Source organism: Schistosoma haematobium, chromosome ZW (genome assembly GCF_000699445.3).
Source record: "Schistosoma haematobium chromosome ZW, whole genome shotgun sequence".
Lineage (NCBI taxonomy): Eukaryota > Metazoa > Platyhelminthes > Trematoda > Strigeidida > Schistosomatidae > Schistosoma > Schistosoma haematobium.
Genome location: NC_067195.1, coordinates 50,397,915 through 50,542,093, shown reverse-complemented (window position 1 = coordinate 50,542,093; position 144,179 = coordinate 50,397,915). Strand labels below are relative to the sequence as shown.

Sequence of the window (144,179 nt, the reverse complement as noted above, 5' to 3'; positions counted from 1 at the left end):
TCTAAACACAATGATGCATATAGCTTCTAAATCACAAGAGTTTGAATGGTGTATAAAACGATTCTATTTGCTTTTTACTATGCAAAACCATTATCTACCATTGTTTTTGCATTACGATTTAGAAGTTGATGCATTGTTTTAAACAAATAACACTATAAGTTATGAGGACTTGCATTGACTGGTTACTGATTTCCTAGAAATGGATTTCAATTGTTTTCAATAAGATGAGATGTCCATCCTCAGTTCTATCGCTATCTAAATATTTAAAAAATTTCAATCTATTAATATAGTGTAGTCCCTCGGTATGTACTCCAAATATTAAAGCGTTTGTTAGCATAAAGTAAATTTTTAAGTGTTATTGACTTAAAACTTACTTTTATCCTATCTTGTAATTGATTTTATTTTAAATATTGAATCAAGATCCTAGTCATTTCGCCCTTGATCCAATCACAGAAATACATATTGGCAAATAAGATTTTAACCAACTATTCAACTAATAAGTTTTGGAATGGAACTCCCAAATTTTCATCCATACCAAGAAAAGGAACAAAAAGTAGCATTAGTTCAAACTAAACTTTTTCTCTCCTTTAAGTTTAGGACTTATACGATTTTCTGTTTACGGGATTGTAGACTACCAAATTTAGGCCTTGAGTATGTCAGCAATTTTTGTTTAAAGATCTCGAACGGCGTAACTGTACCCATTAAATGACCACTGGGTCATATGTTCGAACTAAGTGCGGCCAAAACGTGGCATCACTTCATGAAGTCACTGAGTATTGATGTGTGACATGTTGATAGGTACAAAGTGAAGAATGGTTGAAAACGTTGGATGACATGTTCAGACTCCGCCGGAATGCCCTGTGTACATTTACTCTATCTTGCCTTAGATTCTGAGTTTAAATTATTTTATACCTTTTATTATCCGCATTAATTTTATTCTTTTGGAACCATATTCTCTATACCTAACTTTTTATTGCCCTTCATTCTTCTACCACGGTGGTATTTGTCTGGATTATCTTATTTTGTAATATGTTATGGCTACTTGGAGCGATTCACATACATGTCAGCTTCTACTTTACTTATGATTGACTGGTTGATGTTCGGCCCCCTATCAATCTTCTTTGGTTCAGATAGTTGAGTGGTATCTCCATCTTTCACATGAATAATTTTTCAAAGAATTCCGTTTGTTGTGTTTAGTAAACTTCAGTCAGGTTAATTCATCTAAGAAAAATACGATTGTTCACATTATCTTTTCACTTTGATCATCAACAAAACTTTTGCTTCCTACTAAAGAAGTCAACAATGAAAAGCTAACTTCAAAGTAATTGTAAACATATCTGGTTTCAACTGACTCATGAATTCAACTATAGAATTACTAAACTCTTCACAACCCCCCCTTCTGATATCTGAAATGGTTTCTCATTCGTTTTATCTTCCTCTGATTTCCTGTCTATTAAAGCTTAAATGAATATCCGTTAAATAATTATTATTTGAATATTAATAATCCTGGTAACGAAAATCTCCATTAAGAAATTTCAATTCGTTAAATACAAATATCCAAAAAGATTAGGCTCTAGTATACTAACGTACCTTCAGATTATGGATGAATATTATCAAACTGAGCCAGATCTATCACTTTGTGTAACTGTATGATAAAACTCCGTATCAATATAAGGGCTAAGTGAAGCCCAAAATTTCGATTTCCTGAATATTAAATTGTCTAGAGAAGATGTATATAAATAAGTACATTCGTATATTGTAATCTTTTCACACAAACTGTAAACTTGATTTTCCCAAACTCCCCACGCAGTTGTGTTGTAGTCTTGTTTTACCTATTATTAGGGATATTGAGTGAATAATTCTCCAAGGCATGACTTGAAAGCTTTAAAGATACTTTACGACTACATATGCTCCAATAAAATAACTCCTGTTAATTCGGCTTTGCAGGGTAAATTTGATTCCCTGTTCCCAGTAGCTATCAGTTATTTTATGTTTCCGTTAAATTATCAAAATGGGAAGTCATCTTTTATGTTTTTATATACCAAGGGTAGTGAGTTTCATAAGTTGTAGAGAAGTTTATGCTGCTTGTTATTTGTTTCATCTTTTGATTGACCATCATATAATAAGTACTTGGGTGATATGCGTCAAATCAAACTACCATCGCTTTAGTATAGTATATATCATCCTTCAAAGATGGAATCACAGTCCTTTCCAATAACCGTTTCTTTAAAAATTATGTCTTCTCGTCAAGTGATAGATAACTTTAAACTATTGGTCATAATTTGTCAACAAATAATACAGTCATTTAAAAATAAGTCCTTGAGAAAGAAGTACGTCATTCCACACTAATCAATCGGTCTCTTTCTCATATTCCATTTTGTTCAGATATTTATTCAAGAAGAATTACCTATTTATATCAACTACTTATTCACCAAACTAGTAATGAAATCATTCATTTATAAATTATATAGTGTTTTAATTTAGTGTCAATAATAATAATCTAATCAACCAATAATCGTACTTAGTATCTATTGCCTATTACCACTTACTTCATTCATTTCTAATCATTTTTCCGAAATCTTTATTGCTCTATAAACTTTTTATGTCAATAGTATTATCTGTAACAACAAATGTGAGTTCGAAATCTGGCATTTTGATTAACCAACATCTGAAAAATTCCTCGAAACTACTCCATATTTAGTATTTCAGTAAACCGATATATTATTACAGTTGATTGATCACTGTGCAGTGATCACTGTCATTTATGTCAGGTCCTTCTTAGTGCCGATCGAACCCTATCGATCAAGTTGCGATGTGACCATTAGCCTAGGTGACTCGACATTGCGTGCACTATGTTGAGATAAGATGGTGGTTGGAGGTAATCAACATGAAACCCTGGACCTAGGTTTCGTGATACTTGACACTCGTCAACAAGGTGTGCCTGTAGACATGGGGGAACTGATGCTCCCTGATGGATTCGGTCCCGTGTTTGGGTGACACGTATGTCGAGTTACACAGACTAGTGGACACATCGCGACGTGATCTATGGGCTTCGATCGGTACTAAGAAGGACCTGACATACATGACAATGATCACCACCACACGGGATCGAATTCATCAAGAAGCATCAGTTCCCTCAAGACTACGAGTACACCTTGCTGGCGAGTGCCAAGTAGCACTAAACCTAGGTCCGGGGTTTCCTGTTGACTACCTCCAACCACCATCTTATTTTAACGCACAACCTCCAGCTATCACTCTAGAATTATTTTGGGATGATATCCATTCATCTCATTAAAGCTGCTATGACATTCATACCTTAGAGTATACTAATCAAATAAACATTTAACCAGAAATTAATCAGTGAAAAGTTGTTAAACTTAGAACATTTTAATCGGTAGAAACGGTACCCATGAATATTTTATTTTCAAAGCAAGAGCACTTCATCTATCAATGTTATTTCTTATTTTGACCGGCCTCATGACTAAGATAACTCCGCTTGCAGCCTTTTCGAAGGTTACTGCCAGTCCCAAACCCGGGTAAAGGAGGTGGATAGGGCATGGGGTCAACAACCCCATCCCGTAGGGGACAAATTAGCTAAAAAGATTCTAAGCAGAATAAACAAGCTCTCTCATTCTCTTTCTCTCTCTCTCTCTCTCTCTATATATATATATATATATATATATATTGCTTGCTTGCTTGCGCCTGTTACTCCCAATGGAGCATAGGCCGCTGACCAGCATTCTCCAACCCACTCTATCCTGGGCCTTCTTTTCTAGTTCCTTCCAATTCTTGTTCATTTTTCTCATGTCTATCTCCATTTCTTGGCGTAACGTGTTCTTTGGTCTTCCTCTTTTCCTTTGACCTTCAGGATTCCATGTGAGGGCTTGTCTTGTGACGCAGTTGGGTGCTTTCCTCAGTGTGTGTCCTATCCACTTCCAGCGCTTCTTCCTGATTTCTTCCTCCGCTGGGATCTGGTTTGTTCTCTCCCACAGTACGTTGTTGCTAATAGTGTCCGGCCAATGGATCTGAAGCATTTTGCGTAGACAACTGTTAATAAACACCTGTATTTTCTGGATGATGGCTTTTGTAGTTCACCAGGTTTCTGCCCCATACAGTAGAACTGTGTTGACATTTGTATTGAAAATCCTGACCTTGGTGTTGGTTGACAGTTGCTCTGAGTTCCAGATGTTCTTCAGTTGTAAATATGCTGCTCTTGCTTTGCCGATCCGCGCCTTCACATCTGGATCAGATTCCCCATGTTCATCAATGATTCTGCCCAGATATGTAAAGGTTTTTACATCTTCCAAATCTTCTCCGCAATCGTGATTGGATTGGTGCATGCTGTGTTGTATCGGAGAATCCTGCTTTTCCCTTTGTGTATATTGAGACCTACTGCTGCTGAGGCTGCTGCCACACTGTTTGTCTTCTCCTGCATTTGTTGTTGCGTTTGGGATAGAAGGGCCAGATCGTCTGCGAAGTCTAGATCGTCCAACTGCATCCTAGATGTCCACTGTATCCCGTGGTTCCCTTCAGATATTGACGTCTTCATGATCCAGTCGATCACTAGGAGAAAGAGAAAGGGTGAGAGTAAGCAACCTTGCCTGACACCGGTCTTTATTTCGAACGACTTTGTCAACTGTCCTCCATGCACGATTTTGCAGTTTAATCCATCACATGAATTCTGTATGATATTGACTATCTTCTGAGGCACGCGGTAGTATCGAAGAAGCTTCCATGGTGTTGTTGTGTCCACGCTATCAAATGCTTTTTCGTAGTCAATGAAGTTGATGTAGAGTGATGAATTCCATTCAATTGATTGTTCCACAATGATCCGTAGAGTTGCGGTTTGGTCTGTACACGATCTATCCTTACGGAATCCTGCCTGTTGGTTTCGAATTCGGGCGTTCACGGAGTCCTTCATCCTGTTTAACAATACCCTGTTGAAGACTTTTCCTGGTATTGGGGGAACAGAGATGCGCCTCTAGTTATCAGAGTTGCTGAGATCGCCTTCCTTTGGTATTTTGACCAGAAGTCCTTCTTTCCAGTCTGTTGATACTTGGTCCTCATCCCAAATCTTATTGAAGAGAATGTGGAATATCCTTGCAGTTACCGCTACGTCTGCTTTTAGTGCCTCTGCTGGAATGTTGTCTGGTCCTGCTGCTTTGTCACTCTTGATTTGTCTGATGGCCATGCTGATTTTTTCAAATGTTGATGGGCCAACATTGATTGGGAGGTCCGTGGGTGCTGCTTCGATGTTAGGTGGGTTCAGTGGAGCTGGTCGATTCAACAGTTCTTTGAAGTGTTCTACCCACCTGTTTTGTTGCTCTTCAATGTTGATGATTACCTCGCCTTCCTTGCTTTTCACTGGTCGTTCTGGTTTGCGGTGATTTCCAGAGAGTTTCTTTGTCGTGTCATACAGTTCTCTCATGTTTCCTTCTCTTGCAACCTTTTCCGCCGTCATTGCTAAATCTTCCACATATGTACGTTTGTCAGTTCTAATGCTCCTCTTCACTTGTTTGTTTACTTCTGTGTATTCAGCTTGTGCCTTGGCTTTTTCTGCTTTTGTTCGGCTGGTATTGATTGCTGCCTTCTTGTTCCTCCTTTCTTGAATCTTATCCAGTGTATCAACAGTGATTTATTCCTTGTGATGGTGCTTCTTGTGGCACAGAACCTCATGGCATGTTGAAGTGATTGCTTTTTTGACCCCCTTCCAGTTGCCCTCCATAGTAGTTCCTTCTCCATTGAGTAGATCATGAAAGGCCTGGAACTTATTGCTGAGGACTATCTTGAATTCGTTGAGTTTGTTAGTATTTTGAAGAAAGGCCGTATTGAACTTTTGTGATATTGTCCGCCCCGTTGTCCAGTGCTTCTTGAGTTTCAATTTCATCTTGGCGACCAGCAAGTGATGATCTGATGCTATATCAGCTCCTCTCTTGGTTCTCACGTCCTCTATAGTCCTCCTGAACGTTTTGTTGATGCAAATATGGTCGATTTGGTTTTGTGTAGAGTGATCCGGTGAAGTCCATGTGGTTTTGTGTATGCGTTTATGTGGGAATATGGTGCCGCCTATGACCAGCTTATTGAAGGCACATAAATTTGCAAATCTCACCATTTTCGTTTCTTTCTCCCAGTCCGTGTCGTCCCATGATGTCTTCATTTCCAGTGTTGTCCGTTCCAACCTTGGCATTGAAATCTCCCATCAGAATGGTCAGGTCCCTTGTTGGGCACTTCTCGATGATTGACTGCAGCCTATTGTAGAATTGATCTTTAGCGTCTTCATTGTAGTCGTTGGTAGGCGTATAGCATTGGATGATGTTCATTGAAATGCCCTCTTTCTTTGTTTTGAAGGAGGCTTTGATGATCCTTGGTCCATGAGATTCCCATCCTATAAGTGCATTTTGCGCTTGTTTGGACAGCATCAATGCAACTCCTTGTGTATGTGGTGCATTTTCTTCTTCATGGCCGGAGTATAACAGGAACTCTCCTGTAGTTAGTCGTTGTTGTCCAACTTGTGTCCAATGTGTTTCACTGATCCCAAGTACCTCTAGGTTGTATCTCCTCATTTCTGCAGTAATTTGGAAGGCTCTCCCGGTGCCCCACACTGTACGAACATTCCATGTACCTAAATAAATGGTCGCTCTGGTTGTCAGAAGGGGGCATCGGCCTCGAAACTTCGGAAGGAATTCGGCTTTCATCATGAGGCGTCATAGTTCTTCTAAATGAAGACCTTCTGACTCCCAGGGCAGAGTTTAAAAGGTTTGAATAATTTTTTCTGGTTAGTGTTTTTTTTAGCGAGTTAGTTTTCTATGGGATGGGGACGCTAACCCCATGCCCAACCCTCCTCCTTTATCCGGGCTTGGGACCGGTAGTAGCCCCCGGAGGGACTTCAGGCGAAGTTACATTTTTAGTACGATACTAAATTTAGAGTTTTTATCCATTGTCGTAAACAGGGAATCTTTTGAAAGGTGATTAAAACTCAAGACGATTCAGATAACCGTTTCTCCCAAGTATGGGAATTTTTAGTACCGAACACCTTCAACTTTACACGGGATCGAACCCACAACTATTGGGTTTCGTCGCGAGAATTTTAAGTGGTTTTTACAATCATATAGTTATATGGGCCTAATTCATTTATTTTATTCCTAATCTTTAATCAATTTAACTCATTCCAAAGTATTAATGTCAACTGTTTAGTGGGACAAACACACCGAATGAACATCAGTTTTTGATTTGTGTATGCTTTAACTAGACATTTAGTCTCCTAATGAGTAACATCTAATGAACTTAAATATAGTACAAACTGAGGTATAAAATTGTAACTATTGTTATTACGATCATGTAGTGTATATCCATAATTACTCTCATATTATAATAAAAGCATAACGCGTTTGCAAAAAAACATACGATTTTCGACCAGTGACAACTTTACAACTTACCTCGTTTATCACTGGAATAATTATCAGAACAAATATTTTATCAAAGTACCTTTGTGATCCTTACAAATCAGTATGTTTTCATTAGGAAACTAAAATACTGTCTTGTCCTATATTATTAGCCATCACTGTTTAACATAAGTGAAAAGTGTTACATTCGAAATAGCTAACTTGACCTTGTTTGTTGATATTTAATGTTGAAAAGAAATGGTTTCATTTTTTTGATGGAGTCTTGTTCTCTGAGCTGGATGGCTTGGCATCGAAACGATTAAGAATATACTAATATAAGTTGGAGTTCCAGTAAGCCCTGTACACACTTTACATTGCAATATTGGTCTTTAATTAGTCAGCAAAGCCTTAACCTAGCTTGAATTAATGCTAAAGTATGCAAAAATTCTCAAGATTGAAAGTCAAATAATTAACTCATGTGTTAAAACTCCATACGAGTAAATAGGACACGACAAAATAACTTCCCTATAGACAGTATAAAACAAATTTCTTTGTCTTATCCTGTGATGCGATTTTGAAACTCGTCTGTCTGTCTCACTAATCTTATTTAAATGTACATCAAATTAGAAATATGAAACATGAATCTGATTGGTTGACAGTTCCAACGCCTAACATTATGTCGGCAACATGTCAATAGAATGAAAAATATGTCTGTTGGTAACTAAATGTATGTCTAGTTTACTAAAGTTTAGTCGACATGACCTCTGTATCATACCATGGTGTCCAAACAATTTCGTTGTCATTTCGTTAGGATAAGAAATGGTCAAAAAGGCTTGATAATTTTAGGTTAGGCCAAAATCTGATAACTCGTTCAGATAATTTAATATATGTTGGGCTACTATCGCCTGCCTAGCTGTTGATAAGATTAAGGACCAATTAGGCATGTATTTCGTTTGTAATATCGAACACTAAATTTATGCATACTTGAAAATATGGCGAATCTTTGAAGCTCAGAATGTCAATGTTGGATGTGTTTATTTATTTATTTATATACACATGACAGTGTTAATGTCTCACTTCAATATCGTCGATTGATTAAAGTTAAACATTAAAATTGTGAGATGCCGGCTCAGTAGTCCGGACGTGTAGTGTTCGCGTGCGATATCGAACGTCCTGGGTTCGACTTCCGCATGCGAAATCGTGGATGAACACTGCTAAGTTGTCTCATACTAGAGCAGAATGGCCGTCCAGTACTTCCAGTCTCTTATTAGTTGTTTAACTTGGATTGGTTCAGGATTTCAACGTAAGGATTTATCAATATAGGTCATATCTTGGCTGATGGATCTAGTTTTCAAATTTATTCACTCGTTCTACTGGTAATTCTGTGTTCTAAAACCCATAAGATTGAGGATTTTGTGACTTATCCTGAGATTAAATTATCAGTTAGATCACAACATTTATATCAGTATTTTGTCAAATTATTTGTTGATTCATAATAAAAGTGGTACAATATATTCTGTATTTTTAATGAGTAACATTTTATGTATATTGTAATTTGTTGGATGTACAAATAAATTAACGACTGGATTTCCATTTAATATGTTTATCATAATCTTTCAGCCAGAAGCTCGTTTTTGTTTCAACATATATATTAGTAAGATTAAATAACATAATTTATATTGAATTAGAAAAAAAACTTTTTATTAGTCTTCAGTAGTAAGGGTAAAAGGTTAGTCGATCATTAATAATCTTTGCAATTTGTAGTACTGTGAAGATATTACCTTGTTTTGAATGTACGTGTTCTGGTTGATTATTCCAGTGATTCACTACACGGTGCGAGAAACGAATCTCCAGACATAGGTGATTCAGTTTCTGTTTTCGAACTTTCTTTGAATGTGCTCTCAAATGATCAGTCTTAGAAGGAAAAGACATCAATACCAAGGTCATCGTTCAGTATACGACAAATCAATATTAGATCACTCTGTAATCTGCGGTAATATAACGGAAATAAGTTGAAGTGTCTCAGTTTGTCTTCATACGATAGGACAGAGAGACCTTTTGTCATTTTCGTCCATCGCCGGTGAACTCGTTCTATCATATTCACCTCATAATTGAAACAAGGACTGGCTGTTTGAATCCCGTATTCCGAATGTGGCCTCATGAAAGTCGGGTGTAATACCGTAAAAAATTTCGTCCAAGTACTGAACTGACCTTTGTCAGCAGCAGCCTTGCAGTTCTACGTAGTACTGAGGCCATCGCTCATTATGACTCTTAGATCTTTATAAGCCATTACTTTAGGTGGCACAGCTCCAGATATTTTGTAGTGATATGAATTGTCGCATTTATTTATTTGCGTCACCACACTCTTGTTAAAGCTAACTTCTAAAGATCACCTACCCATCCATTTAACCAGTGAATTTACGTCGTCCTGTAATATTATTCTATCCAAATCTTTAAGTCATCTGCAAAGAGTAGCACAGATGACTTTGCTACAGTCGGTAAGTCATTTACGTAAAGTAAGTAAAAAGAGAGGACCGAGGATTGTACTTTGGGGAACTCCACTTTTTACAGATTCCCATGTTGATAGAGCCCCATTTACCTATTCCGGTTGTCTCCTATGATTGAGAAGTCAATTATCCAGTTTGCGATTTCATAATGGATCCCATAACTTTCCAGTTCCAATTTAAGACACAGGTGAGAGACCTTATCAAATGCTTTACTTAGATGTGTGAAAATTACATCTACAGAAATATTTTTATCATCCTCTGCAGCCCAGTCTTCTCTTTCAATGAACGAATTTGTCAAGCGTGATAAACCTTTCCTAAAATCATGTTGTTCCCTGTGTGGTGCGTGCTACTTATATTGATATAAGTAGTATATAACGTGAGTTAAAAGAACGTAATATCTGGCAGCAGAAGATGGAGAAGATCAAGAAAAGAAGAGCGAGAACACAATGGAATTTGTAAGAAATCGCATGAACAATGAAATGCGAGACAATGGATTGATGTTTGCAACAGCAACAGTCCGGTTTAATATGATAGAATAATATTTTGCAAATTAACGATTTACTATATGGTTTTTCTATTTTACCAAGTAATTCTGTAATTTGTCCTGAATATAATTTGGTTGTTCTAACCCGTGTTCCCCTTCACTACACCCGGATCAAAGACTATTCTCTCCCACAAAGTTTAAAATAGCAATCCGAATAGTATTTTACATAGTTTAACAAATACACGGGTTAGACTAACGGGACGATAGTTACTAACTAAATCTCTACTCCCCGCTTTATAAACTAAACTGATTACTGCGTCTTTCCAGTCTCTTTAGACTGTCACAAAGATATATCGAACAGTATAGTCAGAAGTTCAGCAATTACATCCGCCAAGGTTTTCTTAGTCCTAGGACGAATATATCATGATCACTGAACTTATCCGGTCTGAGAAGTTGAAATAATCATAAAATAGTTCCTATCTTAGTAACCAGAAGATCCATCAACAAGCCTCCATTATCACGATTAATTGTCGGTCTTTCATCATCGTCTACAGAAAACACTTTACTAAAATATTCTGATGATTTTTCAGCTTTGTAACATCAGTTCTTGACAATTTAACGGATCCTCTTGCACTAAAAGTAGTGGGATTCTATTACTTCTCCGAGTTCGCCTCTTTGTGCACGAGAACAACGTTTTCGGCCTATTTGTCACTGTTCCTAACCAACAGTTTTTCATATGTATGTTTGACTTTACTTATTTGTGCTTTGCAAATGTTCCTAGTCTTACTATGAATGGATCCGTACTGTTTAGAGCCTGTTGAGATAAACATACTCGAACGTTTTTTTTCTGAGTTTAATGAGTTTCTTGACCTGTTTAGTTGTCCATGATCGACAATTATTTGGTCTAAGTAGTACTAAGCACGTTATAAACGGGGAGGTAACTAAGCTATCAAATGATATATTTCCCAAAACTATTTTAAGTCGTAGAGAAGTTACGACCATAGTAATTTATTCAAGTCAAATCAATTATTCTTATCATTTAACTATAATGACTTATTATAATAATACATAATCATATATGCTTTAAACGGAAATTCAGTACATTTAACGGGAAATATTATATTATATTTAATATAATTAAGTCGTGGATTCGGATTTATTAAAACAGACAATGATCGTACTGCTAAGGTAATTAATGAGCAACTTTCGGGTTAGTTTACTACTGAAATCCAACCCACTACGATAGAAAAACTTAATCAAATGCGTTTCCTCGTTATGCATGATGTGAAAAATCCAACGACTACCTGGGTTATTAATTTTAACTAATAGCTTCTTACTTAAAAGTTTGGATAATGCGATGACATTTGAGGTGAGCGGTGCTAGGTTCGAGTCCCGGAGTAAACATCAACTCGGATACAGGTGTATTCATCTTACGAGTCCCAAATAGTACGAAACTCGCTGCTACCCACTATCCGTATCTACTTAGAAGTTCTTATTAAGAGGATATTTTTATGAGTGATATGATAATGATGCGACGATAACATGGATCAACAATAAGGACTGGTGTTGCTGCCAGTATAATATATCCCATTAAACCCAAGTAATATACAATGTTATAATCTGACTGTGATTACGAGAAACTATTAATTAGCAAAAATATAACACTATACAAAATTAAACAAATCTTCAATTAAAATGGAAAAAGAAGGCTGATTGACCCAACAACAGGTAAGATATCCAATGGGATTATAAAGAACGTGTAACAGGTCGCATCGAAATTGAAATTTCGTGGATAAGAAGTCTGAAATCCTGATACCCAATCCCATTGCAAATGGGATTTGTAGATATTAGCTATCAGTTATTATTATTGTATAAAGTATCTGTTCGTGAATATAAACGTTTTGTTCACTTGTATGTCCAACAGTATACGAAGCGAACTAAGTAACTTAATATTACGACTGACCTTTGATTGCTACGATCGACTAATTGAAAATAAAATTTTAATGTAATCATTTGACATTCACAATATTAAATCTAACCATTAATCCAGTGACGAAATACAATATGTAAGATGGTTATCACCATAATCTATCTTGATACCTTTAATAAAACCATCCACTCACTGAGGAAAGTTAACCACACTTTAGTGTCAAATTTATAATTTAAGTAAATGCAACACATTAAACATGTTTGGCAGAGGAACAAACTTCTTTGGTCTCATATCGCTTGCCTATATCTTCTGAAATGCTAAATCAACCATTATTCACAAATTACTTTCTTGAACAGTTATGCTGTGTACGTAGGTATTACCGGCATGTTTTCAACCTATCACAAAACATATGTCTAACTTGATCTAAAGTTATTGAATGAGTGACGTTATTTAGATCATGTCTTAAATAGACCTGATATACGTGTCCATTTATCCATGTCAATATTTTCCTGTCTACCCATCGATCTATAGTCACAATGCTAAGCATGTAACGAAGTGACATACTTATATGACAGATAAGAGAGAGAAAAGAATAATGGTGTATTGAATATTGTTTTTATTATGAATTGCTATTAGGTGGAAAACTACTGAAAATAAAAGCGAGTTCAAGTTGTAAGATTCCACGAAGATTATTTCTAAAGTCAATGTGATAAAATTCTCACTCAAATACGATACAATTAGAAATTAATTTAGTATATTTATCATTAAATATTATTATTTCTTAGCAGCAAATCTGTAAAACGTGTGAACAACATAGTAAGCAACAATGATACCTGAACATATCATTACTTCGTTTAGTTATTCAAGAAGGTTTATTCCCTATGGTTACGGCCTATTAAGTAGTCGTCACCAATCACTTGAGAATTCAGTAGATATTAGTTCCAACAATCAGCTCTTTCTATCCTCTGTGTCTTCTGGATAGGTTTTAACAAATCTAAAGTTCAAATCAAGCAGAAAATCCTTCACAGCATAAAACAAACCATTTAATGTAGTATGACTATGTATTATAGTGTAAAGTTAATTATTTAGCCTGATAACCACCGTTAAACATTAGAATAATTAACGAGATGAGACATTATCTCATTTGTATGGAACCAGAACAACAAGTGAAGCATATTTCTCATCAACTGCTTACAAACATGCATGTATTAGTGTAATATAGAGATATGATCTAGTATATGTGTGAGGTCATTCAGAGATAGAATTCAAAAAGACATAGGAAGGTGAGGCAGTCGATTACTTCATTTTATAAGTCAATGATGCAATTCGATATGTACATGGTAGTAAGCAGCTGATGAGAAACGATGAAACAAAAATAACTTCGTATTATTTGACCTCAATTGTTGTCTTTACACAAATATCTCATTTATTACTCTCATTTATCATAGTCGAACTTGTCCATGTGTCACATTCGAAACAGATCAATCAACTATGATTCTTCTTTATTTTCTCTCCTTTAGACTTTCATATTTAGAATAAATTAAATTATTACATTTTAATAGTTGAATTACTTTTTTCCAAAACTGGTAAACTATTTCTTCAATCTGTTGGAAATATTCATAGTTTTCTTCAAATAAAAACATTCAAATTCCAAATGATTGTACAATATTTTCAAGGTAAGGAATTAAGTAGTATAAGTATTTAAAAGGGAAGATATATTCCATATCCATCTTTAGTATTATAACTATCTTGTGATAAATGAAAGATATTCAAAAATAACTATTCATCATGAGAATTCATTTTTTGCAATTATAACAAAATAGAATTAGAATTAAAGCATTGAACATATTCAGTAAGATCCAAGTCATAATAATTCATTACGTGTTTGTATACGTTTTATTTATGGATTAATTTATTAGAATTAGTGATATGGTTTATTCCATTATTATTATTATCATTATTATTATTATTATTATTATTATTTCAGCACATAAATATCGGTACAAGAGGGCACCAAATATATATGCGCCACACCATATTTGTGTGTGTGGGCTGTGAAACTGCCCGGGTGCCCAGACCGAAGCAAGTGGTTTTCTTAGGGCGCCACACTCCGAGCCTTTGACCTAAAGGTCTGATCCACAAGGCTGTGGAACATCGTGAGGAGACGCATTCCCATAGTAGACGGTGACCAACGATTGGTTCATACGCCATTTGTTCCCGCAGGATGCTGGAGCCCATGTGCACCATTGGTTTGGGATCCGGTTAAAGCGCCGGACATTCGCTTTTCGTCCTTTCATTTTCGTGAACAACACCCCCGCCACGAGAAGGCAATGAGTAGGACTTCCCTGGTAGAGGCTGTATACGCGTGGCCGTGTGAAAGCATTTCGAGAGGGAGGGCGAACCCACCCCACTCTCGGCCATACCAGGGCATTTGGAGGCCGTTTATTCCATTATTTCTCTTTGAGAAATAACTGTTCGCAATATAATTAAAAGTATTTTAAATTGATCACAGGGTTACTCTATTCACTTGTTACGATTACATCGAGTTCTTTCCTTACATTTCAATTTTTTAAGCATCTTTAGCTTTCTCTGATGGGCTGTTTTTATTTCTAGTTCGCTAATTTTCTGCGTTCGTCTAAACCATGCTAAATATACTGAGTTGTACTATATCATGTTTTGGTGAGACTACAATTTATGGACGACGACCACCATGGTCGTCCAGTGTTCCCAGGTTTTCCATGGTAGTCTAGCTTCAATTGACTCATGATCTCAACTATTGAAATTACTATCATATCCATAAAAAACCCCTTCTGATATTAATATTATTACAATAACTAATATGTTCATACTTGTTTCTATGCTCTTTTCATATGGAAATTTTATTGAAATATTTAGACTTATTATTAATTCAACTATGTAAAAATATAAATTTCTTAACATGCCTAGTTTCATTTTAAAAAGAAACAATTAATGTCAGAAATTAGACTTTATTTATAGATAAATTATGATGAATTGATTTAGTCTAATTATGTATTTAAATCTAGTAACTAATTTGAACTGTATTAATCTATTAAAATCTGTGATAAGAAATGCATTCATCTAGGTTGATGTATAATGGAAATTGAACACACACACACACAAAAAAAAACATCAGACAATATCCTGTTTTTTAATGATGTTTATTGCAATAAAATCAAATGAAGTATAGGTGAAAAACAGGGTTATAAAATACCAAAATAAAAGAGAGAATGTTGTTTACAATGTGTAGTACGTTTGAATAAAGTGAATTTAAAGAAAAAAAAACAAAAAAAACACAATGGAAAACAGATCGAAAAACATTGTGTTGTAAATTAGAATTGTATATTGTATGAAAAAATGTTGTCAGGAACATTGGTTAATAAAAGTCTATTATCATAATACAATAGGAGATCATTGTAGGTATCATGTCATTGTTGAAATAAACTCATGTGAGTTTATTTTTTAACTAATACACTCTATAGAACTGAACATATATTGTAGGATGAATAGAGAATATATCTGGTTCATATGGACTATTTCTTTAGAAGTTCCTGTCATATGGTAAAGGAACTATTTGTCATAATATTATTTTAGTGTTAAATCCACATTGTCATATTTTGAAGTGCCCGCTGATTAATATCATGTGCCCAATTACTAATCAAGATCCTGACTCTAATATGGTCTACGATTTACTATGTAGCTTGGTGTCTTGGACTTGACCGATTACGCGCCCGACCAGCGCCACTGACCTTGAAGTGGAAGCTAGGATCCTATCGGTCAACTATTTGCTTTCTCCTTTCTATGCACTACCTATCAGTCCGTAGGCCAGAAACCAACCTCTACTATATTCGTAGTTCAAACAAACGTTGTTTATATAGTAATCTAGTTACTCAGTATTTATATATTTAATTCCTAACTAGTAATAATTCAAGAGATTCAGTCCCAACTTTTACAATATGTGTTACCGGATAGATTAAGTAGAGCGTAAAAAAGAACATTTAGTGCGGCTAACCTCTGTCTATCGTTCTCGACCCGACCTATAGTGATTACTTAACTAAAGGATGGTCCTGTCACATCTATGTGTATCTACGAATTCAGCTTCTCCTGTTTAAAAAAACTATATCGATGCGCAACCAGTCAACTGAGCCGACGAGTTAGCGAACACGACCCTTCATGGTTAGGAAAGGTTATCGTCAAAACAATACACAACTCTTTTCTATAACGCTTGATCGATAGCGGTCATGTGGTATATAGAAATCGGTCATTTAAACTGACTCATCTTATACGTACTAGTTTTCCTTATGGGATCTTCTCTTACACTTAGCAGAAGCTATAGGAATTCGAGTTAACAGTCCAAGTTTTCGTGTTCATAAGAAACTTGCAACACCTTTATCTCTCCCTTGGCCTTAAAAAATAATTTTATTTATTGTCGTTTAAAGATCCCTATCATATTAAAAGACTAGTATTTGAAGGAAGAATATTCTTTTCGATAAATTCTCTTCAGGTTTAGGATTATAAACAAAAATTTTAATAGTTAAACGTTGGAAATAGAAGGTCAAACATGGGTAAATAGACTAGGAATCGTAATCACAAAACATTAAAATCATTACGTAATAAGATGTGTGTAAATAATTAGATAGTGAAGAATACAAAGAGGCGGAAAATAGAATAAAATAAATAATGATAATAGTAAAATTATAAAAAAATTCGTTAGTTAAGTTATAACTGGCCATGGAAGGGATAGGGGAGTCACGTATTTCTTCTGTACACATAAATTGGGGTTATATGTACGAATTCCAATGGCTTCAGCTATATGTAGGAGGCGGGAACGAACTCCGTTGGGAAATGATGGAGGTATACGATAGATAACTCGAAATGATTTCGATTTATCTACAGCATGACCGCTATCAATGAGATGTGACAAGATAGAACTGCGAATAGATTTTGTCTGGCCCTTTATGTACCAATTTGGTAGATGTTCACTCATTCGTTGGTTAAGTTGCCTGGTAGTACGCCCTATATAGCTATCTCCACAGGAGCAGCTGAATTTGTAAATGCACATAGAAGAGGCCAACTCAGGCAGCTTATCCTTCGTTTGAGTAGACATCGCTGGTCGACAAGAGAAGGTCAACTGAAGATTGGCTGCGTAGAATGTCCTGGTGATTACTTTAGCTAACCTATATTTCAGAGTGTCACTAGCCACATCCCCGTTGAGTTGCACTTTCATGTATAAATGTTTCTTACGAACAGTCGAGATCTCCGACTTCTTTATTATGTCATACATGTACTTCTTAATGAAAGCACTGGGGTAGCCGATCTCGGTCAGTGAGTTGTTGATAAATTCAAGCTCCTGACTTAGAGTATCTACTGTACAGATCTTTTTTGCTCTGCTAGTGAGACATCTGACCAAATTTCTCTTGTAACGGATAGGTGTGAAACTGCAGAAGTGAGTATATTGGCATGAAGAGGGGTTTCTTCTATACACGCTTCTACTTAATATGCCATCACTTCGTCTGCTTAGTGTGACGTCAAGGAAGTTCAGCTTCTTATCATGCTCGCTTTCACCAGTGAAAGTGATCGCTGGGTGAACACTGTTGACTTTTTCTAGGAGTTCCTCCTTACTGGTGTTTTGATCTACGATAATGAAGGTGTCGTCAATGTATTTTTTAAGAATGTTATTTCAGTGTCCATATTTTTCTAATCATTGACCTATTTCTCATTATGTAACATTGATTCAAGCCCTTATTATTCCTATCACAACTAGTACACCTGTCATCACATTATCAAAATGTACTTCTTGCTTGTTTTATTTATGTAATCTATTCCACTGTTATCACTAACTCATGAACAACCTTGATTGGTTTAATCATTTCGTATATGAACGTATATATTTGAGTGGAGCCTGATGAGAATCAAATTAAAGACAATATTGTTCGCTTATATACATTGTTCTAATTCACAATGTGGGAATTTCTAAAATATTCGCTCTATTATGACCCACATTGTGGAGATTATCACTATCATCAGTATTTCACTGATTATCAATGAACAGTAAATTAACTGTAAACACTTTCAACGTTGTCCTTAGTAAACCAAAAATAATTATTACAAATGGAAGTACAACAACAACAAACGAGTATAGCGAAAAAGAAAGCAATACAACTTTAATCAATGTGGTCAGCACCGATTGAAAATTTGCCAATACATAGGAAAAACTATTGACAACACTGAAATTGATTGAAAATAAGAAAATGCAACGTATGCCTTGAGAGTGTTCGCAACTTTAACAATAAAGCTTCTGAATAAATAGAAAATTGAAACAGATGAGATAGTCACGGTCAGTTTCTATTAACCAATAGCATAACTGGTTTTTGAGATATTAAGTGAAACTAATAGTATAATAAATGTTTTCATCCAATCAAATACTAGGTTTGATTTATTTAAATTTGGATTTAGAGGTTTGTTTCAAAGTGGGAATATCTTACATACTTACGCCTGTTACCCCTCATGGAGGAGCATAAACCGCTCACAGCATTCTTCATCTAACTCTGTCATAGGCAATGCTTTCCAGTTGCTATTTAGAACGGTATCTCGCTCGAACCTAATCCTTTCTGGCCAGCTTGAGTCCAATCGGTTTCATTGATTCCAAGCACCGTCAAGTTGTATCTCCTCATTTCCGTGGCTATTTTGTTGTTCGTCTCACATTGTCCGAATACTCAATGTGCCTATATTAGTTGTTGCTCTGGTTGTTAGAAAGGGTATCGCCCTCGTGACCTCCGAACAATCTCGACTTTCATCATGAGGAGTCATAATTCTTCCTTCAACTTGGAGGGCAGAATTTAAATGGTTTAAAAATTGTTTATTCTGATTAGCGTTTTTTTTTTATCGCAAATTTGTTTTCTACAAAATAGGGTTGCAGACCCCACATCCAACCCTCCTCCTTTGTATGGGCTTGGGACCAACAGTAGCCCTAGAAGAGCTACAGGTGGAATGAATATCTTACCTAATTTAATCACGAATAATTAAAATAACCGATTGTGTCACTGAATAAAAATAAAGAGAATTCAGCGAAGAAAATTGTCTATTCGATGAAACCAATTTACTTAAGCTGTACATTCGTATTTATAGTTGTATGGAAAATATATGTCTGTAGAAGGGTAGAAAAGATCATGGGTAATCAGTATATCTGAATTTAGTTCCACTTAGGTTAAAGAAAGGATTTTAAAAAAAGTTTGTCGTAATATAAGTTTCGAGACAATTTATTAATAGACTACATATTAGTACATATCAATCATCTAAAAGGTTCCAATCGTATTGCTAATGTATTTAAAGTACATTTACTTCAGTTCAAACCATCCTGACTTTTTAGGACAGCCTAAAAATAACTCGGATTGTTCAAACCAATTCAATCTTTGAGGAAATGACTCATGCATATGTATATGAGTCACCAAACCTGTTTTACATGTATCAATTTCTTTTTATTAGATTCCTATAATATTGGTATTTGTAAACACTTGATTTTAAAATCATAAGGATTCTATTTGACCTCTTGATCTGAATATAAAAAAGCAGAAGGATAATAAGACATTTCTCATATTCAAGTCTTTATCCATGGATTATAACACCATATTTTACATCACTGACCTATTTTACATAGGTGATAATGGATTAGCTTATCAAAAAAGGCTTGACGTAAGGAATAAGAAAGGTAACTGATACGAATGAGTAGATTAAGACTATAATAGGAGCCCATTCCTTACTGAAAATACGAGAATTGACAACAGGTGTGACGGTCACGTATTGCAGAAGACTAAAAGACAGCATCTGACCTGTTAACGTGATGGATTAATATTCAGCAAAAAGTATTGTACCTTAAAAACATTCCCAAGTAACCTAAAATTACAGCGAAAAAAGACTGAATGGTTTGAACAGTGAGACAATTCCACCTAAGTAGCAGCATGCATTGAAATTTCGAGTAGAAATATCTTTACGCCACAGACGAATGATTTAAAGTCAATGTGTATAATTTATAGTACCGGAGATCATCAGTTATTGATTGTTACTCTGAGTTATGTGGAAAGACTCAGCTGTCCTGGTTATATCTAGAGCAATCTTCGTAACATGAAGCTGAAGACATTGAATGGTCTTAATAAAACTCTTCGTAAACATTTTGAGTAACGTGTTATTTCATTCTTTCATTTTCAGGTAGGTTTCTAGTAACTAGGTTTCCAGTGTAATAGCATTATTATTTTTTTCTTATGTTAAACTGAAGTTCAGTACCTTAGGCTGATAAGAATTCGTGTCAGGTTTTGCATTTTATAATACTGAGTTCAATGAGTGAGTTTAGTCATGTTCAATACAGCGCGATAGTGGGAACAGCATATTGTAAATGTAACGTTTTTAAGTTCTGTTAGCTCTAAGATAATTAAAAAAAATATTTTAGACTCTGGCATTTACTTTTGTCTACATAACCTGACATTAATGATGTCACTTTGGACACACGATGTGAATTTCTATTATTTTAAGCAATTTTTAACATGTAACTATTATATTTGTAGTGATGAACGGTCGTCCAAGTCTAACACTCATATATACACTTCTTAAACGTGAGCCCAACCAGCTACTTGAATGGTAAATTTAAGACTGAATAGGAAACTATTGACTAACCGATTAGAAATATATGCCTAAACTCATTCGCTAGCTTAGATGTATCTCTCAGAAATTTTGGCCGAACGTTTAACCCATTGCTAATGTCTGTTCCCCTACGATAATCAAGCAGAATCTTGAACAATACTATGTACTCACCATCTCTTACTCGTCAGTTAGCCCAGCCTACCAGTACTTTACATTTTATCAAAATTGTGTTGTTATGTTACATTTTAATTTCCAAAGAAATGAATATACATTTTATACAAATAAAATGAATGTAATTTTGGTCCTTAAGATGATGTAGAATATTTATAACTCAAGTGAGGAAGTTTGGTAGTGTTACTTCATTTGAGCTGATTAGTTTAATTGTCTGGCTCTTAATAGTTTTTATAGACAATATAATCATCACAATAATTAATAAAAAGTGAGTAATTACAATTTTCCCCTAAAGGGCTAACAATTTACCATTTCAATATGAAATGCTACTAATTGTTACCGTTGATTGTACTGTCGTTGTCTGAACATCTGTTTTTATCGTTTTTTCCCTAATCTGACCTCAAACTTTTTAACTGATAGATTGGGTCTATCTGTCGGTTGTTGAATGATTTAAATTTCAAGCTCCTAAGAATTCTCTAATCTTCTTAGGATTACTTCTGTTTGATATTTGAAATAATGTCCAAAATTGTTTCAATACATCGATTTGAGAGATGTGCTATAACGTTCAACAAATAATTGATGCTCACATAGAAATGTCTAGCACATTATCTATTGACTGAAATACAAAAAGATAGTATTAAAATTTTTAGGGCTAAAAATCACATTTTTTCTCCTAAAAAAACACATAATCTGATGAAAAATTCAATGTTAACACTTAATTTTAATCAGAGAAGGGTTTTTAGTGGATATTATAGTAAGTTAATAGTTGAATTCATGAGTCAGTTGAAGCTAGACCACCATGGAAGACCTGGAAATACTGGACGGTCGTTTTGTCCTAGTAAGGCACTCTTTGGCAGTGCGCATCCACGATCCTGCCTCACGATATTCGAACCCAAGACCTATCAGTCTCACACAAGAGCGCTTGACTACTAGACCACTGAGCTGGCCGCCATCCAACGGTGTTAATGTCTAACTTCAACCAATCTACGAAGTTGCACCATCATCCACCATTTTCAAAGGCCGTCCAATGCTTCCAGGTTTTCCATGGTAGTCTAGCTTCAATTGACTTAATAATTCAACTATTAAGTTACTTAACAATTCGCATGAACTATTCTGGATACACTAATTGGCATATTAATATAAGCAACGATAAATTCTATGTCGCATCATCTGTTGGGGGTAACGACAACTAAATGTTAATTATAGTATTTTACCATCAAGGTTTATACAGTAAACAAGATTGATTTAAGTAAGCCAACTAATTGTTTTGTTTTGTACATTAAGAAAAACAAACATTTACCTAAAAGCAATAAGAACTCCATTGATGTTAAAGCATGTTTTCTACTTTGTATAATAATTTTGTAATAAAATATAATTATTCAGTAATATTAAATTATTTTGACGAAAATCGAAAATGTTACAGATTTTCAGTACTGATTATTGTGGAAAACTATTTGAAAAGAATATAAAGTAAGAATATGAAAGGTTTTTTTCTTTCTTTCTTTATAATTTGATAGTTCTCATTTATTGTTAAACATTTACAATAAGGAGTCAGTCAGTCGTTGGTTATGGTGGCACTTGAGGAGGAAGCCAAAAGAGGAAGTTTAGAGTTGAAAGTCGAGGTAGGAGGAATAATAGGAATTGAAAAAGGAATTTGATTATGAATACAGTGGTCTTGAGTGCTGTTAGAGGTATGAGGGCGGTTATCAATTCCCAGTTGCCCATACTGTGGAAGAATTCCTCTGAAGGTACCTGAAAAGGAACTCGGACTAGAGGTGGTCTTAGTGACCTGAGAGAGTGACCGCAGTGCTCAAGGGACAGCTGCTTGAGGTCGGTCACACACGACCTTTTTATGGGTAGTTTTCGTGTTAGCTCCGTACTTGTTGAGACCTTACAACTGGAGACGGTTATCCGTGGGATAAGGCGAGATGGGCATTTTTAGGGTCGACCTTTACTACCCCCTTACTTGTGGGAAGGCAGCATCGTTGTTATGTTGGTTGTCTGAAGGAAACACCTTGCTGCTGTACAGTCAGCAGTACGACTTCGCCTTCAGATCTTGGTTTTGTTGTTCCTAGTCTTACCACTCTTCAACCGACTTGTCTGGTATGGTAGGACCTTGAGGAATGGTTGTTCCAGCCAGTATAGCTCTGTTGCTTCATCATGAGAGGCAAGCCCGATCACCACGTCAAGCTAGCAACAACGTTAGGAAGGAAGCATTTATTTGTTCAATAACCAGCTTTATTTGAATTAAGTTGATAGAGTAGGCAATCTGTTGATCAAGTTGTTGGTATTATGATATTATGCTTCTTACTAATATTTTCTAGCAAGACTAGTATAAAAGTGATTGTACTGTTGAATTTAACTAGTAAGACAATTGAATGTAGATTAAATGGATTAAACATACAGATAACTATTGTGAAAATTAGAATATATATATATATATATATACAACGTAACGACATAAGTTACTCTTTATTAGTCTCGTTAACGTGACGAAATTGGCCCATTAGTGCATGATTATGACTTAGATTGTCATGCATAGGAACTGTGATGGGCAACCAAGTTACCTTGATCTAAGCTTATTTTTCCATAGAGAACCATCGGAAATTACCTATCTTTGTGTTTATAATTTCAGAATACCATATGATTACATAGAATGACATTATTAAATCATTTCCGAACATACGATGTAAATAAATGAGGAATACTTATAGACTACCAGTGGTTGTAAACAATACTTTAGTTCATGGATCTTTTACTATACAGAAGTGAATTCTTCACACTAAATGGATACTTAAAGTTAATAAATGAACGTCTGGTTGATAAACTTTTGAATATTATTTTAATTGACTTAATAATACTTTGAAATAAAAACGAGTACATACATTTTTCTCGCTTGTATTTAGTGTAAATAGTAAAATGTATATTTTATCAGTCAACAGTAATGAGTTTGCTGAGTTAAAGAAAGTGAAATCAAACATTACAAGTGTTACAGTGTTTAATTCTTATATATTACAATATCTAGAAATATCATTGCTAGCCGAATTTATATAATTCATATATAAACCATTAGAAATTTTATAACGTTTTTTGTATATTATGTGTATTCATAAAAGTTTTCCTATTTCTGTTATATCCAGATGAGAATAATGAATGGTAACTGTTGGAATCTATTTCTGGTCTAATACTATACGTATATTTTTATCGTATAATTGTTAAATGACTAAACTATTCATATTCGTGTTCCTCTTATCATAAGCTTTATTTTGACCTATGAACTATTATTATGTGATTTACTATTCTTGAGTTATACTCAGTCTATTAATTACTACCTCCCATATTCACAGACACTTTTGGCTAAATCTTGTACAAATGTTGTTTTATATTTTATGGTACCATGTGGTCTGTTTGGTGGGTATATAAACCCAGTATGTTTGAAATTAATGATTCATATCTCAGAGGCTGAGATTGGTGTTCTGGAATTAACAGGCTGGGCTAGGTGGGAAGCAGTACCGATAAGGACTCTAGGCTACTCGTACATGTTTTATGCGTCATTGGTCCGACAGATAAATTATTGTTTTTGAATTGGCGGTATCATCACGTTATACATTAGTAAGGACACAGGGCACAATATATATAACAATTTCAATGAACCGAACATTTCGTAGCTACTAAAATTTAGTGTATAAAGAACCTGTAATTACTGTTTGATGACTACGTCATATTTAATTAACAGTTGTTTGAGATATATTTTACCAAGAAAACTTATAATGATAATAAAATATTGATTTCTCATTCAGATGGATTTCAGTATATTTCATCTACATCATTTAGAATGAACAAAATTACGAATATACAGTATTTCATTATTTCACGTTTGTTCACCATAAGTTAAAATACTGAATGCAGACAGCTAGTCTCTCTTCTTAAATGCTGTAATCTGTTGAAATCAGCTTAAGAAAATAGCAACTAAGTAGATTTCTGTAATATCAAACTTTCATATGACGGCACTTGAGCTAAACCAAATTTATTTCTCTTATTATACAGAGGAAACTAAAGTAACAGAATCATAGCCTTCAAATCATTTAATGATAAATTAGCATTTGATATAGCCTAATTTCTCTTGTCTTCCAGAACAGTAAATCTACGAAGATGTACAAAAAGTTCATAAACTATAAAATCAATTGCCTGTTAGTTGACTACAAACTTTCAAACAGAATTGTTAACCAGTGGAATTCTTTGTTTCCTCGACATCTATTTACTGATTCTATAGTAGATGTATTAAAAAAAAACTTAAATTAACTGAGAGGTTTGTATTCCCATGACTAACAAAAACCTTTATGCCCTCTGTAATTCTCAAATTAAAACTGCACTATTAATACTCCGTCTAGAATATTTTAAAATAAACAATCAACTTAAACATTAAGTACTTTAGTGTTTTAATAATTCATTGACATTGTTTTTCATTTTCATTTTCTGTATAAGTATTAAAATTTAATATTAGTATTTGGATAGTGAAAAGATGACAAATAGTTATTATTGAAATCATTATAATATACAGGCAATATCAATAATTGGAAATGAAAAGTTGATAATTGATCATACGTAAACAAATATCATTGTTTCAATTAACGACATCTAGTTATTGGACGTAAAAATTCACAACTAGATTTAATCAACCCATATTTGTACACCATATGACTTCAAAATATAGTTCTTCAATATAGCATAACCCAACTTAGAAGCATAAAAATATAATTTTTAGTTCAATCACAGACATTAATATAATCTGTGAAATAATAGAAAAGTTTAAAATTTATGATATAATAAGTTGTTTTCCTCTCTCTCAATGAATTTGTAAAAGCATGAATGAATTGCATATTTAAATACTTACATACTTGCTTACGCCTGTTAAACCTCATGGAGGAGAATAGGCAACTCACAAGCATTCTCCACTCAACTATATCCTGGGCAACCCCTTCCAGTTAATATTCATAATTTTCATGTCAGCTTCCAATTCTCAACGCAGTCTGTTCTCTTGCATTCCTCTTTTACGTTGCCCTTCACGATTCCAAGTTAGCACTTGACTCGTAATGCAGTTTGGTAATTTCCGCAACCTATTTCCTATCCACTCCCATCGTCTTTTCCCAATCTCCTCTTCAGATGGATGTTGGTTTATTCTCTCCTCTAGTAGGTTGTTGCTGATGGTATCCGACTAACGACGGACATTCAGTATTTTGTGTAGACAATTGTTTGTAGATACTAGTATGTTTTTGATGATGGTTGTAGTAGTTCTCGAATTATCAGTTTCGTATAGCTGAACTGCCTTTACGTTCGTATTGAGAATTCTGATTATGATATAGGTTGGCAGTTGTTTTGAGTTCCATATGTTTTTCAAATGTAGGAATGCTGTTCTTGTTTTGCCACTCCTTGCCTTTACATCTGCACTGGATCCTCCACATTAATCGATAATTCTACCCAGATATGTGAACGTTTCCACCTGTTCCAGAGTTGCCCTACCACGTGTGATTGGTTTTATGTTCTCTGTGTTTTAGTTGAGGATCTTATTCAACACTAAAAGGACTCTATAAATCAAGAGTTGATAGACGTTTTGACAGTGAAATGTGGTTAGAATGTTTGCGGTGTATACCAAGACTAAATTCATCATGCAATCGGTTTATACACTGTCACATATATGAAACAGCTAAATAATTTATACACATTCTGTAATTTTTCAACTAACAGTTCGTCTAAATTAGGTATTTTGTGGTGATTAGTTTAATGTAAAGATAATTTTCTTCATTCATTGGCATCAACTGGAAAACAATAAGAAACATATTTAGAACTGTTTGACCGTATTTGACAAACTTTTCAGTTTCTCATTAATGGTGCTAGTATGAATCTATGTTAAGTTGAACTTATAACCTTTATTTGTCATACCATGCATTATACTACATGGTCAATGAATTAAAACTCCATAGTTTGAATTTCCATTCTTGGATAATCAATAATATACGGTAATGGTCATGATAAGTTGCGACGAAATATTTGTCCAAAGATTTTAAAGTGTCAATGGACTGTTAAATGATTTTCGTGTATATAAGTAACAGTCAATCTACTTCTATTGTTCTTCATCTCAAGAAATGATCATGATAATTATAAAACATACAAATACAAACGCATTCAGAAACAATTAAATTCTCCAGTTTAGTCACAATGTAATAATAACAGATTTTATTTTAATACAGTGTAGATCACTAACGTAGATGATCTATGTCGAATGATTGGGGACCTACTAAAGTAAGACGGAATGGTGTGACGAACCAGCTGAAGTCGAAGTCACATCTCGTGGTCAGCACCTTACGTGGATTGCCCCATCGACGTATCGACGTACTATAGATGCTTTGAAGACTGTACAACACAAAGGACGTTATTAGAGAAATATATTAGTTAAAGTAAGACCACCGCCATTTGGGCCAGTCCTTGGTGAATGATTAGTTGATGTGCGTTGATCGTCCTTGACCTTGACAGGGATCGATGATCGGGTCAATATTCAATGACCCAACTACCGGATGATTTGGCTAGGGCTTAGTGACATTTCACTGGCCCTACAACAGTATACATATAAAATTTAAGTAGACATTCACTTGAAGAACTTAAATGATAATTAACTTGATATAAATTTTCTCACAACGGTGTCGATAATTACTAAGTAAGGGTAAAGTTTAAATTGCAAACAAGTCAAATAATGATAAATAACATCTTAAGCTATAATTCTTCCTTTTGTACCACCTTTAAAAAAAGATATTTTTTGTCTTTTTTAAGAAAGGTAAATGTATGTATGGTTTATTGATTAGTTGTAAAAAAAAGAGATGAGAGAGGGTGTAATTCAAATGGAAAGTTTTTATCACATCTCATATAGGATCGTTGACTTCTTTACAATTTAAGGTGGCTTAAAACCTGATGATCATGAGTTTAAGTAAAAGATGAATCTAACTAATTATTGAAACTAGTAAACCCATGAAACTGAGTAAATAATAAACAGATATTCCTTCTCGATTATGAGACTTATTAATAATGTATACTTACAACAACTAATACGAGATTTAAATTATCATCAATCTATATTAGTAATTGGGTGGAATTCATGATATGGACTAATGAGTATTTATCTTCCTTACTGCCACACCTGAAGGCTTTGGATTTGATCTCTTGTGTAATCGTTATACTCCATCTAATTAAGACTAATTGAACAGCTTAAGCAAGTTCATTACATTGAATAAAGTCTAAATCAATGAAATTATTTCGCATCGTTTACAATTTTCTTAATTATAAATTCATTATTATTACCCAGAAATAGAAGTTTTAAACAAATGACTAGGATAAATAGTGAAATTTAGAGCATCAATTACAAATTAAACGTGATATTAATTTAAAGTGTTTTAATTAGAATACAAGTCATAAAATGTATTTATAAAAGAACCTATATACATCATATAACTATATTACCATTCTTTTCTAGTTAATTACATAATACATTTTTGATAACTTCATTTAATAAGAACTATTTTGTTTTATTTTGCTAAATTGAAATTTTGTCCTCTTCAAATATTTTGATTATATAATTAAATTTTTATAAAATAAATAATCATCTCAAAAGATAAAGTCAATTTACCATTTTTTTATTACAGTCATCTAGAATACTTTGCTATAAAGAACTTTACAAATCAACATTTAATTCACAATATAATAGACAACAGTATATAAAGTGCCATCATTCAAGATGTAATTCTAACTGTCGACTAATATCATAATCAGAATTCTCAATACGAACGTAAAGGCAGTTCAGCTATACGAAACTGATAATTCGAGAACTACTACAACCATCATCAAAAACATACTAGTATCTACAAACAATTGTCTACACAAAATACTGAATGTCCGTCGTTAGTCGGATACCATCAGCAACAACCTACTAGAGGAGAGAATAAACCAACATCCATCTGAAGAGGAGATTGGGAAAAGACGATGGGAGTGGATAGGAAATAGGTTGCGGAAATTACCAAACTGCATTACGAGTCAAGTGCTAACTTGGAATCGTGAAGGGCAACGTAAAAGAGGAATGCAAGAGAACAGACTGCGTTGAGAATTGGAAGCTGACATGAAAATTATGAATATTAACTGGAAGGGGTTGCCCAGGATATAGTTGAATGGAGAATGCTTGTGAGTTGCCTATTCTCTTCCAGGAGAGGTAACAGGCCTAAATAAGTAAGTAAGTTTGGTATTGAATGTAACATGTGTTAAAATGAAATCAACTTAAATTAGAATCACCCTCCCATCGAGTAAAATAATTATAACTGTCTGAATCAGTAAACGTAGCTAGTCCATAATGATTAACTATCAGACTGTTTTTTCGAATGTTAGTTAATCAGTTGTGGTTTTCAGAAATATATGATCTGAAATCAATTATATTTTGCCTTAGTCTTTCATAAAATGCTGAACAGTTTATTGGTAATCAATCTTATCTCTCCTCTGCCGTTTCCCTTCTTATTTACTCTACGTTTTATTTGTTTGTTGAGTTGTAGTGTAGAGAACTATATGATAATGCAAACCTATTAAATTTTTTCATCAGTTTCGACTTTCATATATATGGCTTTCTATATGCGTTTAATTAAACAATCTCTGAGATAATGGAATTTCCAGTAATTACCAACTGAGTAATCTATGTTTGACTTTGCTTATTCTTTTGAAAGGTGTATAGATTAGGGAGGTAGCTTAGAGAATTTATCATAAACGAAAAATTAAATATTTGTTTTGTAACAGTGAAAAACTTAGTAATATAAAGTCTAAAAGGAAATAGGCTCTCTCGTAAGTTTTCAATATTTTGAGAGAGTTTACACTGTTTAAAATTACAAGGACTCCAGTCTGAATCTAATCAGTATTGGATACTGAACTAAGTTTAAACCATTTATAATACCGAGACCTTTTCCGTTCAGTGTACATAGACAATTTCGTCGAGGAGTGTGTGAATAGATGTCCCAACTATAGAAGTTCTGTAGGAAAACATCATCGGTAATATCGAAGCATAAACAAACAAATATATGAAATATGCAAAGTACGTCAAAGGTGCAAATATTAGGACCAAACAATTAACATAATGTTCCATAGAAATCATACAATCCAAATGTATTATACAACAAAACCAATGATTAAAACCTGAAATAAATCATTTGTCGCTGAGGAAAAGTAATCTCTGATAAAGGGTACTTATCATACACTATAGTACACTGTATATAGAGTTCAGGGAATGAAACACAGAATACAGGGATATCTTTACCTAGAATTTATCTTAATTAGTACTAATCAGTAGTCAGGTTTAGAAATCAACGAAAACTGATCCTTAACTAAAAGCTTGAACTGAGGTGAATCCCCATTACAATTAAAGCTATTATTAACTTTGAATGCTTAAGAAATAAAATTTAACTATATTCAGATGAGTAAAACCTTGATTGATTCATGTCAATAAGTAAATCTTATTGAAAACTATTAGCATACAAAACATTTGACAGGGAGTACCAATACTGAATGAAATAGATTCAAATTTTTGCGAGATAATCAAAACCTTCAAATTTTCAGTTGTAAAAACAAGCATGATACCTTGATTTAGATTTTAATTTCCCATAAAAACTGAAATACTAATTTGGATTTCATGACTGATTGTGATAATGCTTATCGAATGGATAATTTGACAAGTGACCTCAGAAACATATTACGTCTAGGGGAATTACCCTTTGAATTTCAACTGAACAGATAAATAAATAAATAAGAACCGTTGGAAAAATGATTGAACAATACATTATTTTATAAAATATTTAGTTAAGAAATTATGATTGTAAGACAGAGAATAATTAGATGAAAATGAAAGTCATTAAGCGACCAATAAAAATTTAATTCTATCCATTATATCAATTATTTACCTGTAACATTTTATTCATATACGTTAAATCTTTTTTTCTTTAATATGAAACAATTTAACATTGAATGTATGATGTAATTTTACTGGTGTTGTAACTTTAAGTCCAGCTAGTTGTCATGTGATTTATTCGCCAATCGAAATACGACTTATTCAATCTTAGTACTGTACTAAACCAATGATGTTCGGCCAGTATAGGCAGCCTAGAGTCCTTTGTGATCCTTTGTTCGCCTAGCCCGTCCCGTTGAGTCCAGAACGCCAACAACAGCTTGCACTATGTGAATAATTTATTTCGAACATACTTGGTTTACATACCAGCTAAACAGACCACATTTTACCATAAAATAGGAAATAAAATTTATACAAGATCAGGCCAAAAAGTGGCTGTGAATGTGGGAGATTGTAATCAATGAACTGGACATAAATTAAGAACAGTAAATCGTATAATAATAACCTATAGTCAAAATAAAGCTTATAATAAGAGGAATATAGATATACATAATCTAGTTACTGAATATATTGGTCAATTAATAGTTCTCAGAAGTTACCCAAAGTTTAATTTTCACTAGGATATAACATCTGGTCTTTAAATATCAAGAAAGTAAATATGATTTAAACAACAATAAAAAAATTTACTTAGGTTATAATTAAAATTTTAATTGATGGATTCTATGTTATCGGTACAGTATTATTACTAACTAACTACAATAAACCGGTATATCCAACTGTTAAATTATACTTGACGTTATTATACAATGGTTTTTTAAATTTATTATTATTTGTATTAAGAAAAAAGGAATACAAATGTATTAATATTTCATTGTATTAACTTTCACTTATTCTGTTTTGTCTAAATTCGAATAGTCATGAATGCTTGGTAAGATTGGTACATAAAAATTAAGTATACTGAACAGAAATTAATGTTGAGAAAATGAATTCATATGAATAACCATTAACAATAGTGGAAATCTGTTATGAAATGTTTGTAGAGATTATCCAGTTTAAAGGTCGTTTTTATGGTTGATTAATATCAGCTAGACAATTATTAGGAACCATGGAGGAACAGACAGTTTTATTACCCTAGTTTTCTATATCATACCTGAGCTGTCTCACGAATCAGTTGGGGAAAGAATAAAGAAGAGTTGTTAAAAAATTTTATAGTTCTAATAATATTTTTACTAATAACCGGTTTCGCAAAATTCTGGTAGGAGATTGTGAATCGTGGAGTTTAGTTATATGAGAAACAAGTCAGCTTTCACAAACGAATTTGGATGATTTTTATGCCATAGATTGAAAATATGAATCGTTAATCCTGACTCATAGATGTAAGTACATCGTAATTGTCACTAAATCTCCCAGTCCAAGGTTTGACATAGTGTTAGATAATGGCGGGGTACTTCCAAGCAATTATAAACTAGAACTTAGCATTTATAAAAGGTTTCTTAGTTTTTTGAACGACTCTCCACGTGACTTCACTCTATAGAGGAAATTATTTTCAAAACATGGAAATAATTGGTAAGTTATTTACTATAATTTGTAGTTATTTGGGAGTGTACTCCCTTAATATTTTATGAAATTAAATCTAAAATACGATAGTTCGGTGATATTGCAAATGTATTGGAAGATTTTTCATACACATAGTTCCCTTTATTATTTTAAAGAGAATTGAATCTAGCCTATACTAGTCAAAACATCTCAATAAATGCATATTAGAGAAATCTAAACGTTTGAAGTTCAGTTTGATTAAAAATTAAAAGTCAGTATTACTGGAAAATTTGGAACTATTTAACTATTTTATATTTTTATTCCTTGTTTTTGGATAATCATAATCGCTGTGATAAAAATGTTACCAATATTGATCAACATATGAAAAAATCAAACAGAATAAGCTTTGAAGTAGTAATGAATATATCTTCTAATACCTGACTGAAACAAGTTAATATTTAGATACAATTATTCCATGATACGAAGTAGTTAACTTCTATATTCATTCGTTAAGTAAATAAAAGGATTCAGTATTAAAATAATACGACAATTTTTAAATATAAATGGTAATGTATTATAAAGAAAATACCGAAAATGATAACATATTTATTGATATAACATTTTTATTCTGTGTGCTAAAAGGAAGACAAACCACTAATATGTCTATTACCATTTTATTATATAATAGTAAATAGCTTAGGAAAAATGATAAGGAAACAGTTCCAATAAGTTTTATCCACCTGAATATAAACTTACGAATTGTTCGTGAGAAAATGTAAGGAATAGCGAATAATAAATCTTAATTCGTTTGTCTTTAAGCACTGCGCTCCCCAAAAGGCATGGATATTCTGGGATCGTTTTCTAGAGGGGGCTTTATATGGATAATATCGGTAAGTCCGAAAATAAGTCAAAATAGTGGTTGCATTCTTCCTTGTTTTCAATAGTCCTTCTGGTGATGTTAATAATTCGGGAGTGTATGGTGAGCATTTACACTGCAAATATTTGCGTAACTTGTGACTACTTAAAAACATCCAGTAGTAAAATTTCATATAGAAGAATTCAAGACTTTAATGGCACGAACTTTTCAGAATAACTCCTAGCTAGTTTGCTGCCTGATAGAAATCAAAAATAAATAATGGAAAGGTAAGATTGTATGTAAGTTTCTGGCTTCTGATTTCATAAACTTCCCATAAATTCGAAGTTGAGTGTTTATAAGTTAAATTGACAAAATTTATGATGAAACTGTTTCCCTTAACATATAAAGTTAGACAAGGCTATTCACAAATCAATATACTCACTGCAGACAGACTATTAGAGTTCATGATATCAGGAAGGGAATAATTAGCGGTGACTTTGTTAGATTTACGTCGCGTTACAATGTGATTTAACTGAAGTTGGAAATAGGCCTTCTTCACTACACCAAAATGTTTACATTCGACTCGGTGTGTAGCATAGTGCGCTAAATATTATAAAGTCTGGATGTTTGAGGAAAAAGTTATTTTTAACTCCATTGTTCCTAATGTTTTTCCAATTCATTGATTATTCTTGATAATAAAAATCTTCTGGCCGATATCACGTGTCAAACATTAATTTAATTAAAGATTGTTGATTATTTTATATAATGTTATTAATGGTATGGATTGTATTTTTACTAGTTAAAGGAAATCACTATTCAGAAACTTTAATATTTCGCATTATAAAACTGTAAATTTCCCTAAGGTTAGAAAAAGATATATAATATCAACTAGGAAGGTAAAGAATTATGGTTCAAATATTTAGCTGAGAAAAGAAAACATATGGAAAGGATGGGTTTATTACTGCACTGATAGCGATAAGTTGTTATAGTAACTTTTTTTATGAAGTCTGTATTTTAGGCTTTGTTACTTAGTTTCGGATGGGACAATGTGAATGAAATGCTATATATATGGTCTTATTTATTTTAAGCATACAAATGGCCAACTGTACATTTTAAACTATCTTCTTTCCTATAGTTATTTACGGAATCAAAATTTTTTTTTGGCAGAAAATGAATTACTATAATATATTTAGTATAATATGTGGAAGAAAAAGAGTACATTTAGTCACTAAACAGTGTCAGTTTAGTGGGTTTTTTCTACATCAGAATGACTCGATCAAACTAAAACGTTACTCAGTCAGGTTCATTTATCAGCCTACTAATTGATAAGAAGAATTGATTGTAATAGTTTTATAGGTAAAACCCTAGTAACATTCCCGAAACAAATATTACGTTGCAGTCTTCAAAACGATTATGCTTTTGGGTTTTTAACACTAAAAGTGAGACCGATTCCCACTATTGATCATTGAATGCTTACCATATCTTTTTATTAATCTGTTAGAGTTTTAAAGTGTAAACCAATGGGATTCTGTTGAAAAACGATAAGTAATATTACAATTTCTGATAGGGTTAAGGACGCCAGATTCGATTCTGTGTATTATTATGAGAATGATGTACTTAGAATGGAGTGGCTGTTAAATGTGGCCTAGTTTTCATCGTTTCTCTATTCGATATCAAATTTTCATAAAAATATTTATTTTTGGAACAATAAGAAAACTCCTTACATCTGGTAAATACTTATTACTCAAAAAGCATTCGGTATTATAGTAAGGTATGTATGTATCTGTGATGGATAATTTTCGAGAATATTTAGTAAACCGATATGAGTAGATAACATATTTATCAATTTAAAAAATTTAGTTAACCTTACAATGTGACCTTTTCTTTAAAAGATTATTTAATTACCTTTGAACTTGAATAAACTTTGACCTTTGATTATAGTATGTTATATATGTTTCCAATATTTCTCCTTATCCAACTGACACTACTGTTTTTATATGATAAGTGTTTTAATGTTAAGTAATCATAAATCATTTACCAGCCTCTTACACAAACAAAATAATGCGAGAAATATATATTATCTACTTTTGCAACACTGGTAATATATACAAAAAGCATAAGAAAATATGCATTTTCTTATTTGATTGGTACGCATATAAACATTTAATTCGAAGGTAGAATTCACTAAGGGATGACATCGACTGGCAAACCTCTCAAAATCAGAGAGCACTATATAGCTCACAATCGCATATCAGATAGAATTTAGTCTTCGAGTTCTGACGATGATAATCATGTCGAATTCGACAAGACAGTTGTTCACTATTTCATGGTTTATGGAATTTGCCGGAAAACTTCGATTATTGATGGAAAAATGTTTTTATATAGAAGAAATCACCGTCAGCCACCCAACTAAACAATGCACATTTGGTCACTAGTTTCGAAATAAATCCTGAAAGCTATGGTAAGAAATCTTTGATATTGAAGTTCATACATGTCAAGATTAGGGCATTTACTCCTGACGGGGTAAAGTTACTAGAGTTGGGAACGTTAGTCATTGGGTTTCTACTGAGAAGTCTGATGAAGTTGTTATTTCTGTACGACCTATAAGTTTTGTGTTCAGTTCCGTATTAATTTATTCATATGAACTATTGAGAAATTCTAATCTAGAATAGAGTCGTGTTTTACCCCTTCTTAGTGTTTCAGTGGTTCTCTAATTGATGTAATTTCGTGGATAAAACTGTCTTTAAATCATAAGTGCACATTTATTGATCTATAAGTATGAAGTTATCAGCCTCATTTTGAATATTTCTAGCTGTCAATAACCGTAAAATACGTAGTAAAAGTTTTATTTAGCATGAAACTCACAAAAATATGACTGCTGACATGCTGACGTTTTCACTGAATATCGGAAGCATGTATTTCGAAAGTTATACCTATATGCACTAATCTGGGTCATGACATTCAATTTATATTTAATTCCTATAACAACAGGTATTTGTTTAACAACATGTAGGATCCATAAATTATCGACCAACTAAAACACTGAAACCAATACGTGTTAGAACCCAGTAACAGTGGGAATAAACAGTTGCGAGTATTAGATTATGTAGAACTAGTAGACAAAATTACTTGACCTAGACTACACAGTAATAGACACAAGCAAATTTTTATCAAAACATCAAATTGTTTATTAGGGTATTTTTCCATAGAGCTTTCTGACCTGTAAGAAGATCATTTTCATCGGAAATCGACAAACCAGTGGGAAGTTGTTTCTGTTTAGTTTATTATATCTCTGATAAATCTTCTGACTGAACGTTTGAATCGGTTTCTTAAGCTTCTTTAGTAACCCCAGGCTAAATCTACGCGACAACTTGAACACGAAAGAAATGACTCAAAATATGGAAAGAATGCTTTATTCCTAGGTTAGGTCATGTACAAAAATCGAGGGTTTTCTAGAGTTTCACATAGTCTTGAGTTTCTGGGACGTTCTGGAATCCATCTCAACATAGTAGCAGGACAGGCAATCATCCAATCAGAAATGTGACACTTGAATCTTCGCTTTCTAGATGTTTCTGAGAAACTTCTACTGAATGCTAATTGAAAAAGTTTTCAGGGCCCGTTCGGGCTTTTTTCGAGGAGTTTTCTGAGTCTCCTCAACAACCTCATCTGGAGACGATTGTTTTCCTGATATCCATATCTAAAGGTTTTCATCTTTGCAGAACAGTATAAAGATAAAATGTATCTGAGATAGATGCTACCATACCACCATATAATTTCAATTAAAAATAACTATCAGTATAGGGGTCGTGGAGATTATTAAGTTTTTGATTGAGATCATGAACCGATATATGTTAGACCATTGTTGGAAACCTGAACGCACTGGATGGCCGTTTCGCCCTATTGTGGGACTCCCCAGCAGTGAGCATCCACGATCCTGCTCCCGGGATTAGAATCCAGAGCCTTTAATCTCGCACGCGAACGCTCAACCTACTGGATCACAGAGCCGGCATCCAATGGTGTTAGTGTTTAACATCAATCATTCCACGAAATCGCGCGACCATCTTCCATTGTACTGAAGTTGATACCTGTTTCTACCCGACATGGATTAGCTCCACTGGTCACGGCTTCTCACCAGAACTTCGGGATTTCCCTCACGAAGATAGTCACTAGTGAGTACATGTTAATTATCAGTATAGGGGTTGTGAAGATTATCAAGTTCTCGGAGTTCTAGTGAGAAGCCGTAACCAGTGGAGCTAATCCGTGTCGGGTAGAAACAGGTATCAACTTCAGTACAATGGAAGATGGTCGCGCGATTTCGTGGAATGATTGATGTTAAACACTAACACCATTGGATGCCGGCTCTGTGATCCAGTAGGTTGAGCGTTCGCGTGCGAGATTAAAGGCTCTGGATTCTAATCCCGGGAGCAGGATCGTGGATGCTCACTGCTGGGGAGTCCCACAATAGGGCGAAACGGCCATCCAGTGCGTTCAGGTTTCCAACAATGGTCTAACATATATCGGTTCATGATCTCAATCAAAACTTAATAATCTCCACGACCCCTATACTGATAGTTATTTTTAATTGAAATTATATGGTGGTATGGTAGCATCTATCTCAGATACATTTTATCTTTATACTGTTCTGCAAAGATGAAAACCTTTAGATATGGATATCAGGAAAACAATCGTCTCCAGATGAGGTTGTTGAGGAGACTCAGAAAACTCCTCGAAAAAAGCCCGAACGGGCCCTGAAAACTTTTTTCAATTAGCATTCAGTAGAAGTTTCTCAGAAACATCTAGAAAGCGAAGATTCAAGTGTCACATTTCTGATTGGATGATTGCCTGTCCTGCTACTATGTTGAGATGGATTCCAGAACGTCCCAGAAACTCAAGACTATGTGAAACTCTAGAAAACCCTCGATTTTTGTACATGACCTAACCTAGGAATAAAGCATTCTTTCCATATTTTGAGTCATTTCTTTCGTGTTCAAGTTGTCGCGTAGATTTAGCCTGGGGTTACTAAAGAAGCTTAAGAAACCGATTCAAACGTTCAGTCAGAAGATTTATCAGAGATATAATAAACTAAACAGAAACAACTTCCCACTGGTTTGTCGATTTCCGATGAAAATGATCTTCTTACAGGTCAGAAAGCTCTATGGAAAAAATACCCTAATAAACAATTTGATGTTTTGATAAAAATTTGCTTGTGTCTATTACTGTGTAGTCTAGGTCAAGTAATTTTGTCTACTAGTTCTACATAATCTAATACTCGCAACTGTTTATTCCCACTGTTACTGGGTTCTAACACGTATTGGTTTCAGTGTTTTAGTTGGTCGATAATTTATGGATCCTACATGTTGTTAAACAAATACCTGTTGTTATAGGAATTAAATATAAATTGAATGTCATGACCCAGATTAGTGCATATAGGTATAACTTTCGAAATACATGCTTCCGATATTCAGTGAAAACGTCAGCATGTCAGCAGTCATATTTTTTGTGAGTTTCATGCTAAATAAAACTTTTACTACGTATTTTACGGTTATTGACAGCTAGAAATATTCAAAATGAGGCTGATAACTTCATACTTATAGATCAATAAATGTGCACTTATGATTTAAAGACAGTTTTATCCACGAAATTACATCAATTAGAGAACCACTGAAACACTAAGAAGGGGTAAAACACGACTCTATTCTAGATTAGAATTTCTCAATAGTTCATATGAATAAATTAATACGGAACTGAACACAAAACTTATAGGTCGTACAGAAATAACAACTTCATCAGACTTCTCAGTAGAAACCCAATGACTAACGTTCCCAACTCTAGTAACTTTACCCCGTCAGGAGTAAATGCCCTAATCTTGACATGTATGAACTTCAATATCAAAGATTTCTTACCATAGCTTTCAGGATTTATTTCGAAACTAGTGACCAAATGTGCATTGTTTAGTTGGGTGGCTGACGGTGATTTCTTCTATATAAAAACATTTTTCCATCAATAATCGAAGTTTTCCGGCGAAATAGTGAACAACTGTCTTGTCGAATTCGACATGATTATCATCGTCAGAACTCGAAGACTAAATTCTATCTGATATGCGATTGTGAGCTATATAGTGCTCTCTGATTTTGAGAGGTTTGCCAGTCGATGTCATCCCTTAGTGAATTCTACCTTCGAATTAAATGTTTATATGCGTACCAATCAAATAAGAAAATGCATATTTTCTTATGCTTTTTGTATATATTACCAGTGTTGCAAAAGTAGATAATATATATTTCTCGCATTATTTTGTTTGTGTAAGAGACTTGAGTAAGAGGAGCCACCAAAATATCACTGAATCCTAACCAAGTCACTAGTTAAGCTGAAGTATGTCTATTTCTAGTGGTTGACCAATAGACAGTGAGTTGTCTATCGAATTTCTTCAGGGTAATGATTCAAATGGTTCAAATGGTTGTGAACGGAATGGAAGAAGCTTTTGCATAACGGGCTTCCGTGTCTTGTAGCAGTGAATCATCAATACCCCTATGCAGAAACCTAGTTGTAATAACGATAAGAGATTAGAAAGAAATTGGTAAATCATAGTAGGATATTATGCTTAGTCCTCAAGATTAGGTCAATTCTTCTCCTATAGAACTCCTGGAAAGTCGTTTGTTCTAGCCTTGCCGAAGGCGAATTCCAGCATTTGACAACTCTTAAGGAGTAAAAGTTGTGTCTACAGTCCGTTCTGCCGTGTTGTGTCTCTAGTTTCTTGGAGTTACCCGTGGGGTTTTTGTTGGAGTTAAACCTAAGTAGGTGTTTGAGGGGATATCCAGAAGTGTTAAGGATACTGTAAGCCATTGAAAGGTCAACTCTAGGACGCCTATGCTCTAATGGGTACAGCTTTAGTGAATGGAGGCGCTTATCATAAGGCTTGAATCTGAGTCCTTGAACAGATTACGTGGCTCGGCGTTGGATACGCTCCTGATGGGAGGTGCTAATTGAATAATGCACACTATGCAACTGGAGCATACAGCAGTTAATCACTATTGACTGTGTTATTACTCTATTCCCTTTAGGTCAAAACGAATCACTTGTGTCGTATGATTGGGCTTGTTCTTTAAAAATCCCAAGGAATAAAGTTAAGCAGGACATCAGGTTTAGTAAGTTTTTCGGTCACATTAAATAGACAAGCAATACTGATCAAACGTTTGATTTTTCTAAATTTTAGTTCTTTAAGCCGATTTCCGCCTTTTACTATTTCATTCATACCTTTATTTGCTGAAAGATTTCAATTGTGAGTTTAGCAGCTTCAAGGGCGAATGTTAGCCTTGTCACAAGGTGAAAATAACCGGTTCTTATAAGTGGCAACGAAGATGTCGACGTTTGACAGAAAAGCTGAATTAGAGATAAAGAAAGCGAAACTAGCTATTCTTAGGGAAAACAAAATTAAAAGAGACAAGGTGAAGATTGATGGAACAAATGGGGGAACTCAAGATAACCTCAACAACTATGGTTCGGCCCAAGTTCTTAGGATTGAAACTGAAGAGTTATTAAGAACTCTTGGGATTGCTGTTTCTGATGAACCGTTCTCTCAGGTTTCAGACGATCGTATTCTCTCTAAAGGGACTTCGGATCCACCACAGTAAGCTTAAATTCCATCACTGCTATTCTTTAAGTACGAAAACGGATAGCCAGAAAAAACGCAAAAGTTTGGGGTTTTCTCAAATAAACGAAATCAATGTTCCTCCGAAAGAGAATATATCTTATTCTAAAATCACTCAGACATTTGAGTCTTACGTCCCACAACATGGTATGTCTCTTTTGTTACATATTCTCACTATTTAGTTACTAGTGGCGTTCGTACTGGTAAGTTATTAGCTAGGGAAACTTTATCGTAGATTCTCCACGCGAGGTTATAGGTTCTCCAAAGTTCGTGACTCATTTAGAATGGGATGACGAATTTTCTACTGGTAAGCCGATCATTTTCATATACACATATATTGTTCGTATTTGATTTACTTGAAATAAGCACCTTTGTCACCCAAGTGTTTTGCAGGTTTGTTTACATCAGTGTCACTCTTTTGGTGTGGATGTATACGTACTATGGACTTATGGTACTTTTGACGCTTTTACTATTTGATACGAAATTTATGTATGTTCTTCAAGCCATTCTTAATATATCAAAATTGTTCTGATGGACAAATTACGTTAAGTTTATTATCTTTTGGTTAATCTTTATTACCTTTGTTTTGGTAGAATATTTTCAGTGTGATGTTTTCCTTATTCTAGCTCTAACTTTTGATGAATCGGTAAATGATACTCTTGATATGACTGCTGTAATCAATGAAATACACAAAATGCCACTGGTTAGTTCAATTGCTGCTACGAAGACTCCTGTAGATACACAAAGAGAGAACGAACATTTGAAGCCACTAAAAGGTAAGTATTTTAATCCAAGATTTTTTGTGGCGAGGCTTTAATATATGGACGAACAATGAACGAATCTTAAGTGACCTTGGCAATTATTAGCCAATCAGAAGGCAGTTGGTATAAAGTAAAAATATATTATAAGGAACTAATGAATTACAGTGGATATTCTTCTACGTGATTTAAAAACTTGTTAAGGTTTGATAAAGGTCCAGATGTTCTGAAATCATAATGCATACGATATAGGAACTCGTCCATATGGCTCCATAATAGTCGTCCTCTGGAGCCGTGGTACGGTCTTAAAAATTCCTTCAATCTCGACCACATGGCTTCAATGTTGTTAGTATGAACCCCGGTAGTAGGGTACAGTACAGTGTGCAGACTATTGTGGTGAGATTGTATTTCGTTGTTCTTTATGTTGGAGAAAAAAGTCTGCTCGAACGGGGACTTTCTTCTCTCGATCGCGACTGAGACTGAGGCAAATCATGATAATAGTTGCAAATTGGATTATAAAGGCACCAGTAATACTGGCTGCGGCGTTTGCAGTTGTTACTGAAACTTCATCCGTCCAGTGGTATGAGTATTGTCGCGATATATGTGCGCTTAAAATGACACGTCTACACGAATCATTCTGAGGAGTCGGAAGTATTGTGGAAATAGATGAAACAGTAGTGCGAAAGCGAAAATACAACAGGGGACGTAGTATCAAGGAAGATTGGGTAAGTAGCGCTCCCGTAAATGTACTTGACAGGTACTTGGAACTTATGATCGCTCAACGCAAAAGGGGCATTTCCAGAGGGTGAGAAACCGTCAAGCAAGCACAATAATACCAATTTTAAAGGAATAAGTACAGCCGGGCACTACGGTATATACAGATGATTGGAGAGCGTATGGATGCCTTCATAGACTTGGGTATGTCCGTCATGTCGTAGTGCATAAACGCCATTTTGTCGACCCTACTACCGGCGTTCATACTAACAACATTGAAGCCATGTGGTCGAGATTGAAGGAATTTTTAAGACCGTACCACGGCTCCAGAGGACGACTATTATGGAGCCATATGGACGAGTTCCTATATCGTATGCATTATGATTTCAGAACATCTGGACCTTTATCAAACCTTAACAAGTTTTTAAATCACGTAGAAGAATATCCACTGTAATTCATTAGTTCCTTATAATATATTTTTACTTTATACCAACTGCCTTCTGATTGGCTAATAATTGCCAAGGTCACTTAAGATTCGTTCAAGGTTCGTCAATAAATTAGAGTCTCGCCGATTGGTTTTTATGTCTATTGACGAAAAGTAAGTACCTATTTCTATCACCTAATTTCTAACAGTAAAAAGCTCAGTACGAAATTTTCTATTCAAAGTTAGTTAAAACATATCCATTTGTGGCTTACTAAAATTTCCAGGTACAACTCACGCTCAGTATAGAATACGTTAGTTGTTGCAAACTATAAGAAATATAGAAATACAGTAACTTGGTTAATGAACTAGGAAAAAGCCAACGTGACAAGTTATAACAAAATGGGATAGTGTAGAGTAATTATGTCTGTTACTTTCAAGAAGATGGAGTATAGATTGTATACTAAGTGACTAACTGAATAATATTCTGAAACCAGTGTGTTGATGATTTATAGATAAAGGCAGTGCAAGGAGTTCTGAATTTATTTTATTTTTAGCAATATATGGATCCAAAGTTCAACAAAATAGGGTTTCTTTGACAAGGTACATTTTATTACTAATCCAGAGTAGTTACATTACCAGTATTGGATATCGTGACTGTACTTGATTAGGAGACCGCGTAAAATATTCAGATTCATGTTATATAACTCCTTTTCGTATGGTGGTTTGGATATGAATTGCTAAATCTACTCGTTTATTTGATAAGGCGAGCCTTAATATATTTCATTGTTAGGATAGGGTTCTTTCCCTTAATTTTTGTGCTGATGCGGTATGGCAACTTGGACCGATGCATATATGTGCCTGGCCCTACGTTGTAACTTACTGACTAACCTGCTTCCCTTTAATTCTTAGAAAACCTAATTCAAATTTTTTAAAACCAGTAATGTGCTTTATACACGAGTTTCACGGCTAAACTACATGATTGTTGCTGCATTTTTAATGTTACTTGTAAAAGATGCAGTAATTGTTAAATCTATAAAAAATGGTTACACGTAAATATACAGGTATCTAAGAGAGTCCGAGTTTTGTCGGATTAAACATATGAGTGCTGACTAAAGTTTTATAGTACTACCTTTTAAGTGTTCCTACTTTCATGAAATCAATTGTTTTGTCAAGGTCAGCTTAACAACATTCCAATGTATGAATTTTTACTGCATGAAGGAATCCCTTTACAAAGTGGAGAGACAAGTTTAAGAACATCTGTTTTGTGTTTATCATAACTCACTGACAAATTTCTAAATACTGGTTAATTCAACTGCTTTAGTTACCAGACGTTGTTTTATCAATTAGAGCATAAACTCTTTTGAAGAGTTGAATATTTTCTGAAAATCATTGCCAGATAAGTACTTATTCGTAGTATAACTCCTAGGTTACTCAGAGACTAATCATACTACAAAAATGAAAATAAAACGATATTGTAAAGAGTCGAGTTTCTCAGTGCTGCAAACAAATAGAAATTAAAGGCCTTTTCAGGGTTACAACAATATGTTTTCAAAAGAAACTTTCATGTTAAAGTTTTCAGACCAATTAAATTACTAAACGTATCAGATGTAAATATTTACTATATTTCAGATCGAGAATGCTTCCAATCCATATACTTGAGTTTCATTAACTTGTTGGCTTCAATACAGGAAACTGAATGAAAATTTGACAAAAATCATAAAGCTTGTGACCGAACTTAGTCGAATCAGATTGGTAAATCTTCGTAACCTATATTTGGTATCTTAGGTGGTAGTGATTCAGATTTATCTTTGATACTGTCCAAGATATGTTGGGATTAATAATATCTTAAGTCTGATCGTTTTCATTGATAGTTTCATGTGAAAGAAAGACTGAAATCCCTCAAAAACAACTATAGTAAATATTTGTTTGGGGAATATTTGCTGTGGAATCTTGATATATAAAGTCACTCAGATCAGTAACATAAGTTGGACTTGTAAACGGTGGTTAGCAAACAATTCTTAGGCTAATTTTTCCATTTGTCCACCAATTCTGTACCTTTTCAGGCTTATTCATTCTTCGTCTAAATCTTTCACTAGCATGTTATTTTTTGATTATATGGATTTTTTTCTCCCATTTATCCATCTATTCTCTCATGGTATTTATTTTAATATGTTGTTGAGACTAATGATAACTGCGATTAGGCTATATTTCTTCACTTTTATATTTGAACAAAACCTAACTAAAGTACACTCATTTTCTTTCAATCAAAAAGAATGAATAATTTTTGCAGAGCTTTTACTTTGTTGGTTTCATGAAGTTGACCAAAAGTAATTAAAATAATTCATATTGCGCAAATAATAGGATGCCATGGGATTTACCCTCACATTTTATTCGAACTGTACAGAATTGTGCTGATCATTATTTTTGCTCACAAATATAACACATTAGGAGTGCATCTAGTAAAGTTCGCTAGCGAATGTGTGGCCATCTCCAACTGCTTTTGATCGAAATCAAGAAAAGAAATTTCGCATAACCTATACTTCGATTTAAAGAGATTCAAATGGAAAAATTATTCTAGTAATAATGTAGTTCCTCATATACAGGTCGTAGCTATTTCTGTGGTGTTAAACTGTTGGTTACTGTTTGACTACCCAGTAACTTTTCAGTTGTTAGTACTGTTTATCAGGTTGCACTATCAATAATGAAGCTGGTTATGTGAATTTGGTAGTTTTTCCAAATATTTAGGAAAACTCATAGTTTTTGTATATGACTAGATTTCTTGCTATTTTTGCTCCTTAAATGTATCTGTAAAATTATCCTCATTCTATTGTATTCCATTCTTGGTTTGTACAGTAATACAACTCACAGATGAGGAAAGAGATGCAATTATGAGATCAGATAGATTTCATCGTTTCTTTGACAGGGCATCACGACTGATAGAACGAGCATTAGATGAACCTGCAGATATATTTATTGATTATAGTGGTGGAGATCATGATGATACCGGGTATGTGTAGTTTCATTTTTCCTTTAACATTCAAAGGTATTGATCTTTTACGCTTATCACCTGCAATTTAACAGGTTTTAACTAGTTATTTGGTATTTTTATCATTTATGTTTCATGTGCAACAGTTAGTTGTGAGTGTATTTATATTAATAGAACAAATGAATGATAGTTAAGTTTCTTGGCTTTTCTAAGTGTTCTCGTTTATTTAAAATGTCTTCAATGATTTTTTTTATGTTGAATGACTAACCCCAGATTGTATCTTTATGTAATAATCAAATCAGCAAATAACTGACATATGATTAAATATTTCACTTTTCTATGCAAAGTTTTTTACTAAATACTAGGGCAAGTTAGTAATCTGGGCCACAATCAGTATCAAAATGAAAGTATATGTAATATTTGTGTATGTATTCTAAGAGTAGTTAAGACAAATTATTTATATAATTATTTTCAGTTTGTTATATGTTAATTGTATATCACTGCTATTTTTTATCTTGTCATGGAATTTCACATAAGGTGATTTTTATGCACCAATCGTTCGTAAATCTTCCTGCTCATGATGATTCAAACTGTAGGTGTAAAAAGTGTGGTAATTGACTAAGTTTTTGTCAAGCAATATATTATTTATCTGTCATAAAATATTTATTTCAATAGTTGAAATCATGAGTCAATTAAACCTAGACCACCATGGAAAACCTGGAAGCACTGAACGGCCGTTTCGTCCTATTGTGGGACTCCTCAGCTGTGCGCATCCACGATCCCGCACTCCGCGAGATTCGAACTCAGGACCTATCAGTCTCGCGCGCGAGCTCTTAACCATTAGACCACTGAGCTGGTCGGCATCCAACGGTGTTAATGTCTAACTTCAACCAATCCACGAAGCTTTGCCACCGTACACAATTGTCTTCAGTGAGTTGATATCTTACAACAGACATGGTTGAACTCCACTGGTAACAGCTTCTCACTAGAACTCCAGGAAATGCCTCTTGAAGTCAGACACTAGTGAGCAGATGATTATTATTAGAAGTGGTTTTGTGGAGATTTTTAGAAATTTCAATAGTTGAAATCATGAGTCAGTTGAAGCGCTCGCGCGCGAAACTGATAGGTCCTGGGTTTGAATCTCGCGGGGTAGGGGATCGTGGATGCGCACTACTGAGGAGTCCCACACTAGGACGAAACGGCCGTTCAGTGCTTCCAGGTTTTCCATAGTGGTCTAGCTTCAATTGACTCATGATTTCAACTATTGAAATTTCTAAAAATCTCCACAAAACCCCTTCTAATAATAAAGTATTTATATTTACGGGTATATCTTGATTATATACAGATTCTGTGGACAATACTATAAAATTAGTGTTTAGTGTCGGGATGAAGATAAGAGTCCTTATGTGGTTTTCCGTTGTATATTGGATTTCTGTGTGTTTGGAATTGTTTGGTGATTAGCTTGGATATGATATTTTATTATTTCCTTTCTTGAAACATCTTAGATATAATTAAACAAGTTTGTAAGCAAAGGAATTTTATGCTGAGTGTTTATTTGGTTTGTTAACTGTTGTCATTCGTATGTGAATGTTCTTTAATATTTGTAAACGCTTTGGATGCAGGGTTTGTTGGGAATACTGGATCTTCAAATATACCATATTAGATAGAAACCAATTTTAAAATTCACGGATTGATTTAAAATAATTCTTTCTGACTGGCTTTCATTCAATTTTCATTTGTATTGATTTTTTTCAATCTGAAACTAATTGTTTGATTTTTTTAAAGCATCCTCATTTTATTCATAAATTCACTGTGATTTCGTACACGAGTAACGATTAGTGAATCTGATAAATTTTGTGTTTAACAATCGTTGAATTTAATCGGCATATAATTACATTAACTCAAATTTAAGTAAATTCTTCAGGGGTCTTGACCAATACACATACTTTATGAGACTTCTCTCTGTTCCAGTCGCGCGGGAGATTATAATTGAAGTTGTTGGGATGTTCAGGAAAATATCCCAAAAATTATTCTGTTATGTCTAACGCTATCTTTATTGGTCAATATTTACTTCACGTGTCGTTTTCCTACTGGTCAGTATTGTACAATGTTATTTTCTATTTTATGGTACGATGTGGTCTGCTTGATTGGTATATAAACAGAGTATGTTTGAAATATGGTGATTCATATCTCTGAGGCTGAGACTTGCGTTCTGGACTCAACTGGCTGGGCTGGACAGGGAAGCGGGACCAATCAGAGCCCTAGGCCGTTCTTACGTGTTTGCGCGTCTTTGGTCCGATCGATAATTCGCTGTCCTCTGATCTACAGCATCACAGTTATAGCAGAAGTGTTATGTATTAGTCGTTTGATCTGTCCAGTTTTCATAAAACCTATTACATATTGTTAGGAACTCCCAGTCTCCTATAGTTCAAAATTACCTCATCTCTCCAATCTCGATTCTCATAGGGTTTCGAGAATTGAAATCTCGTTCTATTTTCTACTGAGGCCTGATTGTAAAATCTGTGACTTACTCAATAAATGTAGATTAGCATGTAGTACATAAATTTGTTGGACGTTACTAAGTTTCATTAAAATCTGTACGAATTTCAGCCGTGAATACGTCTTAGATACCCGCCTTTCAACTATTGGATGAAAGATTTAAATTTAGATTCACCTACCGAAATTTTCAAGATATTTTCCCTTAGGAAGTATCACATAAAGGTTTTTATCCTACGCCTTTAGATTTATTTTTGGTATCAAATTTGTTAACTATTATAAAATTAAAAAGGTTCTTTCGTTTTAATAATCGATGCCTTAAAACATCGTTTTCCCGCTTTCGGACAATTGAATCATCAGAGCGAAATAGATAATAATAGTGATGGTAAGTATGAGCCAGTAGGGACGATTGGTGCCAGTATTATATCTTCCAGATCATTTTTTCTTGAAATAGGTTTATAATAAAATATTAGTTAAATCAGAACACTAAACTATTTCATAAAGTGTTTCATTATTAATCAGGATAATGGAAATAAGGTGTAATTTAGCTCTCTCCCCTTATGTCCAGGTTCCTGCATTAGGTTATGAGCTGTATACGCATTAACTGCAGTATGCACAACAACAACACCATGCCGGTAAGAATCTAGGTAGTATAAGGTTAGATTTTTAAATTCGAACCTACAAGATACTAAATATTGATAATCAAATCTAATCACACTTCATTTCGTTGTATTATCATAAATTCTTTGTTTTTTTGAATTCATCATATCGTTAGTATATGGTGTTAAGTGATGAAGTTAATGAGTTGCTACTGTTGATATCTGGTAATGGTTTCCTAAACATTTAAAAAACAGCACTGCAGCTGTATAGTTTTGGCTTTGAGTTTAATCTACATGTGAACTATTTTTACTGAAGTCGTTGTTAGCTTAGCTGAGTAAACTTTGTAGTAACTGAAAGCTGTTCTATTACTATTGTCATTAATTACGGTTTAATGGTCTAAGGATTTGACTTTAAGTCATCGCGTCATGTGTTTAAAATCCACTCTGGGTTCGAAGTTTTGGACAACCGACTAGTATTGTTCGTTTTCACAGAATAAGTTTTGCTTATGTTTCAAGGTATCCATTGCCATATGGTTTCATTCGTCTTCTGTTTCATATGATAATAAGTATTTATTTCCAATTTTGAATTTCTTATAGAAATACCCAACGTCATCAACTTGTAAGATTTGGTCGTGACTTTTTTGATGATCGGTGGTCAAGAAGACGCCTAGTCACAGCATTGGATTGGTCACCAATTTTTCCTGAGTTACTTCTTGGTGCTTATCATGCAAATGATGAAGCTCCACATGATCCTGATGGAGTATGTTTAGTGTGGAACTTGAAATTTCAGAAAACAACTCCAGAGTATATTTTTCATTGTCAGTCTGCTGTTACTTCAGCAACCTTTGCAACTTATCATCCAAATTTGATTATTGGTGGGACATATTCTGGACAAATTGTATTGTGGGATAATAGGTATCTGTACGGTATTTTGTTTGTTTCTTGTTACGTCCTAATGGATTTTTTGTTTGCTAGCATTGTCAAGTCATGCTTTATATTTCCTGGCTCTTTTATAGTAGTCAGCTACTCATTAACCGTTTATGTATGGTTGCAAATATTTTGCGCAAGCTGACGGATGTTATTAAATCACCACACGCTGTATAGGTCCTTTTTGAACACAAACACAAGAATAGCTTCATTCTTGGATTATGGAGCAATCATTTTTTCCATACACTTGTAGATAGTCTAGTCACTTTGAAAGAGCTAACGGTTTCATATATATCCTCATTTTGTGTAGGTACTTGCAATGCGACTTATTTAAACCCAATCATGTACAGATAAAATTTGTCAGATAGCACACTGATAATGTCTGTTCTAAGTTGCAATGCTGACAAGTGTTGAAGACGGTTGGAAGAAAGTTAGGGGCAGCCAAACCAAAACGTGGTAGCAATCCTCGAAGTCACTAACTTCTAGTCTTAGCCATGTTGGTAGATACAGACTACTTGGTTGGGGTCCGCATGACTATCGTAACCAATGGTTGGAGGCTTGATAAAGAAACCCCTGCTTTTCAAACGAATGATTCTACCCATTGGTTAGATAATTGACTTATTCAAGTCCCAAACTAGCACGACACCATGTGTCGTCGGTGTTTGGTTAAGGCGATTCAGTTGGTAGTAGGATTAAACATACTCCACTAGATTAGGTCAACTAAAATGCATAGTTTCCTATTTCCATTATTTTTTTTTTTTTGATTGAACCCTGAAATATAATGTATAAGTCCGTGTTAAGCTACTAGTTTTTGACGGATGATGTGAGTTTGAATCCAGTTACATGTGGTGTACAATGTTTCACTTTGACCGCTGTAGCTAATAGTATCCAATCCATGTTTTTCCAGTCACTTCTATCCGTATTCAGTTTCACGATTATATGCTATTAATATTTAACCTCATGTGTTCTTGTATGATATACATTTATTTGATAAATGTTATCGTTCTACAACACTACTGTCTCGGATATTTTTTAACTTTACGCATAAAACAAAAAAGAACCGACCTTTTCATACGTTTACTCCATATATCTGGTTATCTATTTTTATGATAATTTGACTCATATACAAATAATTCATTTCAATTTTACATCTATTTGGACTTGGTTGGAAGTAAATTTTCATATTTAGTATTGAGTAGACATTAAGAGCAATAGAGTATTTCGTCGTGTAAATGAACCTATTCTGTAGTTCAAGTTGTTATTACCACTGTATAAATACTTTATAGCTTGTGTAGACTTTAATCTCCTCACTATAAATTTACTCACAGTTGGTGTACAGCTATGTTATCCTATGAATATTATAAATCAGTTTATGTTTTGCCTTTTAAATCCAGATTATTTGAGGTCTTATAAAGTGGAGAGAATCTCATCATTACTTTATTATCATTATCAGTTTTTGTTATCAAGTGTGATATTTTACTCGGATTTCATTTCTCTTAATTTATATTTTAGATCAACCAAGCGAACACCGGTACAACGGACACCATTATCAGCAAGTGCACATACACATCCAGTTCATGCAGTTATGATTGCAGGATCATTGAATGCACACAATTTGTTAAGTATAAGTTCTGATGGAAAATTATGTACATGGAGTTTAGATATGCTGGGTCAACCTCAACAAGCCATGGAATTAACACATAGGCAAGCTCGTACTGTAGCTGCAACATGCATGTCATTCGTAGATGAGAATGTTAACAATTTTTTGGTTGGGTCAGAAGATGGACGAGCTTATGCTGGTTCGCGGCATGGAAAGTAATTTAAAGCTTTTTTTAAACAATTTGTATGGATTATTTAAAAAAGAAATACGGATTAAAATTGAAACTTACACGTAGCTTTCACTCGTAACTAAAATTCATGGTTGCTATATTATGTCCTTACTTTTTTCCTATCATTGAGAACTTACAAAATATATTTCACAACAGATTTAAACTTTTATTTGACCAACTCAGGCAATTAATATGCTGGACTAAATTTGAATCTGGTGTATACCATTTATCTCCTTGTAGTTAGTTAATTCGTTATCATAGTTTATTACATAACCTTTTATCCAAAAAGTACATTTCTAACAATTAAAATTTTAACAAAATGAAACAAAATAATCAGTTAATCCTGTTGATATAGAAGATACTTGCTTCATCAAGTGGAAAATGAAAATAATAACGTTGAATTTATCGTCAAGTTCATCTGTTTAAATTCCTTTTCTTCTTAATAACGTGTAAAGAAAAAATCAATAAAGACAGAGTAATAATAAAATGAAAAAGAATATGATTAATGATGTTTGATTAGTTGATCAGCAAACGAATGATCCAGAATTGGACAAAGGTAAACAATGAACTCGCCCGTGCCATTTTAGTAGACTTCATGTTATGTCGTCTAACATCTCCAACCATTAATTTTTACTTTCCATAGAGCCTCATACAAAAGGCCTGTGTATGACTCTTCCAAGAAGCTAATGACTTTATGAATTGTTGTCTCTTTTTGACCTAAGATTATTCACACCTCCAAATATCAATATATATATATATATATATATATATATATATATATATATATATATATATATATCAAAATAATCTGAATGAAATTGCTGGATAAAAAATATTTATAAGTGCATTTTAAGCAGATATGTGTTTAGCCTTAAAACCTAATAAAGCAAATATACATCACAGCAAAAAGAAGAATATTTTCAGTCTGTTGACAGGTTTTAATACTGGCTGTATATGTGTGTTAGTAGGGAAGTAGAAGGATTTAAAAAAAGTACAAAACATGAAAGTGATAATATTTGCAACTTGTTAGTCAATCTCTAATTTTCAGATGGAAAGAATAATCAAAGATTTTAAGTTTACTTGATTTTGTTGTGGATTAACGTTTAGTGTAGACTTTCTAATTTAGATATAGTGAAGTTGTCTACATTGATTTATACAAAACAATTACTTTACTTCATCCTTTTTTGTATTAGTTGGTAGATTGAACATTGTGTTTTAGAAAGTTTGGAGGCGAAACTATAATTAATGAACGAGCCAATCAGATTTAGGGTAACAGGTCTTGGATTTTGGCGCAACATTCATTCATCCATTCGGATAAGTAACGTTTCGGCATTTAAGCTGATGTCAGTTCATGATGAAAACCGTAAATCTAATCCCTAACCCTAACCACCAACCGTAATTCATTCTAATTCCTCACACTAGCTTTTAACCCCCATGTAGTCCTAGCTGTTAGGTAGATACTCTTAAGGTCTCTTTAGCGTCACTCAAATGTCGTCCATAAATTATAGTCTTATCGATAGTTATCCTCTATATTTTACCCAATACTTTTCATCCATCTAACATGACTAGTTTTTTTCTATTGGAATATATAACAAGACGTTTTATTATGCAGTGATTTTCCGGAATCAGGGTTTCCCAACTCCCTTAGGTGAATCCTCCCTTTCCACCAATCCAGTTAAAGCGCCAGACATTCGCTTTTCGTCTTCTCAATTTCGTAAACAACAACCCTGCCACCAGAAGGCAGTGAGTAGCACTTCCACGGCAGTGGTTGTATGTACGTGGCCTTGTGAGAGCATTTCGAAAGGGAGAGCTGACTCTCCCCACCCTCGGCCTTCTAGTGCATTTAGGGGTATTTTATTTAGTGATTAGGAGTTGTGATCATATGTACAGTATGGATTATATATTTTACATCTTGTTAATCTGCGTTGTCGATACCTTGTGTTTTTTAGTCAAGCAGGTATCAGCGATGCTTTTGAAGGTCATCAGGCTCCTATCACATCAATTTCATCTCATCCACTCAGAGATTCTGTGACAATTTCACCACTGTTTCTTACTACTTCTCTTGATTGGTCCATAAAACTGTGGTCTGTCAAGGAAACCCGTCTTATATGTTCATTTGAAGAAGCTTCAGATTATGTTTTTGATGCTCATTGGTCGCCTATGCATCCAGCTGTATTTGCAACTGTCGATTGTACAGGAGGCCTTGATTTATGGAATTTAAACCAAAACAGCGAAGTAAGTTTTTGATGTTGTTTTCTAGATATTTTCATTTCTTGAAGTATTCTTAAAAGTATTATTACTTACCTTGAACAAACTAATTCTGTCCCAATAACATCTTTTCAAGAACTAAATAAATAGTTAATTAAGGTAATCAATACGTATTTTTGTTCCGATTTATTAAGCCATTCGTTCTTTTCAGCCATAAAGTAGTATTAATGAATGAATTTAAAAATTGCTTTTACCCACTCATACATATTTGGGATTTCCTGGAAAAAATATATACCCAATGAATCGGATTTTGAATAAATTCATTCCATTTTTGTAAATGAAGTATTAATTTCCGATTGTTCCTCTGTTTGTGCAACAGTTTAATGAACAAGAATGATTCAATTGTGTGTGACTGAAAACATTTTCTCAATTCATGATTACGTTAATGTAAATTTTCTAAATGGAGATTCCATTGTCTTAATTAAGGTTCACATCCGAATATCCATTTTGGCTTACCAGGCCGGAAATCACGTGCATAGACTAAGTCAGCTGCTTTGAATTCTCGAATCTTGGGGCAATTCTCGTTCCTATTTTTTTGTAGTCCACTCATTCTGTCTTCGGGTACAAAACATCAAAAAATGTCCTAATTGGTCAGCCAAATATTATTTTGGCTGGTGATTTAATCATATTGCAGACAGTGCTCAACGACGTTCCCATAAACCAAATTTATTTATCCAATCAATAAGTTGGTATGACAGATCCCAGATACATAACATTTTCCGGTCATAGTCTTGTCACCTAATGTGAGAGGTAGCTGCAATTTTCCAAGACGAGTAATGTTAGTTCCTGTCGCACTCTTAGCATTATAATGTGTAGGTTGATATTGAGGTCGACCAAGTGTTATCCAAGGCTCTCTAGAAATTAATGTTATGTCAAACTCTGTATCAATTTTCAGCTTGACCGGTTAACCATTAAACAAGATAGTTGCGTTCTTCCTGTTAGATGGAAATTGAGCACCTTTTGTGGCCAAAACAACATTCAAATTATGTTGTATCTCTAGATGGTAGTTGGAGGTAGTTGACAGGAAACCCTGGACCCGGGTTTCGTGCTACTTGGCGCTCGTCGGTAAGGTGTATCTGTAATCTTGAGGGAACTGATGCTCCCTGACGAATTCGATCCCGTGTCACCCAGCTTCACAGTCAGAGATGTTACCAGCTGACAAATACATCCGATTGAGGACCAGTGTCATAAAAGCCTACCTACTCTCCCACTTTCTCTTTGTTCTATTGTTTGACTGAATTGTGATTACCTCGACATCTGACAGGAAGCACAGAATAGAATGGACAGGTTGGATGCAACTAGACGATTTGTACTTCTCAAACGACCTGGCCCTTCTATCCCATACACATCAAGAAACGCTGGTGAAGACGACCAGAGTAACAGCAGCCCCTGCATAAGTAGGCCTCAATAAACACAATGGAAAAAGCAAGATCGTCAAATACAACACGGAGAACATCAACCCAATCACACTTGATGGGGAAACTCTGGAACAGGTGGAAACGTTCACGTACCTGGGCAGAATCATCGATGAACATGGAGGATCTGATGCAGCCGTACAGACGAGGATTGGCAAATTAAGGACAGCATTCCTATAATTGAAGAACATACGGAACTCAAAATAACTGTCAACCAATACCAAAGTGAGAATCTCCAATATATTTCTAATGTACGGAGCCGAAACTTGAAGAACTACTACAACTATCATCATAAAAGTACAAGTATTTACAAACAATTGTCTACACAAGATACTCAGTGTCCGTCGTTGGCCGGATACTATCAGCAGCAGCCTATTGTGGTAGAGGGGAAAGCAGTTTCCAGCTGGATAAAATATTAGGAAGACGTTGGAGGTTGATAGAACATACATTGCAGAAATTATCAAACTGCGTCACAAGGTAAGCGCTAACTTGGAATCCCGAAGGAAGACAAAAAAGTGGAAGGCCAGAGAACACATTGCGTTGAGAGTTGGAAGCAGACATGGAAAGGACCAATAGCAACTGGAAAGGACTGCCCAGAACAGAGTTGACTGGAAAATGCTGGTGGGCGGCCTATTCTCCTTTATGAGGGGTAAAATGCCTAAGTATGTATGTAATTTAGTAATTACTGATACAGTAGTGAAGGAGAGCACAAGTGAGGACAACCGAATTATTTTCAGTACAAAATTACAGAGTTACTTGGTCAAATAGAAAAACCATACTATAATACCTAATTAGCAAAATGTTCAGTAATTGTCTCGGACTTCATTGTTTTTGCATTTCCATACTAATTGCTTTCTATTCCCGTTCTTCCTTTCTTGATCTTCTCAATCTTCTGCTGCCAGACATTACATTCCTGACTCGCGTTATATACTGCTTATGTCAATATAAGTAGCACGCACCACAAGACTAGACTATATGATTATACAGTCATTGTTATTATTACTTGATGACTGATTAATTTTTTATCTTATTGTGAATATTTCGGTTTTGAATATGATTATTTGGATCAATAAACTACCTTTTCACTTCCGTTTGTAAATAGATTAATTTTTATTTCTTATTAAATATGGTAATTTAAGATTCAATTTCATAATAATAAACATATTACCTTGCTTAATTTTTCTTAAATATCCATTGCTTACAATCTATATCGTATCATCACTACCAAAAATACAGATGATAATTAGACATACTTTCATTCATAGTGAAAGGTAGTAATTAATTAGTCAGTCCAGTAATCGATTACGATTGTCAGTAAAAAGTAGTGTAATATTGTAAAAATTGTAAGGATGTGGAGTTAAATGAAAGAGTGGTGCCAAAATATTACAATGGCATATATATACATCTATACTAAATATTTTGAAAAAAAGCAATAGTAATGTTGGCTTATTCCTGTGGGTGTTAGAATAATGGATTATTGAATTTTGATAGTAGTTGAGTAGTTAAGCGATGAAATTCATCAAACCAAGTTTATCAAAATCAGTGTATTGAAAAGAAACAGTGTAATTTAAACAATAATGTAATCAAATAAAAGGCAGAGTATTTTAAAGGCAGGTTACAACAACAAAACTAATTATGTAGTAATAATTCATTTCATAAGTTTAGTGTCTTCAGTATACTGTAGGAAACTTGTGTTATTTTGTTTGTCAATTAGGACTATTACATTTTTTGTGTTGATCAAACATTAAACAGTTAGACTATTAAGAGTGATTGATCAGCTAACACGTCACAAAATCAAAGAAACGTGTTTAGGTTATTCAAGAATGGTATTTTTTCTTTCTTTTTCCTCTTGACATAGTTACTTTGACAGGTGCACATGGTTGGGAAGAGAGATATGTGTAGATTTTTTAAACTTTTAGTTAAAACACAGTGCATTAATGCATTCTCTATGGATGGTAAAGACAGACTTTATTTAGCAATTTTGAAATGCATTATTGGGGATTTTTTAACATATCTGATACGAAAAATCAGAACACTGAGGGGGAATCCTGCATTCATCTATTTACTACTTGTAATTCTGGTCACCAATTTATAGTTATATTCTTTTTTAAAAACAGTGGAATTTGAATAAAGTAGATGTTACCATCAAACGAAGGTAACACTGTAGGTAATAAAATAAATTAAAAATAAGTTTTATGCAAATAGATTGGTCACTGAGTTGTAACCGATGTCATGGTGTTTTAGTCCTTAATGCTGATCGAGGTCTATCAATCATGTTGCAATGTACCCACACTAGTCTAAATGACTATATCACACACACTGTATTAAGATGTTAGGCAATTACGGGCAGTCGGTAAAACATCAAGGTCCAGGGTCTCCTTCTGTGTCTACCTTCAACTACCTAACATAGACTACATCTGGTTACTTTAATGTAATTAATAAATCCGTCTATACTTTTGCCTGTGTATTTTCATATGAATTAAAATGAGTATATATTTCCTGATAAAGTTCTATGCTGAATCAGGCTTTTTATCCACTATAAATAGTTTGGTTGGAAATTTCGTCAGAATAAAACCATTAATTTCACAGCAGGAATAAAACTTTTTAACTTGCGTTAATGAAAGTTTTTTTAAAGAATCCTTTCATGATTGTTATCTCATTCAATTCGTCAATAATATACCATTGATATTATTGCGACATACTTGATAGTTTTATCTACGACAATAATGATATACAATACTGATCTCTTTAAATATTATTATCGAGTATTATGTGTATTTATTGTTGTATTATTTTCATTTTTGCACATACAAATTATCACTATAGTACAACATATCTAGTTAGATAGTATATCGATCAGAATTGTTACAATTTATTCAATCACGGTAAAGGACAAATTAGATATGAGATAGAATTTGACTCAATGTAAATAATTGTACCAATAGTAGTATAGTAATCAAAGAAAAAATCGAGTGAATATATATACCTGACAATGACTACAGAACAACCTGGATTTTCAAGAATGTGAAATAACATTGAGCGTGAAAATATTTCCACTGATGTAATAAATTTTTATTTATGTCGCCTAATGTTTATTGTTTTTACTGGCTTCAACCTTAAGGTTCGCATCATTTTACATACTTTCGAATATCATAAATACGTCTTGATTTAATCCTAATTTTAAATGTCATTGAGGTACACAGTTAAAAACTATAAATATATTCAAAAATTGTACACTTCCTTTTGAGTAAGATATTATTGGTTGCAAGGTTATCTGTCTACCTATCCATTATCCATAGATAATTAGGAAATCAGTTTGCCTATACTTCATATTTTTGGTGATGTTAATTTTTCTCAGCTGGATGGTTTAATCGCAAGGCTTTCGTTATCGTTCTAGACACCATCACCAACACATCTATTTGAACACAACATCACCAAAACGCCAGCTTATGCTGTAAATCTCTTTCATCATTTCGATATACTTCATATTTACACAATGTAGTCACATCTCGCAAAAGTTGAGGCACTTATTCTATTTTGGAGGGGATTTGAACGTTTCAGCAGTTATTCGAATGTCATCCTTACAAATGTGCTTACTGATAATACTGTAAATGGCATGAAATATGCAATCGACATGCAATAAAATTAAAGTTTGGCGGAAATGCTTATTAATAATCAGTTATAGTATTAATATAAAGAATGAATTAAAATTCAGTGAGTTGATTTCATTGGTACAAAATAAATATAGGAATTCAAGTTTATTTGGGATTATTAAAACGGTTGACGATTAATTAATGATCCCTTCTTTTAATTGTTATGGTATATGTGAATCTGAATAAGATAAAATCGTTATATATATGGATCACTGTGAATTCAATTTTTGAGGCCTATGATACGATATGAAATATTTTACATATAATGAGATAGTACACACCATTTTAAAATTTGACAATCCGAGCTAGTGCGGATCAACATTTCTTCATAACAAAGAACATTATTTCCATTGGTTCGTGGAATGCCTTTTAAAGGATTTAACAAAATACTCGGCCTTTGGAATTTATGAAATATTGGGTTGCATTTATAGAAAAATGATGTCTCAATAAAAGTCGCTATCTATAGTACGATGGCTAAATGGTTACTTTTCAAACAAGCTATCAGTATTAATTGTGAGTCAAGTAGACTACATAAAGATTTTGCACAATCGTTTCTCCAGTTGTACTTCACTCATGTTCGGTACACTGAAAGGCGTAGTATTCTTATACTACTTACGTTTAAGAGAACACTGTCAAGTCAACTTGTCTTTTATATGTCGGTAAATACATTCTCTAGAAATTTATATTCGATGAAGCAATAGCAAACTTGTTTTGTGTGTTTATGTTACAAACAGTGGATATTTTGAGTATCTGAATTTACATGGCTTAATTTTTTTATCAGATAGTGATGCTTGATATTGCTTATGGAGGACATGATAGTAGTAATTCTCCTATCAGAAGTAAATAGGGTTTCGATTTGACGTTAGCTGTTGATATCACACGCAATACTGTTATCTCAAAGTACTTTGTTCATGTGTTTTGTCAATAAATGACTCAACTTATTGGAATTGATGTTTGGCACCTCTTTATCCTCAATGATTGAGCAACCGATAATTAACTCGATTACGAGACCATATCGAAATTCAATAAAATATTCAATTCAACAGTTTAATCTCTCTATATATATATATGGTAAGCTTAACACACATCATACTCGTGCATGATAAGATTATGAGCTATACTCGTTGAGCGGTTATAAATTAGAGGGTTGCGAACTCACGACTCAGTGGTTAGAATGGAGTCTACAAACAAACATATATAATCACTAATTTGTTCTTAGATAATAAGATTTATTGGTTTTTCTACAGGTCCCATCAGTTCGTACAGTGATTCCCGGTCAACCATCGTTAAACAAATGTCGTTTCCACTCATCTGGTTCACATATAGCCATTGGTGATGATAATGGACGTATTCACATGTTCGACTTGAATGAAGTAAGTGGAATTATTAAGACATCATTAGTTAGGTATTTCTTTTATATTATTCTTGGTCAGCTATCACTCCAGTTTACGAAACAGCGGGACTTAGTTTCAGCAGTCTATTGTCTTAAATCATCAGGGTCATAAATAGTTGAGAAATGAAAGTTCCTAGGTTTCGTGATGAATGTGCTCACCACGTTCCATAGTATGGATACACCTACCGACGCCAAAACATTTGTAGTTAGGTTCCTGAAATGTTTTGTAAGCGGGAATTTACACGCAGTAATTATATCAAGAATGTCATATAGCGACAAAACTACAATTACTATTGTGTGTGTATCAATGGTCTACCGGTACCTGAATTGTCGGAGTTCAGAGATGGTGACTTTTTGGTCAGTAAAAGTTGTCATCATATAGATGAATTTTGTGCATATGTGACGTACGCAGTTACATGGTAATATCATGTTACTTGGAATGTTAGAACTGTCACTCGACAACTGTAGGGATTCTAGCATGTGACGTCGAGTGTCATAGCTCCGAATAGTTCGCATCGGTCCAGGTAGCTTCACTCTTTATCTTCCCCTCGATTTGGAATCAGCATCTCTTCGTACACACTTTACCAAACCATATTCCCTAGCTTTAGCCTTTCTTTCTATCATTGATACTACATTGCCTATTTTGTTATTTTCATCTCGTCATCGCAGTTGAGCATGGCAACTTACACCAACACGTAGATGTGCCAGGCTTCTATGTTGATGTCTGTCTGGTTGCTCTATATTTGTCTGAGGCACTCCATCTAGCGCTACATCATACTAATAAAAACAATAGGATCGGGAAGTATCTCGTAATAAACCCCAATAATATTCCCAAGTGAATACAGTCCCGGTTACATATGGTTGATAACTTCACAAGGAAATATCTGCTTGTTTTTATTCTTTAGACAATGGCAATCCCTCATGCAGACGAGTGGACGATGTTTTCACATACAATTAGCGAACTTCGACAGCTTGCAGTCGAACAGAAAGAGAACGATACCGATGCTTTGTTTGGACAACCCACTGTGCCGCCTATACCTGTTATTCACTGAACGGGAGCAATTTACTCTACTAAACGACAATTCCTAACCTTCTGCATAATTCCCTGTATCGCATAATAAATGTCTACTGATCTTACGGTGTACTACTCGTTTTAACTTCAAAATCAGCCTCTAATTTTCGACAGCTTTTACTGTGATTTCAAGGTTTTAAGTATTCCGAACCAAAATAGCTATATATTGTGATGATATTTTTGTCAGTTTGGTACTATCACATGTTCCTTACTGGGATTTCGAACAGATATCATGATGGTTACGAACGTTCGTTAGCCAGTAGGCAGTTGAAATTAATTCTGAAAACAAACAAACCGTTGTTGCTACCTTGACGTGGTGGTCGGGCTTGCCTATCGTGATGACGCAACCGAGCTATACTGGCTGGAACAACCGTTCCTCAAGGTCCTACCATGTCAGACAGGTCGGTTGAAGAGCGGTAAGACTAAAAGCAACAAACCCAAGTCGTACTGCTGACTGTACAGAGGTGTGACAGCAGTAAGGTGTTTCCTTCAGACAACCAGCATGACAGCGATGATGCCTTCCCACGAGGAGGGGTGGGGTTAGAAAAGGTCGACCCTAAAAATGCACACCTCGCCTTATCTCACGGATATCCGTCTCCGGCGGTAGGGTTTCAACAAGTACGGAGCTAACACAAAAATTGCTCACAAAAGGGTGTGACCGACCTCAAGTAGTTGTCCCTTTGGCACTGAGGTCACACTCTCTAGTCACCAAAACCACCTACCTCTAATCCAATTTCCTTTTCAGGTACCTCCAGAAGAACCCTTCCTCGGTGTGGGCAACTGTGAAGTGATAACCGCCCTCACATCTCTAACAGCACTCAAGACCACTGTATCCATAATCAACCTCCGTCTTCTTACTTACTTACTTACTTACTTACACCTGTTACTCCTCGTGAAGGAGCATAGGTCGCTCACCAGCATTCTCCATCCAACCCTGTCCTGGGCAATCCTTTCCAGCTCCTTCCAGTTGTAATTCATCCTTTTCATATCTGCTTCTATTATCCGACGTAATGTGTTCTTTGGCCTTCCTCTTTTCCGCTTCCCTTCAGGATTCCAAGTTAGAGCTTGCCTCGTGATGCAGTTTGACGATTTGCGTAATGTATGTCCTATCCATTTCCATCGTCTTTTCCTAATTTCCTCTTCAGCTGGAAGTTGGTTTGTTCTCTCCCACACAAGGCTATTGCTGATGGTATCCGGCCAACGGATGTTGAGTATCTTGCGTAGACAGCTATTTATAAATACTTGTACTTTCTTGATTGTGGTTGTTGTAGTTCTCCAAGTTTCAGCTCCATACAGTAGAATTGCCTTGACGTTCGTATTGAAGATTCTCACTTTGATATTGGTTGAAAGTTGTTTTGAGTTCCATATGTTCTTCAATTGTAGGAATGCGGCCCTTGCTTTGCCAATCCTCGCCTTTACGTCTGCATCTGAACCTCCATGTCTATCAACGATGCTTCCCAGATATGTGAAGGATTCTACATCTTCCAGAGTTTCGCCATCAAGGGTGATTGGATTGCTGTTCTCCGCTTTGAATTTGAGGACCTTGGTTTTCCCTTTGTGTATGCTGAGGCCTACTGATGCAGAGACTGCTGCTACATTGGCTGTCTTTATCTGAATCTGTTCACGTGTACGTGATAGGAGGGCTAGGTCATCTGCGAAGTCCAGATCGTCTAATTGGTTCTGAGCTGTCCATTGTATTCCGTGTTTTCCTTCAGATGTCGAGGTCTTCATAATCCAGTCGACCACCAGAAGAAAGAGGAATGGAGAGAGTAAACAGCCTTGTCTGACTCCGGTCCTTACTTGGAATGCATCTGTCAGCTGTCCTCCATGCACTACTTTGCACTGTAGTCCGTCGTATGAGTTCCGGATAATATTGACAATCTTCTCAGGAACTCCGTAGTATCGAAGAAGTTTCCATAATGTCCTCCTATCTACACTGTCGAATGCCTTTTCATAATCAATGAAGTTGATGTATAGTGACGAGTTCCACTCAACTGATTGTTCGACGATGATCCGTAGTGTTGCAATTTGGTCTGTGCACGACCGATCCTTTCGGAATCCAGCTTGTTGATCTCGAAGTTGGGCATCTACTGCATCCTTCATCCGGTTCAGCAACACCCTGTTGAAGACTTTCCCTGGTATTGACAGTAGTGTAATGCCTCTGTAGTTTTCACATTTGCTCAGATCTCCTTTCTTTGGAATCTTGATGAGGTGTCCTTCTTTCCAGTCCATTGGCACTTGTTCCTCCCAAATCTTTTTGAATAGAGGGTAAAGCATGCTTGTGGTTACTTCGACGTCTGATTTCAGTGCTTCAGCTGGTATGTTGTCGGGTCCTGCTGCTTTCCCGTTCTTGATTTGTCTGACGGCCATTCTAATTTCTTCCGTCGTTGGTGGGTTGACATCTATAGGAAGATCTGTGTGTGCTGCTTCGATGTTCGGTGGATTCATTGGAGCCGGCCTATTCAGGAGTTCCTCGAAGTATTCTACCCATCTGTTTCGCTGTTGTTGAATTTCAGTGATTGGCTTGCCTTCTTTGTCTTTGACCGGCCTCTCTGGTTTACTGTATTTCCCTGATAGTTTCTTCGTTGTATCGTAGAGCTGTTTCATATTTCCTTCTCTAGCAGCTTTTTCTGCCGTCGTTGCTAATTCTTCCACGTATTTCTTCCTGTCGGCTCTAATGCTCCTCTTCACTTGCTTGTTTGCTTCTATGTATTCAGCTTGTGCTTGGACTTTCTCTGCTCGTGTTCGGCTGTTGTTAATTGCTGTCTTCTTGTTCTTCCTTTCTTTGATCTTGTCCAGTGTTTCTATAGAGATCCATTCCTTATGATGGTGTTTCTTTAGGCCCAGAACCTCTTGACACGTTGAAGTCAATGTTTCTTTGATGCCTTTCCAGTTGTCCTCCATGGTAGTTTCTTCTTCCTTCAGTAGATCTTGAAAGGCTTGGAATCTGTTGTTGAGAGCTATCTTGAATTCATTGAGTTTGTCAGTATCTCGAAGGAAGGCTGTATTGAACCTTTGTATTGCTGTTTGTCCACTTGTCCAGTTCTTTTTTAGCTTCAGTTTTAAATTGGCTACAACTAGGTGGTGATCTGAAGCTACGTCAGCTCCTCTCCTGGTTCTCACATCTTCCATTGTCCTTCGGAATTTTTTTATGCAAATATGGTCTATCTGGTTCTCTGTAGTGTGGTCCGGTGAGATCCATGTAGCCTTGTGTATACGTTTGTGTGGAAATATTGTGCCTCCTATGACTAATTTGTTGAATGCACACAAATTTGCAAATCTTTCTCCATTTTCGTTCCTCTCTCCCAGTCCATGTCGTCCCATAATATCTTCATATCCAGTGTTGTCTATTCCGACCTTGGCATTTAGATCTCCCATCAGAATGGTGAGGTCCTTTCTTGAGCATTTCTCTATGATTGACTGCAGCCGCTCTTAGAATTGATCTTTAATGTCGTCGTTGCTATCATTGGTGGGTGCATAACATTGGATAATATTCATTAAGATCCCCTCCTTCTTTGTTTTGAATGATGCTTTGATGATTCTGGATCCGTGGGATTCCCATCCTACAAGTGCATTTCGTGCTACTTTGGACAGCATAAGAGCAACTCCCTGTGTGTGTGGAGCATTTTCCTCTTCGTGACCGGAGTATAGCAGCATCTCTCCCGTAGCTAGCCTTTTCTGTCCAGCTTGGGTCCAGTGGGTTTCGCTGATTCCCAGTACTGCCAAGTTGTATCTCCTCATTTCCGTTGCTATTTGGCTGGTCTTCCCGGTTTCCCACATTGTTCTAACGTTCCATGTACCTATAAAAATTTTTGCTCTGGTTGTTAGAAGGGTCATCGGCCTCGTGGCTTCCGAAGGAATTCGGCTTTCACCATGAAGCGTCATAATTCTTCTAAATGAAGACCTTCTAACTCTCAGGGCAGAGTTAAAATGGTTTGAATTATTTTTTCTGGTAAGCGTTTTTTAGCGAGTTAGTTTTCTACGGGGTGGGGACGCTAACCCCATGCCCAACCCTCCTCCTTTACCCGGGCTTGGGACCGGCAGTAACTCTAGAAGAGCTACAGGCGGAGTTAACCTCCGTCTTCACTTCCTATTATTCCTCCTACATCGACTTTCACCTCTAAACTTCCTTTTTCGGCTTCCCTCTCAAGTGTCACCATAGCCAACGATTCTAGTGCACAGAACTGCCCCAGGTCTACTGAAACCTCGCTCCAAACTACACATTGGAGCCTTCAACGTACGCACTCTATGTCAAATCGGTCAACAGGCTTCCTTGGCTAAAACCCTAGAATCTCGTATCATCGATGTATGCTGTGCTCTGAAACACATACAGGATCCCAGTGTGGTCATTCACTTGACCTCACCTCGGCAAAACGGAGAGCCGACAAGATACACCCTCCGTGTATCTGGTGACCCGACGGCCAGCTCTCGTGGACTGGCAGGAGTAGGGATAGCACTAAGCATGAGGGTGGAACAAGCACTGTTAGAGTGGATCCCCGTTAACAGTCGTTTATGTGCTGTTCGGCTAAACGGCTCCGTAAGAACTCAGAAGGATAGGGACACACGTTGTTGTCTTCTCGTCGTTTCTGCCTACGCTCCCACCAACTGCAGCTCAGATGAAGTGGAAGATGAATTTTACAGAAAGCTAACAGTTCAAACATAGTACTCGTAGCAGGTGACTTTAATGCCCAGATAGGTAGTTTAAACCAAACAGAAAGGCATTTAGGTGGGTATTTTAGTATTCCGGCACAACGAACAGATAATGGTGATCGTCTGCTGCAACTATGCTTAGACAATCGTTTATTTTTAGCAAACAAATTTTAAGCATAAGGAGAAGCATCGTCTAACATGGCGATCCCCTACACCAAACTAACGATGGACTCAAATAGACCATATTGCCATCAGTCATTGTTGGAGAGGGTCGGTAGAAGATTGTCGCTCATTCTGGTGTACCTGCTTGGACTCCGATCATGCCCTAATACGGGCACGCATCTGCTTGCGCCTCACTGGACGCAAAAAAGCCACACTAAAAAGACCTATTAGAATTGAATTGAGTAACGAGAAAACCAAAAGTAGGTTCCAGGAACAACTGAGTTCACACTTAGGTAGTTTTGGAAACGTGGTTGACCCAGACGTTGCTTGGAAAGCTATACAAACAGCAGTGAAATCTATCAATGATTTAAACCACAGGGTTACAAAGAACCAATGGATTTCCTCAAGGTCTATTGCACTGATGGATTCTCGTAAACTCATCCCATCAGGCTCTGAACACGATGAAGAGCGAAAACAAATCAGATCTAGGTTAAGCAAAAGTCTAAGGAACGACCGTGAGCAGTGGTGGGCAACGAAAGCAAAAGAGATGGAAAAGGCGGCGGCTATAGGGAACACAAGACAGCTCTACAGACTAATAAAAGAAACTGGAATTAATAAGTCAAGTGTAAGTCAGACTATTTCGGAAAAGACGACACCGTCATCTGCTCTTAGTCCAGACGTTTAGAACGATGGGCGGAACATTTCAGAGAATAGTTCAACTGGCCTTCAGCTACTCTACAACTACCCTTCATTCCCAGACAGTGTGAATGGAACATTGAAGTAGGTCCCTCAACTCTAGCCGAAGTTCAAAAGGCTATAGTTAATCTGAAACGAGGAAGGGCAGCTGGTCCAGATGGATTGGTCCCAGAGGTCTTTAAGGATGGTGGTCCAATTTTAGCGATTAGGTTGACTAATATTTTAGCTAAGATCCGGAAGTTAGACGTTATCCCATCTGACTGGTCACAATCACTTATCGTCCCAATATATAAGAGAAGGTTAAAATCAGCCTGTGACAACCATAGAGGGATTATAGGTGTCATTACCAAGGTTTGATTTGATAATTTCGAATAAATTGAGCATTGGGTTGATTGTTATAAATAAAAATAATATATTTGTAATATCCCAATGAGTAGAAAATTGGATTTTTCTGACGTTTCGTGGCTTAGTGTAAGTCACTTCTTCAGAGAATAAATCTGAAGAAGTGACTTACACTAAGCCACGAAACGTCAGAAAAATCAATTTTCTACTCATTGGGATATTACAAATATATTATTTTATTCATAGAGGATTAGTTTAACTAATATAGTATCTAAAATACTAGCCTCGATAATTATCGGACGCCCAACTAAGACTCGTGAACTGCAAACACGAGAGAATCAAGCTGGCTTCAGACCTGGTCGTGGCTGCATCGACCACATATTCACCATTCGTCAGGTTCTGGAACACAGGCATACTTATCGGCGTCCGACAATGGTGGTCTTTCTTGACTTGAAAGCAGCATTTGACTCCGTATACCGCGAGATCCTGTGGCAGTGTGTCATTGAAATGCGTACATCAGAAGTATATAAACCTTGTGAAGGCTCTTTGCTTGAATACTACTAATCGAGTCAGAGCTTATGGCGAACTGTCATCTGCTTTTGCAACTTCAAGTAGTGTCCGTCAAGGCTGTCCACTTTCTCCATTGTTGTTTAACTTCATCATAGACCTACTGATGGAAATAGTCGATCAGTCAGTAACAACGTAGAACTTCGTACATACGTAGATCAGTTCGAGTTGCCATACTACATTAGCACAGAGATGGAAATAACATTCTCGTCGACTGAGTTCTCGGGTATTGATCTCCTTCCAGGAGGTCCACTTATCGACTTAGAATACGCAGATGACATAGTCCTGTTTGATGAGTACTCTGATAAAATGCAGAGCCTTTTGATAGCACTAAGCAACAATGCCAGGATTTTTGGGATGAGTTTCTCCCCCTCTAAATGCAACTTGTTGCTTCAGGACTGGTCTGCGTCAACACCTGAACTAAGGATAGGGAGTGAATTAGTCGAACACGTTGACAACTTCACTTATCTTGGAGGTCTGATCAGCCCTAATGGGTTGGTGTCTGACGACATCTCAGCACGGATTCGAAAAGCTCGCTTGGCTTTTGCCGACTTACGTCACCTTTGGCGAAGGCGAGATATCCGTCTATCAACAAAAGGACGAGTATACTGTGCGGCAGTCCGTTCTGTTTTAATTTACAGCAGCGAAACAGGGCCATTAAGAGTAGAAGACACTCGTAAGCCACTAGTATTTGACCACAGATGCCTTAGAAATATTGCTGGCGTCTGCTGGGATCACCGGGTAAGTAATAGGAAGGTTAGACGCAGGGTATTAGGGAATGATGGTAAATCAGTTGATGAGGTTGTGAAACTTCATCGACTGAGATGGTTGGGCCACGTGTTACGTATGCCCGAACACCGATTACCACGACGTGCAATGCTGACAGGTGTTCGAGATGGTTGGAAGAAAGTTAGGGGCGGCCAAACCAAAACGTGGCATCAGTGCTTGAAGTCACTTACTTCTGGTTTGATCCATGTTGGTAGATGCAGACTACTTGGTTGGGGTCTGCGTGACTATCGTAACCAATGGTTGGAGACTCTTGGTGACATGCCTCAGAATCGATCACAATGGCGTCGGTATATACACTCTCTGTCTTCCCTTAAACTAAGAGATTAAAATCGCTTCATATCTTTCTACGAACTAATTCTTTCTTCCTGTACTATATCCATATTGCAATCTTTCTTGTATATATTACCACCTCTGAATTAACTACTTTTATGAATCTGGTGTCCATCTTGTTGTGTTAATGGGGTATGGCAACTTGAACCGATGCATATATATGCCTGGTCCTACGTTGTAGCTGACTGACTGACTTCAAATCCTCACACGAGACATTGATAGGGAAGAATTAAAGGCACTGTCGCTTCGAACCGGTGGTGTTACAGTCAGCCGTCCGAGGTTGTGTCAATCTGGCTGCGGGTTACACAGCTGTCTAGAACGTGTAAAGCAATCACTTAGGCAGTGCGTGTCTTGTGTATCATAGATATGTTGGTCTGATCACAAATCGGATATACTACACAGGAAATTCCGTCCATTTTTTAAATAAAGCACAGACCGCAAACGAAGCCTCCATAAATGCCATTTGACTTCAACTAAGTTTACTTTGATACATATAACTCCCTCTATTATCTTATCTTAAAGAGATAAGACAGAGATTGCTGCAGACCATCTTACTTTGTTAGGCCCTCATCAGCTACTTAACACCAATAATACTTCGAAGTCAAAGTTATCACAAATATTGACATACTTTATTAATACGAAAGAGGTCAGAGAGGAGTATGTGTGTCATGACATAGCGAAGATAGGAGTTGATAAGGTCACAAAAATAAAACTTGAGAGGGGAAGTGCCAGAACATTGGATCAGTGATTAGAACTTAGAGTTAACAAACATGAGATGATTGTATAATGAAGTGACTGAAAACGGACTAATGGTAATAAAGATGTGAGTTGAAACCAGTCAGTTATAAACTTAAAAAATCACAATGATATAATCCAAACTTTGGGAACAGTAGAAAAAATGAATGATGCAATAAAAAGGATGTTATGTTACCAGGGCAAAGAAAGACTTAGTTCCTTTTAGGTTACATAAATCACGTTTCAGGTGTTTTATCGCTATATTCTCGGGAAATCTAAGATCGGAGTTCCATTGTTTACCAGTCACCTTGAGAAACTCCAGTGCATCCGCTTGATGTCGTGTGTCAAGATGTTTTGAGATGGCACTGCTGAATACTTTTAATCCACTTTGACTTTTTGGGATTTGTCCTTTGAAGAGGACGTAGGCTCCTCATTCTGTTCTACCAATGTATCTGCTTTTGCGAATACATATGAATTTGTAAAAACCGCAATTGGTAGTAATATGAAAAAGGATACCTGCCGATCTTCGATTGTGTTATAGAACATCATGTTTTGGACAAGACAAACAGTTTAGCTGATAGATGTCATGATACAGTCATCCCTAACCTCTTTCGTATATATCCGTAATAATTGGTTTGATAGCTCGTAAGCTGATGAGGACTTAGCGAAATAAAATGAATAATTAATATTTTGCATCAATCTTAATTTCTGCTCTCTTTAACAATTATTTTGGTTCAATGCTTTCGAAGCCTAACGATTATTTCACTTAATAAAGATTGCAATTCATTGATCTCATTCCCTCAAAATTATTAGAATTTAGAACAATACTAGTACTTTACTCGCCTGTATTTTCAAGACTTATTGTTTGTATAAATGTACATGAATCAGAATTCCCGCAAGCAGAAAGTATTGGTTCTGAACTAATTGTTTTCCTGAAGTTGATGGCTGATAAAAGTAAAAGTATTTGAATATTCGACTTTTGCATTCTTTAAGGACATTCGAATAGTAACAAGAGTTAAAAGTGTTCGTGAATTAATTTCTTGAAAACAGAACTATCATAAGGAAAGTTCACCGAAATGAAATTAAGCCGGCATCGATGAGCTTCATTAGTTTGGATGCTATCTCTGGGTTATTAAGGTGTGCACGAAGTGCAGTAGGATCTGACATCTGATCTAGAATAAGGCGCATGGCTGGATCGGACAAGATGGAAGCTATTTCAGGATCGTTCATAGCACGCTTGCGAGCAGCTTCTGGATCGTCATCATTTGTATATGATTGACTGAGACCTTCTCTAGCTTCCGAACAATCTGGATCTAGCTCTAGAGCTTTCCTGAAAGATTGAAAAACATAAAAATCATGTAGCGTTAACGAATCTTCACACTGATACGTTGTTTATTAATTTTACAGCCAAGTAGCTTATTTGTTGCATTTCACCAGCAGTTGTACCCAGCACTTCAGTTAAACAAGCACATGAAATTTTCTGATGTATTCGACTTCTGCCCACAACCTGAACCGAGTAGTGTGAGACTTATGACATTCGCAAGTGACATACATTTCGACTTAGGTATAACTCGGGGTGAAATGCAGATCATTTCTCTCAGGGTAAGTTTGCCTCAGTATAGTGGTGTGATTGACTTAGAATCTGGTGACAAGCCAAGCATAGAAATATTATATATATATATATATATATATATATATATATATATATATATATATATATATATATATAACTTGAACATAGTGTATTCATGAACAAAGCACTTGTTATGTAGCAGACGTTGGCTTACTGCAACATTACATTGAATAAGCAACTTATAACTATAGGGTCACTGAATAAATGTTAAATGTGTGCTCCAGGGGTTTGACCTCGCATCCCTAAGAGTGCCGCTCGTTTGATAAGTCAAAACCAGGAAAGATATCTAGAAGTAAATTCGTGAAGACGGTTGTTACGCATTACTGTTAAAAATTTGTCAGAGTAAATTTTGAAATCCAATAAATATGGTGGTCACTTTATTTGATATATCTAAAAACTTTGGTTATTAAATCGTTTAGTGGTGAGAGTAGTCTCGAAAGTCCGTATGATACTTTTGTTAGGTTTTTAACTAACCATCAGCAACCTGAAGTTCGGAAGGAAAAGTTGGGAGGGTTGAATTTTTTAATCTAAGAATACCGAAAAAAATACCGTAAAATAATGAGCATTAGATGTAGGAAGTTCTCTACTAATGGGAGTGCATTTTTATATCCACCACTGGCCTGTCTTTGGGAATTGTTTATTAAAACATCTTGTCAACTGTTCAGGAGACATAATTCGTCATTAATATTGGTACACATCACCGGTTTTAATTGTAGCTACCGTGAATTTGTTTTCAATTCAGTAACGCAGCAAAGCTGTCCGAGAATGTATTCAACTGATATTTTTAGTTCCAAATGATAACAGGCAGATCACTTCTACTTATAACTGTTGTAATTTTATTACAAAAACAATCTCGTCGACGCACATACACAGGTGACTATAAATTGAAGCAATCATGATTGTTAAATGGCCTTTTTGGGCGAATGATGGTGTATAAGCATTTTCAACCAAAGATAGAGGATAATTTTACAGTTAAGCACAAAACCCCGACGATGAAAAATCACTTAGTAAGCTAGACTTAATAAATACAGAAAGGATGTGTTTCATAGCTATTACGAAATAGTGAACTGACGAATAGTAGCCCAGAACAGGGCAATATTTCAAAGGAAAACTCAGCTCTTATGAAGGTTGATAAGTACTTTCTTCTGAGGAATGTACAATAGTAAATCATATACTAATGGGAAACACTACTGCCAAAATAATCGTAACGAACACACACTCAGCATCAAATTTGGCTTTACGATACGAAACATTGAAATTGGCCATCTATACTAAAGACCTAATGAATATCCGGAGCTAAATAGTTACATATTGTTGCGCTTTTTTGTTTGGTTTATTTGAGAAGTGTTTATTTTCATTCTGGATGGTGTTTGCAAAGTATGAAGCTATCAACAAAAATGTCGTTCGCGATGACTTTAAGATGCCTTACGGAGCTTATATATTCGACTGACAAGATCACTAATAACACAATTACCCTAAGTTGTTCAAGAAATAACGTCCCACGATGTAGGGAACTAAGAACTGCTAATACACATCCCCCATCACTGGATTACGTGTGGGTTTATGCGTCGTATGTTCAAATGTTCGGTCAGTAATAGTAATGTACTAAAAAAACAGCCTGGTTGTGGCTCGCCACAAACAGCTCCAATTTTTCCACTAAGCACAAGCCTTTGGAACAAAATGCTTGCCTAATCAGTATGTTTACTCACTAAATTAGCTAATTACTTTCAAATCTTCTACACATAAATGTATTATTATCTATGGTAACCAAGTTCTGTAGAGAAACTTAGGATTGCAAACTCGGTCAACATCTGATGAACAAAGACAGACGTCTAGGTAAATTAACATTTAAAGACCTTTATTGTGATGAGTGGTCAAGACGCATATACTAATGACTTTGGAAGTGATTCATTGTGCAAGGCTAACAGTCTACTTTAATGATGCTATTCCAAGAGAAGCTGGTAACAAGTATCATTGCCGTTTGTAAAGGAACTGAACGCTAAACATGTCGATTAATTTACAACAGACAAGTGTTTATCCATGTTTAAGACATGGACACTTGGTACCATCTAGTAAAGTTTAATGTCCTAAATTAAAAACTGGAAAAGGCACAACCAGATAGTTATTGCACAAAAAACCGATGGAAAATTTTCTAAACATACCGAAAAGCCTTCCTTGCTTGAGTAAAATCTTTCATAGCATTGCATGCTGCTCCTTTCCTCAGGTAACCTTTGATAAATTTCGGATCTGCCTCGATGCACTTATTACAATCACTAACCGCTAAAGGAAACTCCATTAACTTTGTGTAACATGCTGCACGATTACTATACAGTTTTGCGTCAGATGGATTTCTCTTTATAGCCTCAGTGTAATGTTTTATGGCAGCTGGGTAATCACCCTTCTGATAACATTCGTTTCCCTTGACTTTCTCCATTTCTGACATCTCTGGGTTAATATATGCTAACCTTTCCATTTCCTTCATACGATTTTCTAAAGCTCGAGCACTCTTCTCAACATCTGGTTGCTTAGATTCGGACAGTGACTTGTCGTAATATTTTTTTGCATTAGGATAATCCTCTTTTTTCTCACAAGCATGAGCAGCACGCGCGAATGCTTTGGCTATCAATTTAAAGTCGGCTCTGTTTTCTCTGCCTATCTCAACAGCCTCTTCACATATCTCCACGCACTTATCATATTCACCTTTCTCGTAATACACTGCAGCTTTGTTTGTGTAGTACGTTATGCACGTTGGGTCAAGTTTTATTGCATTGTCGTAATGTGTGATCGCAGCTTCGAAGTCCTTTTTTTTATAAGCGTCATTACCCTTTTCTTTCTCACTATCTGCTTCTGCACGCCCCATGACGACAATTAATAACACAGTCAACGTTCCAGAACACTCAGTGGATATCAGGAATCACCGACGCACTCTAACAAATCCGTCCAAGAATCAATATAGCGACGGTTTGATAGCACTGAAGTAGCACTAACAGACTGACTTCTCTAAATTATTAAGTAGGCCTATAATTTGATATCTTGACTTAAAACTCAATATTTAAAGATGAAGTAATCTACAGGAAACATAATACTGACGCCGAGAAAAATTATAGTATATTCAGACTTAAGCAATAAGGATAGAATATCCATCGACCTATATTATTCCCTGTAGTTTGTAACACTATGGAGGTCCAATCTCGTTTTGAATATATCAACAGAATACTCTGATATTACGTGTTCTAGTAGATAATTCTGGTGGATCACCACTTGGTGTGAGAAACGAAGCTCCAAACGTAGACGATTCAATTTCTGTTTTCGAACTTTCTTAGAATATACTCTCAAATGATCAGTCCTAGACGGAAGGAAAAGATAAGACAGATTAGTATCAAGGTCATCGTGCAGTATACGATAAATCAATGTTAGATCACTCCGTATTATACGGTAAGATAACGGAAATGAGTTAAGGTGTCTTAGTCTGTCTTCATACGATAGACCAGAGAGATATTTTACCATTTTAGTTCCCCGTCGTTGGACTCGTTCCAGTACATCTGCTTCATACTTGAAACAAGGACTCGCTGCTTGAATTCCATATTCCAAATGCGGTCTCACGAAAGTTACACGGAAATTCAGAATTACTAGCTGAATCAGATCGAGCAAAAGCTGAGAATTTTTCAGACTATTTTAGCGAAGTCTTCTCTACGTTTATTGTAACAAATACTTGTCCCACTCACATCAAGATACCAACCATTGAATCTGTACAGGTGACTGAGGAAACTGTCCTTCCGCTGATAACTAACCTCAAACCCGATAAGAAACCGGGCCCTGACGGGTTACATCCATGGTTGCTGTCATCTCTTGCGGACATTATTTCAAAACTGCTCGCGACACTCTTCAACATGTCCCTTTCACTCGCTCAACTCCCTAGAGATTGGAAGGACGCTATAGTCAGTCCTATATTTAAGGACGGTCAGCGACAGATAGTATCTAACTGCCGGCCTGTCAGTCTAACTAGCATAGTCGTTAAGTTACTTCAAGAGATAACTCGGGTTAGGTTGCTAAGCCACATAGATTTACACAATCTGTTAGCTCCTGAGCAACACGGATTTCGTAACAAGCGTTCATGCTTGACTAACTTGCTTATTGCGAGGGAGGATTGGACAGCAGCCCTAGATAACGGTCTGTCTGTCGATGTGATATTCATAGATTTTAGCAAAGCATTTGACAAGGTCTCACACTTAGGTCTTATGCAGAAGCTCACGAGCTTCGGAGTAATAGGTACTGTACATGAGTGGATAGGAAATTTCTTATGTGACCGCAGACAGAGAGTGAGGGTCAACGGAACGCTATCCGATTGGAAGCTGGTCAAAAGTGGTGTACCCCAAGGCACCATCTTAGGCCCTCTGTTCTTCCTTCTCTACGTTAATGAGTTACTGCTGTTACTTAGGTCGTCGACATTATTGTTTGAGGATGATGTAAAAATCTGGAGAACAATAAAAAGTGCGGCTGATCATCTGGATCTTCAAGCTGACTTAGGCGATTTAGTTAGATGGGCTCGAGTGGGGGCTTAGAAATCAATGCTAGGAGGAGTATACTAATGCACATCGGTCACGGTAATAGTTACCGTTACACTATTGAGGGTAAACCTCTTCCATGCGTTCAAGAGCATAAAGACTTAGGAGTAGTATTAAGTCCTGATTTAAAAACAACTACGCATTGCAAAGCAGCCGCTGTCAAAGGTTTTCGTGCGTTATGGTCACTTCGCCGAGCGTTCAAATCTTTTGACGAGGAAACGTTTCGAATTTTATATCCCATATATGTTAGACTACATTTAGAGTACTGTATTCAAGCAGCTGGCCCGTGTCTGGTAAAGGATACTAACTCCCTTGAGCGTGTCCAGCGTGTAGGAACGAAATTAGTGAAGGGTCTTTCTAGACTCCCTTACGATGAGCGTTTAAAACGCCTAAATCTTTTCCCCTTGTCGTATCGTAGGACACGAGGTGACCTTACACTGGCATTTCGTATCTTTAATTATGACTTGGGTGTTAATATGTCTTATCTTTTTGCTCCCTCCAGCACTAATAATCTCCGAGGTCATAGCAAGAAGGTTCACAAACCACGATCTAACAAACTTAAAGTGGGGTCCCGTTCTTCTCATCGAGTAGTCAATGATTGAAACGCCTTACCTGAACAAGTGGTATCAGCCCCATCAGTGAATACTTTCAAGGAGAAGCTGGACCTTCACTGGAAAGCAATGTGTCAGGATTAATACAGGTTCACCAATCTACTATCCTTATTACTGAAGACTGAAGACTAATAATCTAAACGTTTCTCCGTCCAAGTACTGAAATGACTTACGAATAGCCAATACTAACCTAAAGTATTTGGCAGCAGCGATCTTGCAGTTGCTCGTAGTTTTGGGGTCGCTGCTTATTGTAACTCCTAAATCTTTATAGTCCATTACTTTGGGTGACAGAACTCCACGTATTGTGTAGTGATACAAGTTGTCGTAGTTGTTTAATTGCATCATTCTTGTTAAGATTCACCTCTACAGGATTATCCTGATCCATTGGTGCCGGATATATTTTAAAAATGGCTTCAAAGAACTCCAATCTTTTTATGGCTAATTTCAATAGAAACTCGTACAATTAAGTTGATAACACTAATAAAGCTCGGTTTTTTCAAATACACTGAAGTGTTGAGATTATTCGAAAATGTGAAATTAGCAACGTGGTGGAAAAACAGTCTGAAGCATTTACACCTGAAATATATCTTTACGAACTAAGAATTTGCGACGTCCTTGGTTCAGATGGTTCAAATGGTTGTAAACGGAATAGAAGAAGCTTTCGCTTAACAGGCTTCCATGTCTAGTATCAGGGGATCACCAAATCCTCCGGGCAGGAACCTAGGTATGTTGGCAATAAAAGAGGAAAAAGAAATTGGTAAATCATAGTGTGATACTATCCTTAGTCCTTAAGAATAGGTCAAGTTGCCTCTTGAAGGACTCCTGGGAAGTCGCTTGGACTAGCTCGGCCGGCAGCGAGTTAATAAGCTTTTAGGACTAGAGGCAAATTTGTCCGTAAGCTTTGTCTGGTACTAAAGCCTGTCTTCTCTTATAGCCTTCGTGCATATGTTCCTGATATGTTTATATTGCCTGTACGCTCCGTCGTTGCCAGTTCGTTCGTATTCTTCCCAACAGTGCCTTTCGAGGCTTAGCAGGCGAAGGGTACGGTTCTTGATTATTGTAGGTGGCTTGCAGCTTTTGGGAACCATTTGAGGAACTAAATGGCTTGTAGCACATAAGAGCGTGTGCAGTAAGAAGTCCCAATAACCGTCCACATAGAGTTGAGGGTGAATATCCCAAGCCACCTGTTGTAGATAGTCGTGTAGAGCTGGCACATTCAACCGTTTAAAATTCCAACGCAAGTTATTGTAGGGATATCTTAGCTTGGTTTTGCTGACAAAACTGAAGGCTATGACGGGAATCCAGGATTGAGAGGTTGTCAACTAGGAATTCTTCGTTTGTGAATGCACAGTCTAAGCGCGACGGTGTCTGACTGTTTCTCCAACGAGTTGCCGACCTCACATTTTCGTATAATCCCAAGCCATCGATGAGGTTGAAGAACCGAGCTTCAATTGAGTTATCGCTTCCAGTATATGTGTGATCCGCAAAGTTGACTCTAGGGAGATTAAAGTCCCCTAGAATCAGGATGTGTGTGTAACCGAGACGGGTAGAGCGGGATGGCCCTTCCAGCATACGACTATCGTACTCAATGTCGGCAGTTGGCTTCCTGTAAATGACTCCGACTAGACACCTCGAAGTACTAGACAATCTAACAGAGCACCATATGGATCCCTCAAGATCGTTAAACTCGAGGTTATGAACTTGGTGCACCTACAAGCAAGAACGTATGTAAACAGCTACTCCGCCCCCAATTCCTGATTTTCTGTCGTTGCGGAATAAATACATCCCAGGTAATGCTAACTCTTGGTCCGAGAACTGAGAAGATACCCAGGTTTCCGATATTCCTATCAAATGGGCCTTGTTAGCGTTGCTAAGTTCACGTAATTCAACCAATTTGTTTGGTAGACTCGCGGCGTTCATATTTAAGCAGTTTATTCTTTCAATTTGGATTGCGTGAGCTTCGTCCTGTTTGTCTGTATGAGTCTTACGTGAATGGACAGGTAGCCCACCTATATGAGGTTGGCCGAGGTGGTGGGCCCTGTTCTTTACACGTTTTTTTAATCATCTAGACAGTCCGCAAGGGAAATGGTCAGCTTCATCTTGCCTTTGTGTTTGGTCCTAGCTTCCTATGGCCTATCCGGGTGCATGTGGAACCCAGGTGGCAATCGACGTCTGTTTGCATGAAATGCTTCCAGAGTTGCAGCCGCCATGTGGGAGGATGGAAAAATTATCTTCATTAGACGGGGTCTAGGGTCACCATCCTTCTTGGCTAGTCTCGTCACATGCTGAGTCAGTATGTGTTTGAGCCTCAAGGACTGGTTAATGAATTTCCATTCCCTGACGTCAGAGTTTGATTGAGTAGGGTCTGTATTTTCCGGTATACCTTGCACAATTATGTTTCTTCCGCGGAAAAACTTCTCGCGAGGTTCTTTAGGGGTGTTCCGTATGATATTGCGCTCAGAGTACGGTATGCCGGGCAATATTCGTACCTCCCCATCAGATTTCAGCAAGTGACTGGCTAGCAAGACGTCCTCTACGTCGGTAGCATTCTTAAGTGTTACTCGAAGAAACCTCGGGTGATTTAGATGCTTAGAATCCTTTCCTCGAGTGAGCCGGGTGACCGTCAAAGGGTCTATTCTGGGAAGTTCGAGCTTCTTGTTCAGTTCACCCCAGAGCATCCTATCATTTTTGTCCTGCAGACTGAGAGGAAGGTCGGGATTGTCAATGAGATTCGTGATTATGAGAGAATCGTCACAAACTGTTGTTGATTTGCCAGGTTTCCCGATGAGTTCAGGTTTAATACCTTGTTGTTTGGAGGTCAAGGCACGTTTTTGAATCTTGGGCTCTTCGATGACTGGACGAACATTCTTGAGAATTGACTGTGCGACCAAAACACCAGTTGTTTTCCGTACAACAACACTTAGGATTCTCAGCTTGGGCGGTGACACCTGGTTCTTTTGGGCTCTGCTAACGTGGGTCGAATCACCTACAAGGTTTTTGGGAACCACTGTTGTGTTCAGGGACCCTAAGCTGGGAGACCCGAGTTTGCTTAGGGAGTCTAACTCCGTCAACGTAATGATGGTTCTGAGATTCAACACGTCATTATTAGTGCTAATGGATGCTCCATCGATGGTATACCTGTCGGCATCCCCAATCTCGTGCTCATTGCGCGCTGTTGTTTGTTTACCCGATTTTTCACTGTCGTTATCCAAGTTTGCTGACAAATCGTTCCGCAGACCTGTCAGTAGGACGATGATGTTACTTAGCGAGACTACAGCACCCGTGCTGCACGTGACACATACCCACATTTGGTTCGACTTTCAGAGTCTATTGTAAGCAGTCGCCGTCAGGTCTGTGCACGCTTCGTGGAACCAACCATTGCAGTTGTCGCACTGCATGCCAGTTGTGACAGCAAAACGGCATCCCGGACGTTTGCATGAGTTTTTCATGACTATTTTGAAGCAAACTATGTTATAGATGCTTGCAAAAGCCTAAGATCGTAAAAATTCACTAAAAAGCACACTGAAAACGGACAAAATGGATAAAAACGAGTGAGATAAACTGAACTAGTCTTTATGTGAAAAACAAAAAAACGAATAGTAAGCTGAGGTTAAACCACAGTTAACTTTTAAATATGGTGAAACTGAAAAAAATGATCTACCGAACGTATAGCTCAGGATAGATCCTATAGAACTGAAATGATACTTTTGTTGCGTAAGAACACAGCAAAAGTTTGATAAATGCAAACCACGTTAGGACTAAACTTCCCGTTAAAAGTGATACTGACGTCACATCTTTCAACTTTATTAAAAAGAACTGGGCCAAAATATCCTACTAAGTACATGAGCTAGGATTTCGTACATTTGAACGCGTTAGCTCCACAAGACATTGTACATCAGGTCGCATGTAGAGTTCACCCTTTGCTCGACATGAATGCTCAGTGCAAATGCTTACTGCACACCAACTTATATGCTACAAATATTTTGTCCAGTAAGCAGTTCCCATAAACTACAAGTGACGTGCAATCATAAAGATTGACACTCCAATGGTACCGCTTCGTGAAATAGAAATGAACTAAGTATGACAAGACACAAAGGGACCTCAAACAAGCAAGAAACCAATGCATAAGGGCAATAAGAGAGGAAATGATTCAGTACCACATACAACTAATGGATAAATCGGCCTCCTATCTGTAAAGCCTATTCTGTCATGCAGCCTCTTTTCAACAAGCTGAAATCGGAGTTTACCAATTGTTAGTTCTTAATAGCCCAATCGACAACGGCGCCGATGTCGTTACGGTTCTGGCAGAACAGTATTTTCAAACACCATAACCCTCAATTACAAACTATATCAACGGGGGTTTCACCAGCAATTCAAGTGGATTCTCAGGAGTGAACCTGAGTGCTGACTTGGTGTAGCAGAACTTGCAGCACATAAGCAAGAACACTTCTTCTGGCCTGAATATGATTCAGTCCGCTAAACTACGGAAAGTGGCTTCAGTTTCGACGAAAACGCCTGGTGTGTTGTTCATATACCTGCTAAGCCGAGGCACGATACCAGGAAGTTGGAAGCTGACTCACATTACTCAAATTTTCAAAGGAGGTCGAGGCAGCGAACCTTCAAGCTAACGGTCGGCAACACTTCTCTCAATATCCTCAAGAGCTGTGAAGTCACTGATATAAAACGGTCTACGTGACTATTTACTATCCACAGACGTATTTTCACTCCAACAGCATGGTTTCAGATACGGTTACTGTTGTATACCAGCCTACTGGCCGCGGTGGACATGTGGACAACCATCCATGATCTCAATGGGAAGGTTGGCGTCATATACGTTGACTGCTCAAAATGTATTGATATGGCCGATCACGTATGTCTTATCAATAAGCTTGAATGATTAGGTACCAAATCACCTTTAATTGACTGGCTAACTTCATATTTACAAAATCGACATTTGAAGGTCAGAGCTATGCATTGTCTTGCTGGGGCCCTTAGAGTTCAGCACTAGGACCTCTTCTCTCCTCGACTTATACAAACAATCTTCCGCATAAGGTATCGTCAGATTTATTTCTTTTCGCTAATATTATGAAAGTTAGGAGAGGATTGCTCAATTATGAGAATGGACTAGCACTTCAGGAGTATCTAACTCGACTTCAAGGTTGGGCAGACGACAACAGGCTTAACTTCAACACTTCATAGTGCAGAGTAGTTCATCTGAGACATGTTGCAGACTACAAATACAACTTAGACAACTCCCCTCTAGAAGTATCTGAAGTTGAGAAAAATCTAGGAGTGTTGGTACCCTACTATCTGAAGTCTTATGCTAACTGTGTCAAAAATGCCTTCCAGCAAACCATGCACTTGTAGAGTTGGATAGCATTTTCATCCAGTTTGGAGGAAAGATTTTCCACCTAATCTTTAATAGTTTGATTCGCTACCATTTAGAGTATGGGAAATGGAGATGCAAAATTGTAGAATGGACTGAGTGCACACCTTGGATTCCTTAAGTGTAATCAGATGCTGAAGTTTGCTGCAGACTGAGCCAATCCAAGCGATTCTCAAGGAGTTCTTTAAGAAAAATACGTGACATATTATTAAACACCAAGAAAAGTCTCTCGCTATAATTTACTAATTACTTGCAGAGGCATACTAGAAACGGATAGCAGGCCATAGTCCTTCTGTCTTTACTACACACATCTGAATCATTAAGTGTATTAAGGTTTCTACCTGTAAGCACTGGTGATCCACTGTTACCAGATACGAAAGCCTGTTAAGCGAAACCTTCTCATTTTCCGTCCAGAACCATGTGAAACTGTGGTGTTTGAATGAACTCCTAATCATCATATTGGCGTCGCGATTGAGCCTGTGATGGAATTGTTGAATATACATTCAGATTTTGACGCTTTTGACGATTACTTTGAAAGGTTCGAAATCTGGGCTATGACCAAGGAAGATGGTGAGGATGTTAATATCGTAGCACATTTCCTCACATTTATCGTAAAGAAGCAAATAGCTTATTAAAAACTCTGGCTTTACCAGAAAAGCCCATTTCGCTTTCTTATGCAGCCCTCAAGGAACTACTACTAGACTATGTTAAGTATACAAATTTCGAATGTGGTGAAGGAGGAAGATTTCGTGAAATGATTCATAAGGATATAAAAACTTCATTGCATTTCGTCATCCCAGCCCAGGGCATACTCAAGGTTATGCAGATAATTCATTGAGGAGTTGCGATGCAGTTCACGAAGATGGACACAAGTTTGGTCAATGGTTGTCCTGTGGCAGGTTCCACTCTTTTTATTCATGTAAATTTCGTAATTCTAATTGCATTAAATGTGGTGATACTGGACATATTCATTCAGTTTGTAATACTACTGTTCATCATGCTGCAACGAATATTAAGTCTTGTAATTCTGACTCTATTAAGTCCAGTGTTCCTAATGATTATTTATCCTTATCAACGACTTCGAAAGACAGTGTAGAGTCATATAGCAGTTCAGAGTTAGGTGAAACTCAGAATCTTTGCGAGATAACAGTTTCTAACCAATCGACTTATCAGATTTCTCATGTTATTGTACCAGATATGGTTTTTCCTAATGATTCACATATTTCTGACGAAATTCCTTGCAAATCTGAGGAAAATATGTTGAATGAACCTAATCATGTTTGAAAACCTGATGTAGTTTTGATAGATGCTGATTTTTCTAATGGTCCTCTACTCTACAATGACATTCTTAATAAATTCGAGGAAACTATTTCAGAAGAGTCAAATCTTGATGTCATACCAAATATTATTTGTCCTCATAATACATTTGTTTCTTGTGAGAATCTTGTTCAATGCAAGGCACAAATACTAAATGAGCTCGAGTTTGATTACAATTCGGATGATTTCATATCAACTGCTGTTTATCCTTATCATAAAGTCACTTCTAATGTTTACTCTAGTCAATATGAGAAATATGTTTTAAATGAAGCCACATCATTCATAACTTAGGGATATAAATATCAAACATTATTTCATGGGAAAGGATAGTGTTGGAAAATCTGTGCTTCAAATTCTAGATAGTGGTTTCGGTACACAACCGACACGGTGGTTGTATACAATCCCAGGAACCAGGTGAGTCTGTGCCGATTTTGGTTGTTAATTCCAATACTAAGTAATACTAAGAACTGATAGACATAGATGTAGGAAAGGAGGTGGCGTTCTTTTATACATAGCCAATAATATAAATATCCTCTCCTTTGCTTGAGAATCCTATGCTAGTAAGTTTTGTGAAGTCAGTAGCTGTGAGATATTTATCGGATGTTGCACATTTATACTCGGTGTCATCTATCCCAGCACAGTCTGCTTAGCTGATGACTATTTAGATCTCATTCAGCTGTGGAGTGTAAATAACAGATGCTTGGTATTAGGAGACTTTAATGCACCTGATATTAGTTGGACTGAGATGGCCACGGTTTGATCTCTAAACCCCCTTGATAGTAGATTCCTGATAACGTTAATGAACCATAAATTAGTACAGCATGTATTCAAACCCACATATTTTGGTGCTAACCAAGGTTCTTCCTGGTTGGACTTGATAATCACTCATGCAATTGGGGATATTGTCAACCTAAATATTCTCCTACCGTTAGTGAATATCGATTACGCTATTTTGTCATTTACGTTTAGAGCTAGTGATATGATACACCATCAGGTTAAGCCTCGTTCAAATGTATGGAGGGCTAAAATGTCAGCCATTCAGGAGTGCTCTTCCAAGGCAGGTTGGTCAGTATATACAATCTCATCAGTTGACTAAGCATGATCTATATTTAAAGGCAGGTTTAGGTCAGTTGCGCCCTCGTTTATACCATGCCTGGTACCACGGAGACCAAATGACTTTCCGTCAAGAAACTCCTCAGATGTAGAAAAAAGCTTCGGATTATGTTAATCTCTTCTAGCCTTGAATAGTACAGATTCAATTATTTCAAGACTAGGAATGCTTGTGAAGCGTTAATTGTTGAGTCGGCCCCCGAAATGTAAAACAGAGGCCCTAAAGAAGCCGAAGAGTTCCAGCCAATCAAACCATGATGGAGCTTTCTAGAATATCAACGTGGCACGCTACTATTATTCACTTGCATGGTACGTCTCTTAGAGACTTGACCGCAATATAATGTTGATTTAACAAATGCTAATATCTATAAATACGTGTGATTTTCTGTACACTTTGATCCGTACTAAATAAACACTTCACCAGCATTTATTCTGTTTTCTGTTTGCGATGGTGAAGTTCAACTTTTGAGTGTCGTAGTCGTTAAACGTATTCTGCGTTAATCAAGTAGCGAACTTAACAATAATAAGTAGGTCTGGACAGTCGTATGAGAAACAATTGGTTAGGGATTGTAAAATAGTCCGAAACTGTCACTGTCGTATACAAAAAGGCGAACTCAGAGAAGTAATGTAATTCCATCACTTTCGGTACAAGAAAATCTGTTAATATTGGCAGAAGATGACGTTAAAAATGCTGAAGCTTTATCGAAATATTTCAGTAAAACGTTGTTTACCAGCAATGAGGAACGCACAACAAATAATTGTGTTTGTGGCAGCTTGTAGATAGACCCTCTAGTTATTGAGGAAGGTGCTATCTTGGGACTACTTCAGCATCTCAAACCTGATAGGTCCAGTGGTCCTGATAATATTCATCCTATGATTATAAAGTCCTATGGGATGAAATTGCTGAGCCTTTAGCGATACTGTTTGACATGTCTCCTTGGCAGTCCATACTACCCAGAGACTACAAAGACGCAATAATTAGTCCAGTGTATAAGATGGGGAGTACAGTCTTTGTTAGTAACTATTGAGCCGTTGGTCTAACCAACTCAGTTATCAAAGGAATGGGAAAGATTATTTGGATGGCTGTTATATACGGAAGGGCATAATCTTTCGTCCAGAGAACAACATAGATTTCCAAAAGGTTTATCATGTTTGACAAATCTCTTCATTGAACGAGGAGATTGGGCTGCGGTAAAACATCGAAATCTTCCCATAGATGTGATGTTCTTAGATCTAATTAAAGCCTTTGATAAGGTCTCCTATTCGAATCTTAAATTAAAACTGGAAAATTTAGGAATCCACTATAAGGTTATAGACTGCATAAGTGACTTTCTCTATGACAGGAGACAAAGCGTAAGGGTGAATGGAGCTCTCTCACCTCGAGAACCTGTAAAATGTGGAGTTCCCTAGGACACAATACTCGGTCTTCTCCTCTTCCTACTTTATGTGAATGAATTATCAACTGCAGCAAAGTCATCCGTCCTCCTCTTCTCCGATGACATAAATATTTGGAGAAACATAAACAGCATGTCAGATAAAATATTATTACAGAATGGTCTCAACTCCTTAGTGGCATGGATGGATGGTCACTAGAAGTGAATCTTAACAAGAATGATGCAATTAAACAACTACGACAACTTGTATCACTACACAATACGTGGAGTTGTGTCACTCAAAGTAATGGACTATAAAGATTTAGGAGTTACAATAAGCAGCGACCCCAAAACTACGAGCAACTGCAAGATCGCTGCTGCCAAATACTTTAGGTTAGTATTGGCTATTCGTAAGTCATTTCAGTACTTGGACGGAGAAACGTTTAGATTATTAGTCTTCAGTCTTCAGTAATAAGGATAGTAGATTGGTGAACCTGTATTAATCCTGACACATTGCTTTCCAGTGAAGGTCCAGCTTCTCCTTGAAAGTATTCACTGATGGGGCTGATACCACTTGTTCAGGTAAGGCGTTTCAATCATTGACTACTCGATGAGAAGAACGGGACCCCACTTTAAGTTTGTTAGATCGTGGTTTGTGAACCTTCTTGCTATGACCTCGGAGATTATTAGTGCTGGAGGGAGCAAAAAGATAAGACATATTAACACCCAAGTCATAATTAAAGATACGAAATGCCAGTGTAAGGTCACCTCGTGTCCTACGATACGACAAGGGGAAAAGATTTAGGCGTTTTAAACGCTCATCGTAAGGGAGTCTAGAAAGACCCTTCACTAATTTCGTTCCTACACGCTGGACACGCTCAAGGGAGTTAGTATCCTTTACCAGACACGGGCCAGCTGCTTGAATACAGTACTCTAAATGTAGTCTAACATATATGGGATATAAAATTCGAAACGTTTCCTCGTCAAAAGATTTGAACGCTCGGCGAAGTGACCATAACGCACGAAAACCTTTGACAGCGGCTGCTTTGCAATGCGTAGTTGTTTTTAAATCAGGACTTAATACTACTCCTAAGTCTTTATGCTCTTGAACGCATGGAAGAGGTTTACCCTCAATAGTGTAACGGTAACTATTACCGTGACCGATGTGCATTAGTATACTCCTCCTAGCATTGATTTCTAAGCCCCCACTCTCGAGCCCATCTAACTAAATCGCCTAAGTCAGCTTGAAGATCCAGATGATCAGCCGCACTTTTTATTGTTCTCCAGATTTTTACATCATCCTCAAACAATAATGTCGACGACCTAAGTAACAGCAGTAACTCATTAACGTAGAGAAGGAAGAACAGAGGGCCTAAGATGGTGCCTTGGGGTACACCACTTTTGACCAGCTTCCAATCGGATAGCGTTCCGTTGACCCTCACTCTCTGTCTGCGGTCACATAAGAAATTTCCTATCCACTCATGTACAGTACCTATTACTCCGAAGCTCGTGAGCTTCTGCATAAGACCTAAGTGTGAGACCTTGTCAAATGCTTTGCTAAAATCTATGAATATCACATCGACAGACAGACCGTTATCTAGGGCTGCTGTCCAATCCTCCCTCGCAATAAGCAAGTTAGTCAAGCATGAACGCTTGTTACGAAATCCGTGTTGCTCAGGAGCTAACAGATTGTGTAAATCTATGTGGCTTAGCAACCTAACCCGAGTTATCTCTTGAAGTAACTTAACGACTATGCTAGTTAGACTGACAGGCCGGCAGTTAGATACTATCTGTCGCTGACCGTCCTTAAATATAGGACTGACTATAGCGTCCTTCCAATCTCTAGGGAGTTGAGCGAGTGAAAGGGACATGTTGAAGAGTGTCGCGAGCAGTTTTGAAATAATGTCCGCAAGAGATGACAGCAACCATGGATGTAACCCGTCAGGGCCCGGTTTCTTATCGGGTTTGAGGTTAGTTATCAGCGGAAGGACAGTTTCCTCAGTCACCTGTACAGATTCAATGGTTGGTATCTTGATGTGAGTGGGACAAGTATTTGTTACAATAAACGTAGAGAAGACTTCGCTAAAATAGTCTGAAAAATTCTCAGCTTTTGCTCGATCTGATTCAGCTAGTAATTCTGAATTTCCGTGTAACTTTCGTGAGACCGCATTTGGAATATGGAATTCAAGCAGCGAGTCCTTGTTTCAAGTATGAAGCAGATGTACTGGAACGAGTCCAACGACGGGGAACTAAAATGGTAAAATATCTCTCTGGTCTATCGTATGAAGACAGACTAAGACACCTTAACTCATTTCCGTTATCTTACCGTATAATACGGAGTGATCTAACATTGATTTATCGTATACTGCACGATGACCTTGATACTAATCTGTCTTATCTTTTCCTTCCGTCTAGGACTGATCATTTGAGAGTATATTCTAAGAAAGTTCGAAAACAGAAATTGAATCGTCTACGTTTGGAGCTTCGTTTCTCACACCAAGTGGTGATCCACCAGAATTATCTACTAGAACACGTAATATCAGAGTATTCTGTTGATATATTCAAAACGAGATTGGACCTCCATAGTGTTACAAACTACAGGGAATAATATAGGTCGATGGACTTCCTATCCTTAATAATTGAAGACATTTGGCGAAATGTTCAAAAGTTTGCGTTGACGTTAACTTGGTCCTAGTCACAATCAGCCCGTTGTTTGGAAATGCCGGAGCGCTCGAAGCGTATTAAGTTATATGACGACGGATTCACGAAACAGGATTCTTACCACAGGAATGATAGATTCAAATCTATTGGATCTGATATTTCAGGTAAAGCGTCTATCTCCTTTAATCCCATGTCTAGTGTTGGTGAATTTTGTTGAGTCAATAACTAACGAGGATGTGGATGAATTAGTTGTTGATGTCGTTGCTGGGGGAGATGTTGTTCAGATACTCAAATTTCTTGATTCCGGTCAAGATCGAAAGGCAGGAGAGGTAAGATTGGCTAGTCAGTGAACAATTTTACAGCTTCATGCAGTCTTCAAAGCGCTGTACATTATTATCTTGAAAACATCTCACGAGTTAAGCAGTCGTTTTCCAAATGTGGCTAGAGAGCTTGCTGAGGGCTTTCTTGAAGACTCTCGCTTCTCATTATGCCTCAATACAATGAGGAAGTCTCAGAATGCGGAAATCTTAAAGACATCTCTCCAACTTTTAGCATCCATTGTGACAGTCAGTGAAGATTTAGCTCGAGCGGTCTTGCGATATATTGATTTCGATAGCGCGACGATGAAGAAATGTTCTCAAAGAAGAAACCTTGTCGATAAATGTGACGTCCGGACGTGCTTCATAAATTTTTTGGCTTCTTTTGTTTATTTAGACAACAATTTTGTTCTAAGAGAACTAGTGGACAAGAAAGGTAAGAGTCATTTGTACATAGTTTACTCTCGTTAGGTGCTCTGGATCTGCTCATTAGTGAGTCTTTTGTGGACAAATATTCAAACGTAATTCTAATCTTATGCGTCCTCAAGAAAGTAAGTTAATTGTTTGAATTTTATCCCATAACAGGTAGCTGAAAACAGTTCAGTCAGCAAAACACAGCGGGTACGTGTATTCAATCGACATTGTCTTCAAAAGTTAACATCTTTGTATCTGTGGCGAGGGGAGGGTAAGACTGTCGATGAAGTACTGAGAAAAGATAATGCTGAGGTGAATGAACATGAGTTAGTGTCGATCAGAGACACCGTACACAAGCTCCTAACTCATCTTTTCACATCTAGTCGATTTGGGCTAGTGTTTTCGAATAAGTTTGACGTTAACGTGTAAGTTTACCGTCCAAATGTTTCTTATAAATCAGAAATCTTCATTGTCAGATTCATTCATTTGTCCATGAGATTCTGCATACTTAGTTTCATGCTATTGTTTTTAACAGTATTTTGGTCATAACCTTTTGTAAACTTATAGGTTTGGTTTATAATATGAAGTGCTTTGCAAAAAATATGTATTTACATCTTATCGCATGTTTTGTCGTCCTAATCGTTTCGTTGTAGTCAGTACAATCGTTTAATATTACTATGCTTGACGTCCGCTCATATGGAGGATGCATATACGGACCCCTTACGTACTGAATTGGTTGTCGTAGCGCTCTGTAAATGTCCAGATTTATTCCCACATTACCTCGATCATTTGGCTCCTAGTTTATATCCACGGGATTCACCTAGTTGGTTTTGTTTAATCGAATTTGTTTTTCACGTGAGTCCATTGTATTATCATCCTGGTTAACTTTCTTATTCTGTTTGTATGATCTGGTGCTAAATTCCTAGTTTCTCAGAAATTAATCTTGTGTGCGATGATTTGATATGCACTTAGCATCGCCAATGCAAAATAAATTTATGTTGACGTTTACAAAAAAAGCAGTGTTTAGAAGCGTTAATGACCACATCTATAGCCACGTAAACGACTGTGGTGGTGACGGTAAGTTGCTTACGGGGTTATAGGGATGTCTAGTGGGTTCTACTACTTTATATTCATCTGAATACATTAACATTGGTACAATGGGAACTAAATACATATGCGCCACACAATGATAGGGAGTTGGTAAAGAGATAGAGAATTTAAAGTACGTATAATAAAAAGAACAACAAACAGGAATTAATGTATGCGCGTGAAATAATAATAATAATAATAATAATAATAGTGATAATGGGAGAAACAGTTCATTTGGTAAAAATGCAACCAGAATGAGTTTCAGTTAAAGAAGTTACGTTCACTTTTATGAAGGAAGTAAAAGAAAGTTACAGTAGGATCACCATTGTCATCTATCCTGGGGATTGTCTGATAACGTCTGTAGCCATGGTGTTGCACCATTTCTAGGACACAAATCAATGATAATTACTTCTCACCTGTGACTAGTATGATTCATTGTTGGCTGATAATCAGTCTACTATACATCAGTCTTCTTTTTAAGGCCCATAGATTTAAGTGTTCAAAATTTTTAAGCATTCTCTGATAGATATATTCAAAGAATCTTGCTATCTTGAAGCCATCACCCAGCAAAATGAAGGCGAAACTTAGGGTTAGATTAAGTTAGTAAATTATCGGGTTATATTGTAAAATTCACCGGTTAAAGTAGTTTGGTTATCTATATCATATGATTAGGCAATATCTGCTCCAAGATGGAATGGTGGTTGGAAGAAGTGGTTCTAACTGGTCACTTGTGCTTGTTATTTGTCGTTGTTGGATTGCTATGTTCATTATTTTAGCTTTCGTTTTTTGAGCTTGACTATTCGTATAGTAATGGTAATTTTAGGAACTGAAATACAACTAGGCCGTTCTACTTTCTTGTTTGTTTGTTTAGTAACTTAATACTTATCGTCAATGTCAGAAAATCACATATTAAGCTCTCTTCTTAAAACGTCAGGGTCCACATTGAGCGGATGTCTGTAAATTAAATAATGCTAGTGAAAATAAAATGCCTTTCATCGATCACCAGCGACTGCTCAGGCGCTGGAGCAAAGTAACAATTGTCTCATCATGTAGAGAAAGGAAAAAGCTGGTCTTATGATTCTAATGCGCTTCATAAATAATGAGCAAAATATTCTAGAAACGTGCGAAACCTAAGTGCTAATAAACCAACTTTATGCAACATTGGCCCAGAATAGTCAATAATTTAGTACCAAAGTTACTTTCAGAATGAAGTGGACTTTGGTAATTCATTAGATGAACTATATTATCTAGCGTTCCTACCAGGTTCGCTAATAAGCTTAGGCCTGATAAGCATTTGTTTTGCTGATCTCCCGATATATTTTCTAGTTTCCTTACTTCTCGTGGCTCGCTGGCGAGTATCATTCAGTTGTTGAATCTTCCCATATTCCCGAAATATCCCCATCTTTTTATTTCGAACAATCAATTTTACATAAATTTTGTTCGTCTGATAAACTTTTTACTTGTCATCTCATTGATATTTGAATCATTACATACGAGCCCTTCATTTGGTGCACTAAGAATTGAAACTATATGTATCTGGTGGCGGATTAATGAGTGAGGCACTAGTTTCTTGTTTATTAGGTTGCATTTTTGAATCCCACTGTGTACTTTGATTTAGGCAACCGAGTGGTATTTCTAATTATCACACAAGAATGTGTGAGTCATAGCCGGGTTAATGAAATATGTACTGGGCTAGTGAGTTGTACTATTCAATCACGTGTAAATGTGTTTAGCAGAAATCTTCAACTATTGAGTGAGGAATGATCAATCTTTAGTGTTTGCGAATCAGCAGAGAAAAGAACCACAGTAAAAATCTCATGTTAAGCCTAAAAATGCTTATCAAATAAATGTTTTTGGTATTATGTAGCCTGGGGGCGTGTACACTTTACATGTGAAAATTATATTTAAAATAATGTCAACGGCTGAAATTTAAGTGATTCCAATCTTTCGTCCAGGTAACTTGTCCCAACTTTTCAGGGTAGTAATCAAAATTATCAAGGAATACATATTTTGACAATCAAATCTATACTAAAGCATATCCAGTCATATTTGGATGTTGATTTTGGTAGGTAGGATATTATGAGTCAGTAAGATGTGAATAGTGTGAAAAGTGTGAATCAGAATAAATTTGTGTGTATATTTAACTTAATGTTGTTAATAGTCAATGTTTAGTAAATGAATGTTAATCACTTCATTTATTAAAAATAAAATTAGAAGCTGAAAAAGTTTTTAAAATGTCAATGTACTTGCAAAATGGGGATCGTCAAGCACATGGTTCTGATGTCAAAACATACAGATAAGTCTAGGTCGGAATAAGGCTACATATGATTAAAGCAAGATGATAGAAGTAGGGTTCAACCACTTGTTACTCAGCAGTTACCAAGGTGTGGCTAGTTGGATTCCATCTTTCCTGTTCAGACTTTTCTGATTAGCCCATGCACACAGCACTTCTGCTGTCAATCTTTTCTTATGGGCGCCAAGCCCTTTCAAAATTATTTTGGTTCCTTGAAAGTTTTTCTTTTGTCCTGTTTCTGACGGATGCAACATTTGTCAATCTATCCTTAAGTTTCTTGAGTTCAATCGAGGATTTGGGAACATGTTATAACTTGTGACCTGTGTGCCCTGTTAATTTTATAACGTAACGATACCGTCAATCAAAGAGCGGTGGATTATCGATTGAACCAATGGCGCGTAAAACCCGTGCGAGCAGTCTAGAGTCCTTATCGGTACTGCTTTTCGCCTAGCACAGCCAATTAAGTTCAGAACACCAATCTCAGCCTCTGCAATATGAATCATTTATTTCAAGCATACTGGGTTTATATACCAACCAGACAGACCACATCGTACCATAAGATATGAAACAACATTTGTACAAGAATTAGCCAAATGTGGCTGTGAATGAGGGAGATAGTAATTAATAGACAGGCCATAACTCAGGAATGGTAAATCGTATAATAATATTTCATAGGTCAAAATAAAGCTCATAATAAGAGGGACATGGATATGAACAATTTAGTTACTTAAAAATTATACAATAAAAATATACGCATAGTATTGGTTCAACAATGGATCTCAAAAGTTACCATTCATTATTCTTATCGGGACATAACAGAACATGTTTCGAACACTTCTTTCAGCCTCACATTCAGTTCTATAGATATTCCATATAAACTGGATTGTGATCATAACAGTTGACCTCAGGCACAACGTCCTGTTGCTCTTTTATTAGTAGCCTATCTTTAACTAATGCTGACCTTATAATATCGTTGGTACGGAAATACACATTGTTATGAAAACATAATAAAAGTTTAGAATAATGTAAGCCGTATCAGAAACCTTTTAAATTAGTTTACGCTCACCAAATCTTGCTGAGTTTGAACTAAACAGAGACTCTTAAATGTAAATTAACTAGGGGAAAACAAGTCATAATTAATGTCAAATACTTTCACCGTTCTGATTCAATAATCGTTTACAGCTCTGTAAGAATTAGTTTTTAACTGTTGAGTACCATTGTAGGCTGATTGTAAACACTATTTCACAGCGTTGTTAAGCCCAAGTTATTCACTTTGATAATAAATTGAGTGCTTCTGTATGACTGTTAGATCGGGTTACTACGTGGACAGAATAGTAGTTTTTTGATAAAAATCAATATTACAAAGCAAAAAGGGTAGCTTCACGGATTGATTAGGCTATTTCTTATAATTCATCAAATAAAGCATTGATCGTCAGCTTTCGTTACTGAAAACAAGAATAGATCATACACTTTATATTTAGCAGTGATCTGATGTTATATAAAACGGTGTAAATGTTTAAAATGTATAGCTCAAAAGTAATTTCTAAAATTTTATAACATTGAATAGAACATATGATGTTTATTCAGTTGTCTAAAAATGAAATCGTACAACAAATTTGGGGACAGTTTTAATGTAGACACATTTCAAATGGAAGCGTTTTAACTCTAATAGGTGGCTGTTTTACTTCACGAAGTTAACATAGCTTTCAAATAATTCTTTGTGTCTTTCAGAATGGAACATTTTTAGTAATATCTTTACTTAAAATTATTTGTTTTCAGATCTACAGATCGATTAGCAAATATATCGTTCAGTTCACTATAACCGCACTAACTCATTCACTGACGATTGAAGTATTAGCTACTACCATAGCAAATTTTTGTGTCTTGTCACCGAAAATGATTGATCCTATCAGAAAAGCCTTACAGGTTGGTTTTTTATTTCCTGATATATCGATTTATTACGGCAGTTTCTAAGTCTAATTTGGGTATCAGAAATGTGGGTAGTTTGGGATGTTATTCAGCATTGTTTGAGTAAGTAGTAAATTTATACGAGCTAGAAATGTTTAATTTTCTACTTTCTGGATTAAAATAAATCGTTTGAGTAGAATAATTTTTACGACTATCATATCTTTCATTAGTGTAGTGGTTGATAATCATGTAAACAATGTGAATATAAAAGAAAATCCAGGTAGATGGAAAATGGTAGCTACTGATTACTAGGGAGATTTAGGAGTTCAAATATAGATTAATTAATTACTTGTGCATAGTCATCAATGATCCCCTAAGCATACGGTCAGGAATAATATTCGTTTCCACACTGTGTCAATAATCATATCTCAACTCCATAGTCGATGGACCTATGTATAGTACAAAAAAATTATCCTATGAAAATCCTGTTTCAAACAGTTCTGTGTACCACGTTGTTAAACCATCGAATATCGACTTCGAAAATGCCTTTATTTAACTTAGATGCTTACCGCGAGTTGCGTTGTATCAGTAGTAGAAATATTTAGGAATTTATAGCACTTATTTCATTGGCAGGTATAGGAATTTGAAATTTTTATCGTCTTCTAGATTGATTAATGTCATGTTATTTTGTCTTATTCTTGACCTTGGTAACCGTTCGATGTCTATTATTCAATTTCCTGCACAACCATTAGTTTAAATGACCCTACAATTTAATGCCTTCTATGTGATGTCGGTTAATTGGTATCAATGAGCAGAAAACGTTGACATGAAAGCTAGGTCTCTGACTTTATGCTTATCACCGTCAACTACCTAACATGACATTTACTTATTCTCATTTTGTATTAACTTCACTGAAATAATATTTACTGTATATTGAAGTGCGAAATTTTCATTTGATTATTCATTTATTTATTCATTAGTATGATAAATCATCTGATGTTAAAAATAAGGCCATTGAACTTATGGGATACTTGAAACAACTGTTGGAAATCCCGTTAACTTGGCTTTCACTAAACCAGCTACCAAGTACAATGAATTTTACATCAGACCAGTTAAAAATGAAGATTGAATTGCTTATTCGTGAAGTAAGTTCAGAGAGTGATAATAAACAGATCAAAACAATGATTTTAATTACTTGTATGAAACTGTTGATTGAAGCCTGTTGCTTACTCATTTTATATCGAGCTACAGAATAAAACAAGATGGATTTATCCTCTATTTTTGTATTTTTTTGTGGCAAATCACTTTTGCTAAAGAAACTATGATGAAGCGTTCTACAAGTTTTATGATTTCTACATTTATTTCAACTCAAGTTAGTCTTGAGATCAGTTGGAATTAATTACTTAATCATCCTTTAGCGGAAATTCGACTTTTCAAACACTTATCTATACATTCATATAAAAATATGAAGATAACTAATCGTATACTAAATGGACCTGTGTATAGATGTTCGATGTAGATTTTCTGTTGTATTTTATATCATGATTGTATTTTAATATGAAAATAAAGTTCAAGAAAACAATAAAGGGAGCTCAGAATCCAAGTCACTGTTATCTAAACAATTTTCTGTGTGCTTCTGCCTAATAAGGCGGTGTAATAATAATAATAATAATAATAATAATAATAATAATTATTATTATTATTATTATTATTATTATTATTACTATTTTGATAAAGCCCGTTTACTAAGCACATATTAATGTGCTCGACTTTGAACCACATTGTAGCTGTATTTGTGCTAGTGATACTTTTTAGGTGTCCAAACAATCAAATTAGATGAAACGGTTTTCAAACACGCGACCTATAGGTTAAGAAGTGAATGGCTTAAGATCTAAACCACGTCTACACAAAAACCTACTGGTATATGGTACAATAACTTCAAATATTATATAATTGTAATGAATATCATAGCCCTTTACTTTATCATTCAAATAAATGGTCTTTGAGAGTTAATCGGTCCTAGAAAATATTTTGTATCATTTACATACATTCGCTGAGTGCTCATCAGATTATAGGTGTTTTGAGAGATTTGTCTGTAAATACTTTTTACTAATGAAAATCACGAACCTACAGCTTGCAAGTATAAAGGTTCTAATGAATTGTTGATGAATCCCTATGACTAAGTGACTATTACACTGAGTTGACTTTATGAATTAAATTTCTTAATATCAAAACCTTGATAATACAGTCTCAGAATTAAATGCAGGCCCTGTTGGATAAACAATTGATTTCCTAAATCTAGAACTTTAACTACCTAACATTCCTTTTAATAACTTATCTATTGCACTGATGGATTCTCGTAAAATCATCCCATCAGGCTCTAAACACGATGAAGAACGAAAACAAATCAGATCTAAGTTAATCAAAAGACTAACGAACGACCGTGAGCGGTGGTGGGCAACGAAAGAAAAAGAGATAGAAAGCGCAATTGCTGTGGGTAACACCAGACAGCTTTTCAGACTAATGAAAGAAACTGGAATTAAGGAGTAAACTGTGAGGCTATCTCGGACAAAGACGACACTTATCTGCTCTCAGCCCAGACGTTTAGAACGATGGGCAGAACACTTTAAGGAGCAGTTCAGCTAGCCTTAGGTTATTTTACAACTACCTGCCATTCCCAGACAGCCTGAGTGGAACATTGAAGTAGGTCCCCCTACTCTAGCTGAAGTTTAAAAGGCTATAGCTAATCTGAAAAGAGGAAGAGAATCTGGTTCGGATGGGTTGGCTCCAGAGGTCTTTAAGTATGGTGGTCCAATTTTAGCAATTAGGTTGACTAATATTTTAGCTAAAATATAGTAGTTGGACATAATCTTATTTGACTGGTCACAATCACTGATCGTCCCAATATATATAAAATGGGGTCTAAATCGTCATGTGATAACCATAGAGGGATTAGTTTGACTAATATAACATCTAAAATACTAGCCTCACTAATTATCGGATGTGTAACAAAGACTCGTGAACTGCAAACACGAGAAAGTCAAGCTGGTTTCAGACCTGGTCGTGGCTGAATCGACCACATATTCACTATTCGTCAGATTTTGGTACATGGGCATGCTTATCGGCGTCCGTCAATGGTAGTCTTTGTTGACCTGAAAGCAGCATTTTGCTTTGTAGACCGTGAGATTCTGTGTTAGTGTCTGTCATTGAAATGTGTACCTCAGAGGTACGTAGACTGTGAGATTCTGTGTTCAATTTCATCTTAGATCTATTGATGGAAATAACACTCTCATCGACTGAATTTTAGGGCATTGATCTCCTGCCAGGAGGTCCACTTATCGACTTAGAATACGCACATTATATAGTCCTGTTTGATGAGTACTCTGATAAAATGCAGAGTCTTTTGATAGCACTAAGCAACAATGCCAGGATTTTTGGGATTAGTTTCTCCCCCTCTAAATGCAAGTTGTTGCTTCAGGACTGGAATGCGTCAACACCTGAACTAAGGATAGGGAGTGAATTAGTCGAACACGTTGACAACTTCATTCATCTTGGAAGTCCGATCAGCCCTAATGGGCTAGTGTCTGACGACATCTCAGCACGGATTCTAAGAGCTCATTTGGCTTTTGCCAACTTACGTCACCTTTGGCGAAGGCGAGATATCCGTCTATCAACAAAAGGACGAGTATACTGTGCGGCAGTCCGTTCTGTTTTAATTTACAGCAGCGAAACAGGGCCATTAAGAGTAGAAGACACTCGTAAGCTACTAGTATTTGACCACAGATGCCTTAGAAATATTGCTGGCGTCTGCTGGGATCACCGGGTAAGTAATAGGAAGGTTAGACGCAGGGTATTGGGGAATGATGGTAAATCAGTTGATGAGGTTGTGAAACTTCATCGACTGAGATGGTTGGGCCACGTGTTACGTATGCCCGAACACCGATTACCACGACGTGCAATGCTGACAGGTGTTCGGAATGGTTGGAAGAAAGTTAGGGGCGGCCAAACCAAAACGTGGCATCAGTGCTTGAAGTCACTTACTTCTGGTTTGATCCATGTTGGTAGATGCAGACTACTTGGTTGGGGTCCACGTGACTATCGTAACCAGTGATTGGAGACTGTGACATGGCTCCGAATCGATCATAATGTTGCAGGTATGTACACTCTCTGTCTTCACTTAAGCCGTGAGATTGAAGTTGCTACATGTCTTTTTTTTCTGCGAACTAATTCTTTCTCCCTCTATCATATGCTTACATGCAATCTTTTTTATTATATATTATTACCACTGAAGTGATTTCTTCTATGAATTTGGTGCTCAACTTGTTGGTAATGCTGTGTGGCAACTTGGACCGATGTATATATTTGCCTGGTCCTACGTTTTAGGTGACTAACTGACTATCAACTTATCTTATAACTAATCAGTTTTCGCTATTGGTATTGACACTGATGTAACGGATATCTAGTATAATTATTGTCTTTATAATATTATTGTTGCCTTCGTACTTTATTTTGTAGCGTATACCTGATTCCAGATGGTTAGTTCACTTTCAAAAGCTATTTAAAAAGAATTTAAACGACCCTATCTTATTGATAGACCAAGTTGTATCTTCTACCGATCAAAGTGAACCAGGTAAATTCATAGCTTAACGTTTTGTGTACCACTTGTTTATTGACTTAAAATAGTTTTCATTCCCATTACAGTAAATATCGTTGTCATAAATAAACTAGACGTAAGATCAGTCTGATCATATTTTCGTGTATTTAAACAACTTGCGTCTTTTACAACTTGTGTGCAGCTTTTTTATTTTGGAAATTCCATCTGTATTTTATGTGTGATGCAATGCTTCATTGAATTATTTTCAGGTTGTTAGAACAAAACGATGTTTTCTGTCATTTAGATGATGCTTTCGACTAACTCGGGTAACTCAGAGGCTTGTTTCTACACTGGTTAGTACGTTTGTGTACCTCTGTCTCTTAAATGTATAACAAAATTACTAATCTTTTGTACAGTTCTCATTATAGAACATGCCATCCATACCATCCATTTCTATATAAAATCCGTTATTTCTGTAACGTGCAATGAGAACTAAAACATGAAATCTTTTCTCACACATCATCAACACAATGAATTGCAGATATACTTTGAGGTGTAACCGTAAATAAAAACATGTAATCAATGCATTTTTCATATTGTTCTAATGCTAATTATATATGTATATTGGTTATTTTCGGTTCACCAAGGAAGTATATAACTAAACTTACAAAATTTGCTTTACATCGCTTTCTCTTTATATCTTCAGTAATTGTTGACGAAAAGTTCTTCGTTATATTTTAGAGGAGGTTTCCGAAGAAGCAATCAAAATAGAAGATATGGTGAACTCGATTGAACAATCTCTAAATGATCTACCAGAAGGTTGTCATTTATCTGTAAAACTAACATTTCTCATTTTAGAAATAAGAAAGGTATTCAAAAATCTTGAAAAATCTGTTTCTGGAGATTGTAATAATCTATCTGCGGATGTCATAGATACTATTAATGAATTGCCAGGAATAACTAAGTCATGCTTCAAGTAAGTATATTTTAACTGTATTATAAATTACAATCAATTCTTAGGATAAGCTGATCAGATTTACTTAAAGTAAATGTTATGAGTTGTAGGAAATCAGTAAGGGGTTCTAAGCTTAAATTTCATAATTGTTAATCTTTATTGAAGAAGTTTGCCTGAAAATTCAAAACATATAGATGTTCATGTCATCCTACTTAGGACTCGCAAGTTAAAGGTACCTGGATCCCGGGTTAGAGGTTCACTCGTTGATTTAAGTTCAGTGTCTTTCACTTCAAATGCCAACGCGTTATGCGCAACGAGTATGGATTTTAATCCAATTTGATCGAATCCTGGGATACAAACACATCCAGCCGGTGAATCCCAAATAGGACAGAATGCTCGTCTCGAATTCCACCGCTGATCATATTCCATCTATTCTATGTAAGCTTGTGTCTTTATGGCAATGTTGAGACAATCTTCATAGGATGCATATATATTTCAACTAAGACTGGTCACTTATGAGTCTCAATACCAACAATGTGATAATCCAAACTATTATAAGTTAGACGTATTCCCTACGTTTATTTTTACAATATCACTGCAAGTATTATTACTGTGCTTTTCATCTCTCGCTAAATTGTTTGAAGTAACTTTTATTAAACCAGCACCTATTCTTTATGCGGACTACATTGCGCATGTATGCCAACGATCAATTCGATTTATATAAATGAGTAATTAGTGTCATAACATTGGGAAATATGCAACTGATTTTGTCATATTTGATTTGAAATCCCAAAAAATATTGGTTTTAACTGCCTAAATATTATCCATTAGACATGCTTCAAACCTAAATATTTTTTACGTCTTTTGAACGACCCCAAATGCCCTGGTACAGCCGAGAGTGGGGAGAGTCCGCTCTTCCTCTCGAAATGCTCTCACACGGCCACGCGTATATAGCCTCTGCCAGGGAAGTCCTACTCACTGCCTTCTCGTGGAGGTGTGCTGTTTACGAAATTGACAGGACGAAAAGCGAATGTCCGGCGCTTTAACCGGATCCCAAACCAATGGTGCACATGGGCTCCAGTATCCTGCGGGAACAAATGGCGTATGAACCAATCGTTGGTCACCGGCTACCATGGGATTGCATCTCCTTACGATGCTCCACTGCCTTATGGGTTGGACCTTTAGGTCAAAGGCTCGGGGAGTGGCCCCCTAAGATAACCACCTGCTTCGGTTTGGGCACCCGGGCAGTATCACAGCCCACACACAAATGATGAACTCTTTATGTCTATGGAAATTATTTTTCTCGCTTCGAAAAACAGTCAAATGATCCAAATTATTATCATTACAATTATTGTAATTATTAATACTATTATTATTATTATTTTCCACATTATTCACCCTCTTTTATACTTATACAGCGGCTCGTCTTTGGTGGAAATTCGACTGTATCTAAACGTTCTCGAGTCACTGTCCGGTTGAAAATTGTGTGCTACCACCGAATACGAGAACTGAAGCAGTTTTTCTGAAACCACGTGCACCATTCAAACTGGCTGCCTTCAACGTTCGCACATTTATGCAGGTCGGACAACAGATAGGGCTGGCCATGTCTTTGGAAAGTCTTCATATCGATGTCTGCTGTCTATCCGAGACCCGTATTCAAGACTCTGGTGAAGTACTACAAATTCGATCTCCGTCTGTCGCTTCGAAAAGCTTGTTTTACGTGCGCTTATCCGGGGACCCTGTGGCATCTTCGTCTGGTCTTGCTGGCGTTGGTGTCGCACTAAGCGCTCGAGTCGAGGCAGCACTAGTCGATTGGATCCCCATTAACAGTCGGTTATGTGCTGTGTTAGATTAAAAGTTCCATCAAAGTGAGAAGAAATCGGCGTGAGAAACGATGTCTTTTCGTCATCTCCGCCTATGCCCCGACAGATTGCAGCCCGGATGCAATCAAGAATGAGTTTCACCACTAGTTATCTGTTCTTCTCCAGAAAGTGCGTTCGACAGATATTGTAGTACTAGCCGGAGACTTGAATGCTCAGGTCGGGCGTCTAGGCACAGAAGAGAGTCGTTTAGGTGGCCAATGGGGACTTGTTGGTCGCAGGTCAGATAACGGGGACCGTCTACTGCAACTTTGCACAGACCACAACCTGTTTCTGGCTAGCACTAACTTTCGGCACAGTCATCGCCGATGTGCCACCTGGCATCCTCCCTCTGCATATCAAGCCTGGACTCAGATTGATCACATCGCGATCAGCTACCGCTGACATGGTTGTGTACAAGACTGCTGCTCCTTTTGGAGTACCTATCTGGACTCTGACCATACCTTGGTCTGCGCCAATCTTACCTTACTTTTCAGTGGCCAACGAAGTGACCGCCATCAACGGATTGATATTAGCAAGCTGGTTGCAACTTCTGTTGCAAGTAAGTATCGAACCGAGCTAGCCTCTAGGCTAGCTACCATTCCACCGAAAAGTATAGATGAGCATTGGTTGCAATTGCATGACGCCATGAAAATGGCGGGAACAGTCAGTTGCGGGTTTGTGAAACGTCCCGCTTTTAAGCACTGGGTTTCTGCAGGTTCCTTACAACTCATTGAAGCCCGTCGGTCTACTCCGGGTGACCGTGAGTTTGACCACAAACGAAGGATGTTACATAAGGAAATTGGGCAAAGCTTGCGTAAGGACCGAGAAGCCTGGTGGTCGGAGCGTGCTAATGAGCTGGAAGCAGCAGCTGCATCTGGTAATTACCGGAAGCTCTTCCAACTCATCCGAGCCACTGGCAGCAAGAAGTCTGGTGTGAGCGAAACAATCTACGAGGATGATGGGATACCAATCACTAACATCCATCGACGTCTTGGACGATGGACAGAATTTTTCGAAGGGCAGTTCAACTGGCCTGCTGCTTCGGCAACATCGGTCAGACTGTCCTATCCTCCATGGCCGGTGACGACTGATCCACCAAATGAGGCGGAAGTCCGCAAAGAACTCCAACTCTTGAAGCGCTACAAATCACCTGACCCAGATGACTTACCTCCGGCTCTTTTTAAAGATGGTGGTGACTTTCTGACTAAGGAACTGACGACGTTGTTTACAAAGGTTTGGGAACTAGAGAGTGTACCAACGTCATGGAATGAGTCGATAGTTGTCCCTATCTTTAAAAAGGGTTCACGTCGTTCCTGTGACAACTATCGGGGGATAAGTCTACTTCCGATTGCGTCCAAGCTATTGGCTTCCGTCATACTTCGTAGGTTGTTCAAAACCCGAGAAAGATTGACTCGCGAGGAGCAGGCTGGGTTTCGTTCTGGTTGAGGATGTATTGATCATATCTTCACCCTTCGCCAAATGTTAGAACACCGCCATACTTATCATAGGCCAACAATCGTAGTGTTTCTTGACATCAGAGCTGCCTTCGATTCGTTGGATAGCACTGTTCTCTGGGATTGTCTATTGAAGAAGGGTGTGCCTGAGAAGTTTATTAACATCCTAAAAGCCCTATATACAAACACTTCAGGCAGAGTGAGGGCATACAACCACTTTTCTCCATTGTTCCATTCAAGCAGTGGGGTTAGGCAGGGTTGCCCAATCTCACCATTCCTCTCCAACTTTGCCATCGATGACATTCTGAAAACAGCTCTGATGGATGTAGGTAATGGCGCTGTGGATCTGTTGCCTGGAGAAAGACTTCTCGACCTTGAGTATGCGGATGATATTGTCTTACTGTGCGATAATGCCCAAGGCATGCAATGCGCGCTTAATAAGTTGGCAATCAGTGTCCGTAGGTATGGTATGTGCTTTGCACCTTCGAAGTGCAAAGTACTTCTACAAGACTGGCAGGATTCCAATCCTGTACTTACCCTGGATGGTGAGCAGATAGACGTAGTCGAGAAGTTCGTGTATCTGGGTAGCTGTATGAGTGCTGGTGGGGGTGTGAGTGATGAGATCAATGCACGAATAGTGAAAGCCAGAGCGGCTTATGCCAATCCGGGCCATCTTTGGCGCCTTCGTGATGTTAGTCTGGCTGTAAAAGGTCGGATCTACAACGCGTCGGTGAGAGCAGTTTTGCTCTATGCTTGTGAAACCTGGCCTCTCCGAGTCGAGGATGTACGAAGACTCTCTTTGCTTGATCATCGCTGTCCGAAGGATTGCTGACATCCAGTGGCAACACCATGTTAGTAATGCAGAGGTTCGGCATCGTGTGTTCGGGCACAGAGATGATAATTCAATTGGTGTCACCATCTTGAAACACCGACTTCGGTGGCTTGGACATGTTCTACGAATGTCGTCCCAGAGAATTCCACGTCGTGCATTATTTGCCGACTCTGGGACTGGTTGGAAGAAGCGGAGAGGTGGTCAGTGCATGACATGGTGTCGTGGGATGAAAGAAAGCTGCAAAGGACTGGGTTCTGTTGGTCCTTCACGACTCCCTGGCTGGGGTCCGAGAGATGGTGTGACACAGTGGCTAGAGACGCTATTATATATGGCTCAGAATAGAAGCCAGTGGCGATCCTGCTGTAACGTTCTTTTACTTTCTTCATAAAAAGTGGTTGTGTCTCCCTTAACTGAAAGATTTCTTTTGATTGTACCTGTCTGTTCCGCCATTTTTACCATCATTATTATTACACCACCTTACATCAATCTCTTTTTTTTCTCCTTCCCCTTAAATTCTCATTGTTTTGTGTGACGCATATATATTTGGCGGATTCTTGTACCAATATTTATGTGTCCAAATAAATAAAAAAAGAACGACCCCTAACTTTTTCTTTTCTAGGGCCTCAACTTATTCAAAAGACATCTTAGAATGTCTATGGGAAAGAGAGATAGAGAGAGAAAATATGATTGAACTAAAAGCAATAACTGCTGTGCATAAATTTCCAGTGTTTACAATGGCTTTGAAAGAGCTACCACTCAATAAGAGATTAGTTTTTTTGAACCCAGAAGAAAGAAAAAACCTTACATTGTGGGGATTTCGGACGCGACAACAAAACAGTAAATGATTTATTAAGTTTATGTTTATTTTGGAGGGGTCGGGAACCATTTTCAGCAAACATTAATTTACTATGAGTATGCTTCTTTTCGGCTTTTTTTTGTTTACTGTACGTGCATATTTTCATAATAATCACCGTTAAAGTCAAGTAATTGATTCTAATTAGCTATATTCTTTATTTTTATTCATTCTTAGACATTATTCAAATTATCCAGTAGTATATCAATACTTATCGAAATTTATTCATTTTCTGTATAATAATACATCATTAATTGTATTGTACAAACCAAAAATATTTTTCAAATCACTTTTAAAATATGTTAATTTAACAACAGTACTGTTCACAAATGTCACATTGCAACACCAACCAATGAATGCGAAAATCCCAACTATTTTAGATGAACATTTATTAAAAGGTAATTAATAATGTCATATAATAACGGTTTTGTTTTAATTCATTTTTGTATTGTTTGTTTGAATGTTCCCATTGATGTTTAGGACTGCAATTGATCAGTCGCTTATTAGCATATGTACATCTTGTATGGATTGCCTCAATATTGCCTTAAGTCACAAGCGATATAAGCGAAGATGGATGGTAGCCACAATTCATCTTTACTTATAATGTTTTTTTTACTTGTGTCCACTATGTATTTATTTTCAGAGAAAAAATGAACTAATAAAATAACACAGAATTTGTGTTTGTATTTGTTTTTGTTTTTTAATTTTAGAATATTTATTCAAGTTTTTATTAGAAATAGCTTCTATTGCACCGAAAGTTGTTTATAGACATATTCCAGTTTTATGGTTATTAAGGGCATATAATGCTACAATGAGTTCACTTGGTGAGTATTTTACTTTGATGATAACTGGTAATATATTTAGAGAGGGAGAGGAAAGGTAACTTTTCAAATGTATTCTTATATTTCTAAATGAATATTTCACGATAACGTATGCGTACGATCTATGCGGATATGTTAAACTCGACGAACAACTATCCCAGAGTCAAAAAGTTGGATTCATTTGAAAGTACAATACTATTATGTTGAACAAAATAAAGATTCAAACTCATCAGTGGGTTGCAAGACGGTTAAACTATCAAAATCATTATTACAACAAAAGTTTCGAAAAATAATGCAGTGTAAGAAATGTGTTTGACAGATGGTAGGCAAACTAAAATATTGTAACTTAAGTTTATGTGTATACCTTGACGACAAAGTATCAATCTAGTACTCATTTATATATATAGCTGAATAGAATTTAAATTGCTGATTATGTATAACTAGTATTACGTAACACGAAAAGTTGTTACCGCTATTCATGTCTGTCTAAATATACAGTCGGTAAAACCTATTGTCTAACAGTGATGTGTTACATGCATTAGACCATTAAGTTGATGCTTTCCTACCAATCTGCTGACGTTTATGTCCAATTAACCTATTCTACTTTCTAGTTAATGTAACGAGAGAAAAAACAGATTTCTTGCATTATATTTGCGACCGGTCTGATTGGCCCGATTTATATGTTGTATTATCTAGTCTGAGTATCGATTATTTCGCCTTGATTACCTCTATAGAATCAATGATATGCTAGCCAAGTAACATGATGAGATAAAAGCCGGAATCAGTACTTAATTAATATTAGTACGGAATCCAGTCCTCTCACGCTCTCGGTAGCTAGAATAGAATACAGCATAAAAGCTAAATTTGAAGCACCGTTTACGTTTCAAACGTCTCATGTTTATGCAATATAGCCTATTAATGGATGACGTTCCAAAAGAATCTCAGGATTCACTCACTGATTACAATGTATAGGCTGCTTTACTCTCTTATGTCTCTTCAATACGTACGTTAGTAACACTTCATTTTACCCTTGTTCATCGTTAGTTGAGCCTAGTATCTATAATCTAACCGATCATTCTTCAACTTTTGACTGACGGCTGAAAAATTCTTTTCATATATTTAAGTCCAGTGGTTTTAATCTTTGAATTTTCATGCAGTTGCTTAATTTTATACTCATTTCATATATTTCATGATGAAATAAAGTAGAAAATTGTTCGTCACAAATTTATTTCAATATTTTCAAAAGCATTTCTTATATATTTCTCTGTGCGAAACCATCGTTACATTTTTTCACATTTCTATATTGAAAGATCAAACTATTCTCAAATTGGTTTATCTCCTGGAAAAATTTTCACCAGGATCATTAACTCAGTCCAGGTAAATTGTGGTGTATATTTTTTCATAAAAATCACTTCTATTAATTCAATTATTCGTTTTCAAATAGTTTTACTTTTCCATACAGAACAAATGATAGGTAACATATAACATTCAGTAGGATATCATATTAAGTTACTTAGAGGATATTGATTCCCCAAATACAACGTATTAAGTAGAAATCAATGTTAAAGTTCCACACTTTGATTTACTATGATTTTCGTTTAACTGACTTTCAGCACACTTTCATTGTATTAATTGATTCAATGTGGTTTCGTTTATATACTACTTGTCCAGTTTAACATTTACTTTTACTAATAATCACTGTGATGTAATTGGTGTATAGTTGAATAAATTAAAGAACGAAACTCTGCTCTGACAGTACAAAATTCTTTGCTGTCAATACTGGGGTTATAGGACGTAACATTTTATGAAATTCTACCCTTTCAAAAAACATAAATGGTTTGTTACAAAACAAGTGGGTCATAAAGGCAGATATTCCCAGACTGAGAACTTTAACAGCTCAAGCAGCAAATCTACACCTAACATGGTAGCCTCATATTTGAGTCAACTTAGTATTCATAAAAAAATTTAAAGGACGTTTATAAACTTGCTAACTAATGTTTACTACTCACAACCATCGAAAAAGCGACGGTAATTTTATACCATAATACAACAGTTCCTTTCTCTCTTAGCTGTGCTACTCCAAAAATCCAATATTGTCAAGAAGAATTATTTGGTAGTCTTAAGAAGATTAGTTCAGCTTCGTGTTCATTCAACTATATACCGATTACATTCGGTGTTTATTAGTGAAAAAAATTAATAAACTCAACCATTGAGACTGATTTAACCATCGCAATAAAAATGCATTTAAAATCAAATTAACAAATTCCCACTGCATTAATGAATGCTAAAAGTCAATGAAGGACAGTTACCTTAATTTGATATGTGAACTTGAAGATTCGTTTGTTTCTGTTATGTTGTATTTAGAGAATTAATGGTAATTAATAGGTCAAATTGTATGATTGTGTTTTGAAAACTTTCCTCATGTTTGTTATGTAAATATAAACGTACTTTTAACGATAAAGTTGATTAGTAAACTTCAGCTAACACTAAAAACGAACCAAATAGCGCATAGAATTTTACTCATTGGGTAGTTCGCGCTTATAGTTTAGTCTTGTTATGTACTTGCATTCGTTTAAGTCAGTCATCTATTGAATCTGTTACTCTTGAAGCATTGAATAATATATCCCTAAGCCTCAAATGTGTCTAAATTGTATAGATGTACTATTTTTTACTTTTTACTCTTAATTATGAACCTATTGTCATTCTATACTTATGTTCTGATTTCATTTTCTTCTCACGAACTATATATTTCTTTTGAATAATTTTTATATGCAGTGATTATTGTCATTTATCCTCTTCGAACTTTCATCTTGTGCATTGTAGTTGTATTAAGAAATTTTATTGAAACCTTACAATAAACGGTTTGTAAATATCTACACTGAGTAGTAGTAAAACTAGCCTATGTGTATAAGATAACTAACAGTTTCTCGTTATCAAGTTTAGTGGAATAATCTTTTTTTCGTCAAGTTTCACATTTTTTCGCCAGTTGATTCTTATAATGATTTCACTTGTTATCTTTTCTGGAATGATATGATTTCGGAATTGGTTTAAAAAAAATTATATTCATCATTAACTACATCATTCATTCGTATTCACGAAGTTATTATGTAATTCTTTGAGTTTCAATACAGTAATCAGGAATTAGGCTTAACAATCAGGTTTTCATTGGAGAGGGTTCGACTTACAAATCTAATCTCATTCATTCATTTATAACATCAAATCATGTTATTTTTTGTTAATTTTGTTGTACATAAGCATGTTATTTTATTAAATAAAAGAAAATTTATTCTATTTGTTTGTAGTTTTGTCTTTGAAAACAGTATCCCTCACTGGATCATCTTGTATCGTTGGCTTCATCTATTTTATGTTAGCATCTTATTCATTCAATACTTACAAAATTTGCCTATTTTTAAGAATCAAATTCAACGCCATACCACCCCGACCGTTGATGCTAACCTTAACATGGTGGTTAAGTTTGCTTATCCTAATGAACCAATCGAGCTATACTGGCTGGAACAATCGTTCCTCAAGGTCACACTATGCCAGACAGGTCGGTTGTAGAGCGGTAAGACTAAAAGCAGCACTACGTACGAGGGCAGGACAAACGCTATTAGAATTGATCCCCGTTAACAGTTGCCTATATGCTGTTCAGCTATACGGCTTCGTAAGAACCCAGAAGGATAGGAATATACGTCGTTTCTGCCTACACTCCTACTGACTGCAGCCCGGATGAAGTGAAAAATGAATTTTACAGAAAGGTTTCTGAACTTCTTCAAAAAGCTAAGCGCTCAGACATAGTACTAGTCGCAGGTGACTGTCATGCCTAAGTAGGTAGCTTAAACCAAACAGAAAGACATTTCGACGGATATTTTGGTATTCTGGCTCGGCAAACAGGCAATGGCGACCGTCTTTTGCAACTGTGCACATACAATCGTTTGTTTTTAGCAACTACCAATTTTATACATAAGGAGACATCGTTTAACATGATGACATCCTACACCAAACCAACGATGGACTCAAATAGACCATATTGCCATTAGTCATCGTTGGAGAGGCTTGATAGAAGACTGTCGCTCGTTCTGGAGTACATGTTTCGACTCTGATCATGCCCTAATACGTGCACGCATTTGCTTGCGCCTCACTTGACGCAGAAAAATCTCATTACGAAGACTCATTCGAGTTTAAATCAGTGACGAGAAAGCCAGAAGTAGATCACTGTATTTACAATCAGTTTTCTTCTTCAATTTCTATTATTACGTTGACTTATGTTTTAGCTAAAATCTGTTAGATGGACGTAATCTTATTTGACTGGTCGCAATCACTGGTCGTCCCAATATATATAAGAAGCGGTCAAAATCATCTTGTGATAACCATAGAGGGATTAGTTTGACTAATATAACATCTAAAATACTAGCCTCACTAATTATCGGATGTGTAACAAAGACTCGTGAACTGCAAACACGAGAAAGTCAAGCTGGTTTCAGACCTGGTCGTGGCTGAATCGACCACATATTCACTATTCGTCAGATTTTGGTACATGGGCATGCTTATCGGCGTCCGTCAATGGTAGTCTTTGTTGACCTGAAAGCAGCATTTTACTTTGTAGACCGTGAGATTCTGTGTTAGTGTCTGTCATTGAAATGCGTGCCTCAGAGGTACGTAGACATTTTGAAAGCTCTTCTGAACAAATCCTATCGATCAGTTTGCTGTATGTTCGCTAGTTTGAATGATTAGACATCACATGGACTATTTTTTAATGTTAGCCAGTTAGTAATAGTCTTTTTATGACTTTAAGTAATTTCATTATGTTCAAAAATTAATTTCGTTTATATTATTAGGCTAGAATATGATTCAAAATTTAAATATCTCTTTGTTACATCAAGGTATATTGTTTGGGGTTCAAGTCTATGTAAACATTATCAATTCGATTTACAAACTAACATCTTAAATCATCCAACTTTATTACATCAACCGAATATAAATACGTTGTTCAATGTATTAGACGATAATCAATTGTTAGATTCAGCGTATAACTTCCCTTTATATCGAAGATGGTTTGTAAGTTAAATAACGGATTTACTTTATTTTTTTGATTATATGTATTAAAAACAGTTAATGTAAGTATTGTTTCACATTGCCAAACAAATTTATGGTAAATATCATTTACGTACATCAATATTTTAATCAGTGTTAATGAACTTGTCACAATGCATTTTTCAAAGAAAGAACTCATCGTAGAAGCTTTCTCATACTATATGTGTTGTTAATTATTGTCGTTTGTTAGAGTTTATTTTCTTCATTCTTCGGTAACTGTATAAAGTAGTATTTCTTATGTATATAAGTGTTATAGTAGTAGCCAATTATTTGATGCAGTTTTCCTATTTCCTTGTTTTTTTTTGTTATTGTAAATAACATTTCTGCCCTTTGTTAATTTGATTGAGATGTGTATTGTTAGTGTTTAGCTTTTGCATACTCCTTTGTCTGAATTATAGAAGTAAAACAAACATGATCTGGGAATAATTATACTAAATATGTATAAATATTCATACATTGTTTTCACTGTGTTACCCGTTATTAACTATTTACCTTATTACTTTTCACTTTCTATCTATATCTGTCCGTTTAATTTACAATTTAACGTTTATTCCTCTATTTCTTATAATCATTGATAATTTTTTTGAAGTAAGACATTTGTCTTCGATTAGTCAATCACATTTCACAACATTTTCTGGCTTGATTGTATTCTATAATCTCCCCTTATTGTGTAGCAGCATTTGATCAGCCAAGTCAATGGAAGTGAAGCTTTTTAAAATCGTTAATTTCAAAAAACGAAACTAGAATAAGTAATACATAAAAAAATTAAATAAAAAGGATAATTTCACAGGTTGAAATCATGAGTCAGTTGAAGCTAGACCACCATTGAAAACCTGGAAGCACTGGACGGCCGTTTCGTCCTGATATAGGACTCCTCAGCAGTGCGCAAAGCCAGTAGGTCCTGGGTTCGAGCCCCGCGTGGTGCGGGACCGTGGATGCGCACTGCTGAGGAGTCCCATACCAGGACGAAACGGCCGTCCAGTGCTTCCAGGTTTTCAATGGTGGTCTAGCTTCAACTGACTCATGATTTCAACCTGTGAAATTTCTAAAACTCTCCACAAAACCCATTCTGATAAAAAGGATAATTTATAATTTTTTGACTGTTAGAACTGTAAGATTTTGGTTAAAATTAATCATATAACTACATATTACTAATTATTTGTATCAGTACTTCAATACTGCTTACGATAAATAGTCCCTTATTATTATTGTTATAAATCAATTTTGTTTATAATAAATTTTTTTTTAATAAAAATGTATGAATTACATGTGATAGTTATTCTGTCCTTAAAGAAAGATAATCACTTTAATTCGGTTTTACAATTTAGACTATTTCGAATTCGCATGTCAATGATTCAAAGATTGTAGAAATTAATCGTATACATGATCCATGCTTCATTCTACATGTGTTATATTACTATCTTCAGTGTTGTAAGTTCCAACTATATGCAAATTTATTGTTTTAACAATAACTTATTACAGCATTCATGTAACGTTACTATTACTAATGAAGTTTTGTTGATAATTCTATTGAGAATTTGGATTTTGTTGTGTTTATTTTTTTATTGAGTGAACTTAATGACGATTTGTGGAATTTTGGTACTTAGATTCCAAACTTCACGTACTTACTACAGTTCAGGCTACTGGATAGTTATATCACCAGTCTTCACAGAGTGCATAAAATATGTACTTTATAAATGAGTTTCAGTAAATATTAAAAACAATACTTCTCCAAATTTACCGATTATGTGGTTAAATTGTGTTTTTCATGTTGGACTGCTGTCCACCCTGATGTCTCATTTTAGGAAAGTACGCTAAACAAATGTTAAGCGCGTTCAAATCACAACTTAGGTTATATCGTTAAAAATGTAAAAGACTGGCATCGGTCCTTTCATTCTATATCACCCTTACATGTCGTTATATTTTCTGCCTTTTTTCCTATTCAGTTAAGTACAATCATGTTCTCATTGATTTCTCCTTCTATATTTAATATGATAACGAAGATTTGTAGCTCAGGAGGTTGACTTCATTGGAGTTATGTTCACTGAGTTGCGTGGGTTAATTGTTCAATCGGTTAAATCACTCAACCTAGAGAATGCAACTCCGCCAAAATCTTTCTGTACTGTTACAAAATGCTATAATTCTTATAACATGATTTTCAGACATGAATTTTGTGTTATACTATGTTTTTTCCAGCAATTAAACATATAAGTAAACTCCTGATATATGTAAATGTAAATATCATTCGACCACATTGAAATTGAAATTCACTCCTCGTCACACTAATTTCCTAGGTGAATGGTTATAAACAGTTTAATATTTTAAGGGTTAATGTTTTATGAATGTAGTATTTTCGAGCAATCCGGTAACGCTTTGTTCATAACCTGTTATTATTGGATTACGCCATCAAAATGTTTTTTTTTCTTCATTTCAGTATTAATTAATAGATCTAAATAAATTCAGTTCCCTTGTTATTGCTTTTATGCCATATCAAAAAAAGTCTTACTAAATGAAAAACTAATCATTGAGGAATTGGTAGTTGAGGGATTTGATTTCTAATTATAATTTGTCACTTTAGTATTTTGTTTGAATAGTGGTGTTGTATTACTAATTCATCAAAAAAGACAGTCGAAATCTAAATATATAAACACGTACATGACTGTTTAGTTGGATTAAAATTCATTCTTTTTCAGTATGTTAACCAATCACTCTACGCCTCCTCACACTTCTTACATCAGTATTGAGCGACTTCTTCCAACGGTACCAAAAGTAAAGACAGTTATGTAAAAAACCTTAAAACTGTCTCAATCACGACACATCCACATATTCAACTAAATTACCAATTTAACTACCCGTTAAATTATATTTAACCTTATAGTTTTTTATCTCGATTGACTTATCACATTCTATGCAGATAAATAGTTAATTTTGATCACCTTATAACTGAAGAAATCTTTCTGCTTTTCGTCATCAACATATTTTTAATTCATCAATATAACTAAGTATTGTTTTGTGTGAATTAAGTTTCAGAAGATTGTGAGCAAAATAATTCCAATGTTATCAAACCTGTTCAATTTCTGAAAATGTTCTATGTAAAAAATTGTTTGTGTTATGCTGTGGCCGGATTATCGAGTTATTCGAAACATATGCGAAATATGGCTAGAACAATTATCGGGATATATCGAAAGTTGCTGGGTTTATATATCTCTGGCAATTCAACAACCCCAAATAATTATGATCATTCAGAAAAACGAATTAATTTATCTTTTAAACATTTTCCTGAAGGCCAACAAGTATTCCAAAAATTTTCAGTATTCAATTTTACATACAAATTAGTTGCATTTTTTGATTATGCAAATAACGTTTAGCTTATATCAGTCAACCGATAATAACGTTCAGGTATCGCTTATGCAATGCTCAAGATCTTGTATCTTATGCAAGAATGTTGATATTCCTTATTTCAATATTTCAAATTTAGATTTTCAAAACAGTCCTGTAAAATACTGCCCTTACACTTAAGAATGGTGAAAAATAAGGGTTTTTCGAGGGGGTGTAAGTACCTAACGCAATAATTACTGAATATACGAGTAGTTGGAATGACTATAATTCAACTGAATCGATATAAAAGTTACCCAGTATACGCTTATGTATTCGGCTCTAAACCAGTCTGTACAGTGGTTAGTGATATTATTCGGTTGCCTGAACTGAAGTAGGTTGAGAAAATTCGAGCCTCCAACTTATTAGTTGAAACCTGACTATTTTGACTATTAATCTTTCGTTTCACAGGAGATTAAACATATTATAGATTATTATCTTCATTCAGCTGAAATTTGTGAAATTTTCACCGGGATGTGATGTAACTAGAGATTATAGCGCGATTTCCTATGTTATACTTATTGTTCACCCGAAACACATTTTCGGTGTCCATGGTTAAATTCAAAGCAACTTGTATAGTACTTGCGAAATTATTTCTGCTCATAATTGCTAGAAAACATGATCTCATGAATTATTCTCTTGTTTACAACCAACTAACAACCAATGACTTTTTTAAAACTATTAGTTTCACTCGTAAAAAGGGGATGAAGAAAGTTTTGGATTTAAAAAAGATAACCAGTCGGATAATATTACACGCAATTCTCTAACACTCACTTCACACTCCCATCGATGGTTAAATATTGCCTATCCTAATATTAAGTTAACTGCGCCTGTAGCTCTTCTAGGGTTACTTCGGATCCCAAGCCCGTGTGAAGGAAGAGGTTTTGGCATGGGGTTAGCATCCCCATCCCGTAGAAAACAACCTTGCTAAAAAGTGCTAACCAGGATAAACAAATTAAATCATTTAAAATCTACCCTTGTAGTACAAGGATCTTCTTTCAAAAGAACTATAACACCTCATGGTGAAAACCGAGAAACTCCTGCAGTCACAAGGCCGATTCCCCTTATAACAACCAGAGCAATGATTAATATAGGCACACGGAATGTTCGGACAATATGGAAAACCAGGGGGATCTATCAAAGTTGCGGAAATGAGGAGATACAACTTGGCGCTTCTCTGTATCAATGAGACCCATCGGACCCAAGCTGGACGGAAAAGCATAGATTAGGGAGAGATGCTTCTGTACTCTGGTTACAAAGAGGAGAATGCTCTGCACACACAAGCAGGGAATTGCTCCGATGCTGTCCAAAGAAGCGTAAAATGCACTTGTAGGACGGGAATCTTACGGACCCACTTCAACGTGTCAGGAGGTGCTTGGCCTCAAGAAGCAACATTATAAGAAATGGATCTCTATCGAAACCCTAGACAGGATTCATAAAAGAAGACAGCAACTAAAAACAGTCGAACAAGAGCAGAGAACGTCAAGACACATGTCGAATACACAGAAGCAGACAAGTAATTAAAGTGGAGCATCAGAACCTATGAGCAGAAATACGTTGAAGATCAAACAATGCCAGCGGTAAAGCTGCAAGAGAAGGAAATATGAAACAACTATATGACGCGACGAAGAAACTGGTAGGGAAATGTAGTAAACCAAAGAGACCAGTCAAGGACAAAGAAGGCAATCATTGTTGAACAATCGATTGGATGGAATTTGTCACTATACATCAACTTCCTTAATTATGAGAAAGCATTTGACAGTGTGGATAAGAGAATATTATGGAACCTACTTCGACACTACCGTGTACCTGAGAAAATCGTCAACGTCATGCAGATTTCATACGACCGACTATTGTGCAAATTGGTGCATGGAGTACAGCTGACAAATACATCCCAATTGAAGACCAGTGTCAGACAAGACTGCCTACTCTCCCACTTTCTCTTTGTTCTGTTGTTTGACTGACTGGCTTGTGAATATCTCGACATCTGACAGGAAGCACAGAATAAAATGGACAGGTTGGATGCAACTAGACGATTTGTACTTCGCAGAGGACCTTGCCCTTCTATCCCATACACATCAAGAAACGCAGATGAAGACGACCAGAGTAGCAGCAGCCTCTGCATAAATAGGCCTCAACAAACACAGTGGAAAAAGCAAGATCGTCAAATACAACACGGAGAACATCAACCCAATCACTTTTGATGGGGAAACTGTGGAACAGGTGGAAACTTTCACTTACCTGGTCAACATCCTCGATAAATAAAGAGGATTTAAAGGCGAGGATTTTCAAAACAAGGGCGGTATTCCTACAGTTGAAGACCATATGGAACTCAAAATAACTGTCAACCAATATCAAAGTGATAATCTTCAAGACATTAAATAGTGCAATAGTACTATTTGAAGTTGTGTTAATTCCGGTTATTTGTTGACTCTGAAGAATTGGCTTACGTTAAATTACGAAACGTCAAAAATACAATTTTTCTACTCAATAAGATATAACAAAAATTTATTTATTATTAACTCTGTACGTGGTGCTCAATTTATTTGAAACAATCAAGTCTAATTTCGGTATTGATATAATGAATGCCAAAACAGTTCTACTTTAAGGAGATGGAACTTCGAGAATTACCACAACTATAATCAAAAGGTACAGTTATCTACACAAAATACTCAATACCGTTTGATCGGACACCATTAACGACAGCCTACTGTATAAAAGAACAAACTAGCTTCCAGCTGAGGAGGAAATTAGGAAAAGACGATGGAAGTGGATAGGAAATACGTTGCGGAAATCACCAAACTGCATCACGAGTCAAACGCTAACTTGGAATCCTTAAGGGAAACGGAAAAGAGGACGGGTGAAGAACACACTACATGGAGTAACGGGAAGCAGACATAAAAAAATGAGTAGGAACTGGAAAGGATTGTTCAGAACAGAGTTGAATGGAGAATGCTGGTTGGCGGCCTATACTCTTCCACGAGATGTAACAGGTGTAATTTAGGTATATGAACCTCACATCAAATATGGATTCTCCGAATAATTAGGTGATAAAATGTTCACCGATTTTGATAGGTCGACAGACTATATGATTTAAAAACCAATAGTTGTTTTTAGGAAACATGTTGGGAATGTTTTTTCTTTTCAGGTACATAATTGCAACTATATTCAGCACACCTTTTTTGAAGAAACATATTTACGTATTGGTGATATCTACAAGCGATCAATTTCCAGAAAAGACTAACACTAGAATTTGTTTATTTTAATGTCTCAATTTTTAAATGAATAGAACCTTACGTATGATTGATATCACATTTTACTATGTTAAAGTTTACTAGTGCAGTGGTCAGTAAGTGGATAAGGTATTCGATTTTCAGCTGTTCAGTCGTAGTTTTGAACCACCTGTCCACCTACTTCGGTTCAGGTCACCTAAGTGTATCACTGGTTGTCACACCAAGTGCAACTCGAAGCCAACTACACGGATGTTTACTTGTTATAGGAGTTTTTGTATAAACTGTCTCCCCAAAAATATGCATTAAAATAATATTTTCTCCTATTGGTTTTATTTCAGTTGTAATTTACCAAAATTCCTGTCTAGTTAACAACTATTTTTTTAGCTTTTCCTACCAATAATCTTAATAAGTATTACGTGTTAAACAAGAACTTTCGCAATGAATCTTGGTAATCTTTATTATTCTTATTATTTCTAGATTGCCTTTGTTCTTGATACATTACGCAATAGTTTATCACATGGCGGTGGGTCTGTTCTCGGTGGTGGAAGTCGTAAAGCTAAATCATTCCATATATCCATCGATTCAGGTGGACGTTTAACAAAAATTCATGCAAATTTCTTTATCAGAGTTTTAAAAATACTCAGTCAACCAGGTAGGCTAACACTTTCCTATGTGTGTTATAATATTGCAAGGTGTTTTGTTTTTGATGTTTGATATTTATAAGACAGCTGAGTATTAAAAGATCAATCCCCTACGGTTGACGTATGTCAAACAGTATGCGTCTAGTCCCAGAAAGCCTCTTACAATGAGATTCTGACTGTTACTGGTCGATGTCGTAATTTCGGATCTTTACGTTAATTAATCACGGTATTGGTTAGTTTTCCTGATTAATCTAGTGATGCTCAAATGAGTGCCACAAACTGAACGTTTCCTTGCACTACGTGAGCATAATGTGAGGACTGTATTTTATAAAATTACTTATACTACTACATAAGATTTTTTTCTTACAAATTCGATATGTTGAACTGGTTGCAGTATTTTTATTATCGATTTATTTAAACACATAAACATTGGTACAAGGAAGCACCAAATAGATATATGCCACATAAGTCATCCGATTTGTGTGAGGGCCGGGATTCTGCTCGGGTGCCCAGACCGAAGCAGGTGGTTTTATTAGGAGGCCACACCCGGAGCCTTTGACCTAAAGGTCTAATCCACAAGGCAGTGGAGCAACGTAATGAGATGCAGTCCCATGGTAGCCGGTGACAAATGGTTAGTTCATACGCCGTTTGTTCCCTCAGGATCTTGGAGCCCATGTGCACCATTGCTTTGGAATCAGGGTTTTCCAACTCCCTTAGATGGATCCGCCTTATCCACCAACCTGCGTAATGAGCCGGACATTCGCTTTTCGTCTTCTCAATTTCGCAAACAACACCCCCGCCACGAGCAGGCAGTGAGTAGGACTTCCATAGCAGTGGTTGTATGCACGTGGCCTTGTGAGGGCATTTCGAAAGGGAGAGCTGACTCTTCTCACCCTCCACCGTACCAGGACATTTGGGGGTCGTGAGAAGCAACCAAATGAAAATATCTTGAAGGTCGTACCGTTCATTATCCTATTATAGAATTTTCGATTTCTAATGAGAGTCTGCTCTTAGAGATATCAGTCTACAATAGCTTTTTCCACTTTTTTCGACCAATTTTCAATATATGCTTTATAATTAACTTACGTTCATTTATGCCAATAATGCCATTTTTAGTTAATGTAATATTCTTTAACTTCACTATGTATAAAACGTAACAGAATTCTATTTTTCATAGAACACTAAAAGTAAATAACATAATTAATAGCATTTTTCAAATGTCCTCATTGTAACATAACAAAATTTGTTCACGTAATTTAAAGTCATATTTACATAGAGTATTGAAAATTGTCACTTGAGAAAAAGTGTGATGCAACACATTTTTTATATAGAATGTTAATAATTCCACTATTCAAATTATTTCTGATTATGTATAAGTGTGATTTAATGTGTTCAAATTACAAAGATTAATGTAAGTATTTATGTGAATTTAGGTATCGATGCTCGTTCACACTTGACTTCTATCAGTTAATTTGTCCATTCGTGTCCCCATTTCAGTTCCATGCAAAGCATTACAGATAAATACTTGTTTACATAAATAAACCTTTTGATTGCTTACTGATTTAGCGTAATTTTTTCTTTCAAAACAAAAATTGTTTAACAAGCCGTTTTTCTATGAAGATAAGTCTACACAAATTACAGTGATTCTTTCTCAATAAAAGAAAACTACTCATAAGTAGTAAGGAAAGTTATTTAGAAATTACCAAAGAAAAATTGTACTGAACTCCATTTATTGTGTATAAATTTTTTTTAGGAAATTTTGATTTCACATATGCCATGTAAGCCCAGCAGCTGGCTATTATTAATCGAGTAAAGTATTGGATTCAGAGGTTTCTCTTTTAATCCAGTGATCAGTCACCTTCTTAGTTTATATTAAAGATATTCAAAACAAACATTTCTTATGGATGAGATTTGTTTTATTTTCATATTGTTATTTCTGTATTCTTTTCCTTTACGTAGAAAATCATATGTTTCAGCCTATTTGGAATTGTTTACTGGCAAAACCCGCAATAGATTTAAGATATGTACCGGAATTTTTAAGATTATACTTTTCAACAAATAATAAGGTAAGTAATATACCGCTCTGGATTATATGTCTTTATTTGCGAGGGGGACAGGGGACCGGTATTAATAACAAATGCCATTGATTGTGTTATTGGCTTGTGAAGTTGTGAAATAGAGCTATTCATTGCTTTTAATTCAGGTACATAACTTTTCTGTAGTGATTGATTTCTCATTAATATATTTGTTTTGATTTTTATCTACTTGTTCAAGTAGATAAAAACAACACAACATTGTTTGTCATTCCAATGATTTTTGACCGATCAGTGAAAAAATCATAGTACCGAAAAGTAGTGAAGATTCGACAAGAAAATGGGCGTCACGAAAAACAAAATATTCAGGATTAATACTCTTTTTGTTCAATGTCTTACTGTTAAATTATTCAATCCGGTTTTATTTGATTGATCACGTACTAAATGGTCTTTTTTTTTAAAAAAAAGTGTTATTGGTATAATCTAATTGTTTAAACTAAGATTAATTGAATATATTTTAAAGGAAATCAGTTCAGTTCTTAATAGGTAAGTTGTCTGAATGATATGAATTTTGAATTGTACGTACATACAGTATCGTTAATATATCACAAACTAATATTCACTGATCAGTATAGGGTTGTGGAGATTAATAAATTTTTGATTAAGATCATGGACTGGTTGATGTTAGACCACCATTAAAAACCTGGAAGCACTGGACGGCCGTTTCGTCCTATTGAGAAACGTTTTTCAATTGTGGTCTAACATCAATCAGTTTATAATACAGAGTCTACTCAGTGCTGATGATTAAACTGTTTGACTTTGATTATTTCTTATTAGTTTTGTTCAGTTGTTGAGAGTAGTGATGAAACATGATTACACCAAATCATTTTTTATGTTTTTAGTTGAAATAATAATTTCTTTTGAATTTAACTATGCGACACATTGATTTTTTATAGTTTTTGTTATAATTCATAGTTAATTCTATTCTACTGCTCACTCTTTGGTATAAATAACATTGTTGAAATAAGATTTTACGGTTGTTCATTTTATCCTTCCTGTTATGTTACGCACAAACTTGAAATGTCTACATTTTTTTTCAAACCATTTCACTGATTTTTACACCATTCTGATGTATTTTGTACTATGGATGAAACGGTTAAGGAATATTTCTTAAAAAAAACATGGTCTAACTTAGATTTGATAGGTCAGAAGACCTAAATGCTACGACAATTCAAAGATACACAACCTCATGGTAATAAGTAAAGTTTAGTCATTGATGGAGAGTTTGTTATATATCTCGTGTAAGGGAAACTGTATCTAAACAAACACTACTGTTTAAACAATATTCTCATGACTTTGGAAAAAAAATCAGAATTGAATATTTATCTAAGTGTAGGAGGCTGTAGAATATTCATAGTATAAATCACGAGCTGATCTTATCTAAATCACCATTGAGAACTCGGGAGCACTGATTAGATTGATAGTCGTATGCTCACTAGTTTTAACTTTAAGGTACAACTGGAGTACTAGTGATACGCCGTCACCAGTGTAGTCAAACCATGTTGAGTATCATACATTTATCCACTGCAAGCACTGGATGGGGGTTAGACTTGCACGTCATTGGGTCCTGGGGCTAAAGGTCTAGAAGTCATGAGTCCACACGCAGGACCAAATATCTTAAGTTTGATTCGTGGATTTGCACTGCTGGCGTGTTCTCTACTAGTTCGAAAAGCGTATCCAATGCTTCCAGGTTTTCAGTGTTGGTCTTACTAAGATCAGTACGTGATTTAATCCATTTAATTAAATGTAAATTAAGTTTTTCCCAAAAAACTTCTTAGACATTAATTAATAGTCTTTTTTTATTGCCTGTAATACTGTTGATGGATGATGATTGATGCTTGGAAAATTTTCACACTATTGTGGTGTATGCTACTTATATCGACGTAAGTAGTGTGTAACATCTATCAGAAGCGGAATGCCCGGTAGGAGGTTGGGAAGACTGAATCCAAATGAACGGAAACAATGAGTAATTGTTATGGGAATGAAGGAACGATTAAGTTTGAGGAAATTGATAAGTGATTTGCTAATGAAGTATCAAACGTATGGTTTTCACATTCGACGAAAAAACTTTAGTTTTGTATTAATTGATAAATTGGTTGTCCCCATCTGTGTTCTTCATAACACTGTATATTGTTAACTTCTCCGCTTAAAAGTTGTAAAATATCCACATTACTTTTGCACAAATAATTTCTCTTATTTTCTGTTTTTTCTGTTATCTAAACAAATTTCAACACAATCCTTTTTTAAATTTAGTATTTCATAAATATTTTTAAAATATTTTTCTCGTTGCGTAAAAACGTAGTTGATTATCCTATGTGTTGTCTTCATTTTCCCCTATTTTTCTTTCAAAATTAATAGTTCACCATTGAACGTCAATGGATTGTTCGATTGTGTGTTGATAGTTTAGGTGATCCAGCAGACTATTTAGTGATGGAAAATTCTTTAGTATTCAAGCACATTTTGTGTGCTTATTCATTACCTTCAGCCGATATGAGTTTCAAGGTAATGTTATTAATTATTGGTTGTGATTTTTGTGTAGAGTTCTCAAGTACGAGAATCACTTCTCCATTTTGTCATATATCTATTGTTTTAAACATTAAATCTAGATATTTGAAGGCGTTTTGTGATACCCTGAATGAGATGAACTTATGATGAATACTACCTACAAATCTAGTTATGTTAACTACTTTATAGGTAGGTCTCGAATGAAAATTATGTAAGTGTGTGAGGTCATCTTACAGGCTTTAATAATTAAAGCATACAAAACTCGATGAGATGGGAAAGACAGTTCTAATTAAACTCATATAATTCTTTTCAATATAGTTCTTTTTATTTTACGTGAGAGAATTATCGATGGATTCTTGTCTTTTCATCCTGTTAATAAATATAAACTATCTAATAACTAAGGGTATTGTGAAGACTAAATGTGCGCATATGAGTGCTATACAACCGGTTGATATCAAATTCTAGCTTTCGCTGACCAAGTTAGTATCATCACAGGAATTCAGTTAAAAAGAATCTGTTGTTATGTGCAAATAGTGAGTTTTTTTATGTGCAGAGTCTTATCCATTGATTCTGTATTTTGAAGCTGTGATAATGCCACTGATCATCATTTTCAAATTTCTTATGGTATTGTTAAAATTAATTACGTACATTGCAGAAAGTCGCGTTTTCAATCAATCTCTTAGATTCATTTTGTATTTTAACCCTATTGACGTTTTTTTTATAATTGTTTACAGTTCTCAGTTTTACGATTACTTGTAAACGCTACAAAACACAGTCGAATTGTACACGCACTTATAAGATTTCATGCAATCTTACTTTGGCTTTCACGTCATGCAACAGCTTCAATCAGGTGAATCTTCTTGATTGAATTTCTAAACAATTTTTGTGTTATTTTTAGTTGACATGTTCTATGCTATTTAGTTTAGAAAAAAGATAATTAATCTGAAATAGTTATTTTTATTGAAATGTTTGAATATCACGTTTATTATTGAGCCTATGGCAACTTCTAATTACAAACAATTGAAATTCTCCTAATATAAATAGGAACTAATCCGAACTCGATAGAATGGCCGTTGGCACACAACCCCTCAAAAATTTCCGCCGTCATGAAATCCGGTTATGCAGGATATTTTGTGACATGCAGCGAAGTAGAAATCGTAATGGAACAACTCTGTTCATATACTGAGATGTGATGACCTTAGTACAAGTCGGAATTACCAAACTAAGGGTGACAATAACTTATCAGATGATAGCATAGTCATTTTGTCAGTTGAAATCACGAATTGACCCTAGCTAGACCTCCACTGAATACTGGAAGCACCGAACGGCTGATTCGTGCCAGTATGGAACTCAGGACTTCCCATCCACGTACGTGGGAATCGAACCCAGCACCTTTGGCATCGCGAGCGAACGCTTAACCTGTGAACCACGAAAACCTTGGTAACTTGAGCTCATCATAGGATCACGACATGTTTGGTTTGATTATAATTGGTGTGTTTCTTCATGGTTTTATTTTTCTAAATAGCATAACAGTTAAAAGTTCATTAGAATTTACAGCGTATTATCGATTGAAGGTCGTCATTTTTTTGTCTATTTTACTTCACATGCCTAAAACGTTTTCTCTAATGTCATAAGTAATCGTTCGATAAGGTCACTTGAAGGCCATCGTTTCAAAGTACTTTTATCAGTACAATATTGTAATTAATCAAGAGTTGAAATCCGTAATAACATAGATTTTATCTATCTCTCGTTTCTCGTAGACGCATATATATTGGCGCTCTCTTGTACCAATATTCATGTGTCCAAATAAATAAATAAATAATCTCGTAGACAGATATAACATTCTATTCAGGTAGAAAATTTAGACGCTTAAAAGCGTTATAACGAACAAAGTTTATTGCATCACTCAATGATTGGGTGTCTACCATAGACATTCTCGAAGCAAATTATTGTACTGTAGACTACTACATGTAAAAATACCTATAAATACGATTGTACAGCTTCAGAAAATGATATCATCCAAAATAAAAGTTTCTTTTCCGAAAGGTCCTCATACTTTATAATGAATCATTATACTGTATGTGATGAACATCGAGGTACAACGCTTCCAGCACTCATATCTAATATATTGGTTGTCATCATATTGCGAAATTATATGAGATAAATAAAAATGAGTCAGGAATCGGCTTGGATATCATTCAAATGTTTAATAGACTTATCATGTCCTGACACTCTGGGTACATGTTATAGGTTCTTCTTGATTTTACAACCATCTTCACTTCGTGAGGAAAAACTGTATTTTGAAGTTGTCTGACAGATAAGAGTAACTACTCAAAAATTTCACTAACATATTGAAATTTCTTCTCGAAACTTTAGAAAGCAAGTGTACATGTGCTTACCTCTATCTGTGTTTACAAACTAGCAATGAGATTAGATAGAATGTAGCGACTCCAGCGTTCTCCTCTTTACTTTTGCTACTGATATCAAATACCACATGGTGGTGGTGATTTAGTTCTGTTACCCACAGTACGGTATGTCGATTTTTGGACAGAGCTGAGTTACTTTTTGATAACACCGAGTTGCGCAAAACCATCTATCGGTATTTGGAGAGCGAGAACTATTTGTTTGAGTTAATCTAGACTACACTTGGCTCTGATATTCCAGTTATAAAACGTGAGGTGTACAACTCAGTGTGAGGTTTGTGGATTCTGAGGATCTTTGGGCGGAAGATGTTTGAGGGGTCTATATGTGCAATCTATATTGTTTGTTTGGCTTTTCATTCAGTGACATCGTAAAATTAATGCTATCTCAGTTATATATATATATATACTAGTGAATGTCTTTGGGCCACATAATACAGTCACACAAATTAAACCGTCCGACTGATAATCCTATACCGATAACATCGAGATTACAGGTTAGATAGCAGTGAAATCAGCAGAAAGAGAAAAATGATTTTGCAGTATGAAATAGTTTTTTATGTATACTTACTTACTCCTGTTACTCCTCGTGAAGGAGCATAAGCCGCTCACCAGCATTCTCCATCCAGCCCTGTCCTGGGCAATACTTGCCAGTTGTAATTCATCCTTTTTATATCTGATTCTATTTCCCGACGTGATGTGTTCTTTCCCACTTCCCTTCAGGATTCCAAGTTAAGGTTTGCCTCGTGATGCAACTTGTATGTATGTATAGTACAATTATATATCTCTTCAATCCTTGACCAGTCACATATCATTTTAACTGAACATGTCATATAGGTTTTCAGCTTAGAGTTTATGCAACATATTAACCCTTGCATATTCTTGTAAGGTTCTGTTGTATTTTTTTGTTTTGTACGGTATGATATCTTTTTTCCCAAGAAATGAAGACAAGCTTTATTGACTTATGGCTTTTAGTATTATTATTATTAATATTATTAATGAGTGAACTTTTGTGTTTCTCTGTTATATGAGACAAAGTAATTTTTACTCTCCATTAGTAAAGTAATTCCTTAAAGTTGTTAATAATCTAAGCATTCTAGAATATATGTCTATATATATAATTCTTATAATTTATTATCTCTATAAAATTCATATTTTACATTTACCCCTTTAATTAAATGGTATGCATTAGTTTGTTATGATGAAAATAATCAATAAATGTTATTTTCACCTTATAATTTAGAAAAATGAATATTCACTTGTGAACTACTTTTGTCGTCATTATTATTATTACTACTACTGTTTTTATGAATATCATGATGTCTGTAATCCAAATTGAAATCAATATCGTATATTTATGGAATTTGATGTACTGTTGACTAGTGTCAATTTACAAAAAAACACATCATTTATGATTTAAAAGAAATCTACTTGCAACCATATATTTTACAAATTGTAATTATTATTGCTTAAATCGATTTGCAACAGTTCTGTTTAATGGACAGGATCAGAAGACTGATGATTGGAACATTCTTTCAGTGTAAACACTAAGTTGTGCTATTTCAAACCTCTTATTCTTCTACTTTAGTTACGGGATTCTGTTAGTATCAACAGATCCAAAATAAAAATTGTGGCGTAAAATCGAATCCATGAATTTACTTCTATCTAGCTGTGCAACATTGTATACGTTTCTCGTACAAGACAATTCTATTGTCTATCGTCATTATCGTTTCAGAATTACTGGAATCAAGTTTTAAAACAGTTAATTAACAAACAGAATCGACAATTTTTAATTAGTTTTTTGCGCACCTGTTTAATGCAAAAGCAATTATAATCAGTCCATCTGTGTACTAGTTTTGTAGCATAGCAGACGGTAAAATGTAAATCCAATCGAACTAAGTACAAGTTCATTTACATTATTTGTGTAAAAGCTAATACAACTGTTGTTTGAATACTTAAACTATAGTACTTGAGACGGAGTTTGAACATTTAGTTCTTAAACTGAGTGCTTTAATTATTAAGCAATCAGTTCACTGGTAATCGAATGACTGTTAACTCCAAGCCAATAGTTGTATACATTTTCTCTATTTTTTGTTTTCATGCATAGTACCTCATATGCATCGTTTCTTTCTTTAAATTGCTTACTTTTTGCAGTTCTGAAGAACAAAGAAAGTTGTTTTTATGTATACTGGAAAATATTCATAATGCTTTAGCCGAGAAATCATCCAATCAGCCTATCATGGATATAGTAAATCTGATAAAAGATGAATGCTCGTAAGTCCTAGCCATTCGGCTTTTGAGATCATTAAATATCAAGTTTTTAATAAAGATACGTAGTCGAATTTATAAGCTTTTATCTGGAATAACTACATCAAGTTTATGAGCTTAAAAACAGTAGATTTATCAACATTATGCTCAATCATCGGAATGGTACTTGAGTCTATTTTTGTCGCTAAATGTTTTCACATCTCTTCTATATGAAGATTGTTCTTTTTTCACAACAAAGTAATTGCTTTTCTCCGGTGAGTGGTTCTGTACCGGGGTTCTTTTTTAGGAGTTGAGTTTTCTAACCCTACACCAAACTTTTCCTCTTTACCCGGGCGTGAGATCGACAGTAGCCCTTGAGGCATTCCCGACGGAGTAACATATTTCGGTTATTTACAAGCCTTTGAGACACGTTATAATTTTATTCAAATGGAAAAACCTAAGTAAGTCTCATATCAAAGTCAGGTGTATGTCTATGTACTCTAGTTATTTAGTGGAAGTTAGTCAGTACCATGCTCTTTTGGTTCATCATGTCGGTCGAGTACTTTGAATCGAGCTGGCGATATATTCAATAATCTAAATGTCTGGACATTGCGACAAGGCTATATCTTAGTGGTTAAATGAATCATCTTCAAACCGGTAGGTCTCAGGTTGGAAATCTTGTTCACTTGCTTTGGTTTAAACACCTCGTAGTATCGCTCGACTCATCTAAAGTGCAGCCTAATGGCGAGTTCATGAATCTGCACTACTATTGTTAATATTAGTAAACACTGTAACGCAGTGTGTTATGAGATAGTTGAAGACAGTCGATAGAAATCTTCAGGTTTATATTTCATGCTCACTCAGCTACGACATAGGATCAGGCACATATGTGCATCGGTCCAATTTGCTATACCTCATTAGCACAACAAGATGAACACCGGATTCATAAAAGTAGTTAATTCAATGATGGTAATATACAAAAGAAAGATTGCATATAAGAATATAGTACAGGAAGAAGGAGTTAGTTCGTAGAAAGAAAGATATATAGCAAAGTCTCGACCGTTGCTTTCTCCCTGTAATATATCCTTACATTTAATCTTTTTTATATATTACTACCATTAAAGTAACTACTTCTATGAATTTTGTATTCATCTTGTTGTGCTAATGTGGTGTAACAACTTGTACCGACTCACATATGTGCCTGGTCCTATGTTGTAGCTGACTGACTGATGGCAAAGTAACCAATGAAAGATAGAATCCAAGAAATTAGCTGTTATTTGCAATTACTCATGCAGATAAATATCGTGGTCACAAACTTTAATTCTAAGTGATGTCTGGTAACTTCTAAATTTGGTAAATTGTATGGACTTCGGATAACCAGTAAACGAGTGGTGACTAACCAGCATTTTTAGCTGAAGACACATTCTATGATATATCATAAACTATGTAATCCCACTCTTTAACTCAATCCTATTAGCAAAAACCAGTCCTCAGTAGAACAGACACTGGGATATAATTTGTATGACTTATTCAACGTAACATTCTAATATTTGTGGATATCATCGCTAACTGAATAACCATAGAGATACTACTTAGATGTACAAACGGAAATCGGTGAAATGATATTCAAATCTTGAAGCTAATATTCGATATATGAGAGTTTAGACTGTTGAGTTATTAATTTTATTATCGTCTTAGTAGCAGATAAATTGTTTGATTTTTGTTTTTAGTGTGAAAAAGGAAAGCGTGAACTTGTATGCAATCGCAACGATCCCTTCTGAAAGTTGAAACTACATTCATTTGTAATCATATTATTCAATGTATATTCCTAACTTTCATGCTCCGAGTTATTTGTCATTTGGTTGCAAAATGATATGATTTCTAGTAAATCAGTTAATTGTATATGCATAGCACTTATATAAATAATTCAAATATCGTCCTATGGTATCTGAAATCGTGAATTTGATTAACTCGAACAATGTAGGATGTGAAAATGTAACGCAACATCTTATTTCTCCATGATTTCTGTGAATTTAATGTAAGTGGTAGGCCAGCTGTTGAGGTGGCATAAATCACAGTGAATTAATAAGGTATTCAAAGATTCGAGTAGTTTATAGATTGACAGTCTAGACACATACTTTAAATAGGAAAATTGTACTATCTTTAGCTCCCAGGACATTAAATATAGTTATCTACACCACATAAACTATTGTTGACTTCTTATATTGGTGGTACGCTTTAGTGTTCTAATCATCTAGGCTTTTCCTGATTCCATAAGTCACTCATTATTCGTCTCTCACTAAACTAAGAATATTTTTCTACAGAAACAACAACCAAATAACTTAAATCTGATACTTCAACGAAATCATTCGATCGAATTGTCTACCTAAGGGAGCTGAAAAAGCCTAGTTCGAAATTTTAAATGAAAAGTATGGGCAGCAGTCTATTGAGTTTCACCGTAGAACAGCACATTCCATAACGTAGTCTGTCTGCTTGGAGAAATAAAAATTGGACATAGCATACACAAACAATAGCATGATAGATGTAGTTCGCTACACTTGATGAATCAGGTAATGGACTTATCAAAGACATCAACCATGTCGGGAATCCGTGTTACAGTATTTTCTGACTTACCATGCTAATGAAGATTTTTCTTAGTTCAGAAAAAACTAGAAATGCCATTCGACAAGCTACCACTTTTATAAAGATAGTCTGTACAATTTGAAGTGATTGTAGTCGGAATGACAATATATGAATTCACTTTGTGATACAGACGAGAAGACTTCATACTACCACATTTTGAAACACTAGTATCCTATCGTTCTCGCTGGTGTTATCCTGATGTAACGAAGTACACACACGTCTCGAAGCATCTTTAGTGTGAAAACTAGCGGTACCACTCCTGATAAACGGAATTGTATGGTCATCTTATCCAGTTAGTATACAGTCGTTTGAATATTTATTAGCGATCCCTTCAACCTACATAACTTTAACGTCTTGGGAGTAGCTTTGGGCCTTACGAAAAGTTTATGTAATCTTGTTTACTTCAATTGGATATCGTGTTCAGAGAGCGGTCCAACAGGACACTGAGAATATTCCGATTAATAACGAAATGAAGATAGATTAAACTGGACTCAGATAATTCTTTGCTACGGACTACCCAATCAAGCTACTGCAGGACGACGAACTAGTCATAACGTACAAAAACGCCATCTTTCAGTGCCCATGTTTTCTTATTTAAACACATCGATACCGAAGGGCTTCAAAACTTACCAGCGCTCTTAGCATGAGTAATCCCCGTTTATTATCCAAACACTTAGGAAAGTACCTGGATTGTTCGTGTATGTGCTCTAAAGCTCCGGATTACCATCTAACTGTTCCAAATACAGTTGCTTTTAAAGAACGAGGTCAGTGGTGACCTTAATCAACTCTGGTTTTTAAGTCCCGGAAACCCCTTGATGAGACCTCACAAGCTAATATCACTCAGAATCGAATAACTGCATAGATGGTTTGCCTCTCCCAGTCAACGCGCGAAGTTGAATTACGGGTAGTGCCATAAATCGTCCACACTAAATAATGTGCTGCTCGAGGTGTGCTATCTCATTTCGCTTATGCATTCAATAAAATATATTTTGTCTAGCAGTGACCTTAACACAGAGCTTTCAGCCTGAAGTAGTATAGGATTCAAAAGAACATGATCAGATTAATCATGTGGTGTTGGGGTGTAATGTGCTGCACTCCACGCGACTTGGCGATCAGTTAAGTAGGCCAAAACTTAAGGAGCACATATACTCCATTAGATCTAGCACCATGCAGCTTACGGGGTGTAAAAGCTACCGGTCTGCTCCATCCAGCATTGTGTGAATGACTTGTTTCTGAGTGCTGCTTAACTATTTTCATCAACACGAAGTGCCCACATAGCACGCAATGAACCCCTTACAGTCCCAAACAGTGTAGCTTTTTATTCGACCACAATGTGAATTACAAAGGAAATTTACTAATCTCGGGAGCTCCAATAACGCACACATCTGAGTACAAACATGAGATAGTAATATTGTACCACTGATACTCTTAGGATCTAGACGGTTATCCTTTGCTTACTTGTTTACTAATCGGCTAAACGAGTGGTAGTTTAGACCTAGCCACTTTTTTCGCAACATTCAATTAGTGAGTACCACGTCTCAGCTGATTAACGTTCGCTAAAGGTGAATGATTTTCTCTAAGCATTACCTTATTATAAGTACTTTATTATTCAAACACTACACTTAGTTCATAATTCACGCGATGGCTCAAAACCCGATATCACGAGAGCAGAGCAGCACATTTAAGTTATATTCGAACCTACGCTGACAAAATCATGTAGAATATCAAATTCAGAAGTACATCTGAGTTATGGGAATTAATGTATACAGAACAGGTAATTACATTTCGATCACTACGTATCTTAAGTCATTAAGTGCATCCAATTCCATTTGCGAATTACCTAGATGCTACTTAGGAAATCCTTACTACTCACAGGGTGGCGAGAACATGTTCTTGAGCTTGAAATTACTTTAGAAGACTGAGTAGTGTTATTAACCCTCATACAATGCGACTGATTCAAGTACATAGCCATGCAGCACACAAAGCAGAGTCGTCAAAATCGATTTGCCAACCACTACTTGTTTGTTCGTCACTTATCTATGCTACATACTGACGCAGACTAACTCAACCTAGTCAATACGATGAAGCTAGTATATAAATTGTAAGCAAGACTACTTAACTGGGCATTATTTAATAGACCAGAAAAGTTTTAAAGTATATTTACAATATGTACAAGGCAAGAGAAATATTTACTGTTTTTTGCTGCTGTTATTTAACACGGTAAACTTGGTCATTGGTTTGCCACCTATACCACACGTTCCAACACCCACACGACCGTCCAGGGCTTCAGGAGAGGCGAAGATACTTTTCTTTGTCTTCCCAGTTTTGATCATTTTCTTGCTGAAATTAAGCCAACGGTTTTTCTCCTTTTCGCAAAACGACTCAATCTCTACTTCCCTTTGAAGAAGACGTTGTTTTTTAATCTTCTTCTTTTCTATAGCACGAGATTTCGTGTCATGTCTGCAGATTCAATTGTAGAAATGTAGGAACTTACTTTTTCTTTTTCACAATAGGAGTAACTGTCGTGACCGGCTTTAAGTGACACAGCTGCAAAAGAAACATGCTTACGATGAACGTGATGTATAGAGATCAAGTACTGTATAAAAACAGACATCTCAGGTTTGTTTAAACCAAAATATTCACTCACGATTAATTTCCCCACGAACCGTTGATTGCTGTCATCCCAATTATCAAGCGGACGGCTTCAAAGTACCATACGTCTCGTGCTTGAATGTATACAAAAATTTAACGGCAGCCGCAAATGGTAAGACAGTTAGGACAAACCAATCTTTAAATAGGTATTTTCTAGCTAAAACGAAGACCTAATTACGTAGACAAGTTTTATTAAGATTCTTCATAAGGAATATGAGAAACTAAAGTCCCATAAAAGGCTTATAATTATATAGCTGCTACAGTTGCTGGGCAAAAGATCAGGTCCCTACTTCAGACAAACTTAAAAGCTATCTTAGTAAGCCTACCAAGTGGACAAATACAGCAAATATATAAAAATGTAGCAAGAACACACCTGGCATACGTCCGTTGTATCGTACATATCGAAATTAACGACGCAGCTTACATCCCCAAGAAATTCAAGTATTGTAGCTCGGTAGTAACTACTAAGTAACACGAGAATTCAAGAAAACCTACAGTTTATCACGGGAGCACATGGCCATGCACTGATCGCCAACATTCCACGATACTTCTGGTGTATCAGATGTTCTGCCCAATAATTCAAGTGAGAGTTTGATGACTTCCTCAAGATCTCGTTTGAGCTGGAGAAGTTCCCCGTTTTCTGGATCTAGCTCGAGAGCTGCTTCGACCTAAACATAAAGAAACATAACGCACTTGAAACGAACCTGCTGAAGTTGCAGCTTGTGGTTCAAAAGGTCTAATTGCGGATCATCAGACATCTTTAGAGACAGACCTGTATACGGCGCTATATACGTTGTCAAACTATTAAAACTAAATATGCACTGAGAACATAAACCTAGGTCGGTGTAAAGTTAATGATTAAGATTTGAACTTTATTAAGTTAAATAATTGATTTTGGTAATTAAGTTTGTGATAAATGGTTTTTATGTAAAAATTTGTTTAGAAAATATGAACTTTGTCAGGGACGTGTCCGAAATGGATATCTTTCATGCTTAAACGGACATATAAACGAACGAGGCGAAAAACTGAGTTTGTGAGCACGTTTTAGGATCGGAAAGTTTAGTCCTAGCGTGATTTGTATTTCTCAAACTTTTGCTGTCTTTACGCAACAAAAGTACCATTTTTGATCCAAATGATCTGTTCTGAGCTTGAAGTTCGTCAGATTACTCTTATTTTTGATTATTTCTCCAGTTAATAGATGACTGTGGTTTCGCCGCGGCTTATTATTTGGTTTTTCAGTTTTTCACATCAAGCCTAGTTTCAGTATATCCTAACATTATGCACCACTCATTTTTATCCGTTTGGTAAGTGCTATTTCTATTTTATGGTCGTAAAAAATTGCTAATATCTATTGAACAATTCACCACAGTTGTGCAGAATCCATGCAAGCGACCCGGATGCCGTTTTGTATCATCTGGCACGTAGTATGTTAAAAGCAAAGTTTGGTTCCACGAAGCGTGCATGGATAATACCGTTACTGCTTACAACGGACTTAGTAAGTTATCAGGAAACCTGGAGAAAGGTCGCCTTAAAACAGATAAACGAACAAAGACATACAGTGAAGGAAAGAAGAGGGATCTTGACATCGTTGGTATTAACGGGACATGAATTGACACTAGTGAGTGCACGCCAAAGCTCGGCATCGTAATAACATGGTTGGTACTACACTCTCGAAGCAAACAAACTAGTGACGATGGGAAATAAAGGGACCTCAAACAGGCAAGAAACCAATGCACAAAGGCAATAAGAGAGGAAATGATTCAGTACCACATACAACTAATGGATAAATCGGCCTCCTATCTGTAAAGCCTATTCTGTCATGCAGCCTCTTTTCAACAAGCTGAAATCGGAGTTTACCAATTGTTAGTTCTTAATAGCCCAATCGACAACGGCGCCGATGTCGTTACGGTTCTGGCAGAACAGTATTTTCAAACACCATAACCCTCAATTACAAACTATATCAACGGGGGTTTCACTAGCAATTCAAGTGGATTCTCAGGAGTGAACCTGAGTGCTGACTTGGTGTAGCAGAACTTGCAGCACATAAGCAAGAACACTTCTTCTGGCCTGAATATGATTCAGTCCGCTAAACTACGGAAAGTGGCTTCAGTTTCGACGAAAACGCCTGGTGTGTTGTTCATATACCTGCTAAGCCGAGGCACGATACCAGGAAGTTGGAAGCTGACTCACATTACTCAAATTTTCAAAGGAGGTCGAGGCAGCGAACCTTCAAGCTAACGGTCGGCAACACTTCTCTCAATATCCTCAAGAGCTGTGAAGTCACTGATATAAAACGGTCTACGTGACTATTTACTATCCACAGACGTATTTTCACTCCAACAGCATGGTTTCAGATACGGTTACTGTTGTATACCAGCCTACTGGCCGCGGTGGACATGTGGACAACCATCCATGATCTCAATGGGAAGGTTGGCGTCATATACGTTGACTGCTCAAAATGTATTGATATGGCCGATCACGTATGTCTTATCAATAAGCTTGAATGATTAGGTACCAAATCACCTTTAATTGACTGGCTAACTTCATATTTACAAAATCGACATTTGAAGGTCAGAGCTATGCATTGTCTTGCTGGGGCCCTTAGAGTTCAGCACTAGGACCTCTTCTCTCCTCGACTTATACAAACAATCTTCCGCATAAGGTATCGTCAGATTTATTTCTTTTCGCTAATATTATGAAAGTTAGGAGAGGATTGCTCAATTATGAGAATGGACTAGCACTTCAGGAGTATCTAACTCGACTTCAAGGTTGGGCAGACGACAACAGGCTTAACTTCAACACTTCATAGTGCAGAGTAGTTCATCTGAGACATGTTGCAGACTACAAATACAACTTAGACAACTCCCCTCTAGAAGTATCTGAAGTTGAGAAAAATCTAGGAGTGTTGGTACCCTACTATCTGAAGTCTTATGCTAACTGTGTCAAAAATGCCTTCCAGCAAACCATGCACTTGTAGAGTTGGATAGCATTTTCATCCAGTTTGGAGGAAAGATTTTCCACCTAATCTTTAATAGTTTGATTCGTCATCATTTAGAGTATGAAAACATGGTGTTTCCTCCTTCTCTTCAAAAGGATAAGACATTCTTGAACGTATTCAACAGCAAGCCACGAAATCAGTTCGAGTACTTGAACTCAAGTTCTTTGAAGAAGGACTTCAATCACTGAGCCTTTACTCAAAAGAGTACATGCATCTTGGAGGTTATAGCGACTCACGTGCAAATGAGTTTAGTCTCATCTAACGCAGTTAAGCCCTTTTGCTAACTCATTTAGCGGACAAAGTCATCCGCACTATAACAACTTATTGTACCCTTATTATTTTGTGCTTGTATGAAATACGTATGCTTGAATATTGCTTACGGCCTACGCATTTATTTACTCTGCTAGTCTTACTACTAACTGATTATTTGATTCGATTATTCATTCATTCCACATGCTATATATATTTCTATGTTATTCATACTCACACACTCTCGTCTCGCTCTTGCTCTGGCTCTCGCTCGCTTGCTTGCCTTTCGGCACAACTCTTCTATGCTTCTTTAACGCATCTGTACATTTGGATATATGTGTGTGGTCTCGTAATAAACGTAATCAACACTTCGTATTTGCCTTCTGGTTAATAAACCGTTGGGGCGTTATATAGAACGGTTATCAAGACGAACTGTATACGAAGTTTAATGATTATATCGAATACCGACCACCACAAGGTGACCTTTTAATGACTTATAGCATCCTCAACACTTCTGAGCATCCCCTTAAACACCTACTTAAGCTTAGTCCCAGCATGAACCCCAGGGGTAACACCTAGAAACTGGTGACTCAACACAGCAGAATGGACTGTAGATCCACCTTTTCCTCCTTAGTAATAGGCTAATGCTCTCATCTTACAACGCGCGCTTTTGAAGGTTGTAACTTTTTTTCACGTGGTATTATTTTATTTTCCTATTAGTTTTTCTCTTTAATTTAACACTTAATAGCGATAAATAATTCGTCACTGATAGGGTTCTATCAACTTGACACCTTATTTAGGAACTCAACGTCATAAATTAATCTTGCTAATTTTCACGCTATCTCCATCACCAATTAACGTTAATATATTCACTCTTAACTAATAGTGGGTCTGATCCTAACATAAAACTTTACACGTTCACTAAGTTAAATTACAACTATCGCCGTCCACCTAATTAAACTTTGTATTTACATCACTTCCGATAATGTCCAGGCCATCTAAAAAACATATAATCTCTCCTGATGCCTATAGCACCTGCAAAAGATCTAAATCAGTCACTAAAGCGAATAATGTGAAACCTTATAAACACGCTGATCAGTCTGCATCCTACTCTGATCTTCCCTCACCCACACTAAACGTGTACCGTTTACTTGGACAAGACATATCGCTACCTTGCATCTCGCTTGTCGATATAAATAAGAGGAGTCACGTACCGTCAGAGTCGACATCATTTGTCAGTCCAAACAAAAGCACCACATGTTGTGAGCAGTATTTAGACAGTGCTGATGACCCCAAACACCCAGCAATCTCACAATCGGTCATCCTGAGTAGCGGCCCACGGAGTACATGTAAGCCTGCCTACAATAGCCAGCCCGATGATGTAGATCTTGACTACTCACCCAGACATATACCCCAGACACATCCCCCAACCAAGTGTGCACAAAGTGACCATCCGCTAGACACATGCAACAGGCCTGTATGTAACCATATCGACCTTAAAAACTTTGATATAAACTCCAATAATCTCACCACTGGTAGACCTAAAAGCAGCCAAACAGAACTTAGCCTCACCCAAACTATTCAAGACCTATTACCGTACAAATATTTAGTCAGTGTTCCAGAAAATCCCGATCTGGAAATTATAAAAAACACTGAAAAAGTAATTGACCATATATCATCTGAAGTGTTGAAAAGACTTCAGTGTATGCAGAATGTCATTGTGTATAATATACCTGATAGTACGAACATAAAAATTGCTAAAAATACTCTACTACAAGAATGTGGATTGTCGTAATCTCGGTGTGTAACAAGAAGATTACGTAAAGCACACACTAAAGCCTCCTGTCCCATTCTATTTCAGTTTGGTAGCACCACTGAAGCTAATCACCTCCTCAATAGTCAGTCATTACTGAGGCGTATTCCAACATTTAAAAAGATTAGGATCATTCATGACAGGACCGCTATCCAGCGTCGAATCTGCAATGGAACACAAACTGATCAACCCAGCTTACGTAGCCGCGGCAGTTACAGCTCTTGTCACTGCACAAATTGTAAAATATCATACACTGCCCCCTCAAAAAATGGAGGCACGTCGGACACTGCTATTAGTCCTAAGGACAAGACCGCACATAAAGCAGCTACAACCACTCACCCTCAGCCCAAACACTCAGCTACCCCAAAATGCCAAACCACTTATGCCTCAATAGCGTCCAAGTATTACCCTAGCGGCCCCTATAAAATGCCTAAAAATGATCCTCCCAGGAATTGCGCTAACAGCTACAGACTCTCAGACACCGCTGTACGAAATAATACCAAACTCTCCGTAAAAACCCACCAATACTCCAGCACCCCTAACCCAAAACATGCACCTTCTCATAGCAATAGAATGCCCTACAACAAACATAGTGAAGTGGCAACACCCACACGTGATACCCATAAGTCATATAGTGTCAACCTTGTAAGCCCCATGAACCAACACAAAACTATACACAACAGAAACACCTCTCCTGGCAACAATAACAGGCATTCCTCCATTCCTTACCAGAACCATACAACCTCCCCAACTAACCACAATAGGACTAAAATTGCCCACCGCACACGAGGAAGCCATAACGTTGGCCTACTTGGGAACCCACCAACTGATTCTAGGTACTATCTAAGTCAAGCCACCCAATACAACGGTTTAGTCCCCCCTAATTCGACATACACACTATCTCATCCTTTTTTATCTCTCTCCCCCTCAACATTACTGCTATGGGGTCTCCAAATGTTGAGGGCGACAATCCCACTATTCTGAAACCATCTATATACTCCGATTTAATGGGGAGTGGCACATCCTACTCAACTTCGATAACTGTCTCTAGTCTTGAAAACTCCTTGACTGAGCCCCCTGATCATTCCCCGGACACATTACCTAACCATTCAACTCTACCTTCCACTCTTAGACATACTTCTTTCACCAAAACCACACCCGACTACCCTTCTTGTATTAACCCTACTGGTAATAAACTAAACGCTCATCAATATGGAGTCAACGCTTCCAATTCTTCCTTTTCTCATGGCAAAACAGACAAACCACTCGGTTTACATTATACCCTTCTACTAGACAAACAGTCACCGTACCTGACACTTATGTTAATCAACGCTCGATCTGTACAAAGTAAGATGACTTACCTACGTACCCTATTACTTCTAAACAACCCCTCACCTGTTTTGATAATGGAAAGTTGGCTGTCCTCCGGTACCACAGACACATATCTACAAATAGACACCTATGAGCTCTTCCGCTGTGATCGAGTCACCAAAAAGGGTGGTGGTTGTCTCGTTTATGTATCAAAAAATTTGAGAGCGGAAATCTATAGCGACCACGTCCTCAGCAAACTTCCTGAATCGATATGGCTTACTGTGCACACTCATGAGTGTAAAATACTAATCGGATGCATATATCGAGCTCCTAACACTCCTAGTTCAACTGACACTATTATAAGTGAGTCATTTGCTCAGGCTGCCTCGCTTGACTTCACTTACAAAATTGCATGTGGTGACTTCAACCTTCCCACCATCGACTGGAAAACACACTCTGGCCCATTGTACTTTGAAAGCATACTTAGGTCCTTAGACATACACGGCTGGCAACAACATGTACACCTGCCTACACGAAATCACAACATTCTTGACTTGATATTCTGTCATAATGTCACACCAACATCAATGGTGGTTGGCGAAAAGTTTCACAACAGCGATCATAAAATAGTCCTCTGCACCCTTCCGATTCTTGCCATATGCAACAAACTAAAGACATTAAACACGCGATTCCAATATAGAGACTATGCAAACGCTGACTGGGAAAACTTTCGATTTCTAATAAAGCACTCTGACTGGGGCAGTTTCTTTACCAGTATTAACCTCTTAGAAATATTCAATATCACCACCAAATCTGCACTAGACACTACTATACCCTCTAAAATTGGTTTTAAAACAGTTACTCCCTATATAAACCAAAAGACTAGGTCTAAACTGCGAAAACTGAAAAGGATGTACTATATATCAAAAGACTTCAGTGCCCTGCACCAGATATACTCCGTACTTGACGGAGTACAAAGTCAACACAACAAGCATAAACAGGTAGAGGAACGTACTGCGCTCGCTGCTGCATCTAAAGCCCAAGCCCTACGTCGTCTCCTCACGAAACGCATAAGAAAGAACACAGACCACAACATTCACTCCTTACTGCACGATGGAGTAACGTATAATGACCAAACCGTCATATGTGAACTATTAAGTGAATGGTTTTCTCACAATGGGAATACATCTGATGCTCCAGATATCGACATAAAGTGCACCGGCAAAAACTATCTTAGTACCATAAACTTCGACATTAGGAGTATACATACCGCCATTAAAACCCTTAAGCCAAATGCGAGTTCTGGTGCCGACGACATCCCTTCAGTCGTTTATAAAATGTCAGGGCCGGACATACAGACGCTACTACTCAAAATATACACATTATCTTTAGAGACAGGTACATATCCGGAAACCTGGAAGGTAACGTATGTTCTTCCCAAACACAAATCCGGACCGAGAAACCTGGTTGAAAACTACAGACCTATAAATATCACTCCAGTCATATCACGCATAATGGAAAAAGTGATACAAAATCAACTATCTGATCACCTACTCAAGGAAGATCTAATAGACCCGTCACAACACGGCTTCATTAGAACAAGGTCGTGCAGTACATGTCTGATAGACTTCTTTAACGAGGTTACTCGTATACGTGACCAGAAGAAACTAGTTATTATACTATACTTCGATATTAAGAAAGCCTTTGATAAAGTACCTCATAATCTTCTAATCAACAGACTTAAGTCAGTTGCAGTTATAAATCCTCTTTTGTAATGGATCAAGTCTTTTCTTACGAACAGATATCAAATAACCAAGATTAACTCTAAAACATCTACTCCTCGACCAATAACCAGTGGTGTTGTGCAGGGTAGTGTCTTGGTTCCGTTGCTCTTTATAATCTACATCAACAACATATGCAAGTGCTTTAGCACAGATAAGACCTATCTCTATGCCGATGACTTAAAAGTCATCTACAAAACTGACATTTGCGATTTATATAGTACTATGCAAACAATCCAACATGAACTCAACATGGTAGACGACTGGTGCAAACGCTGGAGGTTAGGGCTCAACACAGAGAAATGCGGCTGGTTTTGTATAGGAGACACGTCTCTTAAAATACAACTAACATTTAGCGATCACACACTGCCCAGACTGGCATCAGTAACTGACCTAGGGGTACATTACTCACACAGTCTTAATTTCTCTGAACACATCTCAGCCAAAGCAACCCAAATGCGGAAATTGCTTGGCTTCATTCTCCGTAATTTCTATCAAAATGAATATAAAATCCTTCTTTGCAAAGTTTGTGTAAGACCTATCGTTGAATACTGCTCGTTCTTATTTTCCAACCTACGCCTATCTGATATACTAAAGGTGGAAGGAATACAACGAGACTTCACCCGCAAAGTACTTAAAACTGACTCGGTCATTGACTACAGTTCTCGATGCCAAATCTTAGGAATAGCACCCCTTTGGGAGAGAAGGCTTAGGTCTAATTTGATTCTCTACTTCAAACTACTCAAAAACCTTACTTATTCAACATGTAAGATAATTCTTGCCCGAGATTCACATGAATACGGACTTCGAAACAGAGTATCTACGGTCAAAGTTGAGAAATACAGATCAAAAACTCGGGAAAACTTCTTCCTCACCAAGTATGCAATAATATGGAACAGTCTTCCCTCCGAAACTCTCATGGCAGATGAATTACATACGTTTGCAAAACTGCTTGATCAAGCCCTCACTCGCACTGATCTTGCACGTACGAACACATCTGCGCCCCACTCAGACATCATAGGCTCTCTCCATGTCTAGACTAAAATGGACTTCAAGTTCAGTTTGCCTTATTTTTCCCACTTTGCAGTTGTATTAATTACTTTTTCCACCCTATTTCTTCACTTGAAGTAGACAGGTAACTCACTGGACCGATCATTACTGTTAAACTAAACTCGGTCGATAAGGGACACTCCCTACCACCCTAAAAAGTCAAGAGGACCAAACAATCGGCTGCCTACTACCAGTGGTCTTGCATCTATGGAGCCTGTTACCAATCAACTGGTTAGGACAACAGAAAATAACATCAGCACCAAGTTACTGTGAGTTCCTTCCTGTTTATCCTGTATTAACTTTTTACTCTTCTGTACACTATGTTGACTAGCAATTAATATTATTTCTCCACTCGTTCCCTTATCCACAACTCATATACTTCTATACTTTTTCCGCCTGCTTAAATAAACAACTATCCTACATTATACCCTTCTTAACGCTTATATTCTGATTGGCAAACTATACTTTATACTATAGTCAACAGAGACACTGCATCGATGCTTTACCCACAGTCCATAGCTTGTAACTGCCTGATAAGCTTGTAAAATGGTACTTATAGAAATAGTGCTTTCCAACAGGTTGTGAAACAGAGGATTGTGTGAGGTATGACGTATATACAAAAATAAGCCTAAATGAGCCTAACATCACAAAAGGAGGGAGGGTGGAGTTACTGACCAGCAAGCATTGATGGTGAGGGCGATAACTTCAATCCACCCGTGTTTGTGGGGACAGAGCATTTTGTATGTATCAGGCTCTTTATAATTGAGAATAAGACAGTCAATCTGAGATATAGATTGTCTTCCTACGCTCACCACTCAGACTCATGTTTCCAATATCATGCTGGATTAGCTATTCTACTAAGACAACCTATAACGTGCTAACTCGGACTTTTACACTAGGATTGCGTGGCCGACATCGGATGGACAAAAAAAAGAAAAAAGACAATAAAAGATATAGTCACTAGTATTCCTAACACTACACCCTCTATATACACACCCTTCTAATAAACCGCTTCCCTTGTGCCAACCTTGACTTCCTTTCCTTCATGTGAGCTTACTCCAACTTGTTAAACATCACAACTCATTGCTCTTTATTAGTACATTCTCTAATATGGAGCCTCGGACTTCACTTCACTCTAACAAGACATAATATGAATTTATTCTAATTTATTTTACCTCTGTCCGTACTACTACACAATGTTAAGCAACCTTTGGCGTTCATATCCAAGTGCCTTGCTGCTCTTCTGTTTCTCTTTTTTTCTTTTTCAGAATCTTGCTCTGAGAGCACAGCTATGAAACTTCTGACGTTTGGAGCAAACTTGACGCACGCGTCCCCTCAAGGTCATAGTTTACAGCAAGCGCTCTACGATTTCACTTTATAACAACTATAAACTTAATAAGTTGGGAAGCATTTTGCGAACCAACAAATGTTGTAATTTATAGATCACGCCTGTAAAAACGGTGTGTACCTGCACATGCAGAAATATATTATTATTATTATTATTAATTCACTGCCCGCTGAGCTAATCCAAGCGGCTTCCTCGGAGTTCTTTAAGAGAAAACTTGACATATGCCTAAGGACTAGTGCCAGTATCTCACTATGATTTACTAATTGTTTTCTTTTGCCTCATTCATCGTTAAATATACCCATGTTCTTACCTGAAGGTGACGGTGATCCACTGATGCTGTATACGGAAACCCGTTTAGCGAAATCTTCGTATCCGTCCTGAACTATTTGAGCTGTTCTTTCATAATATGCCCCGTGTACACTGATGTTACTGTTTATATTATGTCTGTAGTTGATTTCTCTGGAGTTTATTTCATAGTTTTTTAACGATTGGTTTTCGGAATGTACTTAAACAAGCCATACAACAATTTTATTCTTACGGCATTCTGCCCATTCGGTCAAGGGATGGCATGCATATTGACTATTCTATACATAGTGATTTTTTAGTAGCATTTTGAGCAGTGAATAATACTGATTCTTCAGTCATTACTTGAGGAAGAATATCATGAAGCACTTTGAAGCTACCGAAGTTTCAACAGGGACTATATTCTATCGGTGTTATTCAAATGATGTATAACTTCTCTCTTTGATGGAGTTTGATAAACAGGCACTCTAGTCAAAATATTCATA

At 36.2% G+C, this 144,179-nt stretch overlaps 4 protein-coding genes across 9 annotated transcripts; 2 read left to right on the top strand and 2 right to left on the bottom strand.

The window, feature by feature from the left end:
• The first annotated feature begins 40,738 nt into the window (after positions 1 to 40,738).
• DYNC1I2_4 (Cytoplasmic dynein 1 intermediate chain 2) lies at positions 40,739 to 62,156 on the top strand. Of its 2 annotated transcripts, XM_051211665.1 has the most exons (11): positions 40,739 to 41,064; positions 41,099 to 41,232; positions 41,268 to 41,288; positions 41,321 to 41,392; positions 41,712 to 41,861; positions 45,835 to 45,988; positions 49,660 to 49,977; positions 51,502 to 51,804; positions 53,768 to 54,053; positions 60,402 to 60,527; positions 61,453 to 62,156. In XM_051211665.1, the coding sequence occupies exons 1-11, from the start codon at positions 40,796 to 40,798 to the stop codon at positions 61,597 to 61,599; spliced, it is 1,980 nt and encodes a 659-aa protein (XP_051071750.1). In that variant the 5' UTR covers positions 40,739 to 40,795; the 3' UTR covers positions 61,600 to 62,156. The 2 variants fall into 2 exon arrangements, with proteins under 2 accessions (XP_051071750.1, XP_051071749.1); XM_051211664.1 differs by having other exon boundaries at positions 41,342 to 41,392; positions 41,712 to 44,733; positions 49,660 to 51,804; positions 53,768 to 60,527.
• A 5,655-nt stretch (positions 62,157 to 67,811) lies between these two features.
• Positions 67,812 to 74,537, bottom strand: STIP1 (Stress-induced-phosphoprotein 1). Its single transcript, XM_012945757.3, has 2 exons — positions 73,686 to 74,537; positions 67,812 to 71,220 (listed from the first exon to the last, which is right to left on the bottom strand). Exons 1-2 carry the CDS (start codon positions 74,381 to 74,383, stop codon positions 70,959 to 70,961), a joined length of 960 nt encoding a protein of 319 aa, XP_012801211.3. The 5' UTR covers positions 74,384 to 74,537; the 3' UTR covers positions 67,812 to 70,958.
• Positions 74,538 to 88,532: 13,995 nt separating this feature from the next.
• Positions 88,533 to 134,535, top strand: MS3_00003799 (uncharacterized protein; the record flags this gene model as incomplete). 3 transcript variants are annotated; one of them, XM_035734242.2, is made up of 23 exons in its annotated part: positions 88,533 to 88,710; positions 88,745 to 88,875; positions 88,909 to 89,299; positions 89,335 to 89,414; positions 89,449 to 89,702; positions 89,931 to 90,132; positions 94,439 to 94,585; positions 95,548 to 95,712; positions 99,083 to 99,197; positions 99,903 to 99,980; positions 100,020 to 100,137; positions 105,295 to 105,515; positions 105,828 to 105,941; positions 107,249 to 107,315; positions 110,822 to 110,996; positions 112,361 to 112,463; positions 114,057 to 114,325; positions 118,118 to 118,292; positions 120,241 to 120,347; positions 122,733 to 122,876; positions 123,614 to 123,729; positions 127,454 to 127,573; positions 129,277 to 129,334. In XM_035734242.2, the coding sequence occupies exons 1-23, from the start codon at positions 88,605 to 88,607 to the stop codon at positions 129,332 to 129,334; spliced, it is 3,456 nt and encodes a 1,151-aa protein (XP_035588982.1). In that variant the 5' UTR covers positions 88,533 to 88,604. The 3 variants fall into 3 exon arrangements, with proteins under 3 accessions (XP_035588982.1, XP_051071744.1, XP_051071745.1); XM_051211658.1 differs by adding an exon at positions 134,211 to 134,535 and having other exon boundaries at positions 89,449 to 90,132; positions 114,057 to 118,292; positions 129,277 to 129,584; XM_051211659.1 differs by lacking the exons at positions 88,533 to 88,710; positions 88,745 to 88,875; positions 88,909 to 89,299; ... (12 more) ...; positions 127,454 to 127,573; positions 129,277 to 129,334 and having other exon boundaries at positions 112,169 to 114,325; positions 123,614 to 126,362.
• SMNDC1_1 (Survival of motor neuron--splicing factor 30) lies at positions 132,309 to 133,906 on the bottom strand. Of its 3 annotated transcripts, none has more exons than XM_051211660.1 (5): positions 133,546 to 133,906; positions 133,337 to 133,509; positions 133,215 to 133,302; positions 132,684 to 132,736; positions 132,309 to 132,649 (listed from the first exon to the last, which is right to left on the bottom strand). In XM_051211660.1, the coding sequence occupies exons 1-5, from the start codon at positions 133,597 to 133,599 to the stop codon at positions 132,379 to 132,381; spliced, it is 639 nt and encodes a 212-aa protein (XP_051071746.1). In that variant the 5' UTR covers positions 133,600 to 133,906; the 3' UTR covers positions 132,309 to 132,378. The 3 variants fall into 3 exon arrangements, with proteins under 3 accessions (XP_051071746.1, XP_051071748.1, XP_051071747.1); XM_051211662.1 differs by having other exon boundaries at positions 133,337 to 133,499; positions 133,546 to 133,644; XM_051211661.1 differs by having other exon boundaries at positions 132,684 to 133,509; positions 133,546 to 133,644.
• Positions 134,536 to 144,179: the final 9,644 nt, after the last annotated feature.

What these genes read in the sequence shown, in the direction of transcription:
- STIP1 (XM_012945757.3), bottom strand. Translation starts at nt 74,383, where the DNA reads ATGGGGCGTGCAGAAGCAGATAGTGAGAAAGAAAAGGGTAATGACGCT. An exon ending in CAAGCAAGGAAGGCTTTTCG is followed by an intron (nt 71,221 to 73,685) that starts GTATGTTTAGAA and finishes TCAATCTTTCAG; the next exon opens with GAAAGCTCTAGAGCTAGATC.
- DYNC1I2_4 (XM_051211665.1), top strand. Translation starts at nt 40,796, where the DNA reads ATGTCGACGTTTGACAGAAAAGCTGAATTAGAGATAAAGAAAGCGAAA. An exon ending in GGGACTTCGGATCCACCACA is followed by an intron (nt 41,065 to 41,098) that starts GTAAGCTTAAAT and finishes CTATTCTTTAAG; the next exon opens with TACGAAAACGGATAGCCAGA. An exon ending in GGAGATCATGATGATACCGG is followed by an intron (nt 45,989 to 49,659) that starts GTATGTGTAGTT and finishes AATTTCTTATAG; the next exon opens with AAATACCCAACGTCATCAAC.
- SMNDC1_1 (XM_051211660.1), bottom strand. Translation starts at nt 133,599, where the DNA reads ATGTCTGATGATCCGCAATTAGACCTTTTGAACCACAAGCTGCAACTT. An exon ending in ATGTGCTCCCGTGATAAACT is followed by an intron (nt 133,303 to 133,336) that starts GTAGGTTTTCTT and finishes GTTACTTAGTAG; the next exon opens with TTACTACCGAGCTACAATAC. An exon ending in CCTATTGTGAAAAAGAAAAA is followed by an intron (nt 132,650 to 132,683) that starts GTAAGTTCCTAC and finishes TTGAATCTGCAG; the next exon opens with ACATGACACGAAATCTCGTG.